General features: G+C 40.6%; 2 protein-coding genes across 5 annotated transcripts; one reads left to right on the top strand and one right to left on the bottom strand.

Moving 5' to 3' along the window:
* Positions 1-17315: 17315 nt before the first annotated feature.
* ddx4 (DEAD-box helicase 4) lies at positions 17316-62233 on the top strand. 3 transcript variants are annotated; one of them, XM_012962855.3, is made up of 24 exons: positions 17317-17485; positions 22318-22389; positions 23817-23850; positions 25987-26046; positions 35766-35807; positions 37100-37123; positions 39891-39941; positions 43337-43384; positions 43809-43856; positions 45367-45411; positions 45722-45775; positions 46664-46726; positions 47426-47473; positions 47550-47576; positions 47669-47811; positions 48299-48451; positions 52770-52924; positions 53697-53826; positions 54707-54873; positions 56426-56571; positions 57539-57638; positions 58132-58402; positions 60314-60400; positions 61855-62233. In XM_012962855.3, exons 2-24 carry the CDS (start codon positions 22321-22323, stop codon positions 61924-61926), a joined length of 2037 nt encoding a protein of 678 aa, XP_012818309.1. In that variant the 5' UTR covers positions 17317-17485; positions 22318-22320; the 3' UTR covers positions 61927-62233.
* A 6450-nt stretch (positions 62234-68683) lies between these two features.
* On the bottom strand, positions 68684-107274 carry il6st (interleukin 6 signal transducer). 2 transcript variants are annotated; one of them, XM_012966898.3, is made up of 17 exons: positions 106296-107274; positions 90470-90553; positions 86632-86928; positions 85825-85945; positions 80843-80986; positions 79217-79383; positions 78458-78606; positions 77797-77956; positions 77275-77357; positions 76438-76648; positions 75763-75945; positions 75120-75221; positions 74634-74780; positions 73784-73924; positions 73142-73238; positions 71748-71829; positions 68684-70786 (listed from the first exon to the last, which is right to left on the bottom strand). In XM_012966898.3, exons 2-17 carry the CDS (start codon positions 90531-90533, stop codon positions 70115-70117), a joined length of 2820 nt encoding a protein of 939 aa, XP_012822352.2. In that variant the 5' UTR covers positions 90534-90553; positions 106296-107274; the 3' UTR covers positions 68684-70114. The 2 variants fall into 2 exon arrangements, with proteins under 2 accessions (XP_012822352.2, XP_012822358.2); XM_012966904.3 differs by lacking the exon at positions 80843-80986.
* Positions 107275-128773: the final 21499 nt, after the last annotated feature.

The following is a 128773-nucleotide window of genomic DNA, read 5'->3' as shown; positions in this document are numbered from 1 at the left end:
GAGAGCATTACAGCTTCATTGTAATCAGCTTGAAAATGTTCTGAAAGCTTGCTATGGTTATCTTAGTTAGCCAATAAAGGTATCACCTTTATACCGCTTTTGTTATTTTTTATTTCAAAAGGGTTACCCTGTAAACAGGCAGTCTCTAATGTGTGAGAGAGCGTGCCTGTCTCTGGAGTCTATGTATCTAGACATCACAGGTCATGTTCTTTCACTCTAAGTTATGCTGGGGTGGGAGAGCTCCTAACATTAAAACTGTAACATCCAGGTAAACCTAAAGGGTGTTACAAAGTTTGTGAGGGAACACCAGCTGGAGGGGTGGGGGTCAAGCCCAACAAATTGATCAGAGCCAATTTTTTATTTAATCTGTCCCAAGGCTCCCATTTGTCTGGGCAAACATTTCTTTAGACAGGCTTACCAAAAGAACAAGGACATTACATGGCTATCCAAGGTAGACTCCCCCATAAAACCTTCACGTGTGTCCATAACCAGTGCAGATACAGTGATTGCCCACAGTGCATCATTCATGAATAAACGGCTTTGCACACTTTTGGGGACTGCCCATTCGCACAGGCCCTGCTTGATGCACCATGTGGTGCTTTATGGACTGTTTCAGGCACCCATACAGAAATGGCAGTACTAGAAGCCTGGTGCCTTATGAACTGATTTAAGGGCATGTTGTGGTTTTACAGGAAAAGATGGAAAGGAGGTCCAGGCAAAACTGTCACAGGCTTATTCACAGACAGCAGTACACCAAAAATAGACACCACCCCCAAATTACTTTCTACATTTATTTGAGGGGGAAACCACATTTCTAAGTCTAGACTAGTTTAGCATTTTAAAGTTTAGACTTTCATATTAATATGTTTCTCCGCAGCATATGCCCAGTGTCCAGTAATGTATGCCTAGTGCCCAGTAATATATCAATGATAAAAGCTGACTTTAATTAACCTCAGAGAAGTCAGTGACCCCATCTCATCAAAGCTGCTCTAGGGAAACATGATAAAGTGAAATATGAAATTTTCAATATCGATATTAGAAAAATGGTCAAGAGAATGCAACTGAGAAAAGTCACCGAATCAGGACCCTAATTTGCATATGCAAACTAGGCCACAGAAGGATCACAGAGAGCCATGTGTGCAGTTGGATTTGGACGAATCCTGCTGAAAAAGGCTGAATCCTGGCCAAATCCCCAACTGGATTCGGTGTAGCCCTAGCTTGAAGACATAAAATGAAATATTTTGTATCTAAAAAATGGCAAAGAAGTGCCTCACATAAATCTCTTAAATTTATAGATTCTTTTAAACGGTTTCATCTTTGACCCCCAGATATAGACAAAACACGCCCTGATAACACCTTTTAAAAACAATAATGATGGATGGAAAGCAATAAAGTCTTTCCCTTGATTGACAACTTATACAGTAATTGCTTTCTTATTCTTTCAGTTAAAATATTCTATTATTTACTGGCTTCATTTTTAGCATTAAAAACAATACATAGAATTTTTACAGACTCTTTCCTCTCTACTGGACAATGTGTAAAGGATGCCCAATCCCCAATTTCTAACATTCTGCTCTTGTTTAAATTTAAATCTGTCTGTAAATGACACCCAATCAACTAGTGATGAGTAAGTTTTTTTGCCAAGAATGGATTTGCTACAAAATTCCACATTTTGCCATTGGCGTTTTTTTCCACAAAACTGACCAAAAATTTGCTCAGGATCAGGGGGTTGATGAGCACCAATTAGCGCCTGAAGTGCTTGATCTGGGCAATGATGGCCGATCTAGTGCCCTATTTGATTTCCAGGACGAGCGTTGTTTACAGGTCTTGCATTCATTACAGAAACATTCTGAATTCTGAATCAGGTTGAGAGAGTTGGGGTGGAAATTAGGGACATCACGAATAAGTTGAGGTTTGACTCCAATTTTTATCCTATTCATTCTAGGAGTAATACTCTGGATGTTTTTCAGGACTTAGTTGAGAAACAATTGTTGGCTTTAAAAAGGGAAACAGATGATCAATATGTGTCCTCCAACCTTAGTAAAGGTGAACGTGCGGCACTTAAACAGTTAAGGGAAGAAAAGTCCCTGGTAATAAAAAGTGCGGATAAAGGGGGGATGGTGGTAGTTTTGGATGCAGCCGCTTATAAAGCTGAGGCAATGCGGCAATTGGGTGATGTTTCCACTTATAAGATCCTGAAATTCAACCCCACAGATGATTTCACACAGATTCTTAGTGGTTTGATTTTTAAGGCCTATACTAATGGGCTCATCAATACAAAAATTAGGGACTATCTGATCCCCACTAATGTTAAGATTCCTGTGTTTCATCACCTTCCGAAAGTACACAAGGCAGAGCGGCCACCTATTGGTAGGCCTATGGTTTCGGGGATTATGTCCCTAAATGAAAGACTATCTGAATTTATAGACATTTTGTTGCAGCCTTTAGTGTTACGTTTGACTTCATATGTTCGTGACACAAAACATATTTTGCAGATTTTAGGCAATTTTGAGTGGCAGAATGGTTTTTCTTGGGGCACGATAGATGTCACTTCTCTTTACTCCTGCATCCCCCATGACAAAGGTTTGCAGACTATCTCTTACCACTTGGATAATTATAGTTCATATGATAGCGTTCTTAAGGATTTCATTTTGGATGCTATTTTATATTTATTGACGCACAATTTTTTTAAATTTGAGGGTGTCTTTTACCTCCAGAGATGCGGGACCTTAATGGGTGCTAAATTTGCGCCCACCTATGCCAACCTGTACATGGGTTGGTGGGAGGAATCCCGCATCTTTGGTGGTGAGGCACCTTTATTACAGCACGTGGTGTTATATAGGAGGTTTGTGGATGACCTCCTTTTTGTATGGAGGGGTACTGACTTTGCTTTTTCACAATTTGTGGAATTTTTGAATATGAATGATTTAAATTTAAAATTCACAAGCGAGTATGGTAAAACTTGGATCACTTTTTTGGACCTTGAATTAAGGTGTCACGGCGGGTTTATTGAAACTGATGTCTATAGGAAGCCTTGTGCGGGGAATTCCCTTTTGAGGGCTGACTCTTGTCATCCAGGACATTTGTTCAAAGGGATTCCCTTAGGACAGTTTTGTCGATTAAGGAGGAATTGCAGTACTGAGGCCAGTTTTGTTAAGCAATCCTGTCAGTTAAGGGATTGTTTTCTTAGTCGGGGTTACACTATGAAACACCTTTCACCAGCCTTTGAGGGAGCGCTTAATATGGACAGGCAGCTTCTGTTGCATAAAAGCTCCGGGGAGATGGCCGGTGGAGTTCGGGGGGGACCCTTTATAATGGAGGGCAAAAAAGATGTTCCCATCTTTGTGACTATATATAGTAGACAATTTTATAAAATCAAAAAGATTATTCAAAATTTGTTACCAGTTCTCCTCAATGACCCCCAGTTAGCCCCTGTGGTAGTGGATGGTTGTAAATTTGTTTCACGTAGAGCCCCCACTTTGGGCAATTATTTATCTCCAACAGTTCTGAAATCAGCGAAAGCTAAAGCCACATGGCTTAATATTAAGGGGACATATCCCTGTGGTGCGCGGAGATGCATTACGTGCGCATATGTCAAGTGTTCCACTACTTTTGTAAGCACTGTGACCAAGTGTTCTTTTGATATGCGCCTTTATGCTAACTGCAACACACACCCTGTGGTTTATTTGTTGACTTGTATGAATTGTTCCCTTCAGTATGTGGGCTGTACTATTCGTCCACTTAAACATAGGATGCGGGAGCATATTGCACATATCGTTGCAAAAAAAAGCAATAGTCCAGTTTCTAGGCACTTTATCGACTGTTGCAATAGTAATGTTGCTTTGCTGCAGATTCAGGTTATTGACAGGGTGTTTCCAGATGAACGAGGTGGGAATCTGTGGACGAAATTTTGCAGAGGGAAGTAAAATGGATATTTACATTGGGCACGCGCCAACCACATGGTTTAAATTCTATATTTGATATTAATTGTTATGTTCCCTCAAAGTGATGTTGCCAGAGAATTGTATATGTTATGTTAGTCTATCTTTCTTTATTTCGTTCTGTTTCATTTTTATACACATAAAGTTAAGAGGAGAAAAAAAAATAAAAAATTTGTGATGTCATTAATTGATAGGCTTTATATACCATGTTACTGTCTCAGAATGTATGCCTATGATTAAGTGCGGGCACGCACGAAACGCGTCAGGCGTTCTGGGTTTTTAAGAATGTAAATAAAGTTCGAGTTTTATCCATTCTCTGGCTGACCATGGTGCTTTGCGAGCCGCTTTCTTCAGAGATTTGAGTTTGCTCCCTTGGGCTACGGGTTCGGGGCTCCAAGCACCCGAACCAAATTTCGGCATCGGTGAGTGTGTGTATATTTATGTGATCTTCACTGCTTGTGTACTAACATTTGAAATATTTGGCGAGTTACCTGGGGTATTTACACCCAGGTCAATACCTATTTTAGGTAAAGATTTTTGTCTTTAACTCTGATCTCTTTTATAAATTGTCTAATTAAACTGTGTTAGCACACTATATATATATATATATCAATTTTACTGAATTGGGTGTATTCTTTGAGGATATACAAAAATTTGCTGTGACAAAAATTCGCACAGTAAAGAAAAAGTTGGGATTGAGTCAAAAAAAGTTGTGGTTGCATAAAAAAAAAAAAGTTGTGGTCCTGTCAAATAATTTGCAGTTTAGCAAATTTTTCAGAAAAGCGAAACAGGACAGATTCGCTCATCACTACCAATCACCAATTTCTAAGATTCTGCTCTTATTTAGATTTAGTTTAACCAAAGGCAGAGCAGAAAAACTGTCCTTTGAACCACCCTTTTGATTGAATTCACGTCAGTGCATAATATCATCCATGTAAGCAGATATTGTTTACTTGCAGCCTGCCAGAAAAAAAAGCAGTGGAGATAAGAAACATCCTTGTTTAATGCCACAATTTAAATTACAACCATCTAGCATAAAACCATTGAATTAAAGCCTTTTGTGGGGTTTTAGAGACCAATGCCCCAAGGCCAAGGGTTAGCACTCCAGAAAAAGACACAGCTAGCGAAACTACAGGTTTCAAAGAGCTTTATTGAAACCAAATTTATTACATAAAATTATGGAATACAGTTTCTTTAAAAAGATATAGATTAAAATGTTAAAGCAGTTTACATAAAAGCATAAAATAATTTAAATAAATTGATGACCATTTATTTTAGTATCATAAATGTTTGTTGGTTTTGTTTCTTTCTTTTTATCAATTAAAAAATATAAATGCATTATGCTAAAAGCCAGGGCTATGCACTCATGTAAAATCAGTGCTTTGGAGAGATTAATTTTAAGTAAGTTGGTGGGCTACCTGGATATTGTGAATTAACTTTGGAGGTTATCATCAGTGGTCAAGGTTACGGTATGCAACAGAGACCTAAATAACCCATTTGTTATCTTAAAGTGGGTGAGCCTGCATCGCCTTATTGGGTGATTCTGTAGTGTGAACAAGGCAGGTGGGAGGCAATCAAACCATGTACTATTTGTTGTAGCAACAAGTTTGCAAAAGACCATTGGTTCTTTCCACAATACTATTAGATGTGGGATGGTACATGGAGACATTTGGGCATTGTATTTTAATGCTTTTAACAAAAGATTCACATAACTGGTTCTTAAAACAGTTGCCATTGTCTGAAATGATTGTGTGTGGAATGCCATGTCCAGGGAAAATGTCAGAATGTAAATGATCAATTACTACCTGGGCAACCCACTGGAAGTATGGATAAACCATCACAAGAAAATATCTGTATACTTTGCATGGAGTGATCACATCAGTAAAATCAATGTGCCATTTCCTAAACAGACTAGGTCTTGGGATTGCACCAGGAGTTATTTTGGGTGTTTGATGGCTGTAACATCTAGGCACCAAGAAACACTAAGAACTACTTATAGTGGCAATCTTTACTATGTATTTCCTGTAAAATTTCCATCACTGCCTGGATAGTATTGTGATGTTGTAGGGCAGTGCTGTCCAACTTCTGTTGTACCGAGGGGCGGAATTTTTCTGACCTACGTGGTGGAGGGCCGATAATGGAAGCCAGTTTTGACCACTCCCCTTTTTGAAACCGCACCCACTTGAAACCACACCCATGTTATCACATGACCATACCCATATTAATGGTTGTAGTACAGCAAAAACCTGCCATACTCTGCCTGCCCTACCCTGCCTGTGTGCCATACTCTGCCTGCCCTACCCTGCCTTTGTGTGTGCCATACTCTGCCTTCCCTACCCTGCCTGTGTGTGCCATACTCTGCTTTCCCTATGCTGCCTGTGTGTATGGCACACAGAGGCAGCCTACAGTGACACAATGCTGGCACTGCTCCTACAGTCTGCACAATAACTATATATTAAAAAACTTTTTAATTCCAGTACCACCTCAGTATATGTTCTTTTTGTAGTATGCAGGGATTATTTGCGTGTTTCTACTGCTCCTGAGGTGTGAACAGGGGAACAATGGGGGGTGATTACAGCCTGAGCCTGAGGTGTGAACACTGCAGGCGGTGAACAATGCAGAGATTAAAAGGTGTGAACAGTACAGGGGATTACATATTTAAACAATACAGCCTGATTACAGCCTGAATCTGAGGTTAGAACCATGCAGGGGGGGGCAGTTAATCACAGTAACATAGTAAGTTGGGTTGAAAAAAAGACGTACGTCCATCACGTTCAACCATAATGCCTATATATAACCTGCCTAACTACAAGTACTGATACAATTTAAAGCTTACACAAGAGTAAGCAGTCAAAGCAGCCAGACAGGTGGGGGGCCACACAGAGGGGGGTCGCGGGCCGCCAGTTGGACAGCACTGTTGTAGGGGAACACCTCTGCAGGTGACAAAACCCCTCTTGTGCCACTTGGTGTACAATTGGTAGAAGTGACACGAGCAGAGTCTGTATATAATGTATATATGGTCATCCATGAGTCTAAAACCTTCAGCCATTTATGCTAATAGTGCAGTGGAGTTTGCAGGTAATACTGCACATCCTGGCATTTCTGAAAAATTTAACCATTACTTAAGTCTCATTGGCAAATGGCAAACCCAGAATGCAGCAGCGCTATTCTGCTTGTTTAGGTCAGCTTAACCATCAGAGTCACTGTTCACTGAAATAGACTCTGAAATAGAATGGAAGAAAGCGGTGGGGGGGGGGGGGGTGCTCAGTGAAGGACAGTGGATGGTGCATTTTTTCTGGGGGGGTTCAGTTCTCCTTTAAACTGATTTATTTTATGGCAACTTCATTTATTGCTTTTTCATATTCTGCAAAACATGAAACACTTTGTTTCAAACCGTCTTTAGCAGTACTGAATTCTTATGTTTACTGGCATTAAATATTCAGTGATTAATACTGTAGCATTATGAATGCATACCAGAGGTTACAATTCTATTATGGAGTCTGTACTGATTCCTCACAGCAACTGGCAGGTCTCAATAAGTATGTTTTTTCTCTGGAGATCAATCATTTTCTTTGTTTGTTCTGGCATTGAGAGCTCCATAAATTATCACTTGGGTCAGGAACTGGAAGTGATCAACCCTCTCCTCCTTGTAACTATCTGGACTAAAGTAAGGGGACTCTGGTGGGGGCTGTTTGTTGCATGCATGCTTGTATATGTATGACTGAGATGTTAGTAATGAGCTGCTTATTTTTTATTATTAGGATATTATGTTGCTATTGTAATGGATGCTGGTTGTGTGGTTCTCTGTTTAAGTGGGGGTAGCTTAGCTTAGCTGGATTAAATGTTGGCTGGCCACTGGGTACCTTGGCTTTAAGCTTCTTTTGTGATGCTGTATGCTGGTTTTGAGACTCTTATTAGTTTAGATTTTTTTTATCTCTTCCCTGAGATGGGCATTTTCCTGCTGTAGCTGTTGTACAAAGGATTGGATTTCCCAAAAGTGCTGTCCTGTGTTCAGATCTCAACTTTGATCATCTCTTCCCTTATTCCCTCATTTTACATGCCACACACATGCCACACACCTTGATTAATTTGACATTCCTTAAACTGAGTGAAGGTTTTTTAATTGTGCCAGGTAGTCTCTGACGTGTTAAAAAGACTGTGATGTACAGCTGCTCTTTGTCTCTCTAGTGTTCTGTAAATCACAGGGCATGTTCTCCCATTCTGGAGAGGGTTTGTAACTGTTAATTTGAACATCAAATTCTCTTAAGCTTTTTGTACCCAACATTTTATATTATAGAATTCTTTATTTCCTAATATCCCACAATATTAATGTCACTTTGCCATTATTTTAAAACACTGAAAACATTTTCCTACACTTTATCATCTTCTAGTTGAGAAGTACACAAAGTCCTGCCTACTTTCTGTTTGCCTAAACTTAAAACATTAAATGCCTGATACTTGGCATCCCCAGTGATTTTAACATTCTCCTTTAAAGGTGCACTTATTCAATGCCATAAAAAAAATGTTGACACCTAAACCATATTTATCTGTACCATTTAGAACATTGCTAATAGAGTTTCTCTTAAAAGTTGTCCCAATTCTCATAAAACATTTAGCACAGACATTAAAAAGATTACCATCAATAAAAGCAGAAATAACAATGCCCTTCCTGGTTGGTCCTCCTTGAAGGTTCCTGTAATGAAGAGGCACTTACCAGCGCGGCGGGGACGCCCGCCGCGCTGCCATCGGCGGGGACGCCCGCCGCGCCGTTCTGCCTCTGTGCCTGCTCCTCCATAGTGTGCGCGCGCGCGCACTTCCGCATGTTTAAAGGCGCAGGCGCGCTGACGAATGACGTCATGACGCACGGCGCATGACGTCAGCGCGCAATGGCGCCAAATTTGAAATATTTAAAGGGCCTTTCTTTGGTTACTGATTGCCCGTGATAGGATTTGATTCCTGGTGCCTTTTTGAGCCTTGTGTATTTTGTTCCTGTATCCTGCTTGTTGCCTTCCTGTGTTTTTGACCCGGCTTGCTCCTGACTATCCTGATTTTCCATATCTGACCTCGGCTTGTACTTCGACTACGTTTTCGTCTCATCCTGCTGTATCGATTATTCCGGTTTGACCCTTGCCTGTCTGACTATCCTTGATTGCTGCCCGCCCCGACCTAGCCTGCCTGACGACGACCTTGTTTAACCCTATTTGTACCGTGATCTTCGGCCTAACTGACTTTATCTACAGTCGTGCCCCTTTGCTTGCCAGAACTCCTGCCTCGTTCCCCTCGTTAAGTCCAGGTGGCATCTGAGTAGCTGAGGGCTCCTCCCGAAGCCAAAGGCGGTCACAACACTGGTGAAGCCGAGCCGAGACAAGGGAACTTGGCATCTGTTCTGGTTTAGGGTGCCGACCGTGACAGTTCCATTCCCATCAGACGTTAAAAACTCTTGACTAGGAGATTTTCTTCTCCACAAGATTAGTCACTGGAAATATCCTCCATGAGCAGGGGGTTGATCATTGCTTCTTCCATCAACCTTCTAGCAAAATAGCTAGTGAGCTATCTCTATTGTCTATGATTTGCTTACTAGCTCCTGTTTTTACTTTTTTTTTCAATAGATTGCATAATTTTTTCTGGCAGTGTTATAACAGGCAACATTTGAAGGTTATTTTCCTTTACAACAGCATTGATAATTACCTACCAATTGTTTTGATCTTCCTTATGTTTCATATATATCCTAATACTTAAGATTTGTAAGCTTGAAACTCTTGAAACTAGGACATTCTGATCCTATTTTCTACTCCCTAACCCTTGTTTGTTAAATTATTGTAAGGCCTCTGTTCATTATGCTGCATACCTTGCTGGCATTATGTAAATTATGATGATGATGATAGTAATTTTTCTACATGAAAAAGGTCTTCTCTACTGCTCCAGGCACTATTCCTCATATGTAACAAAACACAGTTTTCCTAGGCGCATTAACCCAAAGCAATCAATAAGATGTTTGCTTTTAACAGGTGACTTGTAAACGCTTCTTGCTGATTGGTAACTATAGGTGACGAGACCTGTAGCGTTCTTTGCACCTTTTATGTAATGCCAGGGTCTTATAGGTACTATACTGTATAAAATTGAAATTGTTGTTTGCCTCGGCACATTTTTAGAGGATATTAGGTGCACGGCTTAACTCAATTAGGAGAAAGAGGAAACGTCTAATAAGAGACTAACAGGTCTATTACATCATACGGATGCACCTGAATATATTTTTAAACACAGTCTCTTACTGCAAATGCTTCTTGCAGCTAAGGTTCTTATCCCCAGACATTGGAGAGACGAAAACCCTCCTACTGTAGAGGAATGGTTTGTAGCCATGAATGAAATATACACAATGGAAGAAATCACATCCTCCATCCATGAGAAACAACAGGAGTTTGTGTTGTGTTGGCAGCCCTGGCTCTCCTACCTAAACTCTCACAATAGCCTATGATCATTAATGTACTTATCGCCATGCCATACCGAACTAATGCAAGGTTCTGGTTCTCTTCTCTTTCCTCTCCCCCCCACTCTCTTCTCTCCCCGAATCCTCCTGAACATGGCCCTCTGACGGTCTCTGGTCCTTTTTTCTCCCCTTCTTCTCCAGTTTACCCTTCTCCTTTTTTCTCCTTTTTTTTTTTTTTTCTCTATTTCACTCATAGTTTATAATTAAAGATATCTGACTGTAAGTAACTGCTCTACTTTTACGAGACAAAAATGTTGTAACTATATTGTGAGAAATCCAATAAAGATTTGTTGAAATACAAAAAAATAAAGAGACTAACAGGTGTGTTTACTAAGATGAGAGATAAATTTCACCAGTGATGTTGCCTGTAGCAATCAATCAGATCATTGCTTTCTAAGGGCAGTGACACACGGGGAGATTAGTCGTTGCGCGGCACATCTTTGTTGACGCGGGGCGACTAATCTCCCTGCAATACTATGCCACCGCCTAGAATGTAAACCGCCGGTGAGATGGCATACTCGGCACAGCGATTTCCCCAAGTCTCCGAAGTTGCCTTGAGAGGAAACTTCAGGCGACTTCGCAAATCGCGGCATCACTTATACCATCCCACCGGCGATTTTACATTCTAGCTGGTGGAATGGCTTTGCAGGGAGATTAGTCACTGCGACAACAAAGATTTGGCGCGCAGCGACTAACCTCCTCGTGTGTCACTGCCCTAATGTGTTAAAATCTTATTGCTGATATCACAGGTAATATGTCTTATCTATGTTAGTAAACATGCCTCATTGGTTAATCATACCAGCATCAAATAGAAAAAAAAAAAACTTTGTTAACGCTATTATCAGCCTTTTTTTGTTTGGGACCTGTATTTTTCTGGATAAGGGATCTTTCTGCAATTTGTATCACAATACCTTAAGTCTGTTAAAAAACATTTAAATAAACCCAATAGGATTGTTTTGCTATCAATATGGATTCATGCAGCTTAGTTACCATCAAGTTCAACTACAGTTTTATTATTGCAGAATAAAAGAAACCATTTTTTAAAATTAAAAGAATTATTTGATTAAAATATAATCTAGTAGAAATGGTCTTTCTGTAATTTGGAGCTTTCTAGATAATGGGTTTTCGGATAAGGATCCTGTAATTGTACATGAGCCAGATCTCAAGGTAAAAAGCAGTGGTTCTTAACTTTTTTTTTTTTTTAAAGATAGGAAGTTTACAACCAAATTCATCTGTGAATTGCTATTCTCTAGGGCAGGAAGAAATGTCACTGTGGTGTCTGTGAATCATGGTGACCCACCCAGAACAGTGATGGACAATTTTTTTTCTCAGACCCTTCCCTAAAGGTACAGAGTTGGTTCAATGGAATTATAATCCAAATTGATTGGTGTAAATGGTTCCTGATGGATTCCCAGACATTTGATATTGCCAGGAACTGTAAATAATTGATCCATCCGGGCAATCCATTAGATAGCCAGTTCAAAGAATTTGATAAACACTAATATTTATTATTATCCAAGCATTTAGTATTTATTATCCCCAAACAAGCAAAAAAGAACTACTGATTTGGGGTGTTGAATCCCATAGAAGGCTATAGAAAATTTTTGATACACATAGTTGGTATTTGCCACCAGGTTTTTCCAGTTTGATTTGTTGGACCATTTTCACATTTTCTGCCTCTGTTTTTACCAGACATGTTAAGCTAAGAGAAGGCTTCCTGCTATAACCCATAAGTGCTAACAGACCAATATCCTGGCAGGCTTGATTCTGCTTCTGCTATAAGCATCAAAAAGGGAACTTGATGTACTATCGTTTTGCTGATGATAAAACATAATCATATGTGGTTTGCTACTGGTAAAATGATATGTTGGTTTTTAACTTACGGTACAGTCCAACCTCTTACCCTCTAATACAAATAGAAGGGCAACATCACCCACCAGCTAGTGGCCTCTCCATTTCTGATTTCACGGCTATGGGGGTGAGTGTACTCCTAACTGGTGACCTATAGGATATAATATGTTATTGGATTGGTTTGCTCTTGGGACTTTTTATAATATTATTCACTTATTGCTTATGTTTATGTATATATGTATTATTTGTAATCATGAGAATATATCATATTTAAAATGCCTCTCTTTGAACCTCATTTCTCTTAAATAATAAATTGTCAGAGAACCGAGCTAACACGCTAGAACTCCCTCATTTCTAAACTCTGGGCAAAATGTTTCCATGGTCAGTAACCCATAGCAACCAATCAGTAATTGACTTCTTCAGCCAGCTGCAGGTTAAACAATAACAGCAAGCATTTGATTGCCATGAGTTACAGCCCAGGTGCAAATTTGTCTAGTGTTTATAAATGAGCCCTCCTGAGTATTGTAGTGCAGTGCTGTCCAACTGGTGGCCTGCAGCCCCCCTCTGCGTGGCACCCCCATCTGTCTGGCTGCTTTCCTTACCTTTGTGTAAGATTCAAATAGCATCAGTACTGAGATTAACTGGCCCCCAGCATTATTCACACCTCCGATGTAAACTGTAAACCCCTGCATTGTTTAAACATGTAATCCCCTGTACTGTTCACATGCTTTAATCCCTATTTACAGTCTGAGTCTGAGGTGTGAACATTGCAGGAGGCTCACAAATTATCTGAACAGTTATGTCTCATGTGCCCCCCCCCCTAAAGTCACTGACTAACTAAGAGGTTAGAGAGCTGAAAGTAGTGTTTTGACTATAATGTTAGACATCTGCCCACTCCAGCCTTTAGGGCTCTGGCACACGAGGGAGTTTAGGCAAAAATGTAAATCGCTGGTGAGATGGCATCCGCGGCGGCGCGATTTGCAGAAATTGCGAAGTTGTATCAAGAGACAACTTCGGCGATCGCACTGCCTCGTATGCCATGCCACCGGAAAGATTTGCACATTTTTCGGCGAAGTGAAGACTTATTGCGGCTGACTAATCTTCCCATCTGTCCATGCATTATTTACTTGTGGTGAAGTCATTTTTGAATGAATTTACCATTGTATCTCTTTTCCACTGTCACTGACATTTTATATTATGTCTTGTGAAAATGATGTCATCAGAATAAAGTTTTTATTGAAAATTAGGTGTTTTACTTTGCTTCTGAAAAAATTCTACATGCGTTTTTGTGCTTGCTTGCTATATTATATATTTCCAGATCCACTTCTCCTGGCATTTAGACAACCTCCAAACCTGAAAATATTTATTATAAAAAGTTTACAACCCAGCATTAATGGAACCCACCCATGTGGAGGTAGAAATATAAAATGTGCCCACACATCCTCCCATCAAATAAAATGCCAATTCTTGTCACATTTGGAAAATATATTATGGCCACTACACCTCATCCACTCATGTGGTCTATTCAATAAGATGCGTGAAGAGTACAAACTAAAACCGTAAGTCTGGAGACAACTACATATAGGCCATGGATTTATGGCTGATTACTTGCAATAAGGGAAATGTAAAGTCTATTTCTCTGGGGTGCCATCCCAAACGAGTGCTTCTGTTAGGAGAGAACCACACCAGCCTGAAAAAAATGTCTGAGCACTGCACCCGGGATTGCCTTACCTTGCTTGGCATTCTGTGCATGTGCAGTAGAATAAATCTCAACATGTATACTCTACTGCACATGCGTGAACTGGAATTTGTACGGAGGATGCCTGGGACACCATTAAAAAGGTAAGTAAAACAGTGGCGCAGACTTGTTTTTTTTCCACAGGCTGGTGTAGTTCTCTCCTAACAGGAGCGCCGGCCTGGGGAAATAACTTAAAGATCTATTTCACTGGGGGGTGCCTAACATTTTAGCACCTCAAGTGAAATAGACTTAACATGTCCTTTAAAAACTGTCTGTGCAACTTAAAAAAGCAAACATCTGTGGAGACAAAAATGACCACAGTAGATTTAACCTGCCCATTCCACACCTTTGGTCTAATTCTTGCCAGGTCACTTTGATCCTGATTAAGTCACACCATGTCTTAATCTGCATCTGCATAACCTACCTCCCTATATGTCTGTCTCTGCTTGCATTTCAAATAATGCTTATGTGTTTTTTCTTTTGTTTGTCACTTGATTTGTTTACACAGTTTATAATATATATTCCCAGGATGTAAAGACATCCACACCCACAAGTGTGCTTCACATAATAATAAAAAAATGTTTTTGCTGAAATATAAGTCCTGTGAGTGCCGATTCCTTTAGGCTAATGCTAGATGAAGCATAGGGTGGATATTTTCCAAGCGCTTTTCCGCTTGCCGAAAATTCCACCCTACGCCTCCTACTTGTGCCTGCACCTGAATGAATAGAATACGCTCGGGTGCAGGCACATGTAGCGGAAATACGCATAAAAACGCAAGAGTTTAAAAGTCTCGTGTTCCATTCATTCAGGTGCAGGCACATGTAGGAGGCGTAGGGTGGTATTTTCGGCAAGTGCTTTTCCGCTTGCCAAAAATATCCGCCCTACACCTCGTCTGGCATTAGCCTAACATCCTGGGAACTATCTTCATTATTTGGACTGCACCCAGGTGTTTGTGTTTGAGCTGTAATATAGATTTGATAAACAGAAGATAAGAGCCAACCTAGCTTCTTGGTAATCATCTTTGAAAAGGAAATTAAACCTTGCTGTGCTTATCATCTTAGTTGGTTAAAAGGTTAAGATATTACCTTTACACAACTTATGTTTCATAACATAAAAAAATTTACACTACAATACAATGGTTCAATTTATCAAAAATCCTGTCCAATTTTGGGGTGAAGACACATGGAGCTACAAGTAGCAGCTACTTGTCATGGCTACAAATATAGACAATGGTGATCATTTACTAATAATTGTCTCTACGTGTGTTTTAGCAGAGGCAATTCTCCGTATTCTCTATGGCAGGGTATTTTCTGGCATTTTGTAGCCATGACAAGTAGCTGCTACTAAGTAGCTCCATGTGTCTTCTCCCTTGGAGTGTGGGAGAACACCTATGCAAGCACTGGGAGATCTTTATAGTGCTTTGGATAGAACTGAACAGCACAAAACTATTTGTGTAATACATTCCGCAAAATGCAAACAGTCTGGAGTCATGGATAATGGGACAAAAATACAGTATCAAAGCACCAAAACTACCTCTACAGACTTGCTTTGAAATCCACTGCAAATGATTGTGCAAGCATCTTTTTGGTGATAGTTGCATCCATGTTTATTCCACCTCCCAATTTATGCAGATCTCAACCCAGCCCCTTGTCTTTTCCTACTTACACTTTCTAAAAAGTTCACACAAACAACAACCTTGTCTACCAGTGTATGGCCAGTTCTATAGTAGAACCTATCTCCACTTTAAAGTGGTCACATATTGGTGCACCCTAGGGTGACTGAAGTTGGTGGCTCACGCTGCATTAGTAAGGCAATTTGAACAAGGCACCTGGTTTACTATGTTTTTATGCTGCACTCGTTTCTTTTGCCCTGGCCTTTTGGCTGATGCAAAGAAAATTTATTTATTTATATTTATAATTCCAGCTGTTGGTCAGAGTTGTATATACCCCACATAATATTATTTTACTATTTATTTATTACACACTTTTGTATGTTACTGCACTTTTTTATATGTGACTTTTCCCACTAGGGTTTGAGGGTGCAGTGGTCCCATTAGGGTGTGCCCCACAGACCTAGGGGATGACTTGTGGCCATTAAGGTTCTGGTCATCCCTCAACAAGACTTCGGCCTTGGAAGAAACCCTGGGTGAAGCTTCTGCTGAACCCAGGGGAAAGGGACTATTGCTAACCATGAGGAGAGTCTGAAGACGAAGGAGGGCTTAAAGACTTTTTTTTTTTTTTTTGCAAGTGCCTTTTGGCCTGTACTGGCATCAGCATTTCCCTGTGCCTACACCCAGGGCTATAACATTGGCGTGGATGCAGACACACACAGCGGATTTTAGCTTAGAAATGCACACTTGCATAGCTTAGATCAACATTTAGGACAATCAGACGCTTCTGGCACAAGACGTTAACCCAGTGGATGTGCAAATGGTCAATCTACAAGGACACCTAAATTGTGATAACAAATAGTGCCCAATATAAGACAATAGGAAACACCACAGCCGATCCCATGGTAAGTCAACTTACACACCAGACCTGGAGTGGGTTAGGGCTCTGGCACACGGGGAGATTAGTCGCCCGCGGCAAAACTCCCTGTTCGCGGGCGACTAATCTCCCCGAGTTGCCTTCCCCTGCCATCCCACCGGCGAACATGTAAGTCGCCGGCGGGACAGCACTTGTGGCGGCGCGATTTAGTGCAAATCGCCGAAAAAGACTCGCGAGTCTTTTTCGGCGATTTCCCGAAATAGCCCCGCCGCGTCTGGCGACTAATCTCCCCGTGTGCCAGAGCCCTTACAGCTCATAAATGTGGTGTTACCACTGGCTATATTTTGTTTTATAGATATACTACTCTACATATTTTATAGATTTTGCACAATTTTTAGAAACCTGTTAACAAGCTGCAAGTAATTTCTACAAAAAAAAAAACTTTTACAGGCACTTTCACTTTTTTTTCAGTCCATGTTTATTAGATCATCTCATTTTTAAAGTTTATGGTGCCCTAAAATGACCTTTTCTGTGAGTTATAGTTTCTTTTGGTTTGGCCACACTACTCCTACCTCACCACTTTAGTATTTAATGTAGCCTCTCAGCAACTTTGTAATTACCATTCTCGAGAGTCCTAAAGTACAACAAAATACCACTTTTTTTTATATTGTCATTTTCATTAAAAAGTTCTAGGTATATACAAAATCACTCAATGGATTCTTCTAGAACCTGACAAACTAAGTCACCAACGAAGATGAGTGAAAAGATCGTGAGGGCAGAGGTCGTCTTGTGAGGCGGCGGGAAACCGTTTCTTCGCTGCTGATTGGCTGACAGACGGTGACGCAACTATCCATCGAAGTCTACTTGAAGGTGTGAGGCAGTCCAGTCCGCGCCCTAGAAGTGTAGGTGAAGCTGCGTTGAGGATTCAGGCATTCTGAGTTCTGGCGTGACCGTTATCTGCAAGTGGGGAAGTTTAAAACAGGTAAGAGTGTGTTGTGTGCCACTAAAAAGTGAATGTCTGTGCGTAGTTAGAGCCAGGCCGGCCTGAGGGCCATATAACGCGTATGCCTCGTTGTACCTTTGCGCTTGTGCGCAGTTTGCAGCCTCGTCTTGATGTTGAGTAGGTGCTTATAGTATTTTATTTCAGCTTCCCGCAGTTTTCAAACTACTGTCAATAATTTAATGGTCGAATACATTTTTTTCTTTCAAACGTCATTTAAAAAAAAAAGTGACTTATTTGCAGTCGTCCCGAATATCTAGCGCAGCGTCGAGCAGCCACCGTTTCGACAAACTTGTATTGAAACGTTGTGTAGGAATGGTGATTGTCTATAGATGTGGGCCCAGTGCTTACCGCTCTGCAGTGGAAATAGGCCTTTAGGTCGCTTTACGGTGTGTCGTGATTCGGGCTTGACCGGCAATTGAAAGGCCCCAGCCTAGATTATGGGGAAACTGACATCCCAGACAGAGTTTGGCTTCATCTACGGTAAATAGCGCTACGCACCTTGGCCAAAAGGGGACTACACCTTTCCTGAAGCTTTCCTTTGCAAGTCTAATCCCCTAAAATAGGTATTATTTAAAAAAAAAAAAAAAAAAAAAAGCCAAATTCTTTGTGAAATGTAAGGGCTTACTTTGGCCCAGGACTGGCCTACCTCTTGTAAGAAGAACCCCCCCCCCTGTCGCTCTGCCATTTTACCTCAATCTCCCAGATTGTGATGCTCCCAATATAGTAAACCTAAAAATCTTTCTGTGCTGGCATCCTTGCAAGAAGGAGCTAAACTGGTGTAATGGTGTTATTAGGGTTACTGTCTTACCCTTTTAAAAGAGAATTTATGAAAGGAATACGGTCATAGATTTTTTTTTTCAAATGCATAAAGCTGCTCCAGCAGAAACCTGTTTTGAAATATGTTTTTCAGAAGCGCAAATGGATTTTTTTATATTTAATTTTGAAATTTCACATGGGGCTAGCCTTATTCTTCATTTCTCAAAGTGCCACAGCCATGTGACCTGTGCCCTGATAAACTTCAATCACACTTTACTGCTGCGCTGCAACTTGGAGTGATATCACCCCCCTCCCAGCAGCCGATCAGCAGAACAATGGGAAGGGAGCAAGATAGCAGCTCCCAGTAGATATCAGAATAGCACTCAATAGTAAAAAGTTTTAAGTTTGGCTTAGGACTCCTTCAGTTAAGGTCCCCATACACTATAAGATCCGCTCGCTTGGCAATGTCACCAAGTTAGCGGATCTTCACCCGATATCCCCACCAACGGGTGGGCGATATCGGGTAGCAAGGTACTTAAAAAAAAAAAAATAATCCGATCGTTAGGCCCTTGAGGTTATGGGGCAGTCGGTTCGGGGACCGCATCAACGAGCCGATGTGGTCCCCGATCAGACTGGACTTTCTAACCTGGCCAATCGATATCTGGCCAATTTCAGGCCAGATATCGGTCGGCCAGGCCGCTCGTTTCTGCCCATACACGGGCCAATTAGCTGCCGAATCGGTCCAAGGGGCCGATATCGGCAGCTTCTATCGGGCCATGTATGGGGACCTTTACACTTTACTGCTGAGCTGCAACTTGGAGTGATATCACCCCCCTCCCAGCAGCCGATCAGCAGAACAATGGGAAGCTAGCAAGATAGCAGCTCCCAGTAGATATCAGAATAGCACTCAATAGTAAAAAGTTTTAAGTCTGGCTTAGGACTCCTCCAGTTAGGAATACACCATAAAAATCAAGACACATTTAATGCACATGCTCAAAGTTGGATGCACGATTGCACAAAAATCCTTGATCCATGCATCATCCAACTTTTGCTGCCTTTTTAAGAGTTGAAATGGGTGGGCATTTACTAAACCTCTATTTTTTACTTTGATTTGTAATTTTATTTGGCAAAATACAGTTTTGACATGTAAAAAAAACTCAATTTTAATGCGACAAAACTGTGACAATTCTGAAAACAAAACTATGCATACAGGAGTATGTACTATTGGGTAATCCTAAATAGAAAATTGCCATTTTAAGAATTAAAAAAAAAAAAGTATTTTATGAAAATGGTTTATTTAGATGAAACATATGAACTGGTTTATGCAATGATTTCTCCTTTAATGGTTAGTCATTAGGGGGTACCTAACATTTCAGTGTCTTTAAAGAAGGAAAGGCTAAGTCACTTGGGGGTGCCAAAATGTTAGGCACCCCCAAGTGACTTAGATCGCTTACCTTCTACCCCGGGCTGGTGCCCCTGTATGGAGAAAACAGCACCAGCCCGGGGTACCTGCCTACGCTTCCTCCTTCCTCTCTCGCTGCGCGCGCATGCGCAGTAGAGTTAAAAGCCGAACTTTAACAGAAAAGTCGGCTTTTTCACTCTATATCTAGTATAAATAAATTTGAAGCAACTTGACTTGTTTAGTAATCATTGAAGACGTTTCACTACTCATCCGAGTAGCTTCTTCAGTTCAACTGACTGGTATGGGAAGTCCTCAGCATATATACTCTTCCACTAATCCAATCACAATGGCACTATGTAACTCTTCAGAAAGGTGACATCGGAAACTCACAGAGGTGTGAATGCTGTGGAGTTACTTTGAAAGTAGTAGGGCGAACACTACAGGCCAGGACGCTGCTGTCTTTCTACACCTAAAAGACAAGGGACACTCCTTTGAAAATAGCAATGTCCAAATTTTGGACAAAGAAGACTGCTGGTTTGAAAGAGGCCATTCATGTCAAAGTGGAGAAACCATCCCTTAACAGAGGCGGGGGACTTCGACACCATCTGTCTGCTACATACAATGCTGTTCTAACATCTGTACCCCGGCAGTTTCAGAACTCTTCACACATCCATTCATGCAACTCTAACAAGTAACACCTGTTTGAAGGGTTGCATGATACTTTGGTAATCCTTTCAAAGTAACTCCACAGCATTCACACCTCTGTGAGTTTCAGATGTCACCTTTCTGAAGAGTTACATAGTGCCATTGTGATTGGATTAGTGGAAGAGTATATATGCTGAGGACTTCCCATACCAGTCAGTTGAACTGAAGAAGCTGCTCGGATGAGTAGTGAAACGTCTTCAATGATTACTAAACAAGTCCAGTTGCTTCAAATTTATTTATACTAGATATACCATGACCTGGATGAATGAAAATCTTCATAGACTTTTTCACTCTACTGCGCATGCGCCGGACTCGGAGTCTAGGGGAAAGGAAGGAGGAAGCGAATCGCCCCAGGTGCCCCGGGCTGGTACGGTTTTCTCCTAACAGGGGCACCAGCCCGGGGTACGAGGTAAGCGATTCAAGTCACTTGGGGGTGCTTAACATTTTAGCACCCCCAAGTGACTTAGCCTTTCCTTCCCCTTTAAATCTGTTTTAGTAGGTCTGGTATGTATAGAAAAATTATTGCATGCCCCTCCCTGTTCTATGCGCTTTTGTAAATAAAATTGTCCTACCGGCTTCTGATTCTAATATGGTGTGCAAGGCGGGGGCTGAATGTGCCTGTCAAAAAGGGCCTGTTGAAAACACAGAAACAACCTGAAATTGCTGCATGTACCATTATTCTTAGGAACATGTTCCTAAGAACATAGGTCAAAGCACTGCAGGTGTCAATTTGTTAGGCACCCCTGGTGACTATAATTAACCATCCTACCCATACCTTTTGTGTAAAGTGCACTACCATCATCTTTAAAGGGGTTGTTCACCTTTGAGTTAACTTGTAGTACGATGTGTAGAGAGTAATATTCTACAACAATTTGCAGTTCAGCAGTTCTACATTTGTATTTTTGGCTTTCTGGTTGCTAGGGTTCAAATTACCTTAGCAACCAGGGAATGGTTTGAATGATAGGCTGGTATATGAATAGGAGAGAACCTGAATAGAATAATAAGTAATAAAAAGTAACAATAACAACAAAACTGTAGCCTCGCAGAGCAGCTGCTGTAGTCGGTGACCCCATTTGAAAGTTGGGAAGAGTCAGAAGAAAACGACAAATAACTGAAAAACTATAGCAACGAAATAATAAAGAACAATAAAAATGTTGCTTAGAATTGGTCATTCTAAAACATACACAGGGTTAACTTAAAGGTGAACCAAACCTTTAATGCTCCCTGGTATTTAAATTGACAGGTAAAAGTTAATTTAAGTATGTCCTTTTCCCTTCAAATTCTTTAATTTGTGCAAAATTTTAAGGGATACTTAAACCATTTCACAATTTTTTTTGTCATATTTCCATGATTTTCTTTGACTTGTGGTTGATTTCTTTCTAAAATATTACCTAGTGACTTAGGATTTAAAGTTTGGGCTTCTGTACAGTTGAAAGTCTTCCATTATAGCACAATTAAACCCACCAGGTCCTGGGGTGACAATCTTTTTGTGTGTATCCTGTTAACTATGACTTCACAATTTTGCCTAGAGGGATATGTTGTAATGAAATATGCAGAAAGCGCATGAGTACCATAGCAATTTAGTTTCTAAAATTAACTGAACTGAAAATCAGTGCTAATTGTTTATTATCCACAGTCCGAGAATCATGGCCTTGTGGCATTAGCCTTAGGAGATGGCTGTTTTAATAAAAACAGGTTGTACTGCCCTTTAAATATGCTCAAATATAGTCAAAATTTTACACGTAAAGCCAGCCATACATGATTAAGATGTAAACATTTTTTAAAGGGATCATAACCCAAAAGTCAATCAATGTAAACTTTGTGTACACGGAAATGCGTAGTGTCAGAATTCAAGAAGCCCCACACAACTCTGTCAAGTCTGGCTGTAGAATAAAACATTTAAAAAATGATACCTTGAACTAATCACATTTGGTTTTTTATTTTTTAGAAAATGGAGGAAAACTGGGATACAGAAATTTCAACTGAAAAACCAACTTACATCCCGAATTTCAGTTCCTTGGTAAGGTTAATTTATTTTTACAGATTGTGATTAAGATATTTTTAATTGCTACTTAGATCACTTCGTCCTGACTCCGTAAACCCACAAAGAAGATCTTAAGCATAGAAGTAGCAAGTCAATTCAGCAGCCACTTATGTCACACACAAAGTAAAAATGCAGAAGACTGATCTCCCGTATGCACAGTAACAGAAATTAATGAGATTTATTTTATTTTTATTATATATTTCCTGTATTTATAGATCTACCTGTCATTGTACAGTGGGTGGATTTTGAGTGTTTTCTGCTCCTATCCACCCTTTGTGCACAGTGTCAAGTGGATCTCATTCATTCTGGCAGCATCCTGAATGGAACTTAAGTATCGTCAGCAAATATAGAAACAGTACTTTCTATGCCCACCCCCAGGTCATTAATAAACAAGTTAAAAAGCAAAGGACCAAGGACTGACCCCTGCGGTACTCGACAAACACTTGCTCAAGTAGAAAATGTTTCATTTACCCCACCACTCTTTGTAATCTATCATTCAGCCAGTTCTCTATCCCATTACAAATATGTTCTAGGCCAATATTCCTCAATTTTATCATTAACTTTCTGTGAGGTACTGTATCAAATGCTTTTGCAAAGGTTCCTGCTCACCTCCTCATAAAAGGCAACTAAATTAGTCTGGCAAGATCAGTTTTGCATAAAATGTATAGTATTGTGACTCTGGTACTTCATTATACATTTTCCACAGGAAAAGCTTGCCTGCTTTAAAGGTTAAAACTTCCAAATTGTTTACTTGCCCCCACCAGGATCACCTTACTGTATCTGGGAAAGATGGGAGCTACAACATGAAACTGGATCCTTTTCCTGTATAAACTGCAACAAAAAGGGAAAGTTGCGCTCACCACTAAATTTTAAACCATCTCTATGAATTTTTTTTTTTTGTTTGTTCGTAACCTTATTGTAGCCCCGTTTATGGTTAAAAATTCTGTAATAAACGCAGTAAATGTGATATCGTCTGTCACATCCTTAAAGTGATACTGACACGAAAAAATTACTCTAAAATATGAATGTACATTAAAAGTTCCTATAGGTCATGTGGATCATTTTTCGCTGATAGGGCTGCTTTTGTACATAATTGTTATTTGAAGTCCCTAAACCTGACCTGTTTTCCCGACCTGACTGTCCCTTCTCACCCTGTCCGTTTTACCTTCTAATGCCAACGGACTACTGATGCACAAATATGGCAGCCCCCTCATTAAGGGAACATCAGTGATCAGAAGAGAAATGTAAAAGAATCGGGCAAATACTTTTAAGGCAAAATTATAAATAGCATGCAAAGACAGTGTTATCATTATATATTTAAAACAGTTTAATTTCTGGTGTCAGTATCTCTTTGAATAGTTTTTTTTACCTAACGCCTAATGAGTAAAATTGTTTTCTTTCAGGAGACAGACAATACAGACAATTACACTGCCTACTGTAAGTATATTTGTTCAACTGAGCATTTTAATTTTATATAGCTAAATGTTACAGATCATTTTATATTATTAGTAAGATGACTTTTCATGCCCATTATAGCTAACGTATAACGTATAGCTTACATCATGGGGGACTGGGGAATATCCCTTTGTGTAGAAGGTGTATCAAGCTTGCTGGGCTATAAAATAAACCAAATCTAACTCAAATTTGCTTTCTAAACGACAGAGACACTTAGCTCTTTAAAGGACAGTGAAAGGTTATTATAAATTAAAAGTAAGTCTAAAGGCATTATTTTTAAGTACTTAGTGCATATCTAAATTCCCAGATCCCTGCTTGCTTCTCTGAGATATGGTGCTGGCAGCCTACAGCAGTGTGAAGACTACAGTGACATCACTGAAATCTCTTTTCCCTTCCTGCAGCGGCAGCCTTCCTGTTCTCTGAGCATGTGTGTAACTTGATCCTGTCTGCTGTTCTGTGCTACACATGCCCACCAGCCAATCAGAAGCGGATCTGCCTGAGGGGAGGGGGGGGGGGGAGGGAATGAAACACATGTGCAGTATGAAGCAAGGAGGGAAAGGAAGGGAGAATACCTTTTTAGAGATGGCTGCCTGTTCTAGAAAATGTGAAGTAAGTGTGACTGAGTAAATATTTATTAGGTGAGCCAAAATTGTGGCGTTTTTACTAAGCAATAGGAGGACTGTTTGGCAGTATGCTTTTTACATTTTGACTTGCATTCTCCTTTAACTTTATTTGTATTGTGTTGACCCCTGTTTGTTCTGCTGTAAAGCATGGTGTACATAAGTAGTGCAAAATAAATAAAATACACATTTTGAAGATTTTAGCTATAAACACTGGGGTGGAGGGATAATGAATGGAACAATTTTTAATTGTGTATTTATAAAGTTACTTATTTTCAAATAAAAGCTTTAATTTTTTTTTGAGTTCCCCTTTAAAGGAAAACTATACCCCCCAACTATGTAGGCATATATAAAATATATTGCATAAAAAAAGCTCATATGTAAAACCCAGCTTCATCTAAATAAACTGTTTTGACATATTTTTTTAGTACTATGTGCCATTGGGTAATCCTATATAGAATATTGCCATTTTAAGTGCTAAGGGCCGCCCCCTGGGATCATACAGTTCATGGTGCACATAAACCCTGCATTTGTCCATCAGGCTGAGAGAAGCGAATCCACTTTCCTACGCTGCCCATGTGACAGCACAGAAAGCTACAGAATCCGCTTCAGTGCAGGGCTGAGAGAAGTAGATCTACGCTTTGTGTGACCTTACCCTAAATGTTAGATCACATCTGCCAATTAATAGACAAAGTCCTGTCTTTTACTTCCGCACTTCTTTCTATTACAGTTAGAGCTGCATTAAATCCTGTCAGGTGTGATCTATGAGGGAGCACACAGCTCATCACAAAATGGTGGCTCTCAGGAAAGATGTAAATAGGGTGGATAATTAAATAACTCATCCACAATGCTTTCTCATGCTCCCCCCCCCCCCCCCCTGTTCTCTCTAAATGTTGTTGCAAAACTTTATTGCACATAGAAAATAATTCACCAATGAGTGTTCGACTAACCAAAAACTTATTTATAGATTTGAGAAAATTGGCCAATGATAATGCTGATTTCCATCACTGTCAGGCATATTGTTATTATGTTACATATAGAGTTTTCCATTTTGGATTCATTATTTTACATTGAAATTAAACATAGGGTTAAAGGAGAAACATGATCAGTGGTTATAAAACTGTAATGTAATGCTTCCAACTCCAAATGCAGGAGCAAAAAACATGAAGCTAGATTTATACAAAGTGGGATTCGCAGTGATGGATTCTTTTGCAGTCATGGCCCCTGTAAAGCTGGGGTAAACTTTGAGCCATATTGCTTTAAAAATAAAACCCTAATGTAGTAGTCCAAAAACTAAGTTGGAGTATGCAGAAACACTAATCAGCAAAGTACCGTACTTATGTTGATGATAATTTTGCAATTTCAATATATTATTCAAAGAAAAGTTGCCCTGTCTAAATTCTTAAGTTCTGTAAATCATGTATTTTTTTGTAAAGTGGATTTGATCTAATTTGATGTCTTAGATTACAAATGTTTAAATAAAGATTTTTTTTTAAAGCCAACAATGATATCACCAATCAAAATTATCAATCTGAAAGAAGTTTTGGAAATCGAGGAGGTGAGAACACTTATTTGTTATTTAGAAAATCTTTTGCAATTTTCATTAAAGGGCATAGTTATTGATCAAGTGATAATTATGCACAAAGAATAAAACTTGCTAAATTATGTTAAAATGTTTATTTTGGTTTGTGTGCAGTCAGTTAACGTATTCAGGCAAAGCAATGCAAACACAGATAAAGTTCTGTGACATAAATACCATATTCTACAGTGAAATTTAGTTGAATGTGAATGTTTTATTTTAAAGTAAACATTCTGTAAAAACAGGAATGTGCCATTGCCTTATACTTTTTAAATAAGGAAAATGTGCTTAAAAAAAGATGTTTCTGGCTAACTTATTAAAAGTATTTCTATAAATCTCTTTAAATGGGCTATTTTTAAAGATAATGATATTTAGCCCAGAGTGAAACCATGTATTTTTGCTTACAAGATTACGGGGGATTCCCTTATTCTATGTCTATGCAATGACTGCAAAACGCTAGAAAATACCCTGCCATAGACAGTACTGGGAATTATCTCTGCTAAAACACACTCAGATTGCCTAATCGCTCAAAAATGCATACAGAGGCTTTTTAAAAACAATTTTGCAATTAAGCATTAGTTTGCGATTTTAGCAGAGAGAATACCCAGTATTGTCTATGGCAGGGTATTTATTATAGTTTTATATTGGCGGCAAAACACATGCTACAAATACCACTAGGTGCCATTGCCCTTAATATATAAGGTATGCATCAGCACCGCCAGGATTTGTCATCTTTTTCTTAGACAGTCTCTCTGTAGCTCTCCATGGGGTCCATTGCACTTCTCTGGCTCCTGAATTCCCTCCCCACTGATGTAGCGTGCAGTTTTTTCATGGTTACTTGGATGCATGCTTGAGCACAGTGATCCTCAACCAGTGGCTCCTGAACAACATGTTACTCACCAGCCTCATAGATGTTGCTCCCAATGGCCTCTAAGGTGCTGATTTTTAAATTTCTGGCTTGGAGGCAAGTTTTTGTTACATACAAACACAGTATAATGCCAAACAGAACCTTCTGTAGGCTGCCAGTGTACATATGGGCTACTAAATGGCCATTCACAGCTTTTATTTGGCACCCACTGAACTTGTTTCACTGCACTCTGTTGCTCCCCAACACTTTTTCGTTTGAATGTAGCTCATGTGTAAAAGGTTGGGGAATCCTGGTTAAGCTATACCTATTATACTCCCAGGGGCATATATATTAAAGTGTGCAAGCCAGCATCACAGGTGATGTTGCCATTAGCAACCATTCAGAGCTTTACTTTTGTTTAACTGTTGTGACTGTTAAAATCGAATTGCTTATTGGTTGTTGTGGAAGGTCAAGGATTCCAACTAACAGCAGTGAGGGTAAATAATTCTGTCTGCTGTTCAGAGTTGTATAGCAATATCATGAAACCAGACCCCTCTCCTAATGAAACGGCAATCTACTCCAACCTGTTCCTTGTTTCTGAGACCTTACGAGAGATAGTGACACACAAAATGAGACGGTTTTTAATGTAGAAGGAAAGGTTAAAAAAAGCTTTATCAGAAAGGTCTATGCCAATAAAACCACTTAAAGTATTGCTGCTCCTCTGTGTCCCTCTGTGAAATGAAACAGTGCATTCCCTTTCTTTATTTACCTTTCTGCATTCTACAGAATAAATATATTGTTCTAGCTTGCACTATTGTGATTATTTATTGTCAATAAAAACTGCCTTAGTAGCTTTCCTTTGCAAGAGCTTTATAATTTTGCCATAAAATTACTTCCTGATGCTCTTACATTACGTATCAGATTTGCAGATTGTGTTGCAGTAGTTCGTTCGTGTTAGAAATTCTGACAGGTTCAAAAGGGGACAGTTAGGTTCCAAAAAAGGTTAGGTTTTGGAACTTCATGTAAAAATTACTTTAAAAAAGGAAACCTATCTGTGAAAAATGATCAACATGGCCTTTAGGTGACTTTTTATCTACATTAAAGTGGACCTGTCACCCAGACATGAAAATCTGTATAATAAAAGTCCTGTTCAAATTAAACGTGAAACCCAAATTCATTTTTAGATTAACACATTCAAACCCATTATAAAGGCATTTAAAAATCACAGCTGTCAATCATATATTGCTTGCCCCGCCTCTATGCCTTAGGCATAGAGGCGGGGCAGACAATAACTTTAGCTTTCCATTCAGCACTTCCTAGATGTGACTGCACATCTCACTTTTCCCCTCCCTCCTCCTCATCTAATTGTGTAGCCAATGCATGGGCCTGGGCATCACGTCCCCCATTCTGGCACAAAGCTTGCCTTAATAATAACAGTGTCCACAAAATGGTGCCTGCCTGCTTGCTTTGACTGAGTAATTCCAAGACGGAAGGAAACAAGATTTATATTATTTATATAGAGTAAGCAAAGTTTATTTTGCTCAACTAACAATATAGAAAATAATTTGGACTTATTTCTTAGGGTGACAGGTCCGCTTTAATGTTTTGAATTGAGAAGTATTTTTTGTGCCAGTATTTCTTTAAGAAGCCCACAGAATACCTTGGATGATCAGTTAGTCTGAGGTATCTTTTTACAGGATGCCTACTTTCATATCCCCATCATGTGTCCCCCGTTATCAGATATTCCTTTGGTATCAAACGCCGCCTCCTGTGCTATGTTGTCTGTGGCCTTGCCTGGGAAACTAAGCCTGCCTGATTTACCTTACGACTTTCTGTTGCCGATCCTTCGCTTGCCTGACTCTGATTTTCAATACTGCAGTAATTATTCTCTAATTTATTAGGAAATGGGGTTTACACCTAATCATGCATGGAAAAAAAAAATACCGTCAAATACCGTGACACCTATATAATTTTGAAAAATGCCGTGATATAAATTTTTGCTCATACCGCCCAGCTCTATGTAATATAGGCAAAAATTTAATTTCTAAAGGCTGGAGTGACCAGATGTCTAACATAATAGCCAGACCTCTACTTCCTGCTTTCAGGTCTCTAACCACTTAGGTAGTTAGTGTCTTGGAAGAGGGACTCAAGGAACATTACTGTTTAGTTAATGTGTGAGCACACAGGTCAGATACAAATGCAAACTAACTGAACAGTTATGTGCGGTATGGCCTCCCTCAAGTTACTGACTGTAGTAGAAGTAGTGTTATGGCCATTATGTTAGACATCTGCTTACTGCAGCCTTTATAGATTAAATTTTTGCATAACTAACTATATTGAAAACACTTTTGCCCATTTTCATTTTTACACTGAACTGCTCCTTTAAGTTGAACGATACAATCACAAAGCTCACGGTAGTAGCAACTCAAAATATTTTTCTGCTGAAACATGCTTTATGCACCATGTCATCCTCCATAGACATAATTCTTTTTGTGCAGGTTTATGAGACAACTCCAGCTAAAGTGTTTTAGGATGTGGAGCAAAACCAGATTACTTGAACTTTAAATTTAGCTCTCTTCTCTGTCAAGACTATCCTAAAGTAGTGGCCAGCAGAGAAAAACTTGACTGCAGGATGAAAACCTTGTTCAACCACTTTTTGATGGTCACTGCCAGCACCAGTCTTTCCAGCTGTGTAGGCATCTTCAAAAACAACATATAGTGCTGGTGGTCTGACACAGAGACCAGACTTCAAACTGTTGAAATACTGGACAGATTATCTTTCTGTGGTAATCTTGAGTACGGGACTGTATTTGCATAAAAGGGTGGGCAGATACTGATGAGTGGAACTAAATACAATTTCTCGGTCGTCCCTAGGCAGCACAGGTACTTGTGGGTTAATGCAGTCTTCCCTTTAGGAGGCAGGATAGCAAAGAAAAAAAAAGACCAGGGGCTGACCCCTGACTCCCCTCCCTCCTCCCTGCATTAGCCCCACCTCTGGCAGTTTTTTGCTATCCTGCTTCCTGGAGGCAGGAGTTTTGGGAGCTCTGCACCCTCCATTTCCTTTTTTCTTTAAATATAATTATTTTATTTTTATTTTTTACATTTTAGTTTATTTAGGTTGTTGTCCTGGATCATCCTTCAGGACACTAAGGGTGTAACTGCACACCTACTTCCCACCAAGGCATGCGGCTGCGCTGCCAGGGACTTTCATGCTCTCCCCCCTTCACAAGCACACTCTCTGGGGCACATACGGCATGCTTCTGCGCTGCCAGCACGAAGGGGAAGAGTAATACAGGCATGCTGCAGCGCTGCCTTCTTACTCACACAGCAGGGGACATGGTTCACGCGGTATGCTGCAGCGCTACCGGAACCAACCCCACGGCTACAGACAAGCCATAGCGCTGTCATAGGACCCGCCGACGCTCTCCCACTGTCTCCCGCCCGCACAACGCTGTCGCCTTCCCATGGTCTGGCGCCACCATTCAAACTTGGCGCCAATTCCCCTCTGCGTTTCGCGCCAACCGGAAGTTCCGGTTTAAGGACGCCGCACTTCCTGTACAGCGCTGGGCAGAGCGCAGCATAAGCGGGGAAGCTCCGGGAAGGCTACTCTTCAGAACAGGAGAAGTGTTAAGGGCGCTTTCAGCCCCTAGTATCAGCAGGTACTGTTAGCACAGCTAACTCCTCTTTTCTTTATTTCTCTCCTGTATTGGCTAAACTCTTAGCAGCCTAACATGGCATCTGAGTTGTCTAACTCACCCAGACCAGACACAGGGGACACACTAAGACCCACAGACCCAGTTCAGGGTACTAGAAAAAGACAAAATAAACGGGCTAAGCCCAAGGATAATACACATGATACTAAACGAAGCAAACTCTCTCCACCACCTACTGAGAGCTCAACAGATATCCCTGACTGGTTTAAACCTTTTCAATCCACACTGTTAGGAATCTCTTCTTCACTGGAAAAATTATCCACTGTACAACTCAGCAGGGGGCTTCATCAGACAAAACCATGATAGCCGGTCCAATAACCAGTGCCCCAGACCCCCGTACAGCCACATACAGAGGGCTATACTTCTGATGAAGAGAACCCAGATTTCAGCGATGCTGAAAGCACAGACCCTATTACCCTCACAACTGGTCCATCCCATAGGTCACAGTCAGAGCCAGTCAACGTCTTACTCACGGACATGTTCCAAACCCTGGGCATCCAGGAGGAGGTGAAAGAGCAAAAGACACTAGATAAACTGTTTGGCTCATCTCACCGTCACCAAAAATATTTCCCAGTACATGAGACCGTAGAGGAGCTCATTAAGAAAGAGTGGAAAACCCCAGACCGCAGATTAGCTAAAGACAAACGGGTTGATACTCTGTACCCATTTAACCAAACACATAAAGACATGTGGGATAATATCCCCAAGGTGGACGCACCTGTAGCCAGACTGGCCAAACTCACTACCATCCCATTAGAGGATGGAATGTCCTTCCGGGATCCCATGGACAGGAAGGCTGAAAGCTTACTTAAAAACATTTTTCATCCACTAACTCTGCCTTTAAGCCCACAGTCGCTTCAGCATGCGTGTCGCGCACGGCAGTCTTATGGCTTGAGGAAGCCCTTGCGGGGGTCACAGAGGAATCATTCGACATGCACGGCCAGTTATCCAAGATCCTCAACGCGATCCACTTCCTGTGCGACTCCTCCATGGACACTCTACAGCTGCTAGCCAAGACGGCTGCCATGTCTATCGGAGCCAGACGGGCGCTCTGGATGAAGACCTGGAGTGCCGACCCGGCCTCAAAGAAAAATCTCGTAGCTCTCCCCTTCACAGGAGCTACACTATTCGGACCCGAATTAGACTCAATAATCAGTAAGATCACAGGCGGGAAGAGCAATTTCCTCCCTCAAGATAAGAAGACGCGCCCAGGGGGCACTCAGACCAAGCGGCCCTTTCGTTCCTCTTCCTATACCGGTCGTTCCTCCCAAAGCTCTAGGCCACAAAACACATACTCAGGCCCCACAAAGAGCTACCGTCCTAACAAGAAACCAACCTGGAACACACAGAGACGCCCCTTTAAAGGAGCATCAGACAAACCTCAAGAGGCATGAAGGTCAACTCCTCCCCGGGGCGCAGGAGGCAGTCGGGGGGCCGCCTCCTACTCTTCAGGGAAGCATGGCTTTCCACAACTACAGACAAATGGGTCCACCAACTCGTTTCTTCGGGCTACAAGATCCAATTCCATCACTATCCCCCCCGGCAAATTTCTAGAGTCAAATACGCCTCCGACAGCGCAAAAGAGACTTGCGTTCAAGCAGGCCATAAACACCATGCTTCTCTCCAAAGCAATTATACCAGTCCCGACGCCAGAAAGGAAAACAGGTTTCTACTCGAACCTTTTTCTGGTTCCAAAAAAGGATGGCTCGTTCAGACCAGTTCTCGACCTGAAGGCCTTAAACAAATTCCTGCTGGTACCATCATTCAAGATGGAGTCCCTTCAATCCGTCATTGCCAACGTCCAGCAGGGAGATTTTTTTCTACATCCATCGACCTCCGGGACGCTTATCTGCACGTCCCTATCCATCGAGATCATCAAAAATATCTGCGGTTCGCATTCCGGGGAAAACATTTCCAGTTTCAGGCCCTTCCCTTCGGCTTGGCCACGGCTCCACGGGTTTTCACGAAGGTGATGGCATCTCTAGTGGCCTACATGCGACAACAAGGACTACACATCCTCCCTTATCTGGACGACCTCCTCCTAAGAGCCCCGTCCCACACTCGAGCACTCGCCGGAACCAACCTGTGCATAAACATCCTGAAAGCACACGGGTGGCAAATACACCCCAGGAAAAGTACCTTGAACCCCACGCAGTCCATCGTTTTCTTAGGCGTCCGGTTCAATTCCATACAACACAAGGTGTTTCTCACAGAAGAAAAACAGCTATGCCTCACGGCGGCGGCACAACAAGCCATCACCTCAAAGTCAATCACAGCAAGAACTTGCATGCGGCTCCTCGGTCTAATGACCTCGACCATAGAAGTAGTCCCATTTGCCCAGTTCCACATGCGCCCACTACAACTCCGCTTTCTCAGACAATGGACAAGACTTCATCACGACCTCAGAGGTCCAATATTCTTATCGCGTCCCACGAAGGACTCTCTGCAATGGTGGCTTCAACCCAACAAGCTTCTAGCAGGCAGAACCTGCTCATATACCAATTGGGCTGTCATCACAACAGACGCCAGCTTACTCGGTTGGGGCGGAGTCTACGACCACAGAACAGCACAAGGACAATGGTCTCTAGCGGAGACAAAGCTTCACATCAATTTGCTAGAAATCAGGGCAGTATACCTCTCTATCACCCACTGGGCACACCTGCTACACGGACGCCCAGTCAAGATCCAATCAGACAACGCCACGACCGTGGCGTATATAAACCACCAGGGAGGCACAAAAAGCCACGCCTCGTGGAAGGAAGTATCCAGACTACTTCAGTGGGCAGAAGACAATCACTCTCATCTGACAGCGGTGTACATCCCAGGTCATCTCAATTGGGAAGCAGACTTCCTCAGCCGGAACTTTGTAGACCCAGGGGAGTGGTCCCTCCACACAGCTGTGTTCCGACAACTTACACACCGCTGGGGAATGCCACAGATAGACCTTATGGCCTCCCGATTCAACCATCCGGTTCCCCAGTATTGCGCCAGATACCGAGACCCACAGGCATGCGCAGTCGATGCAATGACTACACCTTGGGACTTCACCCTAATATACATCTTTCCGCCCATCCCCATGATTCATCCAATCCTCCGCAGACTGCTCCAATTCAGAACAACAGCCATAGTCATCGCTCCATTTTGGCCACGAAGAGCGTGGTTCTCCGACCTCCAAGCACTAGCAATAGCACCTCCTTGGAGGCTCCCCCTACGACCAGACCTCCTAAACCAGGGCGACTTCCACCACCCTCGGCTGGAAAATCTGGCTCTCGCGGTATGGCTATTGAGACCGCCATATGGTCAAGGAAGGGCTTCTCCGATAAGGTAACATCGACACTTATGAAGGCCCGAAAACCAGTCACCATCGCATCCTACCACCGGATCTGGGATATTTTTCTTACACGGTGCACAGAGGCACAACGTAATACTGCCAAATGCCATATCCCCACGCTTCTGGACTTTCTCCAGGAAGGACTGGATAAGGGATTGGGAGTTAGTTCCCTCAAGGTGCAAGTGTCTGCCCTTTCATTGCTCTTCCAAGACCAACTCGCTCTACACCCAGATGTTAGAACATTCCTTCAGGCGGCAACACACATCAAGCCCCCATACAAGAACCCAATCCCCCCATGGGATTTAACCTTCGTTCTCCACGCCCTCCAGAGCACACCCTTTGAACCATTGGCTACAATCGATCTGAAGCTCCTAACCTGGAAAGTAGTCTTCCTGGTAGCAATCTCTTCAGCCAGACGACCTCGGAGTTTGGGAGCCTTATCTCATAAAGCCCCGTACTGTATTTTCCATGAGGACAAAGTGGTACTCCGGACACTCCCCACGTTCCTGCCTAAAGTCACCTCAACCTTTCACCTTAATCAGGAGATCGTTCTCCCCTCTCTCTGTCCTAAGCCATCTTCACCGCAAGAACGGCTTCTCCACAACCTGGATGTTGTGAGAGCTCTAAAGTTCTATATCCATAGGACAAAAGACTTCCGAAAATCAGACTCATTATTCGTCCTATACGGTCCACTACGCAAGGGCGATAAGGCCTCCAAAGCATCCATCGCCCGCTGGATCAAGAGCTTGATCATTGCAGCTTACTGAGCCAAGAGTCTACCGATCCCATTCAAAACTTCAGCTCACACTACCAGAGCCCTCGGCACTTCATGGGCGATGGCCAACGCAGCATCGGCTGAACAACTGTGTAAAGCTGCTACATGGTCCTCTATACATACTTTTACAAAGTTCTACAAGTTCAATGTGTTCTCTTCCGCCGAGGCAACCTTCGGACGCAATGTTCTTCAGTCCGCAGTGAGATCATAGCGCTCACCCTCAGTTGCCGTGTTAGAGCACCTATAACCTTTCGTTATTCCGTTATACTAGGTTTGACCTGTTTCTACTCCCGTTCTCTATCTATCCCACCCTCTCTAACTGCTTTGGGACGAACCCACAAGTACCTGTGCTGCCTAGGGACGACCGAGAAAAGAGTATTTCTTTACTTACCGATAAAGCCTTTTCTCGGAGTCCCGTCACGGCAGCACAGGGAGTCCCACCCTATCTATCTCTAGTTTTAGCTGTGCTAGCCGTAACTGCCAGAGGTGGTGCTAATGCAGGGAGGAGGGAGGGGAGTCAGGGGTCAGTCCCTGGTCTTTTTTTTTCTTTGCTATCCTGCCTCCTAAAGGGAAGACTGCATTAACCCACAAGTACCCACAAGTACCTGTGCTGCCGTGACGGGACTCCGAGAAAAGGCTTTATCGGTGAGTAAACAAATCCTCTTTTCTCACAGAAGTCTTTACCCTGGGCCCAGCATAGCTGGTAGCGGGATGTCCCAATTTGCACTGAACACAGGAGTAGAGAAATAGAATTTAAATTGATTTTTTTTTTTTTAAATAGCAAAGAAGTAATGGAGAAACACTTTGTTTTCAGCCAAAAAAAGCTTTACCTATATACGGTTACCCTTTGGGACATGCCTGTAGTGCGCACAGTCCTGGGGAGCATGGCTTTACTATAGTATTACCTGTCACTGGGTCATGAAATGGTATATACCTGATGTCAATATGTCTTTTTCAGATAAGGAGTAAATTAACTGTGTGTCTAAAACAGAACAATGTAATTTGGAAATAACGTTACATTTTTTTACTTAGGTTATCGATCTGAAAGGGGTGGGCCTACTAATTTTAACCGAGGTAAGTTGCCAATACCAATTACCAAGTTACATATATAAAGGCAGAGGTCCCTGCAGTAGCCAAGATTAATAGTGGGCGACTAATTTCCCTTTGGGCTATTGCCCTGATGGTTGTCTGGCTGCTTTGTGTAGGATTTAAATGGTATCAATACTGAGATTACCTGTTCACATTCCAGATTCAGGCTGTAAACCCCTGTAGTCTTTACACCTATAATCCACCTATAATCCCCTGTATTGTTCACACCTTTTAGTCCCTGTATTGTTCACAACTCAGACACAGAGACTGTAAGCGCCCACATTGTTCACCTGTTCACACTTCATACAGATTGCAGTGCCAGTATTGTCACTGTATGTACTGCCTGTCCTATGCTGCCTGTGTGTGCCATACTCTGCCTGCCCTATGCTGCCTGTGTGTGCTATACTCTGCCTGCCCTATGCTGCCTGTGGGAGGTGCTTTGGGGCTTTGTTCTGGGAGTTTGTTAACATTTTAAAATAGTCAATATATGGTCCCTAAGGTTTGTAATTATGTGCTTGGGGTTGCTGTGCTATCCACAGGGGAGGCATATCGATCTAAGGGTATGTCTTAAAATAACATCATAAACTTCTTTCACATTTAAATACGGGTGATATCCCTTCAGTGAGCACCAGCTATTTGAGTTTTTGCTGCGCTACCATTAATGTGTGCCTTGTGATAATGTGTGTGCAGTTTAAAAAGGGGGAGTGGTCAAAACTGGCTTCCATTATTGGCCCTCCACCATGTAGGCCAGAATCTTTTAATTTTAAATAGTTTTAATATATAAATGTCCCATACAAATTCCTTAATTGCCCAACGGCCACTACCTTTGTTAGTTAGATTTAATATTATGCTCAAAAATGATTTGCTCAGCTCCTGATTTTATTATGGAATGCAGAGACTCGAGGCGCCAAGTTCCAGGCAATGAAACAACCCCCAAACCTTCATGTTTGAGGGATGGTGGTCTCTTCTCTAAAGGTTTTTTTATTCCTTTAAACGCACACCTATGTGTTCACCCATGTGCATAATTAGTAAGTGCCCCAGCTCAGTCATGCATATGCTGCAACATGGCCCGATGCAGTGCTGGGGCGTCTAGACTTAGTCTTTAAAGAAGGGACATAATAGCAGGGCCTTTTCTGCTGTGGAAAGAATACATAGATTGTATGACACAAACAAAAATCTTATTTTCCATTTGCTTACTATTGATTTGATGAACTGAAATACCACACTGCCGATTGCAATTTATGACTTGAGTTTTTGATTGTTTTTTTCCCCCACAGGAAGTCGAATAGGAAGGGGAAGAGGTAATTTAATTTTGTACTACTTAAACCAAGTTTAAATTTGTCTGTTTTGCCAGTAGTTTATAACTGCTTAACGTAATGCATGGACTTCCAAATATTTATTGTAGATGTCATATGCTTGCAAAGAAAACACCAATCGCCACCTTTACAACTTTGTAATGGCTGACTAACCAGTTCATGATCTTTTTGTGATCATTTGTTGCTAATCATGCATTTTATGGGTCATAACTGTACAGTTAGTTTGCTTTTAAATCTGACCTGTGTCCTAAGGATCAAAAGCAAACTAACTAGACAGTTATGTCCCACGTGGCCCCACTAAGGTCGCCGACTGACTAAGAGGTTAGAGAGATGCACAGGCGGTAAGTAGTGTTCTGGCTATTATGTTAGACTTCCGCTCAATCCAACCTTTATAGATTACATTTTCGGCTAACTAATAAAAAAACATTTTTTATTTTGCAGCTTATCTATTTACTGAGTTTTATTTTTACACTGAACTGTTCCTTTAATTAGGTGTGCATGTGGCTTCTTGTGGATTTGTGCCCCTTACAGTATCTGGTACTGTATGAGGGGCTATAAATGATATTGCTTTCTTTCTGTTCTGTTTCTTTATTCTCTTTGTTTAGGCTGACAGGCCAAACTGCAGCTACTCTTCACTTGCCCATTTGTAAATGTACCATACACTGGCAGCTACAGTCTGTTGGTAGAATACATTTTCAAACCTTCCTAATTAACCGATATACATGGTAAATAGAGTAAAGGTGGCCATACACGTGGCGATCCGACGATGTTTCGTACGACCATCGGTCGCACGAAACATCGTAAGATCCGCCACACACCATTCAGGGCTGAATCGGCAGGTAAGGAGGTAGAAACAATAGGATTTCTACCTCCTTCTGCCGATTCAGCTCTGAAGGGAGAATTTTGGTCAGGCGCCTTCTATGGCGCCCGATCAAAATTTTCAAACTTGTCCGATCGGCGAGTCGTCCAATATCGGCAGCTTCCTGCGATATCGGTCGACTCGCCGACATGCCATACACGCACCGATTATCGTACGAAACGAGGTTTCGTACGATAATATCGGTGCGTGTATGGCCACCTTAATGCTCGTATCGTCAGACCACCATACAACTTCTGAAAATGCCATCAGTACATTTATGGCTACCTTTACTAGTACAGGCATAGGAGCAGTTATCCGGGAAGGCCATCTTCCATAGACTCCATTTTAAACAAATAATTTTTTAAATGATTCCCTTTTCTCTGTAATAATAAAACAGTACCTGTACTTGATCCCAACTAAGATATAATTACCCCTTATTGGGAGGGGGGGGCAGAACAGCCCTATTGGGTTTATTTAATGGTTAAATGATTCATTTTTCGCTGTAATAATAAAACAGTACCTGTACTTGATCCCAACTAAGATATAATTAATCCTTATTGGATACAAAGGCTGTATTAGACAAAACTGTCACCTGACTCCACCTACTGCATGAAGAGAGAAAGATACTTAGAGGGGGAGAGTGAAGAGTAAAGGTGGCCATACACAGGATATTCTACTGATATGCCCACCCAAGATGGCTCTAGGGCCAAACAAACAAATTTAAACCTGCCCAATTGACACTTGGCCGATTTTGAGCCAGCTACTGAACGGGGGTGCCCCATACACAGGCAGATAAGATGCTTCATTGGTCTAAAGGACTTGAATCGGCAAACTAAATCTGCCCCTGTATGGCCACCATAACTTGGTTATTTCACAAACCATACAGAATTAATTGATTATATATAGAAAGTTACTTTTAGTCCAGTGGAACATAAATTCATTTTTATGTTCGCGTTGCATCCCTTTTAAAGGAACAGTAACACCAAAAAATGAAAGTGCTTTAAAGTAATAAAAATATAATGCACTATTGCCCTGCACTGGTAAAACTGGTGTGTTTGCTACAGTAACACTACTATAATTGATATAATAAGCTGCTGTGTAGCCTGGGGGCAGCCATTCAAGCTGGAAAAAAGGAGAAAAGGCACAGGTTACATAGCAGATAACAGATAAGTTCTGTAGAATACAATAGTGTTTTATCTGTTATCTGCTATGTGCCTGTGCCTTTTCTCCTTTGAATGGCTGCCCCCGTGGCTACATAGCAGCTTATTTATATAAATTATAGTAGTCTTTCTGAAGTAAACACACAACTTTTACCAGTGCAGGGCAGCAGCACATTATATTTTAGTTACTTTTATACACTTTCATTTTTTGGTGTTACTGTTCCTTTAAGGAGACAGACACACAATATTGCTTAGTATTGCAAAGGATTTTGAAAATAGGGTTTTTTTTTTCAATTGAATTAATAGACAAAATAAATTTTCATGATAATTCCTATTTATAGTTCTTGCATTAAACAGATGTGTATGTATATAGGTGTTCCTCTTTGAGAAACAGGTCTAAAGTAACTGAACCCACCAAGTTATTTTGAAAATGTTTTGCTTATCTGAGCGTCATTTTTTAGTTAAATTTTTTTTTTCATTGATTTGGTATAAAAAAACTCAAACATTTCAGTGCAGCATTAGTATTTCAGAAAAATGAGAACTTGGTGAAAGGCAGGAATGTTTTTGCCATAAGCCGCAGGTTTGCTATTTTGATAGTGTGTTAGCACATTGACTTTTGTTACAGAACAGGCTTTTTGCATCACAGCAGTGGTAAAGACAGACATTTACTATAATTTTTATATAGGTATTTAGTGCTGAATTAATAAATGTTTATTCCCTTATTGTTTTCTAGGGTTTGATAGTAATCGAAATGACCAATATTCAGATTCTTCTGAGAGAGATGGTAAGTGTAGATATGGGAAATATATGATATGGGAAGTATGTAAGTGATGAGAGTTGAGAAAGCTACCAAACATTGCCTGTCAAAGTAACTGCAAGAGAAGCAAAAAAAAAATTAGTAGCCAGAAGGTAATTTTTGATTTATGGCTAATTGAGTTGGAGTACTGTATATAGCAGAGAAAATATCACCCAATGTGTTATTTTTATGGAAATTCCTAGCTGTTATAGATCGACATTATAAAAACAGGAACCAGACAAAAATCATACATCACAATACCAAAACAAACGGTAAATTACAAAAAATGCCACACAACATATATTAACTAAAGGGGCAGTGTCTTCCCCCCCCCCTGTCCCTGTCAGCAGGAGTTTGTGGCTTGTGCTGGGCATACTTTCTGGCTATTAGTCACAGTTTTATTAGCATTTGCTAATAACAGATTGATTAGCTCCATGACTTTTGTTTGCTTTAAGGGAAAAATAATTCTTACTATTAACCAAAAATGAATAAATTGATAAATTAAAAAAATTACAAATTGAAAAGTTGCTAAGAATAGGATATTTTATAATATATTTACAGTGAAATAAAGATGCATAACACCTTTTTAGCAGGATATTGGTTATTCTTACCCTTCCCTTGATTTTCATGTGCATTTACAGATAAGACTTAATAGTATAATTGATAGTGTAGGGGTTACATCAGAAGTCTTTTAAAAGAAAGTACAAGAATAAAATGTAACAGCAAACATGGAAACAAAAAAATCTGCAAACTCTTAATAAAACAATGTTTCTTTAATTTGGTTGTGTATAAGCCACAGCCACTAAATATTGTACATTATGTTTTGGCTTCTGTACCAGCCCAATGCAACCATAGCCACTTAACTGTGAAGATCTGTACCCCCAAAGATTCCCCCAGTAGCCCCCCTTCTTCTGCTGATTCCCTGCTCACACATACTGTGTTGCTGTCACTTACCTGAGCTATGGTACTGAAATATACTGTATATATTGAATATAAATGTGTCGGTACAAGGCTGAGTAAATCAGAGTCGCATTACATGGCAACTCAGGAACCAGTATGTATATACAAGCAAATTTTGAGCAAATTAGAAAAACACTTTTGGGTTCGTTGCTGTTAGTAGAAAAAAATGGTCTACCATAAAAAACGGAAGCATGCAAAGACCACTTGCAAAGGGGAATTGTTGCTAAAAGGGATATTTAATATAAACTTTATCTTATGGAAATATGAAACTTTTAAAAATGTTTGGAATCGTTAAAGTTACTAAGGGGATCCAGGTTTCGCTACTTCTTTTAAGCCACACCTACTTTAGACCATATCCACATTAATGGTGGTGGTACACCAAAAAAGATAAATATTAGTTGCTCACTGCAGGGATCATCACTCGTGAAAAAAGTTCATGAAGTCACATTACAACACCCTTAAATCCATATACCGCCTCTACCTCTGTGGATAGCGCAGCAACCCTCAGCACATAAACACCTCAAGGGACCATATAATAAGTAGTAGTAATAAATTATGACAAACCTGCACCATACTCCCCTCCCACAGGTAGGGGCTTAAGGGTGTGAACAAGGCAGGGAATTGCAGATGTGAACAATGCATGGGGCTTGCGGGTGTGACCCAGGGGCTGGTAATCTCAGTACTGATACCCTATGTAAAGGGTAAGCAGTCACTGCAGTCAGACAGGTGGGGGCCACCATTTGAACAGCACCGTTCTAGGCAAAGTGTGTAACCCCTCCCCCCCAACTAACCCACCCACCATCAAAATGACTGTGACTCATGCATGAAGAGAGGCACAGATGCTGAGAGGGGGATAGTGAATGGTAACTTGATTATTTTAGAAAAAGTACAGAATTTGTAATTCATATTTGGAAAGTTTTATTTTAGTAAGAGGAAACTTGAATATTAAATGTTCATTTACAGGATAGTTTCCCTTTAACAAAAGGCTGCTTGCCTTCATTAACTACAAAAAGATAGCCTTGGCTCATTTTAAATAAAAAATAGTTGCCATAGATTCCAAGATACATATGCAGAGAATTAGTTCTTTTAGGAAGACAAAATCCTTAGTCATTCTTTTTGGCTGGCATAGTCTCTAAAAATTATCCTTTGCTGAGTGAACTGTAATATTAGTAGATGCATGCCACAGCCTGGTGATATAGCCCACCATGGCTTTGAATCATGATGCTTCTCCAACAATGTTTTAATTTGAGGCCGCATTTAGCAGAAAACAACCAGCAGCAGTTTTTTTTAATTAGATAAGTTTGGTTAGGAAACTTTTTAGGTTATTGTCTACCTTGTATTAGGACATTCCACCCATATGGCATCATTTGTACAACAGTGTATCCCCTTCATTCGCCAGCACCATCACATTTTCTTAAAACAAATTGTAGCTTTCACCCATTGGCCATTTTCCCTCTGACACATTAATGGCTTATGTGAGACCCTAATTCAGTTCATGCAGTCAAGAATGCAGGCTTACACAGGCAGAACTTAGGTTGGTCCTGCTTGCATTGAGTAATGTAATGGTTAAACTGAACTCAGGAGAGGAGGTTAGGAAAAGAAATAGGAGCGGACAGCTGGAGTGAAGTTTCTGTTGGGAACCAACAATGCCACCTCTTCATTGGTGGCTAGACTAGAGGGGGGGTGTTTAGTTGAAAAGTGTGCATGCCCAGTAGCCAACAATAATATAGATCAATGAAGGGCACACTAGCAAGTAACAATAGAAAATATAGTAAGGTGCAGTGAAGTAGCCAACAGCCAATTCCCAAGGTTTGGGACCGAGTGGGTTAGAGTAGGAGAAGGAATCCTAAGTGCCAGGTGTTTAAATTTCAAACAGACTGTTCACTGATTACATTTTTATTGTGGGGAGTTTACATGTCCTTTAACTGTTTCAAAAGCAAGTTGTCCATCACCTAATCCCTGTTGCATTTTAGCCAGCTATATTGTTTCCTGACTTGGGCAATCTAAGTTTCTACTTGCTTCACTGCATTATGCATCTTTTATTGATAATAGCATTTTATGTATATGATACGTTTCCCACCATCATAAATTCATTGCATGTCCACTTTGATTTGCCTCTTTTTTTGCCTTATTGGCTTTTCCACAAACTTACAGTTGGTTACTCCTGATTGTAGACACAAGTCTCTTCCTCAATGGCCCAAACTGATTCTAATAATCAGATATGAAACATGGTTACACTTAAAGCTAAAAGTTGGGGAAAGGCTTGTAGATATTCTCTAAAAGCTGATCAGTTGCCAAAGAAAAAGTTTATTTTGAGATAATATAAGATAAGATTTATAAGATAATATAATGTGCACTCAATAAATATAACTATTGTTTACTCATTTAAATGTTTACCTGTTTGATTTTTAATTTCTGTTTAGGATATAATGCTAACGAGGATACACAGAAACCTTTTCGAGGAAGAGGTGGTAAGCAATTGTTCTTAGCTGTTAGTTGACTGTATGAACAGATTAAAAATGCTGAACACCTGGGTAGTATTACATTGTATTTTTTGCAGTTTACTGGGGCTCATTTGCCTCTCAAGGGGACCAAGAGAATACTACTAGCTTGCCTTTCAGTTGCTTGGTCTCCCTATCTCTCATAAGAAATACATAAGGTATGATAACATCTGGGCCACTGTTATAGAAGACAAGTGTATCTGTGTTCCATATTGGTTTAATATTGATAAGGTATCGGGTATATTTTGGCCGTGTGCCTCTTTTGCCTACCTAGTGCTTTTGCTGGAGCCCAGGTGTGCAGAGTTGCTCAGAAGTGAGAAGTTTTGCGTGAAATATTTAACGTAAATTTCCTTTCATACCCCCTCTTTTTAAAAAAAAATTAAAAAAAAAATAGGGTTCAGAAATGAGAATGGACAGCGGCGAGGTTTTGGAGACAGAGGAGGTATGGCCTTATTATGTTCCATATGGCCCATGCTATTCTACGACTGCTGTTCTTCAGCTTATTCTTCCGCTTCTTAATCATCTTATTCTTAGCGCCCCCATTTTCTAAACGCTACTCCTCCTACAGTTTAAGGATACAACACCCAGACTCTCCACACTTTTGTCCTATAGCGGAGCAGGTTGCTTGTGCTTTTCTAAGCGATCCCGATCCCAGTCTTTTTGTGGCACCGCTCCGAACACCCCAATTTTTCAATTGCCTTTGACAGGGAAGATTTTCAAACTGCTACCACTCTTATAGCATTGAAGCTACACTCCCCAAACTTGAAAAACATAATCATGGGGTTACCCAGAATGAAACAGTAACATTTGTTGGATAACCCAAAGTTGGGAGGAGCCAACAACAGCCAATCATATTTCACCAGTTGACCCTAATGGGGAAATTGAAACTGCTGCCACACTTAAAGCTTTGAGGCTACACTCGCCAAACTTGAATCACATAGTCATGCCATGAGCAGACTGAGGACAACATCCGGGCCACGGGCCCCCAGTTTTGACAGTTCTGCCATAGAACAATAGGTGCAAAAGCATCATTTACATTTTATAAACAAGTAAAAAAAAAAAAAAAATATTAAACAATTTTATATCTAAAAAGTTTTACCTCACATTTGCATTATTTTGCTAGTTTTAGCTTAATGAATGAGGCAATAATAGTGTTTTGAGTAAATATATAGAAATCCTTATTTAAAGGAGTAGTTAAGCCCCTCCTGGCAAATTTTTAGTTTTATTACCAGTACACAGCCACCACCCCTGCATGTTACGGACACTTGTCCCAACTTATTTGTGCCCCCATAACATGTCCAGGAGTACAAAGCTACTCAGTGGTTTTGGCCACTACCTAGCAGTGTCACTTCTGTTTCCAACATCTGTCTTGCTGATCATCAAGTGACACATGCACAATAGAGGCCAAACATCAAAATCGGCTATTGCATATGTTACTAGTTGAAATCCATGATGGTAATGAAAGTCACATGGCCAAAGATAGTACTGTAACTCTACAGTTCTGGATGTACAATGGGCCACAGTTCACTTAGTGCAACACAGCAAATACTTCACACTTGTTTCAGTTTTAGGTGCAAGCTGAAATCCCACTGCCAGAGAACACATTCAGTGTAGTAAATCCAACCCAGCAGCACACTAAAGTAGTGAAAAGTATTGTTCTTATAGTGCCAAAAACTTACAACATTTTGGGCTTGCCACCAGACCTTTATCAGGTCTCTCAGCATTTTTGGGCTATTTATAAAATACTAAACTGTATTGCTTAAAGTGCCCAAAACAACAACCCTGTGTCACTTAAATGGGCATTAGAATGTGACAAATCAACAATACATACCTATCATGGGACTTAGTGGTCATTAGTATTACAAGGGATGATATTTATTTTTTCACTTACTAACCTCTTGCCCAGCTCCTGTTTCAAAACCTTGACATTTAAAATTGGTTTACTTTGTTAGGATTTAGAAATGAAAATGGACAGCAAAGAAACTTCGATAGAGGAGGTATGAAAATGACATTTATGACATTTCTTTGCAACTTAATTCTATTGGTTAGCCATAAAAAAAATTGCTCTGGGGCCTTTCTATTGCATTAGACTCTTATGCTACCAGCCCTGCAGTGTTGTGTGGCCTGCTGAGATTCATTGTATTTGAGCTCCATCACTCCATGTCTCCTGACAGGCCCCATTGCAGTTGCACTCCGTGCTCCCTTTTTCACTTAATTTATATCTAGAAAAGTAAGAATTTGTTAAAGTTGTACATTTTCATCTTAATATACAACTTATTTGTGTCTGGTTTTTAATTTTCTTTTTAGATTGGAATAATTCTGGTGAAGGAGAGGAGCGTCCTCGTGGTTTTGGGAGAGGTGGTAAGTGCTGCAATGCAAAACACCGCATTAGGGGTTTTATACAACTGTTAGTCTCGATACACTGCTTCACAAAAGTCCATCATAGTGTTTTGCATTGAGATGAATTCTGTTACAATGTAGGGCATGGCCCCAAAAGCCAGAGCATTCATTTGTTTTGGGAATCTGCCTATATAGCACAACAGGCAGTGGTGTAACAAGTAGGTAAAAGTAGCCACCCCCCACCAAGAAAAAACTTTTGCGAAGGGCTCAGTGTGCACAGCAGTTCTCGTGTGACTATTTGAAGGAGAGCAGCTGTGGGGAATTCTATGCTAGAGGAAGCTGACCCTGCACACCCTCCTGCAACTGAAAGGGCCTGCTTTCTATCTCTGGCTTGGAAGCAAGTTTTGGAAGCAGAAACACAGGTTTACTCCAAGCAGGGCCTCCTGCAGGCCAGCAATTCACATGTGGCTACTAAATAGTAAATCATAGTCCTTATTTGGCACCCTCAATTTTTTTATGCTTGTGTTGAAGTTAAAGCTTTTCATACTGAAAAATGTTTAATGGAGTGTTTTCACAGTGAAGCATGAGTGCACCTAAGATGGCTTAATTTGAGATATGCACATTGTGTGCCATGGTTCTGAAAGCTGAACATAGATCCTTATACAGTTGTAGATCCTTATTTCTTAACCAACCCTGCAGTACAAAATATATTTGGAAACCACAAAAACAGAAATGAAGACCAGTTGCAAAACTTAGTAAAAGTTATGTTTAATATGAACAATTAGCAGTTTTTTTTGTATATGCTATTTTTGCAAAATCAGACTTTTGATTTTGTAAAATATTGAAGCAGACAGTGTCAGTTATAAAATAACTGTATTTTCAGAAGTGCGTGTATTTGTTTTCCTGCAGGTTTTAACAACTTTGACTCTGATACTGGTGGAAGAGGACATAGAGGCGGCCGTGGTGGCAGGGGTCAGTATGGTGAAGGTGTATTTTATTGTTGTAAAGTTAAAGTGGCTGTGTATACACGTGTATAGAACACAATCCAGTCTCTTGTTTTGCCTGGGGCTCACTTTAAAATAACTGGGTTAATTATCTTAATTTTTATTAAAGAATTTTTTTTATGCAGACACAGCTGATTCTACATATTGAAAGAAATGAAATCATGATACCATGATGATTGTATGACCCATTTCCCATTCCCCCCTTAGATTTGCTGTTGGTTTGTTTTTTTTCTTTTACCCCAAATACTTATACAGGTCAGTTGGTTCTAGATAAAACTGACTCTAATATGTAAATGTAATAGAAACATAAGCTTCACTTAAACCAGTATGAAAAATGGTCACCTGAATGCTTGGTAAATGTCTGCATACTCATTTTTTAAGCATTACTTTATTGTATAAAATTGGACCTACCTACCAAACAGTTATCTATTTAGATCACTATAGGTGCATATATATGTGTGTGTATATATATTAAGCACGTGTTGCTAAAAATGTAGACGTTTTCTATTTATAAAAATAAACATTTTTTGCAAACCAGCTGTTATACATTAAATATCACAGTGGTTATGACTTTTGCCCATTTTATATTTTTTAAGGATTAATATTTGTGTTTCCTGCATAAAGTGTGCTGTTTATTGACTTTTACATGAGTAATTTAAATTTATAGGTGGATACAAAGGAAGAAATGAAGAAGTTGGTGTTGAATCTGGAAAAAGTAAGTGTTATCACTTTACCAGAAAGTGCTTCATATTGGTCTCAGTAGATTTATGTGGTGTTTTTCTGTGTTCTAGATCAAGAAGAGGGAACAGAAAAAGAAGGTATATAGGAAATTCATAACACAGATCTTTCTTGTAATGTAGCTGAAAAATGTATGGTTCTTAACTTTCCTTATTTACTTTGTTTTCTTAAGTAAAAAAGGTGATCTATGTTCCCCTACCGCCATCTGATAGTGAAGATGATATATTCCGGCACTACCAGTCTGGAATCAATTTTGATAAATATGATGAGATTCTTGTTGATGTGACAGGAAAGGATGTTCCTCCAGCCATATTGGTAAGTAGAAATAATTTACTGAAATTATAGAATAATGCATGTACAATTTAAGTCAGTGTCTCTATAGGCAAGCTATATCATGCCAGTAGTGTGCTAGACGTACGTAGATAGGGGTAAGTAATTAAGGTGCGCCAACCCACAAGCTCCTTGAATAGGGAAGGTAGAATATTAGATATTGGTGGATTGCTTTGGCAAGAGTGTTATGTCGCACCAAGGATCACACTTTAAAATTTGTTGGTTGAGCCTCTATTCTCATATGTAAGCTTCTGCAGTAGGATCACAGTTGCAGGTTAGCTGCATCAGGGGCAGAGGTCATCTGTGATTTGTCCTAGTTGCTTCAGCCTGATGGGAGTTATTTAGATGTTTGGTTTGCAGTGTAGGCATGTATATAACTAGCAAGTTACAATATTTAAAGCCATGTTTTTTCAGTTTTCAAAGTTTTAGTGATGTGCCTTAAAAACTGACATTTTTTTCCTGACTTATATAGACTTTTGAAGAAGCTAACTTTTGTGAGACACTAAGCAGGAATGTCACTAAAGCTGGATATGTAAAACTAACACCAGTGCAGAAACACAGTATACCTATTATATTGGCTGGTCGTGATTTAATGGCTTGTGCCCAGACCGGTTCTGGTAAAACTGTAAGTATGTATTTGTTGTGATTGAGTACACAAGCAGGGGGTAGCCTTTCAAAGGCAAAACAGGATGTGGTAATAGTGGATTCATTTATTAGAAAATTGATAGTCTTTGAATTTAACCCTACATCCAACATTGCAATGCTTGCCTTCTGCTAGGATTTGGCATTTTTTGGCGAGTGTTGACATTATTACTTGACTGCTAGGTCTTCCCCAGCCTGTTAATAGTGTTGTAATTTAAAGGAGAAGGAAAATTAAAATCACTGGGGGTGTGCCAAAGTTCATTTAAGCTAATGCACCTAATAGCATCAGCCCAGGGTAAATGCAGGTGATTAATTCTTTCTTCCTTCTCCTTTCGCTGCAATCCCAGGGCCCACATGCGCAGTAGTGTCAAAAAGCTGACTTTTTTTGTCACAGTTTGGATTTCCATTCAACTGTGCATGCGCAGATGACGCAACAGTTGATTCCCATTATGCAGGCTACCAGCGACATATGGTGGACGAGACCAGAGACCTTTGTCATGGGTGATGTTGGGCACACACCACCTGGGAGGTAGTGACCACAGATGCCAGCCTCAGCTGCTGTGGGGGGCAGTATATCAGACATGTACACTCCAGGGGACCTGGCCACGAGAGTAGAATTCACTAACCATCAATGTCCTGGAACTTCGCAGGAAGGCTGATCGATGCTGTTTCAGCCCTGCCCTGTCAGAAGTGCTATCTGACAGTGCCACAACAGTGGTGTATGTCAACAAGCAGGGTGGCATGCGTAGCACACTAGCCATGCAAAAGGTGTCAGACCCTGACCTGGGCAGAACACACAATCCCCAGCATCTTAGCAGTCTTCATTCTGGGGGCAAGTTGTTGATTTCCTCCCTATACCACCAGGGGGCTCTGAAACTTTCCAAGCCACCCCACTTATATATAAAACAAGACTTCATCACTTTTTAGAGCATTGATAAAGCAGACTCCATTAAGAGAGAGACCACTCTTTTTTTTCTAATCAATATTTTTATATGCCAGCATAAAGTAGAGTATAGTTAATGGATTATAAGGACAATTAATGTTTACACATCAAGCACAGTTGGTCAGCACCAAACAAGGCACAAATGGTAAACCCCAATAGACCAAAAGGAACACAAGAGGCTTTAGCCAGATACTATTACCAATTCCCAATAGATAACTGTATATCATCAACCTTCAAATACTGTACGACCTAACATAACTTACACAGGGGACATATGCAATCAGAGCTTAAAATCAACTATCCTGAATAAAACCTACAGAAACAAATTACATTTCTTTTTCATGTTTAATATCAAATCCAGCACAATTCATTAGCAGTCTGACGCAGTTCATTAAGAAATATCCATCAAACATACAGTAAATTAATTGTTAATTCAGTCTAATCCATAAGAATCCATTGCTATTTCAACAGAATTCATTAATATATCATAAACAGATCAAAGTTTAAAGTCTATTTCAGCATGATCAGTCTGTCAAAACCATTCCAGTTCCTTAATTTAAAAAAATGTATCTATCAAAATTCAAATGAATGGAGAGCCAATATACTCAACTATAGCTCCATATTTAGACTAGGTGAAATATTAACCCTGTAATCAAGAGCCCAGGAGCACTTAACCCCAGGTGTAAAGCTAAAGGTGCTGTACAATCAGCACAGATGGCTTCAGTAAGTACAATTTCTCCCAGGCCACAGAGCTTACCGTGACTAGCGTTGCGTTGCGTTGCCTGGGTGTCAGCACACTCCAAGTGGACGCTGCGCCTGGGTGCCGCTTGCTTCAGGCGTGTTGCTTTGAGAGCCAGAGGACATATTTACATGGTTACATTGGGTTGAAATAAAGACTAGAGTCCATCAAGTTCAACCCTTCCAAGTTAACCCAACAGACGCAATCCTATACTAACTTATGTATACGGACCCACACTGACCTATCTATCCACTCACATACAGACCCATACTGACCTATCTATCCACTCACATACAGACCCATACTGACCTATCTATCCACTCACATACAGACCCACACTGACCTATCTATCCACTCACATACAGACCCACACTGACCTATCTATCCACTCACATACAGACCCATACTGACCTATCTATCCACTCACATACAGACCCATACTGACCTATTTATCCCCTCACATACAGACCCACACTGACCTATCTATCCCCTCACATACAGACCCACACTGACCTATCTATTCACTCACATACAGACCCACACTGACCTATCTATACACTCACATACAGACCCATACTGACCTATCTATACACTCACATACAGACCCATACTGACTTATCTATCCACTCACATACAGACCCATACTGACCTATCTATCCACTCACATACAGACCCACACTGACCTATCTATACACTCACATACAGACCCATACTGACCTATCTATACACTCACATACAGACCCATACTGACTTATCTATCCACTCACATACAGACCCATACTGACCTATCTATACACTCACATACAGACCCACCAGTGCTTCCAAGTGCAGGCACAACTTAAAGGAACAGTAACATCAAAAAATGAGTGTATAAAAGTAATTACAATATAATGTACAACTGGTGTGTTTGCCAGTTTATATAAGTAAGCTGCTGTGTAGCCATAGGGGCAGCCATTCAAAGGAGAAAAGGCACAGGTTACTTAGCAGATAACAGATAAACCCCCATTATATGGGGCTTATCTACTAGTTATCTGCTATATAACCTGTGCCTTTTTTCCAGCTTGAATGGCTGCCCCCATGGCTACACAGCAGCTTATTTATATAGTAGCTTTTCTGTAGCAAAAACAGCAGAGCAACAGCACATTATATTTTAATTACTTTAAAACACTTTAATTTTGTGATGTTACTGTTCCTTTAAGATTTTTAATGCAGAGGGGCTGATTCTCTGCAAGCTTTTTTCCACTTGCCATTAAACAGCCCCGTGTGGCATAGCCCTAACAAATGGGAAATGCTCTGGTTTCCATGATGCTATATTTTTTAAAAGTGAGTTACTAATCTGACTTTTAATTGTATTGATTATTGAATCTTAAATTATACTTTATATTAGTAGTTGCACCCTTATCTACAGCATGTGCTGTAATGCAGCTGTTATATCTTGCTGCTTTGCAGTGTATAACCGTCTCCCGGAAGTTAAGGCTTACGCTTAAAACTACCATTAAAGTACCCATAGATGCCATACAACGTATGCCTTTGCTACAAATGAAAAGTTAGCTGGTATGCAGTTATGCGAATTCTGTTTTAAGTTGATGTAAAACCAAAAATGTAATTTTGCCCCATTGAAAGAAATTTTAATTCTAAGCAACTTTATCCCTTATCCGGAAATCCGTTATCCAGAAAGCTCCGAATTACGGAAAGCCTGTCTCCCATAGACTCCATTTTAATCAAATAATCCAGAATTTTAAAACTGATTTCCTTTTTCTCTGTAATAATAAAACAGTACCTTGTAATTGATCCCAACTAAGATATAATTACCCCTTATTGGGGGCAGAACAGCCCTATTGGGTTTATTTAATGGTTAAATGATTCCCTTTTCTCTGTAATAATAAAACAGTACCTGTACTTGATCCCAACTAAGATATAATTACCCCTTATTGGGGGCAGAACAGCCCTATTGGGTTTATTTCATGGTTAAATGATTCCCTTTTCTCTGTAATAATAAAACAGTACCTGTACTTGATCCCAACTAAGATATAATTACCCCTTATTGGGGGCAGAACAGTCCTATTGGGTTTATTTAATGGTTAAATGATTCCCTTTTCTCTGTAATAATAAAACAGTACCTGTACTTGATCCCAACTAAGATATAATTACCCCTTATTGGGGGCAGAACAGTCCTATTGGGTTTATTTCATGGTTAAATTATTCCCTTTTCTCTGTAATAATAAAATAGTACCTTGTAATTGATCCCAACTAAAATATAAATAATCCTTATTGGGTGCAAAACAATCCTATTGGGTTTAATTAATGTTTTATTGATTTGTTTTTAGACTTAAGGTGTGGAGATCCAAATTACGGAAAGACCCCTTATCCGGAATACACTTGGTTCTGAGCATTCTGTATAATGGGTCCTGTACCTGTATATGTTTTTACTTTAATTTATAATTGTTTGATATAACTCCCTTCTTATTTCCTGCCCTGGCGCAGAGTGCTGTTGTGATTTTTCAGCCTGCAGGACAATTGTCCACTATTTCACAAGCTTGGGAGCCAAAGATGACTTTGGAGGTCGTGGGTATTCAGGGGGTCTAGCTTTTTTGTAATGCATTTTTACATTTTCTGTAGGCTGCTTTTCTGTTGCCAATCCTAAGTCATATGATGAATGAAGGCATTACAGCTAGCCAGTTTTTACCACTTCAGGAGCCGCAAGCCATAATTATTGCCCCTACCAGAGAACTTATTAACCAGATATATCTCGATGCCCGAAAATTTTCATATGGGTAAGTTTTTTTTCATTTAATTTTGTTAAATAGAAAACTCTGATCAGTTAATTGCTGAGACACTAAGGGGCTGATTTACTAACCCACGAATCCGACCCGAATTGGAAAAGTTCCGACTTGAAAACGAACATTTTGCGACTTTTTCGTATGTTTTGCGACTTTTTCGTATGTTTTGCGATTTTTTCGGATTCTTTACGAATTTTTCGTTACCAATACGATTTTTGCGTAAAAACGCGAGTTTTTCGTATCCATTACGAAAGTTGCGTAAAAAATTGCGCATTTTTCGTAGCGTTAAAACTTACGCGAAAAGTTGCGCATTTTTCGTAGCGTTAAAACTTAATGCTACGAAAAATGCGCAACTTTTCGCGTAAGTTTTAACGCTACGAAAAATGCGCAACTTTTCGCGTAAGTTTTAACGCTACGAAAAATGCGCAACTTTTTACGCAACTTTCGTAATGGATACGAAAAACTCGCGTTTTTACGCAAAAATCGTATTGGTAACGAAAAATTTGTAAAGAATCCGAAAAAATCGCAAAACATACGAAAAAATCGCAAAATACCGATCATTACGAAAAAAACGCAATCGGACTCATTTCGACCCGTTCGTGGGTAAGTAAATCAGCCCCTTAATGTTGTACACGTGTAACTGGATTTAACACTATCTTATCTGAGCAGGTCTGCACAATCTAAAATGGCACAGTCATGGAGCACCTGGGGAGAACAGTCCATGAGAGTTTTATGCAAAAGCTATTGATTTTTTTTGTTTTTGTAGAACATGTGTTCGTCCAGTAGTTGTATATGGAGGTATACATCCTGTGCATGCAATGAGGGATGTTGAAAGAGGGTGCAATATACTTTGTGCAACCCCTGGAAGATTGATGGACATAATAGGTAGAGAAAAGGCAAGTATATTTATTTACATGGCAATATATATTGCTTTTATATATTTTAGCCATAGATATATTCAGTTTTATAATGGCAGTTTTTTTTTTTTTTAAATAATTTTTCATCTCTACATTAGTATCTATAATTTTGCACAGTTGACCTGTAAGTGTTAATATCTATTGTACACTACCATTATGTTTTGTATGCGGTGTCCTTTCTCTAGGATTCAGCTAATAGCTCAGCAAATACAGTATAGGTGAGACATAGTTCCCTCATAAATTATCCACTTTGTATCTTGAAGACTTTCAATAATACCTCTACCCATCGCCCAGAAAAAAAATGTAGTTAAGGCAAGTCATGTGATCAGGATGCATAAGAGCCTGTCGTGAACAAAATCATGTAGCAACACTTTAGTATGTATCCTGTACAGAGCCTGATGGTTAACAGCTTGTGGTGTACTAAGTTGTGATATAGCACCCGATTGTTCCTTTTGACACCAAAACACATGCAACCTCCCCAAAACAAGCAGGTCTTTCCATGAATGACCAGCATTTAGACTTGTGATCTTGAGGAGTGGTAACACTTTGTGTGACACCTACTTTTGTCTTGCAACATCTTTTACTGTTTTTTTTAACTCATGGTGCCCTTGACCGGCACCCTACATTGTTTATCCAACTTGTAACCACCCCCACTGTTGACATACAATTCCAAGCCTTTAAAATAAAACCATTACCATATAGGAAGTATAAACCATGAGAGGGTAACCAGCCACCATATTTTAATTTAATAGTGAAATATCTATTAAATTTGCTTTTTATAGGCAGTGTTATGTATGAAAGACTAAACTGATTTCCTAACCACACAGATATATCTCTTAATATTTCATACTTTTTTAAGATTGGCTTAAGTAAGCTAAAATATCTAGTTCTGGATGAAGCGGATCGCATGTTGGATATGGGGTTTGCCCCAGTAATGGAGAACTTAATAGGAAGTCCAGGAATGCCAGCAAAAGAGGAGCGACAAACACTGATGTTCAGTGCTACCTATCCTGCTGAAATCCAGAGGTAATGTTTATAAAAACAAAAGTTATAAAATTATTGTCATTCTGATAAGAAGATATGTCATTCTCTGTGACTTGTAGAATCTCATCTGAAGTTCTTATACTGAAGTTTCTGACTATTTGTTTCATAAGTAAAGCAATAGTTACTGTGAGAACTTTGTCTCAGTCTAGTTCTGTAATAAGATTCTGGTCAGTAAAAATTACAAACGGGGTACACGGCTGCTGCTTTACTGCACTGTAGGTTCAAGGACCTGCCCAGCATTAACAGAGTACTTTGAGTACTTATTTATTACTTTCACTTATTTCCTCATCCTAATGGGGTTTTCTGTCTGCCTCTAGTGCCCTTGCAGCACCATGCCAAATAGGACTATTGGTGAGTGCAAATGCCTACTTCGGTCTGCCTGCATTTTTCTCCTCATGGGTGATCACAGGAAGTCCCACACACCCCCCAGTCCGGCGTTTTAAAATTGTATGCACAAATGGAACTTTGGGTTGCATCCCTCCATCCTGAATTTTCATGCATTTTGGGAGCTACAGACCATAACATCTTGACTGTACCAGCACTGGAGACATTTTCCACATGAGGCCATCTATTCCAGTATAGCTCACATTAACACAGTCTCCTGGCCATGGCTCGGGGGTTATTTTATCATGTCTGGCGCTATTTAAGCCAAAATCATGCTCCAAATACTGCAAACACCTTTCCACTGCCTCTGGTCTTTCATGTGTTGCCTCAAAAGGGCCCTTTCCCAGGTCCTATTGGAGAGCTTTCTCTCTGAGTCCAGGGCACATCTGACGCCCCTGTATATCCTTCTATCTCCTCTCAGCAGGTTCCTTGCCGTACTCAGGCATAACCAAACTTGCAGGATTTCCAATTAACTGGGCAAATGTGATGACCCAAGACCCACACTCTTGAAATGCCTTGCTCAATTCTCATTGGGGAATCCTGTGACTATGATTTACTTTGTTGCTTCCCCCTTCAGATCCTCCTGTATAAATGCCAAATCCTGGATGGATTTAATTGGCCTGCATGGTTTTATCATCTCTAATCACAGATATATTGCTTAAAAAGGCCAACCCAAGTAATTATAGGGTTACAAAAATGAATATTTTATGAGCTTCACCTCATGGATATTAGAAATTTTTCTAAATATAAAATTACTAGAAATTATTAGAATTAAGCTGGCCTTACACGCACTGATATTATCATACTAAACAATTTTGGTTTGTACGATATTGGGTGCGTGTATGGTGGATTGTCAAGGCAACCAATATTGCAAAAGCCTTGGATATTGGTTCTCATCAATCAGGCAGGACAGAAAATTTTGATCTGGCACCATTGAATGCACCTGAGCAAAGGCAAGCGTTCATGGCTGAATTGTCGGGTAAAATCTACCTCCATATCAGACAATTCAGCCCTGAATGCCAGTGAAGGGTACGAAGATCTTTAATTGTAATGTGTATGCCACCTTTATAACACATGAACCATATTTCCTAATAAGTTGTGCTTATTAATGTTACATAATGCTTTTGGTTGGTGTCTGTCCTGTATATAGGCTGGCTTCGAAGTTTCTGAAATCTGATCATTTGTTTGTCGTGGTCGGATTAGTTGGAGGAGCTTGTAGTGATGTGGAACAAACAATCCTTGAAATACAAGAATATCGAAAAAGGGACAAGCTGGTTGAAATTCTGCAAAGCTCAGGTAACAGTATTTTAAACACAAGAAAGAGCTAGTTCTCCTTATTTTCTGTTTGGCACTATCACGTGCTGCAGATATTTACAGAGATCATACATCATTATCATCATTTCCTACCCCAGTGGGACTAGAAATCTACAGTTTTTACTTATAGAAACAAGCAAAATGTTTTGCTGCGAAATAAAATCCCATAAACTCCAATGGGCAAAAAAAAAAAAAAAAAAAAAAAGTTGTGCTGTGATCACTGCAATACACACAGGAGATTATCAGAAGCCAGTTCACATTCCTCTATGGAGTGTCAGAGGAAAGTTTTCAAATGGGACGCCATAAATGTTTTCAGCTTGTTATTTTAATTTATTAGCCAGTTTTCAATAATTCACGTTATAAAAAATTATTTGGTTTGTTTTTCCCCCCTCTCGTGTTTCACGGTCTCAGCTCAGTAAGCTGTGTTGCTGGTTTAGTACTGTTATCATATGGATATTGTAAAATGGTAGTTCACCTGTATTATGATATATATATATATATATATAGCACTATTGTAAGTGTCGGCTGCATAAATGTAGAACCTAAGTTGTTGGTAAAGTCTTTCTGGCAACACAGGGTTTAATTAGAACTTCCATAAGAAATGTAAAACTGCAAAAAAAAAAAACTATCCTCTGCGGCCAAGATTTTCTCAGCAGAAAATCCCATCAGCAAAGACTGCAATCAGGCTGTCGATGTGGTTTTGTCTTTGCAGGTTTGCTTTGAGTTGGCCTGGGAGCTAAATTATCAGTTGGGTGCAAGGCCAGATCCAGGAAAGGATCAGTTTTGACAGCCTTGAGAGAGTAGTAGGCCTTTCCTGGTAGATATTGGATATTTTTTTTGTTGACCTTGAACCTTATGAATGTGAAACCACATGCTCTCGGTAACACTTCGCATATGTGCATATTGCTCATGCTAAATATTGTAACTATGCATTAAATCTACCTTGCAGGTAATGAGCGCACAATGATTTTTGTAAATACAAAAAAGAAAGCAGATGTCATTGCTGGTTACCTTTGTCAAGAACATTTTCCGACAACAAGCATTCACGGGTAAGATCATTTGAAAATAATAATAAAGGGCTATGGCATTCAGCAAGTATTAAAGCACGTCTCCAAACTGTAATTCTTTGTAAAGTATATGAATTTGAATTTTCTTAAAAAGCTTACAGAATCCCTTTCTTTTCTCTAGTTCAAGCACTAAGTAATATACCAGAAAACATATCTCCTCTGTCTGTCTATTTATATAGTTATAGTTTATACTGCTATATTGAGGCAGAACAAGTAGTGCAGAGAATATAAACAGCTGCCATAAGGATTTTCAATTCTAATCTGGAGCCCAAAAATGCATATTTCTCTTTGCTAATAGCAGTTCATCTGATGATGCTGTAGTTTTTTCATTAGGGGTTACTGACATATCCTCTTATTATTGTGTTGACATTTGATTTTAGCCTGGAGGCAAGATTTACGACAAATCTGTAATCAAACTATGCAGCACAATCCACAGGGTTCTGACCTAATGCTAAGTTTACCTTTTTCTTTATAGTGATAGAGAACAATGTCAAAGAGAGGAAGCTATCCGGGATTTCAGAAGTGGGAAGTGTCCTGTTATTGTCTGTACAGCAGTTGCTGCGAGAGGCTTAGATATTGAAAATGTTCAACATGTGATAAATTATGACGTTCCTAAGGAAATCGACGAGTATGTCCATAGAATTGGTCGCACTGGTCGCTGTGGTAACGTTGGAAAGGCAACTTCATTTTTTAATGTTAATGAAGACCATGTTGTTGCTCGTCCCCTTGTGAAAATCCTTACTGATGTGAGTTACAAACATTGGGTCAGGTTATGTAAATGTTCTGTTTATTGTCCTGCAGTAAATGTTAATACTGTTCTCCCTATATATAGTCATATAGCTTTTCTAAAACTTTTCTAAGACAGCGGAAAAGCTTATAAGTTATTAGGTAATCAAGTGATATGTTTTACACTCAAGTTACAGCAATGTTTTGGATGTTTACTGACTGTTAATGTTACCATAGACATCAGTGGCTGCTTTAAGGGGCGTGACAGACGGGGGAGATCAGTCGCCGCCCGACAACTCTCCCTTGTCGAGGGCGACTAATCTCCCTAAATAACAAAAATGGATATGGTAGGATGGAGCACGCCAGGACTACTGTGATTGTAAAAATAAAATTATCCTTTATTTAACGCTTCCATTAAAAACTTCATCAGATGATGAAGTGGCTTTGGGCCACGAAACGCGTCAAGCTGGGGAGTTTCAGTTCTGCAATTTTGTAATATGTTTTTAATGGAAGCGTTAAATAAAGGATAATTTTATTTTTACAATCACAGTAGTCCTGGTGTGCTCCATCCTACCATATCCATTTTTGTTGTTTCGTATCACGCCTGGATCGGGGGCGCTTTTTCGGATGTGTCAGCACGGGACACTGTATGTGCGGGACCTATCCTGGTGAGTGCTCTCCCTGTCTTTTGTACTTAGTAATCTCCCTAAATGCCATCCCACGGGATAGAATGTAAATCGCCGGTGGGATGGCATATGCGGCGCTGCGATTTGCCAAAATCTCTGAAGTTGCCTTGAGAGGAAACGTCGGTGATTTCGGCGCCGCATATGCCATCCCACCGGCAATTTACATTCTACCCCGTGGGATGGCATTTCGGGGAGAATAGTCGCCTGCGACAAGGGCACTCGTCTACACACACAGTTTTAAATCTTTTTAACCATTTGATCTTTAGGTCGTAGATGCAGTTTTGTCTTTCCTTGACCTTTTTTATTCTGAAGTGGAGAGATCCACACAACAGGGCACTGGATACTAATCACAAAAAGTTATTTGTTTAATATGTAACAATGACAGGTGTACGTTTTCTGCCAGCAGAGAATGCCCTCTGTGTTTCTATTTCTTGATACAGTAGAACCCCCATTTTACGTTTTTCAGGGGACCATGGAAAAAAAATGTAAAATCAGGGAAATGTGTTAAAGACACAAATGTAAGCTATTTAAAGGAAATAACTACTGGAACCATTTTTTATTTGCAACTGACACCCCATTGCTACATGACACTGACAGAGGCACCCCTTCCCCCCTTTGACCCAAAGAGCATTCAGCACTGACACCCCATTGCTACATACAGTAACACTGACACAGAAACACCACATAACATTGACTTCAAAATGTACATCCATAACTCAGCACTGTATTGTTCCTAAAACAAAAATCTGTACCATTTTAAAGAAAATCCGCACCTTGTAACTTGTACCTTTAATGAAGGACTGGTGTTTCTGTTGCTCAGTCACAAATTCCCCCATGCTTGTACAAATCTCGCAATATTTTGTAAGCTCCCGGATAGGTGCACATGCGCGGTGTGTATAATGAGGCGATAGTGGTGACGCTGACCTTCCCAAGATGGCGCCTGCGATCGCAAGACATGGGTAAACTTTGCTTCCTAAAGTAAGCACCTTTTTCAGATTAAAATGAAGTGATTTGCTAGGGCGAGGCATGTTAAAAACAGTGTAAAATGCGGGAAATGTAAAATCCGTGAAGAGAGCCCATAGGAATGCATACAAATTGGTGGGACCACAACAAAATGGTGTAAATGGCGGGAAAACGTTAAATCCGGGGATGTAAATTCGGGGTTCTACTGTACTTTCATCTGTTTCTTTAAAATTTGCAAAGCCTTGTCTTCTTGCAAGTACCTCATGTTAATATTTTTTTCAGGCTCATCAAGAAGTCCCTGCTTGGTTAGAAGAAATTGCCTTTGGTGGCCATGGAGCTTTGAACAGCTTATATGCAGCAGACTCTATGGTAAGATTAGTTCTTCGTGCACCAATTCCACTGTTTTCTGTTCCCACATACATTAAATGATCCGAGGCTTACAAGAAATTCTGTAGAAGTTCATAGTTATTGTGTCAAGGTAGTGATATGGGGGTATATAGGTATGGGATCCATTATCTGCAAACCCATTATCCAGAAAGCTAATTTTTTATGAGTAGAGTTAGGCAGAGAGTGTATTTTAAGCAAATAATTCAAATTTAAACCTGATTGCCTTTTTCTCTGTATTAATAAAATAGTACCTTGTAACCCCTTATTGGGGGCAGAACAGCCCTATTGGGTTTATTTAATGGTTAAATTATTCCCTTTTCTCTGTAATAATAAAACAGTACCTGTACTTGATCCCAACTAAGATATAATTACCCCTTATTGGGGGCAGAACAGCCCTATTGGGTTTATTTAATGGTTAAATGATTCCCTTTTCTCTGTAATAATAAAACAGTACCTGTACTTGATCCCAACTAAGATATAATTACCCCTTATTGGGGGCAGAACAATCCTATTGGGTTTATTTAATGGTTAAATGATTCCCTTTTCTCTGTAATAATAAAACAGTACCTGTACTTGATCCCAACTAAGATATAATTACCCCTTATTGGGGGCAGAACAGCCCTATTGGGTTTATTTAATGGTTAAATGATTCCCTTTTCTCTGTAATAATAAAACAGTACCTGTACTTGATCCCAACTAAGATATAATTAATCCTTACTGCAGGCGCAAAACAATCCTATTGGGTTTATTTCATGTTTACATGATTTGGTTTAAAGTATGGTGATCCAGGTACCAAGCATTCTGGATAAAAGATCCCATAACCTGTGCTAGGCTCACTGTTATAAAGATTAATACGTGAGAAGTGGTTGAGTAACTAGAGCCCCTAAGTGGGGTTATGAGCTACTAAAAAAAAGCACAGCAATTAGTGTTGCCAAAGTACTCATCTATTTCATTGCCCTAAAGTCTGGCTTCTCTGGTCAGTTTATATTGCTTCTCTCTGGATGGAGTCTCTAATGGCCCTGCTGCATGAAAGTAACCTGAAAGCACTTCCCTCATTTGCCAGTCTTCTTGGAACACCCCTTCCCCTTGCAGTTGTTAATTCGGCTCCTGCTCTGTTAATAAAATATTGCAGATGGTACTAGTCACTGTATACAGGCCAGTCACATAATGGGAAAGTGCCCCCTCCTGCATTTTAGCACAGTTATTGCATGTAGCCATTCATATTGTCTGCAATACAGAAGTATGTTTTTTCGCCCAAACATGAAGCAGTTTCCCAGCTGGCTTCTGGATTCAGAGCTGACGTGCCACCTCATTCTTGGTTGTGCCCTTACCATGTATAATGATGGCTTTCAGTAGTCACATGGAGAGCCAGGGCAGTGCTGTAGGATTGTGTCCCTGCTAACTGATAAATGAATGATTTTGTTCTTTCGCTGTAGGGTGGAGAGGCTGGAGAAAAGTACGTCAGTGCTCCTTCATCTGCACAAGAGGAGGAGGCCAGCTGGGATTAAATAGTATAAGCAGAATTCAAATATTGTTAAAATATCTTGTTTGAAAGCATCTTTTCCAAGAGCCAAAAAGGCCAAAGTTGCACTACGTAAGAATTCCTACTTTAATAGCAAACAGCGCAGGTTATTTTATTTCATTTACATTGTTTCAATATTGAGTCTGTATGAGAATTTGTTTGCTTTCCAACATAGTTTATTTCATTGAAATATATATTGTTTAACTGGAAATGAAAAGTTTTACTTCTGCCTATTAAACCAAGTTGTGTTTTTCTTCCAAACAAGCATCAATAAACTTGCGTAAATATGGGAACATTGTTTTTTAAGTTAATGCAACACAATACACCCTCAGAATGTAGATAACATATAGAGGCTGATTCATCAAAGTACGAGTTCGAATCCTGAAATGGGTAAAATTTGGATTAGATACGATAATTTCTGATGATCGCAAATGTCACGAAAATGCTTACGAAAAAATCGTATTAGTCACGATAATATCGTATTGGCAATCGGAAAGTAACAGAATTTTCGTATCGAACGATCGTAGATGGTGGGAAAACCTTTCTGACTTTGATCCTTCTGTGCATGATTTTGGAAGCCTCCCATAGGGCTCAATGGCACTCTGCAGCTCCAACCTGGCCCAAGGAAAGTCTCCCATAGGGCTCAATGGCACTCTGCAGCTCCAACCTGGCCCAAGGAAAGTCTCCCATAGGGCTCAATGGCACTCTGCAGCTCCAACCTGGCCCAAGGAAAGTCTCCCATAGGGCTCAAAGGCACTCTGCAGCTCCAACCTGGCCCAAGGAAAGTCTCCCATAGGGCTCAATGGCACTCTGCAGCTCCAACCTGGCCCAAGGAAAGTCTCCCATAGGGCTCAATGGCACTCTGCAGCTCCAACCTGGCCCAAGGAAAGTCACGATACCGAAGCTTGAATGAATCCGAAACTTTCATACTCCTTTCAACAATATGATTTTGTTGCGTAATTTTTGCCACACAGTATGAAAAGTTTGCGCAAATTAGCGAAAAAATTGGCAAAAATACGCAAGGTACGCAAACTTAGAAAAAAGTAAAACATTTTTGCATTTGGAGGCGATTGTACTTTGATAAATGGGCCCCACAGTGTTTGAAACAGTCACGGTCAGTGCTGAGTATGTAAGCACGCACTGCTGGACTTCTTCAATGCAATTCCTTCAGCATTTTAAAAGTGACAGGATACACGAAAATATTTTAATTTGATAAATATTATTACAAGATCAAGCACAAAGGGTATTTTTTGCCACATTCTTCTAGGAAAAAGGGTCTCAATCAAAATACACTGTGCTACATACATTTCATCTGATTTACTGACCTGGGAAGCACATTTTACATCAGAGACTTGTCCTAGATTAGCGCCTGAATCCTTGAGGTCCACAATACCCACCTACCCACATACGTGAATGGGGATGGGAAGTGGCTGCTGGGCGGGGCCGTTTTTTCTTAGTCTGAAAGTTCTTAATTGTAGATTTATACACCATGTGTGACTAATGTTTGGGCCAGAGTTTTTGTCCAGGTATCAACATTCCAAGTCTGTCAGACAAAGGTGAGCAGATGTGTGTGAAATGTTCTACTGCCCTTGGATTAGGAGAAGCTTTATGGTGATGGGGCAGTTTGTTGGCTGCGAGAAATCTGCGCTGCATACAGGCGGAATCACCTGAAAGTGGATCAATGAAATACACGTAGAACACATTCATTCTGTAATAGCAGAGATTACTTTCTTCCAAGACCAATTCATGTTACCCCCTTATGTGTTCCACTGGCAACGATATTCATTGTTCCTCGTGCAAAGAGTTTCAGGTGATTAGTTGCCGGCAAAATACCAAGTGCTCTTAGAAGTTACACGTTTTTGTCATTCAGTCTCCTTTTTAATTATGTAAGTTATTTATACATTTTCCTGAATCGGAAGTCTGTTATAATCACAAGAATACTAAAGCAGCTGATGTCTTCGTTGATGCACTTTAGAAACACTTCTTTAGTAAAACCCAAATAGTAACTGTGGGGTGTCTAGAGTTAGTTGTGAGCCCACGCTGTCAAATATATGGGACACATTAACTTCTTTTGGGAGTACTTATTCCCACAGAGGCAGTTTGGGGTGAGTCAATTTTAACAAGTTACTGTTGCTAGGAATTCAGAAGTATAATATATGACTGGCAGTCGGGAGTGCTGGGGTAATCTGGTCACTAGTGAAAGGGCTTCTCTCTTTCTACATAACTAATTTCAAATTCACAAATTGCCAACCATACATAAATATCTATACCTGTTCCTATCTATTCACCTCTTCCTCCTTTTTGAGTGTGAAACAGCGGAAATGCTTCTGATCTCACCAATTGCTGATTTGGTTGTGTTGTTCTCTATTACTTATTTTTGCCTAGGAAAATCCTGTGCAATATTTTGGTGCCTCAACATATAAAATCTTTGCATGAAACTGTTGAGTAGCCCTGTGGCATTCATATTTAGGGTATTCAGTTTTGGCACAAAAGGATGTGTGGGGCATTCTATGCTGCTCCATGCAAGCTATGAGTTTTGGGTAGCTTTACAGTTTGGGGTAGAAAGACATTTCCCCCAGATCAGCAAAATCAGTAAATTTGTCTTTCTTGGCTCCATTTAGATTTTTACAGCTTTTATTAAACAAGCTTGTTTTTTTATTTTGTGTAGATATGTAAGTCATGAATAGAATATGACTTCACCCTACATAAAATGCACCAAGGGTCAAAACACATCTTATATGTGTTGGTCTTGCAGCAGCTGCAGTGACCGCTGTGACAATACACATGCAGGATTCACATCCTAGGGGTCGGTGCAAACCTATGCATGTCGGGTGTCAAACTGTTAAGACTGCTGGCATTCATACTTTGTTTGTACCTAATGACACGTGGGACATAATATCGGGTAATTCTGAGTCCTAGGCCACCTCCTCCCAGCACTGGATAAAGCCACAAACAAAGCTTTATAGGAATTTTTCAGAATTCTCATAACCAGATACCTTTAGCACAAAGCAATGGAGTTTGGAGCAGAAATACATTTGCCCATTTTGGATTCATCAGAATGTGCACTTTCTATCAATGATTATCTGGGGTTAACCTACTGTTAGGGGATATTTTGGCCTTGCAATATGTATCTGGTACTGGCACCTTTGGCATTCATGGGATGCTCCAGATCAAGTTTCATAAATAAATAAAAAGGGTTGTAAGGGTTAAAGCTAACATTTATTTGAGTTTAAGGTGCTACTCAACCAATAATGTGTTAGTAAATGTATTTTCATCAAATAAAAGACATTTCTTTCATCCAATAACTGTTATGCCATGTACAAACATAACTAAACACTGATACAATTCTATCCATAAATAATGTTCATGGTAATACTATGCAAATAAAGTGCAAAAGTAGTAATGATGATGATTGGATTTTGCATTGATCATTCTCTATTCCAGGTACAAAGGATTCTTGCGGAAAGGTGTCGAATGAAAGTATTTCCTGCACCAATTCAGCCATAACCCCCCCCAATCTCCTCCCCTGCAAGTCATTTAGGAAATGTTCACCACATAAAAATGTTAAAATGCTGCAGACGCCAATATTTGAAACAGTGGCCTGAATGGCAGCTGAACAGAAAGAAATGGAATCTGGGGCAGCGCCAATCTGCTCCTCTGTTCATTTCACATTAGCAGAAAGTGGCAGAACAGAAAAAGTGAAATAAAACCCAGACAACAGCTAAATACTGACACTTCAATTGTCATTTACCACAAGAAGGAAATGCAAAGATTCTCCCGTTTGGCAAAAGCTTTGCCCAAACTTTACAAGTTTCCAGGGATAATCACTTCCCTTCTGTGTTTAGTGACCAGCAGCTTTTAGCTGGGGATCAGATCACATGGGCAGTCGGCCAATGGGCACATTTGGGGTTTGAAAGCATGCAGTTCTAATCAACGACAAATATACAAGAAAGGCCTATTATTTCTCATGTTCAATATTTGTAGTTTCCTTCCTAAATCCAACCCCACTGGAATCTATGGCGTAACAACAAAAAGCCATGATTCAAGCTAGTGCATGTATAGTAAATACAATATTTCTATTTATTGGGCAATGGCGGATCTAAAGCTGGCCACACACCGGCGGATAAAGTTGCTGACTGTGTCCCTCCAGCCTGAGTAAGCAGCTTACTGGTCTGTGTATGAGGGCCTGCACGGGCAAAATCTGACTAGGTATTTACCTCATCCAACAGCTCCTGTAGGGGCACAGATTTATTTCATCATTGGCATAAGTCAAAATCTGGATCCAACTGAGTTGGGCCCCCACAAAAGCTGCTTGTTTGGCAACCTCATCACTGACATTTATATGTACAGACAGCTTTAGGCCATTCATCAGTAGATTTACTAACAGTTCCTTCTGGGGGTCACACTGGGTTAAAAGTCGCCAAATGCAAAGATGCCGTATTGTGAAACATAGTCACAAGCTCACGGGAGCCCCAATAGGTAAACGTTGACATTCCCGTAAGTGCCAAACACACCCAAGGCAGTGGCCAAGTTACACAGAGCTAACAGAACTGTACCAAGGTGGGCTAATAGTCTCACTTATCAGGCAAAGCTGCAGATTTCCAAATGAATGTAAATGTGAATACAAGTTACTGCTCCCTTATTGGAAAGGTTTAGCTTGGAAGGATGGGCACCTAGCACCCCACCCATACTGCACCTTGATCAGCTTATAGGCCTCTGCTTTATACAGGAGAATCATTCTCTCGCACACCCCTATGGGCTCTCCTATCTATGTAAGGAATAAGTGTTTATTTCAATGCAGATACTATAGATTTTATTGAATGTACCACTGATGGAAGTGACACAGGCACTGTAAGGGAAACGGGGACCTGGGAACTAGGATTTTGGGTTAAACCTTTGAAACAAAATTCACATAAGGCTGATTTGGGTGCTATTCTAAGCACTTTTACCAATTACATAATATTGTGGAATCTTCAAAAAAAGTAAGAAAAATATATACTGTTAATATGAATTATTGTACCAACAGTGCCACCTGCTGGTCAGTTTTCTGACTGTGTCGGAAAAGAGAAAGAGGTCCAGTTCTGATGTTGTTCTCTTTAAGAAAGACGAAAAACCTCAGCTAACGTTTCTCATGTGGTGCCTGAGCAAAGCAACATCAGAACACTTTTCTTTTTTTCTTCTGGCAGATTAAGTTGGGAAACTGGCCAGCAGGTGGCACTGTTGGTATTGAATCCTTTATATTAGTAGTACATATTTATCTTGATATCTTGGAATTTAAAAGTAAACTTACAAAGTGCCTAGAATAACATTCTGATGGATTTTACATTGATTTATTTGGGAGGTTTAAGCAGCCTCTGTTACACACAGAAAAGCACAAGACCTAATAATTCACATTGCAAATACAGAATATCTATAGCTGCCCTGTGAGAAACAATATAAAAGATAAAAAAATATAGTTAATGCACAACTCCTTGCCAGAGACAGCAGTTTGCCTACAAAATATATATATAATATTCAGCTGAAGTGACCACATTACTAATAAGTGTATATATCAGTACGACTTATACAGAATACATCATTAAAGACAATTAACAGTATTATAGGGCTGTGCATTTTGCTTTCTTGGAACCAGTGAAACCCTATATATTGGCTGAAGGATGCGCCTTCCTGCAGGGGACATGGACAAGTTATTTTGGGGTGTGGATGTGGCAGTTTGTTGGCACCTGTGCCAGGGTATCAACCCCAAAACCCAATTCCATTTTTTTAAAAAACCAAGAAGAGCCTCACTGTGCAACGTTACAGGTACTGTGTGGGTCAGACTTACTAAATGGTTTATATAATTCCTCTTCTGAGGGCCCCATTACTATGTTGTGCAGCACCATGATCTGCAGCCATTGCCCCCTGGGATTTGCACGTGCAACCTATAAATGTAACTGTGTGCACACGGATTGGCATGGCATTCACTGCACATTCTATATGGGTGGCAATCATAGCCCTTGCTGTTTGCCAAAGGCAGCGGTTATGTACAGGGTTCCCTTGCGCCTGTTTGAGCTGTGCATACACTAAACATATGGGCCTAAACCCATGGCAGGAGAGACTTGTTCAGTGATAGGAAACTGTGCTTAATGCTCCCAACTCCAATTGCAGGAACAGAGAACAGGGAGCCAGATTTACACAGACCAGCTGGGATTCTTATTGGAGGATTTCTTGCATTTTAATGCAGTCGCTGGCCCTGGAGATTTGGGGGAAAGTTTTATTGTGCAATATTGCTTTAAGAATACAACCCTGATGTTGCTGAACTCCAGCTCCCAGCATGCCTCACCCTTCGTTATATGTTACATTATTCTGGGATTTGTAGTCCAGCAACAGCTGAGTAAAGTTTGGTTGAGCAGTGCAGTGCAGCAGGGTTTAGTGTCCCTTTAAATATTGCATGTTCTCACTTGTGACACTTCATGTAATTGTTTTCCCTTTTAATAATTGGTTTAGAAGGTTCAGCTAATGGCACGGCCCTGGTCCTGTACAAACCGTTCCTAAAATCCTGCACACAGAAAGCATATATATATATATATATATATATATATATATATATATATATATATATATATATCATGGGAGTTGCTCCACTGTCTGTAATGTAGAACTGGAACTGTTATATATATATATATAAACAGTTCCAGTTCTACATTACAGACACTGGAGCAACTCCCATGAGATTCTATCTAATAGGAAAAGGCATGTATGGGATTCAGCCACAGAAACTCATTTCTAAGTTTCTGGGTGTCAGTTTTCCAAAAATGTTAATGCTGACTGTTCAGTGGCCATTTTATTTACCATGCCAAAAGGTAATGCTGTGTTTTTGCATTAGGCACGTTTGGGTTCTTACCTGCCCCCACGGGTATTCTCTGCCCATGCATTTCAGCCAGTGGAGACAGCTGTCAGTATTTGGGGTTCAAGTGCCAGAGCCCAGTATTTGTCATTTCTCTGCCACTTGGGAATACACCCCCCGTGCTGCCTGACAGTACTGCGGGCACCAGCTGCTGCCATATCCCATCCACAGAGATATCGTCTCATACCGGCACCATTTACTGCTACAGGGAAAGTATTAAAAGTGAAAGGGCAACTAAACATTGAGAATAATGTTTTAAAGGCCAAGTAACATAAAAAATAAAATGCTTTGCAAACCTGCAGAGATAAGAAACCTAAAGCCCAATCCAACATATCTATCAATGCCATGTTTTCTAAGCTTTAGAGCGTTTAAGGCCTATGGTCAAAATGCACAAGGGTAATATATATATTTATCACATAGTGGGCCCAACAGCACAACTAGGCTGCTAATCTGCATGATAATGTGAAATGTATAATATAATATCAGTTATTATTTAGTTCTGATGGGTTACACAGTGATTGTGTATCATTCACATCAGTCCCTGCCGCAGTGGAGCTTACAATCTAATATCGCAATCACATTCACACCCCCTAGGGCATGTTTATTAGGAGCCAATTACCCTGCCTGTATGATTTTGGAGTGTGGGAAAAAAATCCACACCAACGTGAGGGCAACACACAAACTGCTTGCAGGTAGCGCCCAGGCTGGAACTGGACGTGGGCCCCCTGTGCTAACCACTGAGCCCCCATGTTGCCCCCTCTGCTTCTCCTGGTTCTTGGACACCTGTGTGATACCTTGTTTTTCCGTATCCTGCATAATCCTTGCCTTTGATTATTGTCTAATAATGATATATAGTACATGGAGATACAGCTCCAGTTTGCTGCTGTCATTGCATTCCTAAATAACCAGTTCTTTGAGCCATTTAGATACAGGCCATGCTGCATAGAGCACATACATTTTTACAAGAGAAGACCTGGTGCCAAGCCCGGTACAGCCAGGTAATTCACAGTTCGGATAAGAAGATACAGATGGCTCTCTGGCTGCACATTATACACTATTAGGACTCGAGGTGCATCCACGTAGAACCTTGACGGTTGTGGCATGTTGATGTATGGTTCCTGCTAGCATTCCATTGTAGGTGCTTTGGTAACACTGCTAAATACATGTGCCTGTTGCCTGTACAGTATACAAGTCCATACATTCCCTCTGTATTAGGGCACTGGGCAGGTCTCTCCCAGAGCATTTCTATAATAAGATGAAATACAGGTGAAGTTATCATTCTCTTGCTCTACTGTGGCATGTAACCTCCACTCCTTACTGTTTGTGGTAAATAACTCTTACATTCTCCACTGTTTGTGTCTAACTGAGAATCAGCCAACTGGCCATTTTGTCCTAAAGGAAACTCGGAGAGATCCCTTTCTCGTTCCCCAAAATGTTGGCCGGAGGCTGATAGCTGCTCCTGTAAATGGCTGGGAAGCTCTTCCTGATGCAAGTCCTGCAATTTGTTAGTAAAATCCTCCAGACCACAAGTCTGTTTAAAATACTGATTGGCCCCTTCTGGGCTCCCTTCTTTATCTACGGCATTTGGCTCTTCAGGCCTTTCCTCACAATCCAGCAGTGGCTGCGTTGACTCAGATCTTGAAAATATATGTGGGCTGACTGCTGTGGGCTGCTGGTCTCTGTATCCGCTGATTATAACGGTGGAATACTGCACGGTGCTGGATGTGGTTTGGGCTGATTCCACCTCATCACAGTCGGAGACGCTGAGCCGTGGGGATGACATACATGAGGAGCCACCGATCCCACTGCTCAGTCCCTCAGACGTGTTCTTTTTCATTGGATCCATGGACTTAATATCCTGCTCAGAGAAAGACTTCGGGTTTTCCGCCGTTATCTCAACCACACTCACATCTGTAAAACTTCCATCTTGAAATGGGTGGGCTTTTGCATTAAAGTCGTGCTGTCAGAATGGGAGAGAAAAGAACATTTACATTACTTGTTTCCTTCGTTTATCTGATATTCTCATTATTCTCATAGTTAACCAGTCCCCATATTCAGGGCCGGAACTAGGCAGAAGAGGTACGTGTCTAGGGTGCAACAGGGGGGTGGGGGTGTGTGTGGGAGCTGTTCACATATTTCTTCTGCCTTGCCCACCCCTAGTCTGGCCCTGGGTGAGAGGCAAGGAGTGTCCAGTCCCTGTTCCTGCAGCACACTATAGCGGGGAAAGGGACCCTGTCACTCCTGCTCGTCATGGAGCAAGCACCTTAGATGCCACATCCAGAACAGCTCTGCCTAGGGAGCCACCCTTTCTAAGGGTGAAGACACATAAAGCTATAGTAGCAGCTACATGTCGTGACTACTAAAATAGACAATGCTGATAATTTACTTATAATTGTCTGTGTTTTAGCAGAGACAATCCTCAGTATTGTCTATGGCACAGTATTTTCTGGCTGTGACAAGTAGCTGCTACTAGTAGCTCTGTGTGTCTTCACCCCTATACTTCCTGTTGTGTAAGGGTCCATAGTCAGCTAATGAGAGACAGAAAGGCCTATGTGATTGGCACACATGTCAGACAGGTTCTAGAAAGATAAATGATTCCATTTTATTCTGCTTGCTTCTACCCATGAGAATTCAGGTTTGCGTTTTTAACATTTCATGCCTTTTTGCAGGCATGTAATTCCATTGTAAATTGGACATTTTAAGTCAACATATTTGTAAAAACAGCTATAATCCATTCATGCCCCTTAAAAAGTGAAGCATAAGTTTATTGGGAGCACAAAGCATTCCTTGTTATTTGTGGGCACAGCAGTAGAGCTGCCGCACTGCAGAGAGAGAGCGCTGTTACTGCCCGTTATGAATTCTATAATTTCTCTCCACTGTTTCTGCTTCTTTTCAATCAACATCTTGGAAAGGTTCCTTACCCTGCTTGGTGTCTGAGGGGACCACTGAGCAATGTTGCTCTTCGAAGGATCTGGAACATTCGGCCAAATGTGCTTTTTAATCCTAAAACACAAATATGCTTTTTAAACTATTACTTCAAAAAAAGCATATAACGTTTATACATACTAAAATTAACTTAAATCACTTAATTGTAACAACCAATTGATTTATTATTCAATATATACATTTTATGTACACTTGGTGTGGACTATTTGTCTGCTTCTCAAAAGAACCGTGAATAATAATACATATATTAAATCTTACAACAGTAATGATCTGGAAAATTCTGTCCAGAGCAGCTGCCTGGTTTTGAATTTTGTGGGCCATTTTATGAGTGTCAGTGGCACTGCACATGCTCAGTAGACTCTGGGCAGCTGCTGAGAAGATAATCTTAAGGTTTGTTGAAAATCATTATAAAAAAGTGAAGTTAATTTGCCATTAAAGCTGGTTCTACAGGTCTGGGTGCACTGGTTCCTACATTAGCCTTGTACAGAGAATTTTATATTCTACATATACAGTATAATGTGCCATTTATATTCTATATATACACAGTATACTGTGCCATTTATATTCTATATATACAGTATAATGTGCCATTTATATTCTATATATACAGTATAATGTGCCATTTATATTCTATATATACAGTATATTGTGCCATTTATATTCTATATATACAGTATAATGTGCCATTTATATTCTATATATACAGTATAATGTGCCATTTATATTCTATATATACAGTATAGTGTGCCATTTATATTCTATATATACAGTATAATGTGCCATTTATATTCTATATATACAGTATATAGTGAGTGGGCCCCTAAGCTCAGGTTATACTGTGACATTTATATTATATATATATATAGTATATAGTAAGTGGGCCCCTAAGCCCAGGTAAGTGACAGCAGCACAGAGTATGGGCAGGGAATCAGCAGAAAAGAAGATGGGGGGCTACTGGGACAAGTTTGGGGGCACAGATCTTCCCTGCTAAAAAAAAAAAAATTGCCTAGTGTCTGAAAAAGTGTTTTAATCCCAAGCAACTTTTCCATGTTCATTTTTTAAATGAGTTTAAAGTTATGTGTAAATGTAATTGCTACTGAAAGCAGCGTCTGTCTGCCCCGATTTTCTGCCCTGCTGGTTCTGGCTGTTTATACAATGTAGCATATGCCAGCTGACTAACAGACCTGTGCATACAAGGGGGACATCTGCTACACTGGGTCAGGGCCAGGAAGCATCATTAGGAGAGAAGGACAGAGAAATAATTTATCTTGCCCAACAGGTTTATCCAACATCCTGGATGCATTTCTAATGGAGCAAAATGATGGCTGGCGTGTATAAAGGTAACATGGCAGATACAGTGGGTACTTACAGATCTCTGTGGTTGAAACACAACATGACGCCAATAAGCACAAGTATGAGGAAAGCTACACAGGATGATACGACAATAGCTTCAACTTCTCCATTAGCTATGAACAACAAAAACAAAAGCGATACCAATTAGCTTCTTACATGTGTTTCATTTACATTTCTTGTATTTGGGGCCCCCCACCCTCAGTGGGCACAGCATATGCACTGGAGACTGCATAGATCATCAAGCCTCAACCTTTACAAGTTTCAGTAGTTGTTTAGACCCACATTGAGGTCCATGCTATGTTCAAAGCACCGCGAGACAGGCAAAAGGCTTATCTGCCAATGCCCGTTTATATTCTTCAGCGAATAATTCTGCAGCCAGAGTGGTAACAGGCCCTTTGGTTGGTCTAGGGCTGTTTGGTCCGGAGACTTCATTATTGATTCAATGCTTCTACCTTACCATCTACAAAAACACATACCTTCTGTGCCAGATACAATATAAAGGAGGGATGGTTTCAGTCTCTGTCTCTATGTGCTTACCCCATAATGATATGACAAGGGAACCAAAGAAACACACAACCCTATCACAGGCAACTATAAGTTTACTACTGAGAGCCATTAAATATTATATATATTATATATCGTATAGGAAACATCATACCAAATTTTAGAGTTGTGAATGTGAAAACGGGCCCATCCTTTCCTCCTTTTTCTGTGTATGCCACCATATGTACAGAGTAGAGCGTGTTTCCATCTAGGCCCGACAGTGTATATTCAGTGTCTAAAGGATCTATTACCAGCGCTGTGGAAGAGAAATGAATAAGTAAATCTTACACAAATCTTTGGTGTTGGCAGCACGGTACTACATTAGTACTGCTATCTTGCAGCTCTGGGGTACTACAGTCAATTTCAGGCACGACCTGCAAGAAGTTTGTATGTTCATCCCATGCTTGCATGCACACAGGTTTCCCCCCACCCACCAAATACATACAGGCAGCTTAATTGGCTCCTAATGATATTGCCCATACTGTGTGTGAATGGGACAGGGACTTTAGATTGTAAGCTGCACTGGGGCAGGGACTGATGGGAATGTTATGTAATGTCTGTAAAGCACCATGGAATATGTCAGTGCTATATAATTAAAGACTAACAATAATAATAGCTGTACATAGTGTTTAATTTAGTATACATTGTTACATAGGGTTGAAAACAGACCAGAGTTCAAGTTTAACCCTTCCTAGTGAACCCAGCACACACACAATATGGGCAATAGCCTTGGATACTATGCTTGTTCAAGAACTCATCCAGGCCCCACTTATAGGCATTAACAGAATCTGCCATCACAACATCACTAGGAAGGGCATTCCCCAACCTCACTGCCCTCACTATAGCTACAGCTGCTCATCACAAAGCTAAAATCACAGTATAAAAGCAATACTAAAGAACAGAATAATAGAAAAATCCATGTTGCTTAGAAGTATCTGAATGAAACACAGAAGTACCACACTCACTAGTCTCATTCCCGTGGCTTGCTTTGTATGTCAGGGTGTAATTCTTGATGAACCCATTCTGTTTATCAAACGGAACAGGAGTCCACTGCAAGATGGCCTTATATTTCTCCACTTGTTTAGTATGCACACTTGGACCTACAGAAGGAGCTTTTAAAAAGAAAAAAAAGGATGACTGGTATGAAAATGGTATTGCAGAATTTTTTTAACATAATAGTTACATGCTCCAGATTATAAGAGGAACACTCACAGAATGGGTTACTCATGGAGTTATACTGAAATAATGGGCAAACGCATGTCCCAGAGACTGTAAAGCAACAGCAGCCTGGGTATGTGTGTGTGTTTATAGGTCAATGCAAAACATTTCTAGATTAATTTATTATTATTATTTATTAAAGGAAAAATACAAAGATAGGGAAATATAGGACTAGTGTCCCTTTAACAACAAAGCCTTTAGCAATGCTGATTTCACAGAGATTCCTTACTTACTTCCTTGCTGAAGATAGGCCTCCACTGCGGCTACACTTTCACACCCATCCTTAAACAGTTGGTAAACTTTGATCAAATAGCATTTAAGGGGCTCCAATTCTCCTAAAACAGAAGCAGAAAGTTTCACTGGGAGAGCCAGTGGCACAGGGATAGAGAGCAATATAATACACATGTGCAGCAGTGGAGCAAAGGAGATGCTGTTTGTTGCCAAAGACATGAAGTTGTTATGGCTACAGAGCCTAAAGTTGGCCATCTTTGCCATGGCTGCCAAAGAAGCAGACCTATAATGCCAATAATTGGCCCAGGCCCCGACGACTGGATCACACTTCAGGCCTACGGAGACCCATCGAATGAGGACTGTATTAACGCAGCAATGCACTCATTTCCTGACAAGATTTCCAAACCTGCCCAATAGATACCTGTCCAATTTTAAGCTAGATATTGATCAGGCAGGTGACTGGGAGGCCGACATACACAGGCCAATAAGTGGTCTACTTGGCCAGCAGCTTATATCTGCTTATGCATGGTCATCTTAAATACATTTAAATTGGACGATGATCAAACTTATTAGCTCAAAGAGAGGTAATCCGAGCATATTGCATTTCACAGGTAAGTACTAGCTTGGTACTGTCCTTATTCTTACCTCTCAAAAATGTACTCTGTGCACTGCGCGGCTCACGCTGCCAATCACTGTCACAGCCTTCTTTGGCATACTTATTACACCACTCTATGATATAGCCGTCCAAATTTTTATTCTGGGGGTTCCACTCAACCCATAGCTGCTCCTCCTTGGGATAGGCTTTAACACTGAGCTCTGGAGCAAGTACTGTAATGCAAACATAAGACTTAAGTTCAAGTGAACTGTCACTCATTCAACCCCTCCCTCACGTTGTCCCATGGTTCAGACAAAGCAGCACGTGCCCTAAAAAGTCAACTAGAGCAAGATGTTCCACGGTATCGTAGTCTATCTAAAGGGAAGTGATAAGGATGATGGGTGGGCTGGTATCCATGTTACGAGGAGCCCTGCAACAATTGCTTATGCAAAGGATTTCACCATAAAGATTTGACTGCTCTTCCCTTTCACTGCATACTCCATCTAGTGGCAGGATGCAGAAACTTGATAAATATTATTTTATTTTTTGTTTACAAAAAAACAAACAAAAGTATATTTCCCATACTAATGAATTTAGACTTGTGAAATTCCCTCTGGCAAACAGTGGTGAGCTCCATTTAATCACCCTGTTTATACATATGCCCCTATGAATCCACATGGGGGGGGGGGGGGGGGAACATCACTACTATAACGTACAATACACACCTTGGCAGCTGCCAGAACGGGGGATATTTAGTTTTGCTGGAGGAGAAGCAAATCTGCTGTTGTAAGCCGTAACACTGACGTAATTGATTTCCTTTGATAAGGATATCTTGTAGCTTGTTTCGGTCACATTGAAAGTCTTAGATTGCGACCTACTCTGAAAGGTTACACCGTACAGCAAAATTTTGCCATTGGCTACAGAGTCACCCAAAGCCTGAAGAGAAAAGAAAAACCCAAAAATTACAAGTTTAAATCTGTAAATCATGGAACTTCTATGACACAAATAAATATTTATACTCTGATACAGGCACATCACTAATTAATTGTGTTATGTGTATATATGGTTTATGTATGCAAGTGGATAGATAGGTCAGTGTGGGTCTGTATGTGAGTGTATAGATAGGTCAGTATGGGTCTGTATGTGAGTGGATAGATAGGTCGGTATGGGTCTGTATGTGAGTGGATAGATAGGTCAGTATGGGTCTGTATGTAAGTGTATAGATAGGTCAGTGTGGGTCTGTATGTGAGTGTATAGATAGGTCAGTGTGGGTCTGTATGTGAGTGTATAGATAGGTCAGTATGGGTCTGTATGTGAGTGGATAGATAGGTCAGTGTGGGTCTGTATGTGAGTGGATAGGTCAGTATGGGTCTGTATGTGAGTGGATAGATAGGTCAGTGTGGGTCTGTATGTGAGTGGATAGATAGGTCAGTATGGGTCTGTATGTGAGTGTATAGATACGTCAGTATAGGTTAGTGTGTGTTAAGTGACAAATACATATTGCTTGAAAACCCAAACCATGGTGGGTGCTGTTTGGGTGTCATAGAAAAAGATAGCTTTACCTTCCACATTATCGTAACGTCTCTATTTCCATCTGCATCAGGACTGTCGACATTCTTCCATACATCTGGACCTCTGGAGGGTTCTATTTATTGGAACATAAAAAGAAAATCCAATTAATAATAGCCCCACATGTACATAATGGTTACTTTGTTGTAGTTATCGACATATGCAGATAAATGATACAGTCACCAAAACATCAACTTGTCCATGCCACACTGTGGCTATTCATAATCTTTGTAACAGTACAGTTAGCCTTATTATCTGTTTCACCTGGATTAACTCCTATTATGCTTCTTTAATTCACACATCCCTCTTATCTGGCAATAAAACATCTCTCACTGTAGCAACCATATACTTGTTTCACTGCTTTCAGAGAGAGCTAACAAGAGACTGATCATCTTATTGAGACCCTGGAAAAATCATCATCTCAGAAAATCAACAAGTGTAACTTTTTTTAGGGGGGCGGGGTTGAGTATGAGCCAACATATTAGGGCTACTTATTACAATGATACTTCACTTACGAGCTTCTGGTGTCACTTGCTTCTTTACTTCACTCCAGTCACTCCAAAACCCTCGTCCATCTTCCTTGATGCAGCGTATTGAAACCTCATACTCTGTATATGGCAGCAAGTCTTGCAAAGTGAAGGAATCTCTGTGGGATGCAGTGTCTTCCTCTGGTACCTAATAGGTTAAAAGCATGAAGGTTAAAGCATATTCCTTAACATAACATAACAGGACACAAGGCATCAAGGCTTTTGTGTTTTATCATCTGTTTTATGCTATTTTCAAAAGGCACCTCAAGAGTCTCCATTACTACTGGGCACTTTTACACTAAGGAAGCCAAGTTGCAGCCGTACATTTTGACAAATCTATAAGGAGGGTGAGGGTCAGGAGAGGGCTAAGAAGTTTCTTGCTGCGTGCCCACCTGCCTTGTATAACAAAGTCTAACCCATAATGTAGCCCACTTGCTGTCCAGACCTCCCCCACAGGCTATATTATATTGCAGCTGACTAATATTTTCAGAGTGGGCATTGCTAGGATTATTGGTGCCAGCCCTGGTACAGAAAACACCTAGCATGTAAAACACACTACAGTCAAATTCATTACATAAGGGCACAGGGAACAGAAAGGTGCCACTGTCGCTCAGGTAAGAATCAATTGGGACATAAAAGGAACAGTTACCATCTCCCAATCCTGGTTTTTAATGGGCCGATATCTGATGTTGTATTTTAGTTTAAAAGCATTTATTGGATTCTTCCATTTGATTTTCAACGCATTTGGCAACTCCACGGCAGAGATCAGATCACTAAGTTGAGGTGGATTAGGTTTGACTAGGAAAAAAACAAACAAGATTTTGATGTTATTATGCTCAGTGCAATATATAGAGTACTAGATTAAATTACCTGCAGAAACTGAAATACAATATATACATATATACAGGCAATTGTGATACAATTCTTGCCTAAAAAAAAAAAAAACACGCTACTGTGAATGGATCCTGCTAAAATTGCCTGTGTGATACAAATCCCTTAGCTAGCAATGGAAAACAGCACGTGGCAATTTCATGTCTCTCAAAGTCATGTTTTCAGTAAGGGGGGTAATAAGTGGCAGAAAATCACTCACTGTCCTACTGTGATTGTGTCGAGACTTGGAACATTGTGCCCTAAGGGGCAAGTGAGCAGTCACTGGGGCTTATTTACCAACACTAGGCAACTGTGTTTTGTGCTGTAACCCATAGCAACTAATCCAAAATTACCTTTGATCCGTCTACTGCAGGCAGAATGAAGAAAGCAAATTAGTGACTGGTTGCTATGGGTTGACAATCTGTTAGTAAATGAGCCCTACTACATCCACGGTTCTTTGTGTACATGTACTGTTCATTTTATATCTTCAGACTTCACATATTTGTGGCTCAGTACTGCACACATGTAGAACATTTACCTATATTGACAGGATCCACCGTAAGCACCTCCGATTCTTGACTTCCAAGCTCATTTTTGGCTTCCACTTGGAATGTAGTGTCGACAAAGAACTGGAAGTCTGGATAACGGACTGTACAGGAATTATTGCTTTCTTTGGGTATGCAGTAATTTTTCTGGATGTTTGCCCTTTAAATACATTTAAAAAAAAACAAAGTTAGTATCATCGTATCTTTGACGTGTATGAGATATTACAGAATTCTGAGTGGGATGGATCTGTGCAACTGTTTGTAAAACACAACACAATAAAGATAGAGATTTTTATAGCAAAGTTTTGGCTATGATGCATATTATTGGTACAGGTATATAGTGGTATGTTGCCCAGTATAAGCTACACGTGTGAATAAATGATGCCCATGCAGAATTCTAGCTTAATACTGCAACCAAAAGGATGATATGAATTGAAACGGTATAATGTACCCAATACTATGGGCATGGCACCCAAGCAGGAGTCTGTATGCACTACAGCAATTGCCCTGCCCCTGCACAGGAGGTGAGTAACAGGAAAGTTGTGATTTTATAATGTTGCTATGCATTGGTAAAAGTTGTGTGTTTGCTTCAGAAACACTAATATAATTTGTATAAACTACTGTATAGCTAAGAGGACAGCTATTCAAATTGAAACAGGGCTAAATGGCACAGGTTACATAGCAGACAACAGAAAAGCTCTGTAAAACACCATAGTATTATACAGAGCTGCTTTGTTATCAACTTTGAAAGGGCTGGAGTAAGCCCGAAACGTTGCCTGTTTTTCTGACATGAAAATAAAATCACCTTTTCACTTATGCAACAAGGATGTGCTGCAGTTTGATTTCTCTGTGATTGTCTAAAACCCTTGGCAAGGGGTTATTTGACTGCTTAGCACCTGACTGAAAAAGTTTATTGCAAGGTGGTAGAAGCACTCACCAATCGAGTGAGTATTGTTATCAACTTTGTAACCTGTGCCATTTGGGCTTATTTCAGGTTGAGCGGCTGCCCCCATGGCTACACAGCAGCTTGTTTACAAAAACTATAGTAGTGTTTCCGAATCAAACACAGCAGGTGTATCAATGCAGGGCAACAGTACATTATATTCAAGTTACTTGAAACGCTTTCATGTTTTGGTGTTGCTGCTTTTACCTTAAATGTCAGAAACGAACAACAACAAAAGAGCTTCAGTTGATAGCACATGTTCTATGACAATTACAGGCAGTGAATATAATTTCAGTCATTGGGGAGGCAGGGTGTATTACAAGATCCTTTGATATACTGCTACACAGCAATATTTAGCTTTGTACTGATCCCAATTACTGCATCACTTTTAGGGTATGCGGTTTCCCCATTCCTATAACATACGATTATTTCAAGGGAAGTTTGAATTAGGAATTCTGGTCAAAGAATATGCTCCTCCACCTATTAGTACAAGATTCCTCAAAAACATCAGTATCACTTTAAGACCTTCCCCGATTTATTACTATCATGAAGCTTATGTAGTGTACGCTCAAGGCTTTTCCTTTTTGTCCTGAAACGAGTATTCAAGTCAAAGCAGCGCTCCCTGGAAATACAACAATTTCCCTGCTTTTCACTAGGCTTTTGGAGACCACCTTACCTGAACATCTGGTCTCCTTCAGAATTTGTATACCCATGTTTGGGAAGAGTCCACTTCCTCCCTCTGGCCCTAGCAGAAGGCAAGCTCTTAACCTTGTTTTGCACCAATTCAGAGCCCCTCTCCGCAGTCAGTGCCAAAGGATTCCTACAGGAGCAGCAGATAAGACAAGCACTCACAGGAAAGGGAAAGGACAGATTATAGTGTTACACAGTATCATCTATGCAAAGCTTAGATCTGTTAAAGAGTTGCAGAAAGCAGGGAGAATGGAATCACCTTAAGAGGAAAACAGAGCGTTAGTAAACAGAGAAAACACTGAAGCTGAAGAGAGAGACAGCTATGCAAGATATTAGCAGGTCTAGTTAGCAGTGAATAGGCATGGGTTAGCAATATCACCCAATTCTGAGTGCAGTAAAATACATGCTGCCCTCTATATACAAGCTAAGAGAATCCATGTTTGGGGATTTTTTCCATCTTTAAAGATCAGCAACAGTGGGGCCCAGTAGATCTTAAAACCCCCACTTAAGGGGAATAATTTTTTTTTAGGAAAGCCCAATGTGCAAAACCTTTTTGTTTTTGATTTTTGTTGCACTTGCAGCAAATACCCCTAAATAATTACGCATGAAATACACAGAAGATTTATTACTTTCTAGCCCTAGCAGTTGTGGAAATCTGATTCCTTATCAAAAGGACCTCATCCATATGGCCTGCATTCACATCATGTGATCCGATCATTTGGCCCCAGCCGCCATATTGGTGAGTTTGCCAAACAAGCTTACAAAGCATTACCAGTGTTAGATGCATCTGATTTGTTAAGAGGTGAAATCTCATTGTAATGAATGAAATAACTGCAGTTGTGAGCAGATAAGGCACCCACAAGATAGCTCTATTTTTACTTATTGGCAATTTATACAATATATGTATATACATACATACATACATACATACACATGTGGGGGCAATTTTATACACATGTATGCTGTTTAATATCATTGCAGTTTTAACTAGATTGGGGTATTGAATATGTGCAACAGATTTATTATGAAGTATGAATGCACTTTTATAAAATATATAATTGGTATATGGTATTAATGGTCACTTTGGGGTTAATGTGCATATGATGTCACTGGCCCTCCCTGGATTCATGGGAGGAGGCTATTTAAACTGAGTTGTTGTATGTATTTGCACCTTGAAAAAGGTCCCAAAAGGGACCGAAACGTCGGTTGTACATGCAATTATAATACACAAGAGATTTTTTGAAACACAAAGACCCTTGGTGCTGGCTGTTTTATTTTGATATATATATATATATATATATATATATATAATCGTACAAACTGGAGTGGAGCACAGTACTAGTCTGAAGACCTAGTCCGAAATCAAGGCCAATGTATATAGAAAAAACAAAAAGGTCCTCTTTATCAAGTAACAAGATAATGAACATAAAGCACACAAGGTATAAATAGGGGCAAGCCCATAAGCCACTCCCCCAACAAGGTACCGGATGCAAAAAGCAACATTGCACAATTCACCTTATAGAATCCCCATGAACAAGGGTTCCCCATTTAGTTATCAGTCAAAAAAGAAACATTATACCATTCACATTATAAATTCATTAAACCTGAGCCAAAAAGAAACATTACACAGTTCACATTATAAAGTATTCATGTTCACTGGTGTACAACATCATGTACATTTAAGGCAATATCTGAAGTAACATGTGTGCTTATCTCTGTGTCACCAAAGCCATCACTTCTGGGAAATAAACATTTTTTTTTTATTTCCTCAAAATTGTTTTTTTTGTTGTTACTTGATAAAGAGTCGGGAGCCTTAAAATGTTGTAATTGATCTATATATGTATATACATACATACATACATACACACACACACACACACACACACTATACAAAACTGTCCATGGGCATACTGAACAGGTGCAGGCAAAGCAAAATGTTTTAAAAACATGGAAAGAAAGCTGTGTTATAGCGATAGGCACACGTAGCATCCACTTGGCCATGTCCCAAGCATGGCAGAGCCTTTTGTCATTTGCAATCAGATGACTGATGAAATTTTTGCTTGTGGAGGTATCTTCAGGTATTTATATGGATAGGCTTCTATTCCACATATAGTGGCGGCACATACATGCTGTTGGCAGGAAGCTTGTGAATTTGATGCAGTATTGCAGCTTTATATATAATAGTAGGTCATTATGAACTACACACAAATAAAAGAGAGTGAGATATGCTTATTTATACAGAAGGTGATGTCCCATTTACTGCTATATAGAAAGCCATAAGAAGTCACCATGGAGTTCTGTGACCATGTATGTCTTACACAATTCTCTGAATGAGTCTCTCCTATGATGAAGCATGCGGTGTGATGGCAGAAATCCTACACTCTGTCATGTACAACTTCCCAGTACTTTTAATATTATATTCAAATCTCAGCACTGACCATCCCTTCCCCTGGTTGCCTCCTGTAACATTCTCCTCTGCCTACACATTCAACCAACCTTTCTTCCAGTTCCTTTACGATTATGCACAACTCCCTGCATCTAAACCCCATCCAGTCTTCCTCACAAGCTTCATAGCCCATTGTGTTGCCTCAAAATATGCTACTGCCATCACCTTTACAGTCATGCACAAATCTCAGTACAAGCCACAAATTTCATTATGATATCTTGGGACACATGGGAACATTGAGCAATTCTCATTAACTGCAGAGTTTACAAAAGCATAAAAGAGGGATTTTTGTATTACCTGTAAAATCCTTCACTCTCTTCCTTACAAGGGGGACACAGGCACTGGCGAGTTAACACTACCTTCCAGGAGGAAAGGACACTAAAAGAACAAGGTTTCAACAGTCCTTCCAGGGGGCTGGCCCGGCTGTCCACTGGCTCAGGATGGCCTGTTGAAGAGGCTGGGTGTGAAACTGACCTCATGGGACAGAGGCCAAGGTCCGGATACTGCCCTGTGCCATGTCTGAAGAAAGGAGAGACGGGTGTTGAATACCTTCACTTAAAAAAGCCATTCTTTCATAGGGGAAGGGGGCAGGAAGGACTTTTTGAAGTTAATAGTCCAACCATGTTGTTGCTGGATCACCCTGGAGAGATCGGAAAGGTTCCGTTGAGGGGAGGGTGCCTTGATGAGCAAATCATCCAGGTAGGGGGTGACAAACCCCCTGGGAGTTTAGGAGATCCATGACTGGAGACAGGACCTTGGTGAAAACACGCAGAACCATTGCGAAGCCAAAGAGGAGGGCGACAAATTGAAAATGTCTAACCAGAGTAGCGGAGGGAAGATACCGATGATGAGCCCTGTGTATGGGGATATCAAATGAGGAAAAAAAACTTCCATTGCTGCAATGAGTGGATGAATTCCATCTGAAAAGTGAAGTGTTTGCAACAGTTGAGCCCTCCATCCTTCTTAGGGACACAAAAGAGTACGGAGTAAAAACCCTGTTTTTGTTGGTCCTTAGGAACAGGAAGAATGACCCCAGCATGCAGAAGAGGCAAAATCACTTTCCAAAAGGAAGCTCTGCGAGTGGGGTCAACAGGAGGTTGGAACTTGATGGAATAACCAAGGTGGAGAATTTCCTGAGCCCATGCTTCTGAAAAGGGATGAGCCCACACCACCCGAAAAGAAAGAAGGCGCACGCCCACCTTTTCGAGTTTGAGGATGTAGAGGATTTGTCCATGGAGGTCTTCTGAACCTGCCTGCCAGAGGACCAGGTGGGTCTTTTCCCTTTTCCTCTGGAGGAAGGGGCCTTGTCCATGGGCTATTGTTTGTTTTGTCTAGGCTGAAAGGAAAGAATCTGAGACAAGCGGTGATTTGAGGGCTGGTTTGTCCTGGAGAAGAAGGGTGCTCTTTACTCCGGTAGCTTGGCTGATGCTCTTGTCAAGTTCAGTACCAAAGAGAACCTTCCCGGAGAAGGGGATGAAGACTAGTGATTTTTTGGATGTTAAGTGTGCAGACCAATGCTTGAGCCAAAGGGTCCACAGCTGCTGTTCTGGGAGCCTGTCTGTGCCTCTGCATTAGGGTGTACTGAGCCAAGGCTCCTGTCCCCTGCGTAGTGCCAGGGCCCATCTAATCTTGCCTCCCCCCCCTCCACAAATGACATGTACAGGAACTGAGTGGACTGAGCCGAAGCTCCTGCCTGAGACAATGTTTTCAAGCAGAATAAAAATTAAATAAAAAGGAGATAAAAAATTAAGACTCCCAGGAGGGAGATATGTCCCATAAAGACTCCCATAAAGACACTAAAGGAGAACTGGGTTGGGACAGCCTCCTGAAGGGGGTGTAGCCTGTAATGGACTGCCAGACAGCCCCCTGGGAGGACTGTTGAAACCTTGTTCTTTTAGTGTCCTTTCCTCCCAAAAGGCAGTGTTAACCTGCCAGTGCCTGTGTTCCCCTGAAATGAATAAGAAATCATATTTTCAAGCTGCTGTGCAATAGAGGAACAAGAGGCCCACAGGAAGTTCCATAATTTCACCCACATCCCTCAACCTCATGACTATGTGTTACACTAAAAAAATCAAGTTCAAGAGGACATTTACATCTGCCCCATATTTATCCCCAAATCAGCAGAGAGCATAGAACTGCACCCAGCCCTTCTGCAGCCTTTCAGAAATGATGTACCAGCACAACAATAACATTGTTTGTAAGATTTCTACTTACTGTACAATACTGACTAGACTGCAAAAATATACAGTGCTGCGTATTTGTCTGCACAGACCTGCCATATCTCGGCATCAAGGTCTTTACCCCTTATCAATGAATGATGAGACCAAATTAAAAGTAGGAGTTCGCAAGTCACAGTATGAAAACTAGAACATGCTGCACCCCCTACTAAAAACTACAAAGGGACATGAGAAGTTGTTTTTAACATGGAACTCCTTGGCAACTTCAAACAGCTTAACCGACATTAGGGTATACAGGATCCCATATTATTTACGGTATTTTTCTGCCAGTAAAAATTAATTTACCATCTGTGCATTAGAGTGTAGTTTGTGTTCAGATTGGTAGGCCTTCCAGGGTCCCAAGTACAGGTCAGGTTATCTTGGTTGTACGCGACACATGTCAGGTTTTTAGGCTGATCGGGAGGCACTGGAAAAACATGCAACAGTGTCAGCACTAGAATTATAATACATTTACAGAACTTAAATAAGGGTAAAACTCATTTGCCTCCTCTAGGTGGTGTTTTTATTGGACTATGGTAGTTCAGCTTGCAAAGTAGGAACCGCACAAACAAAGGACATTTTAACAACCTGCCTGAAAAGTTGTCTCACTTGCACTCTCTGTGGGGCATTGTGCGAACAGCCGCAGGCCTCTGAGCTCCATTCCAAAGTGGAAGGACATGCAGACTGGTTTAAGCCACACTAGTTTAAAAAAAATGGCTGGGCAGGGGGTGGGACATAGACATCTCCCTTACATCTCCCACCTGATCCTTATTTGCGCACCATCTGGCACTCTAGCAGAGCGCAACAGGCCAAGCACAGGGATGCAATACCCTTCAACCCCCTGCTCAGGTAACAATGCACTTTTTTGCAATGTTAGATCTCTAGAGTGCTGTGAGGTGGCATGCAGGAAACCAGCTCATATGTGGGACTGGCACAGGGTCACTGTATCTAAACAGGCATAACACTGATGGCTGTGAGAAGCAATATGGCAACCCAGTGTCATAAGACACTGCTAATACAGCTAATATTTTTATATTTTTATTTAACTTGGCTTCACTTGCTTTATACATGTAGAATTGATGGAAACAGATAAAACAAATATAACATACTTACAAGCCACTGTGAAGAAAATTCCATACAGTGTTTGTTCTACTTGTCCAGATACCAAGACACTGCATGTCAGAGGACTGACCAACGTGGCGGGGTTCTCAAAGGTCACACTTGAAACGGTGTGGTTTACGACCTTGTATTGGGTTTCTGGTACCTTAATACCTTTGACGCGCCAGATTATTCTACTGGCATCTTCTTTAAGACACGTCTCATTTATTATACATTGCGCTGTGAATGGCTTTTCAAGATGCACAAAATTGGGGTCCGGAACTATGTCGCCACAGAACTTTACCAGTTCAGCTACAAAAAAAAGAAATTAACAATGTTAAAGGGATAGTATACACCCATTTTCACTTTTGCTGGAAATACTTCATAACTACTCTTTAAATAAAGAAATACATTCTTTTTTTGTAATTTACTAAAGAATAAAATTGAACCAGTTTCACTTTCTAACTTCCCGTTAGACTAAATCATTTCCTGGTTCTGCCAAGTAGAGGAGAAGCTGATAAAACATAATGCCAGTCTACAGATAAGCCCCTATATAGAAAGGCTGCAACTGCATGCACAATAGAGTGACATTTTTGGATTTTCTTGTTCTTCTCTTTTTTGCCTTGATTATAAGCCACCATATCAGTATGCATTTCTGGCTGGTAAGCAATGCAGATGGAGATATTCTGCCCTATGATGGTATACCTGTTGTGCACAACCTTTTGGCTCTTAGGCTAGTGCCACATGGCATATGCAGTATTGTGCCAAATTCTGTTAACCCGGGTGTAACCGCATTTGACTCAATGACTCTGGGTTCAGCCACAACTATCAGGGGCGGATTCCCCCACTGTGGCATTAGCCTTAAGCTGAAAAAGCATCCATTTTCTCTCTCGAAGTAAGCAGGTAATTAGCCCACATAAATAATCTTACCAATTAAATAGTATCTATTCAGATTATCTTTACATTTTTATTCTGCCAATCCAGATGGCCCAGTACAAATACCAAGTGGTGTGGACTGACCGTAGGAATGCTTTCCTTCTGCTAGCCATACACACAACAAAGTTGTAGTATGGATATGTCAGTTTGGGGGATCGGGCAGCTTTGAAAATTTCTTCTGCCACTTCTTTATATTTGTCAGTGCACAGTGAATTAGCAGATGAGAAAGTGAAGGTGATAAATGGCCAAAGTGATTTGCCTGACTTAGAAGTGCTTCAAAGAACAGAACTCCAGTAAGAAGCCCCATTAAGTCTCCTTGGATCAATGGAGTGCTTGAGAAAAAGAATAACCTTAAAACAATGTTCCACCAAAAGAATAGTTATACTGACAAATAAAGTAAGAAAAAAAACAATAATTAAAGGAGTGATCTACTGATGAACTATTGAAAATGCTCTAGCATGGACTGTGCGCTTCCAGCAAGCCCTGCAGTTCACTAGAATCCAATATCCTTAAATAAAATAATTTATAAATCAGCTATGAGAAGAGAACTGAGAGCGCACATATTCATGACAGGAAACAAACCATCTCCAGACAAACCAGCATTTCCTGGTTATTTCCAGGTATTCAAGCAGCCAGCAGCACAAGTAATAACATGAAAGTGATGGGAAATCCTGCCCCCGCACACAAGATAACCCAGGAATTGCTGGGAGCACTCTCCTTGAGGAGAAACTCGTCTTGACAATTTAAAATTCAATCAAAGGAACAATATCACCAAAAAATAAGAGAGTATCAAAGTAATTTGATACTGTGTAGCCATGTGGGGCAGTGATTCAAGTTGAAATAGGCTAAATGGCAAAGATGATAACAGATAAGCACTGTAGAACACCATTGCATTTTACACAGATTATTATGCTATGTAACCTGGGCCGTTTCTCCTTTTTCAACTTGAATAGTAACTTATATTTATTTATTAACTAAAGTAGAAGACTACTAAAACATACAACTTTTGCCAGTGTAGGACAGCATTATATCCCATTTTATTTACTTAAAACTCTTTAATATTTTGGTGTTACTGTTCCATTTAAAATAATCAGTCTGACAAAGAAACTGCAGATATCCGGTCACTATTTGAGCTGCAGCACACTAGCTTGTGCGATTGCCCCTAAAAGTAGTGTTGAAGGAGCATTTGTGAATACATCCTGAACGCATGAGCATTTTTTGTTGATAATATAAGTGTAGGGCTGCTGGCTGAAATGTATTCCCGCTGTGGCATAGCAGCAACTAAGGGCAATGTCACTGCACTTTTTTTGTTGCCTGTCTAAACACTGGAATATACCATATACCACTCCGTACACTTTTATAGTAATTATGGTGACCCTGCCGGTGCAATGTCATTAATGCTTGAAAATGGTCACTGCTGCATTTTAAGGTGATAATCGCCCAACTCCCAATTGCACCAGCATGGTCAATGAAATGAAATGCCTCTGCATTTCAGAGAATCTATACACCTACCCACAATGGAATGCAGAGGGACTTAATTTCTTCTAAATCCATCACTTCACAATGGAACAAAGGGGGGGGGGGTGCATTAAAGTGTGAGCCTAAGTAGGTTGGGGAACTGGTTCCAGCAAGCAGGGACAATGACTATTCCTTTTCCGTCCTGGAGAAAGTCCAGAGGGTTAGGCATGGAGAAGGTTTCAAAGTTTGCTTGGGAGCGAGCACAACATTTCTGGTAAGTAACCAGACCATATTGTAGGTTTGGCCAGTCAATGGCTTGCGGGCTGCCCACATAGTGTGCACAACTGCATCAGAAAAACCTTGTCACTTTCTCACAGATCCTGAGAGAGCAGATATGGAACCAGTAAGAGGAGATAAGCCTCTGCGACCAACAGGTTTAGAACGTCAGAGAAACAGGTGTGGCATGGCCATCTGGGAGCTATGAGAATGAATGTGTTCTGTTCTCGTCTGAACTTCTTGAGGGTTCTGGCGAGAAGTGGAAAAGGTGGGGGGGAAGGCGTAGGAGAGACTGAAGTTCCAGGTGGTTGTGAGAGCATCTGCTGTTAATGCCAGAGGTTCCCGGTAACGCGCAATGAACTGCTGGCCTCCTGATTTCGTCTCGTTGCCATGAGTTAAATCTCTGGCACTCCCCATTTAGCATCTCCTCCTTGAGAGACCTAGAGATTCACTGCTTAGGAAATCTGCTTCCTAATTTTGAAGGCCCAGTATGCAGATGGCCGACAGTTGTGTGCAATAGGCTTCTGCCCAGTGCAAAATGAGGTGCATTCTACTTAGTGTAGGTGTCCTGAACAGCCCCTGTAGTCAGTAGTGAACTAAGTAGAGATAAAAAACAAACCTGTAGCAAGAGGAGAAAATACTCCTAACCTCCTGAGGACAGAACAAAAAAGCTGGCAGACGAAAGGTTAGTTTTTTTTCTTTCTTTGTTGTGTCCTGTTTCCTAGTAGTACCAGCTATACTCCACTGTTCCGGTGTCCCCCCAAGCTTATGATGGAGAGAAACACATTTACATATATTTATGAAAGTTTAAGTAGTATTTAAGCAAAATGTTTTACATAACTGTATGATCTCATGTCAAAAAGGGGTGAACATTTTACCTATATATATATATATATATATATATATATATATATATATATATATATATATATATATATATATATATATATATATATATATATATATATATATATATATATATAACCTTGTTAGGAGCTAAGAGCAAATATTGAAACCCAAAGGGAAGCTTCAGCTGGAAAACCACTGCAGGCCAACTTTAGCAAGGTCCTGCTAATCAAAGAGCACTTATTTGTCAAATAAAATATATCTCGAAATGTAACAAATTTTAAAACAAATGTATTATGCATAGTTGTGGGGTATGAAAATTAAATATCTGAATTACCTTTATGAACAATAAAGACAACAGGAAAAAACAAACAGAAAAAACGAATCTTCATTCCCATCATTATCACTCGCAGTCCAGGTCCTAAAAAAAAACACCAAGAAAACACATTAAGGTACATTCAAGTGATCAGTAAGGTTCAAAAACTAGAATATAAAGGGACAAAAATGTAACAGTACATATCATTTCAGCATTAGAAAAAGAAATTATCAGTTGACTGCAGCTCTATTCACTTTTATAGGTTTAATCTCCCCAGCACACTGTCTGCTCCGCATTAGGTTCATATGCCTCAAAAAGAGATGTATGACAGGGAATACAGTTTTTTTTTTTTTTTTATATAAATCAGCTTTACAAATGGGAAAAACTGTATAAGTTATGTACCTCAACTTCTATAAGCCATTGGAATATTATCCCCAGGACCCGATTCTGACAGTTTTGCTCTCCCTAAAACTCCTGGACCATTTCACACATAAGGGGTAAGAATGCCTGGGGTTCTTTAGTGAGTTAGGCCTAGACCTAGAAGCAGAACTGTCAACATTTGGAAAAGGGCATGAGGCAGATTTTTACGACCACTAAAAATTTTCCTGATACCCAGAAGTGCCATTAACGTATGCACATATGCTTCTGGAAGTGATGTCAGGTGCAAATGCCCCGGATGAAGCCGAATATTGTTTCCCGCGCATGCGCAAGCGCTTCTGATGATGTCACCAAATGTTTACTGCGCACCTGGAATTTAATGAGGAATAAGGGATAATTGCATCTGGTGACGAGAGACAAGCTAAAATTGAGTAACTTTGAGGTTGATAACTCTGTAGAATATATATAGTACAGGTAAGGGATCCCTTTTCCGGAAACCCGTTATCCAGAAAGCTCCAAATTACAGAAAGCCCGCCTCTCATCTATTTTAATCAAAGAATTTTAAAACTGATTTCCTTTTTCTCTGTAGTAATAAAACCATGCCTTGTAATTGATCCCAACTAAGATATAAATAATCCTTATTGGATGCACAACAATTCTTTTGGGTTTGATTAATGTTTTATTGATTTTTAGTAGACTTAAGGTATGGAGATCCAAATTACGGAAAGACCCCTTAGCCGAAATACCCTTGGTCCCGAGCATTCTGGATAACAGGTCCTATATCTGTACTAGAAAAGTGAAAAGCAAAGGCAGAGCTTTGCATTAATATTGCAAGCAGTTTCCCAGAAGAGGGCGGGCGGTGGAACCAAACGGATTTCAGGAAGCAGAGATCATTAGAAATGAGGCATGGCTCAAACAAATGTGTTGAAACAGTGAATTCCCCAGAAGCGTGTTTCAGCATGGGAACCGGGGGTGCACTGGACTGTACCAACAGCATTTCTAAGACCTCATTTATGTGCAAAGCACAGTGGGAATGAAAATCAGTTTTACAATATTAATGTATTCATCTGTAACTGCAGTAACAGGAATAATTCAGCAGGACAATACATACAAATGTGTATATACATATATACATATATATATATATATATATATATATATATATATATATATATATATATACATATATATACATATATATATATATATATATATATATATTCTCGATGCCAGGTATCGGCCACTGGCAGAGCAACAGCTAGTAAACTAGCTCAGGCTAGATTTCCTTGGACATGGGCACTAGCGATGTGTGGGTCGGCCCGATACCCACGGGCCGGGCGGGTTTGGGCCGACCTCACCACATCAACTGAAGGTTGCGGGCGGGATTGGGTTGAGTGCTTCTCCTCACCCTCTCCGTCCGCAACCTTACACTGCCGGCTGCACTGAAAAACTTGGAACGCCTGCATTAACATAAAGACATCTTTTATCCTTTAACGTGATACTAACAAGTTCCTATAATTGGACATAAAAATACAAAAGCAGCCGTTTCCATAATCACTGGCTGAGATTTGGAAGGGATAGATACCACTGGGCATGGGTGGCTAAGGGCCCGTCTTTTAAAAAAAGATTGTGCTGCTTCATTACTAGCAATACTAATATGTCTGTACCAATTACAGGAACATGTCAGTATAGATTTAAATATAGTGGTTTTCAAAATAAACTTGCATTAACAGAACAGTATTCATGAATTTCACAAGTCAAGAATTTTCACAAGTCAAACCACAACAAAGACATTGGTAAGTGTTTCTTTACAATCTCTACACTTAGGGGAAAACTGCCAAAAGACACTTGCAGGGGAGTTTCAGGACACCACAATCCTACCACGAAATGTCTGATAATTCTGCAAAGCACAACCTATTTATTCCTCAGTCTGACACCACAAGAACAACTGTGAGAACAAAACTAGCCACTGACTCCTGGGGTGTTTGACCTGTGTGGCCACTCCTGATCCAATCTGCAGATGTATCTACACTTAGGAGGAGAAGAAAAGTAGCACTGTGTACATATAAAAATGAAGAAAACAGCAGCACTCCGGTTGTTTTGAAAAATAACCGGTGAATCTTTACTCAAGTGCCAAAGGCAACGTTTCGGGCTTCACTCCAGGCCTTTATCAAGCCTATTAGTACAATTACAAACAAGTGTTTAAATACCCACATGAAGAGGAGGATCAGTCCATATTCACCTCCATTTAACCCATAATATTCTGTGAATATATTTAGTGCACACAATGAAATGCAAACTAAGTGCCTATGTATACCATATAACAAGTGCCCTCTGGCATGTATCACATATAACATATATAACAAATTAAACAGATCTTGAAATGGACAGCATCCCACTGCAGTGTATTTCATCCCTCAGAAGGGAGCACTGTGTACATATAAAAGCACAAATGTGCAATATAAATTGTGGTGGATGCTCCAAAAAGATTGTGAAAGTTTCAAATTCAGGTTCCTTGGGTGAAACAGGCAAAAAAGACCTTTCAATATGGCAGCTGGTAACTATTTAACCTTTTTATAAATAGCTGCCTATGCACTTGGCAAATGAGATACTAAGTGGGAGATTTATCAACTTTTTTTGCAAGCTCCTATAGAAGTCAATGGCAGTTATCCTAGGCAAAGTCAAACCATATTTTCAATTCGAGATATTGGAGTAATAATCTCACAAGTTTACCACATTAATAAATAAGCGATTATTTGATACGAGAGTTTATTCAATTTAGAAAAACAAACTCAAATTCACAAACTCAAAACGGCAGAACTTGTGGTGATGATAGAAACAGAAGTCGGCACTCAGTAACTATTTAAACCCACTGAAGTAAATAAAATATTAGTAACAGAAATTACATAAGCATAATATTCTTCTGATTCTGGCAAAACGGCTAGCCCCAAATCCATCCCACTCACACACATATACTAGGGGGCTGATTTACTAATCCACGAATCCGAATCCCGAATGGGAAAAAATCGGATTGTAAACGAACATTTTGCGACTTTTTCGTATTTTTTGCGATTTTTTCGTCACCGTAGCGACTTTTTCGTAGCCATTATGACTTGCGCGAATTGTCGCGACTTTTTCGTAGCCATTATGACTTTCGTGAATTGTTGCGACTTTTGCATAGCCATTATGACTTTCGCGAATAGTCGCAACTTTTTCGTATTGAGCGCTCGAAAAATTTGCAACAATTCGCGAAAAAGTAACAAAATACCGATCATTAAGAAAAAACGCATTCGGATGCTTTTCGGATGTTCGTGGATTAGTAAATGTGCCCCTAGGGCTTGCTTTCTCAAAATTATCAATAACATCTGCACATTTTGCCCCTGATACAATGGTCAGATCATAATCAGGGTCCATGCAGACCAATCAGATCAATGGCACAATGTGGTCCTTGCCCAATAGATACTGGTCTGGCAGGCCTTAACTTTGGCCCCATACAAAGATCTACTGTATAAGCTAACACTCATATCACACAGCTGGCACCAAATGCATTGGAGCAAAGTGAATGTAGGAACACATTTCCAGCTAAGAAGAAACGTAGTCACATGAATGCTCTGTTACCCACCAGACAAGAATTGCACCCAAAACAAAGGTGTACACTATAGGGTTCATTTACTAAAATAAGGTGTAAAGTTGAAAGATAAAAGAAAGATTGAGTTGCCTGCAGGTACAATGCATGTACTCAGTTGTACATGACTCTTTTGCACTCCTGAGTGACAATAATGAAGGCAGAAGTGGATAATCAGTCATTTTTTAATAACACTGCTGTAAGTGACACAATGTGGTTTTCAGACATAACAGAAGCAAACTCTTTCCCCCATACAAAAATCAGCAAAAGAGCCAACCCCCAAAAAATCCCATAGCAGCATAATAAATTACTCCAGTGCATACATACCAGCTGATTCAAATTTAATTTGGCAGGGCATTTTTCTTTTTCTTTCCTATATTCCATTACGATTATCATTAATTTCTTGTTGGTCATTATACATCTCATCATTGTGTTTGTGTAACTGGGGCACCACTGATGACAAGGTACTATGCACAGTGACAATCTCATGAGAATTACTGGTGCCTTACCATAATACAGGAGTCCTCAAATTTTTTAAACAGGGGGCCAGTTTATAGTCCCTCAGGACTGTTGGGGGGAAGGACTATAGTCCTCAAACTACGCCCCACTCTCAGTGCCTGCTCCCTGCTGTGGCGTCAAACTACGGCCCGCCCCTGCGTCCTCTCTCTCTCCCAGCTCCCCGCTGCATCCCCCACTTCGTCCCCCCTCTACCAGTTCCTTGCTGCCAGGGGTGAGGACGCAGCAGGGGCCAGGTGAATTACCTTGGGGGCCGGATCCGGCCCGTGGGCCGTAGTTTGAGGATGCCTGCCATACATTAATACTTGTGGAAAGTTTGGCTTTTTTATGCCCATTGGAATTGCGTGTATTTGGCAATTCATAGTAATAATTTACTTTACTGAGCATGCGGATTTGAGTCCTTTAGACCAATTTGGCAGCTTCGGCTCCTTGATGCAGTCCTCAGTCCGACAGTCCCTATACCCGCCTTTTTAATTCAAATCAATCGGCCCTAGGGCCAAACGATGAAATTAATGTCCATAATAAGTCAACTGATTCACAGCACTAAATTCAGGGATTAATATACAATATACTACAGGCTTCTATTCAGTATCAGCAATTTAGGATCCACCTCAACTGCTCACCAGTCTTATAGTTCCTGTCTGTAAACATGTTCTTCAGTATCAGACTTCCTCTCAGAAAAATCCTTCATTCCCAGGGCCAGAGTCTGTGCAGTTCTCTCCTGCTCCCCCCTCCCATAACAATTCAGAAGAATTCACTCCCCCTCCCATCAGAATGTGCGATCTCTGCTACCATCCTCTAGCGCTGCAGCAGGAAGCTACGGAGACCAAACTAAAATGGCAGCTGCAATCTTAAACAAATGGAGGGAGCTTCTTGGGCTCTTTACTCAGGTATGATAAATCTTTCAGCAGAATAAATATAGTGTTCTAGGTGGCACTAATGTGGCTAATCTATTGGCAGTAAAATGGCAAAATGACTTTCCTTCTCTTTTAAATCCCTCGATAGTTAGGATCCCCTGCTCTCACACAGAAAAAAATTTCTTGCATATCATTGTTCTTGCAAACGTTCCTGCTGACCTGGGTGCTCCTGCCCAGAGTCCGCAGCCAAAGGGGGGCACAATTGTCAAAGATCCACACACCATCAATGCACTCCAGGTAGTATAAAGCCCACAACCGTTAAAGTTTAAAAACGTTCAATCTTTATTGACACATCTATACAGCACAGCTCGAGGTCTACCACAACCTCAACAAACAAGTGGACTTTAATGTTTATGGCCACCATAAGAACTACAACTATTGTATTCTACAAACCTTATCTGTTGCCTTTTTGTAGTATTCAACTGCCCTGCGGCTATACAGCAGATTACTTAAACAAACCATAATAGTAGTGATTCCATAGCAAACTTACAACTTTTACTAGCGCAGTTTAACAGTGCATTATATTTAAAGGGAAAGCATACCCCCTTATTCAACACAAGCGCAATCATTAGGGCTTGTGCTGAACATATATTTTTTATTACTAAAGAAACAGGCAAAAAGTTTTACTTCTTGAGATATATTGAAAAATTTAAGTGCACAAACCCTCTACATAACATACTTCTGTTTGTCTGTAAGATAAAATAATTAATACATACAACAGCTCTGTACACCAGTTAAGCTAACTTAATTTATGGTAAAACAGCAAGTGTGAAACCAAAATAATGCTTAGAATTAAAAAAAAAAAAAAATGAATAAGTAAAATACATTTTCAATGTTCTATTTATTTTGCTTATTTTGAAGAAGAAGAAAAAAATGTGTATGCAAGTATATGCTTGCATATAAACACAATTGTGTTGGTGCTGGTCGTTTAAGGAAACACGCATATCCATTGCATAGGATTAAAGTGCATATGGAGCCCGAACACAACATACATTTGGGTTAGTGCTGCCATGCCACTCCCCACAATAACTGTCTATATTATATACATATATTTTATTTATTTTTTTTTAATCACTGTTGCTTTAGATATGCAGCTAAAATGCATTTAGCACATGATATTCTTAGTTTAATGGCAAATTACCAAAACCATGGACTGAATTCAATGGAAGCCATCTGAAGTTGCAAGTACAGGTGCTTCTTGGCCAGAAAATGTACTAGTTTTTGAGAGTAAGAATTGCCTCTACTGTTTATAGCAGAAAGTATTGATTATGGTCAATGGAAGGACACCCAGCAGTTTTGGCGCTATTCTTTGCAGTCTGAAATATGTCGTGGGAGAGTTTTAGGTTACCTACATTAGCATAGCTGTAGGCCGAGTGTGTTTAGTCTGCGGGCTGCCTGCTGTGCTAAACAACAACTAGAAACCCTAATTGTTCCTCTTTCATAGGGAACAACTTTTTATATGTAAACTTTTTTTTTTTCTTGAATAGCTCCTTTTAAGGGCCCAGCTTTTTAAATGCGCAATTACTCCTTTATATGCTTGCAAATGCAAGGGCGGGGACGGCAAAAATGCTTTTCCCCCCGCTGAAGCATTTTCTTTATATTTCAAAAGTATAATAATAAGTACAGCAATGTAAGTATTCTTTAGGTTATAGTTCACAAACAGCTTAATGGCCACATTCAGACAGCCAGGAGCAGGAGAAAGAGGTACCAAATTAAACCTTTAACGGAAATATTAGTCACCAGCTAAAGAGAACACACTGAACAAGCAGTCAATGCAAACAATTCCACTCCTAAAATGTGGATAAATCACATAACACACTGTATATTTTCAGATTTATGGATTACCTTTGGGTTAATTAATTTACACTTACCTACAGATGTTATATATTCAGAATTTAAGCAATTGCTCTTTCATTTACCTTACATTTCTCTGCACAAAGTACCTAGCTAAATCAGCATTCTGGACTTGTACTTCCAAAACCTGTTATTACCCTAATTTGCAGATTCAAATTTTAGGTAAATCAAAAAATTGCATCAACTGTGAACTAGTGATGTGTGGGTCAGTCCAAAAGCCACAGGTCCAGGCTGGCAAATGCACAGCCACATCTCTGGCAGGTCGCAGGTGGGCCAAACTCTGCTCTTGGCTTGCCCCACACGTGAAGTCATTATGCCCCATTTCCTACTCAGGCCGTCGTTATTTATACACTCGCCCCCTCCACTGGCATCACAGATGGGCGGGTCGGGAGCAGATTGACTTTTTGTTGAACTGCACATCAATACTGTTAACTGAAGATTGTGTTGCACAGAGCTTTGCAGTGACATGACAGTGGCAAAAAGCACTAGTATTCAGCCAAATTCCAAACCAAATCCTGGATTTGGTGAATCCTTAATTTTATGTTCTGTTGTAATTGTTCACAAACCTTACTAATGTGACTTAATTTATAGTTAGGAGCACGAGCCATGCATTCCTGCTGATGCATAAAGCACTCATGGAGCAGACGTTGACGTCCGAAATGATAGGACTCACTGGGTTGTAGGAAACTGTTATTTGAGACAAACCATAGTGATGGAGAAATGTGAATTAAAAAAATCCAACTGGAAGTATGAAAGATTCAGAATGATCATCGGCACTAAGGGATGTGGAAACATAATTAATCTAGCTTTAATTCATAAAATGATTACATACTATATATATGTAATCACTACTCTATCAACAATTTAGCCGTAGCTTCAAGGATGTTAAAAAGGGTCCACCCCAAAACCTATTGTTTAAACTGTGATTTCAGGTGTACCTAACAGGGCAAATTGGTACTCCTTCCAAACCTTGCTATAAATGAACTGTTCTTCCCCAGCCCCCAAGGTTTGAGAACTACTGATCTAAAGGTGACCTTACATGGTAAGATCTGCTTGTTTGGCGAGGTTACCAAACAAGAGGATCTTCTCCCGATATGCCCAGCTAGGCTGCATCAATGAGCTGATGCGATCTCTGATCAGACAGGAAAAACAAACCTGCACGATCGAGATCTAGCCAGTTTTAGGCCAGTATCGGTTAGCTAGGCCTGTTGGGGGTGCCCATACACAGAAAAGCTGACAAATTGGTCTGAAGGACCCAAATCGCAGCTGAAATCTTCCTGCATATGGCCACCTTAACTCATGAATTTGAGAGGAGGGTTTGCTCTATATAGGTAGGCCTTGAGTATATGATGGGCATGGTTCACAGAAATATATGACCAAGTATGCCCAGATTTTCCATTTAGGAAAGTTGGGAGGTACAGTTGCATGGCTGAGTTGTATATATTTTTTTTTAATCTTTTCCCAAAATATAAATGCACAGAGGAAAGCAACCTCTACTTCTCTTTATTGTCAGACACTTTCTTTGGGTTCCACCACCACACAGTTGCCAGTACCATACTGATGACACTTCCTGGACTAACCACTAACTTAAGCAGCTATATTTGCCCCATCTAAAAATTACTACTAATGATGTTTAAACCTTTTGAGTAGGTGACAAAACACTCTGTGTGATTAACAGTACAGCTATGGAATCCCTTATTGGGGAAACTTGTTAGCCTGAAAGCTGTGACTTACAAAAAGCCCATCTCCCATAGAATTCATTTTTAGCAAATAATTCAAAATTGTACAATTTTCTCCGGAATGCAACAAATCATCTATTTTTGGATTTGTTCAATTCCCGGATCTTTCATTAACGATTCATCCGAATCCCAAAACGAATCTGAATCCCAATTTACATTTGCAAATTTGGGTAAGGAATGGCTAAAAAGAACCACACACATAGCGAGAAGGAACAAAATTATCCTTTTCATCTGAACAAATTCAGATGATTTGGAAGATCTGGATTTGGCACTTAGATTTGGCCAAACCCTGCTGAAAAAGGCTTGGATTCAGCTGAATCCCAAACCAAATCTAGAATTCAGTGCATCCCAAGTAATAACAAAACATGAATCTATATTGGTGGCTAAACAATCGTACTGGGTTTATTTCATGTTTAAATAATTTTAAGAAGACTTATGGTATGGAGATCAAAATTATAGAAAGATCCCTTATCAAGAAAACTCCAGGTCCCAAGCATTCTGGATAATATATAAAAACACTTATTTTGGTGTTATGTCCCTTTTTAATAATTAACTTAAAAATAGGTCTTATTTTTCTGTAGCTCATTAAATCGTTTGCCTAATAAAAGAAAACATAATTCTAAACAACTTTCCAATATCGATTTTTTAAAAATTATTAGTGCTTTAAAAGTTATTTGTAAATGTAATTGCTATAGAAAGCAATATTTGCTGAACTCCTGGTTGTTACTTTTTTAACAATGTTGCAAGTGCCAGACTCCTCCAGCAAGTCAGGTCTGTCAGTCTGAAGCAGCTGTTACATTGTTTCAAACGCCAGAGCCCCCAGGGCAGAAAATAGAAAAGGACAGACAAACACTGCTTTTAATTACAGTTACATATACAAATAACTCAAACCCCATTGCAAATATGTAATTAGTGTATATTGCAAAGTTGCTTAGCTGCTTATGTTTTCTTTTATTAGGCAAAAACTTTTTTAGGGTTGACATGTCCTTTATAATGTTCTATATTTTTATATAAATGTGACTTAAAACATCATCTGATTTTAAAACAAGTCCTAAAAGTAGATGAAGAAAACCTAGTGAAAAAATTATTTTTGGTCATGTATTTATTGAAAAAAAATAAAAATCCAATAACATATCTGTGTGACAGATGTCTTGTCATTTTCCTTTAGAATTCTCTGGTATAGTTTAGAATTCATTGTTCCATCAATGATGGCAAGCTGTCCAAGCCCAGATGCAGCAAAACAGGCCCAAACAAAACAACTTTACCACCAAGTTTCATAGATGGGTTTTTTTATGCTGGAATGCAGCGTTTTTCTTTCTCCAAATTTAACAATCCTCATTTAAACCAAAAACTTCTCTTTTGGCTTCATCGTCTACAAAACATTCTTCCAGTATCCATCTGGTTTATCGACATGATCTTTAGCAAACTGTTGACAGTCAGCAACATTTTTAGGGCAGAGTAGTGGCCTTCTTCTGCCTACCCTGCCACACAAACCATTGCTTTTCAGTGTTCTCCAGATGGTGGACGCCTTTGTAACCACTCGGACTATTAGACCCCTTGCAGTTGGAGTTATCTTTGATGGTCGACCGCTTCGGATTGCACCTTCAAATTATATGATAATCCTAAGGCTGATGTCAGACGAGGCATAGGGCCAAAAATTCCGACCTACGCCTCCTACTTGTGCCTGCACCTGAATGAATGGAATACGCTCAGGAGCAGGCACATGTAGCCAAAATACGCATAAAAACGAGAGACTTTAAAACAGGCACATGTAGGAGGCGTAGGGCGTTTTTACGCTTGCCGAAAATATCCGCCCTACGCCTCGTCTGACATCAGCCTAAGGATTCATTTACTTTTGCCACATGCAGATTTGTAATTAGATCTTTTTTTCCCCCAGTTTATAATAATTTTTGTTTTATTTGTTTAACTAGGTATTCTTCATCTACTTTTAAGACTTGTTTGAAAACCAGATGATGCTTTAGGTCACATCCATATAAAAATATAGAAAATGTTAAAGGGTTCACAAACTTTCAAGAACCACTGTAAGTGCTATGCTAAAGAAGACATAAGTCATCCAAAACGGATATTAGATATAGCTGACCATAGGCCAATAAAAGCTGCCCACTCAATCTGGAGGGAACTTACCGACCCACCAACAGATCTTTCTGGCCCATATCTGACTAAAATACGCCCAGATTTCAGGTGCTCCTCTTTTTCAGTATAAGCTTGCATGGCGTTTGAGGTTGCTGCGGTAGGAGTCGAGCACCATTATTGCTTGTGCAGCTGCAAATACATGCAGTCACAGCGTTTGCTTTTTAAATGTACAAACCACACTCAATTGCTGCTCAGGGTAACCAATGGTAAACCAAGGTAACCTCGAAAGAACAGTGGGGTAAAACTACTCCACAAGTGCACGTTCACTTTCCAATCGGACTGGAACATTTCCAAACATACTTTTTCCCAAATAAGACATCACCCATCAGGGTAGTGCTGTGTATGATAACTATGCAATGATTCCAGGATTTGGAAAAATGCTCATTCTTCTGCTGAGCAAAAGTCGAGATCGTAGGCTGGTGCCACACGGGGCAGATTCTCAGGCTGCACCCGGAGCCATTGCGTAATTCTGGGTGCAGGCACACGCGGTGGATATCGACTCTGAAATGCAAACTCTTGGGTTTCTTTGCCGATATTCAAGCCTGCATTCATGTGCCTGCACCCCGGCCGACACAATGGTTCCAGGTGCAGACAATGGTAAATCATAAAAATGCAGGCTGGGAATCACAGCCCCGTTTGGCATCGCCTTAAAATCAGATGACTTTAAAGCTGTGGACAACTTAATGTGGCACATTAAGTTATGTTTGGATGAGCAATTAGGCAGAGCATGATTAAAGCTGCAGGCAGATATTTAACATCTCATTGCAATGTCTTTTCACTGACAGTGTGCTTCATCTGCAAGCCAGACTGCAAGCAATGCAAACAGAAATACGACACCTACTACTAGTTTCTATTTACTTATCCAGGGGGACTCGTGTTCTTGTCCAGATGTTGGTAAATTACTACTTTTATCCACCAAGGCTCTCGGGGCCTGCAGTGAGTTATTGTTTCGACAGGTCTAAGTAGTCAAGGGCACAATACCCTGTGTGAGGCCCCACTATTTAAAATGCAGCCAGCTGCAATTTATGGGAAAAGAGCATGAGTAATGTGTATTACTGGCATCCTGATAACACTCTCTACTGGAGAACAATAATAATGTGGGGAGTTACCAACGACTTGCTGGAAATAGCTCATTCAGGAGAGAAACATGAATGAACAAGGATCCTACAATGAGAGAGACCCGGACCAGACCAAGGGACTCACAAAGGGCAGAACACACATGGGCTCATTTACAGTCGCAGCTGTAGTCACACTTAAATTCACACAGTTGTTGCTGTAAAGGAACAGTAATGCCAAAAATGGAAAATGTATCAAAGTAATTAAAATACAATGCACTGCTGCCCTGGTAAAAGTTGTGTGTTTGCTTTTAAAACACTGGTTAACTATGGTTTATATAAATAAGCTGCTGTGAAGCCATGAGGGTACCTATTCAAACTGTAATGGGGCTAAATGGAACAGGTTACATAGTAAATAACAGGTAAGCTCTGTAAACACCTTTGTATTCTACAGAGCTAATCTGTTATGTAACTTGTGCCTTTTCTCCTTTTTTCCAACCTTAAAGGTGGCCATACACAGGCAGATTTCAGCTGACGATATCGGTCCTTTAGACCGAGTGGGCAACTTATATGGCCTTTTATGGGCACCACCGGCAGGCCTCCCTGACCAACTTTTGGCAGGAAACTGTTCAGATCCCAATCGGCCCAATTTCATGCCCACCGCTTTAATTAAATTTTAACAGCTGACTCCTTGGACAAGGGCATGGTCACATAGGATGGTTTGTCAGCCTGTGGATAAGCGGCAATCCGCCCAAGCACTTAAAATTCTTCTTTTTGTGTGTTTGTTGGCGGATATTGGCTGCATGCAGTTGCAGGCACAACTAAAAGAATTTTTAAGTGTATGGGCAGATTGTCAGTGTAACCTTGCTCTAAACAGCAGTTTATTTATATAATTAAAAGGTGGGCAAACAGTATAAAATCCACTTGTTTACCATGTTTAACAAACGAGCAGATCTTTTCCCCAATATTCCCACTTATTATTGAACTGCATCAATGATCCAATGCATTCCTTGATCCAATGGAAAATCAAGCCTGCCCAATCAACATCTAACTAATTTTCGGTCACATATCGGTCACGGAGGCCCAAATCAGCAGCTTAAATCTGTGTATGGCCACCTTTCGGGAAGTGGAAGACAGGGATATTAGACGCCCTGCCACAAATCTTCGTTGCCGCGGGCTCTCCAAGAATGTAAATCGTCGGTGGGATGGCATACGCGCCACTACGATTTCCTAAAGTCACCAGAAGTTGCCTTGAGAGGAAACTTCGGGCGACTTCAGAAAATCTTAGTGATGCGTATGCCATCCCACTGGCGATTTATATTCTTGCCGGTGGGATGGCATTGCGGGCAGATTAGTCTCCCGAGGCAACAAAGATTTGTCGCGGGGCGACTAATCTCTCCGTCTACCACTGCCCTTATAGGAGTCTTTCTGAAGCAAACACAGAACATTAGTAGTGTAGGGCAGAAGTACATTATATTTTAATTACATTAAAACACAATTTTTTGTCAAAACACATAGGAGAATTGTTCCTACAGAATAACGAGCAGATGTAATTTTTATACCAAGCTCCATAAATGACCAATTCTGGGCGTGAAGTTTTTTTTCAGTACAACTTCAGATATGTCAAAATGTGCATTTTGATGCAATGGATACAACTGCGAATTGAAACTCCCTCTTATGGTCACAATTAGGCCGGTGTTAAGGGGGAGAAGCTGCATTCTGGGCAACAAAAAAAATCATGGCTAATTGCATCTGGTATTGCACTTTGTGCACTGCATTTGCTAATGTACAGCTGCCGCCATGTCCCACTAAAGAAATCTGAGTGGGTGCAAATTAATATTTTTATTCCCCCACTGCATGCAACTGCTGTTCTGTGAGGCCTTGGATAGTTTCCCTTGCTTGCGCCCACTACAGGCAAGTGAAAGCATATGCAGCAATGGGCAGCAGTGCTAAATAGGTGCAGTGCAAAAGGAATAAGCAGGTACCACATGAAAGCAAAGCACAGAATTTCAAAATTTAAGAGACTAGGAGCAGCAGGTAGCACGTGAGTGCTAGGCATGAAGTAATATAGTCATAGAGAGAAGTGGTGGGCACCAGTTTTAGAGCAAGTAAAAGAAGTTGGCAGACACAGACCCAACAAGCAAAAGATAAAGGGGCAAGAAGTGGCAGAAGCAGTGAGAGGGAAGGGGCAAGAAGTGGCAGAAGCAGTGAGAGGGAAGGGGCAAGAAGTGGCAGAAGCAGTGAGAGGGAAGGGGCAAGAAGTGGCAGAAGCAGTGAGAGGGAAGGGGCAAGAAGTGGCAGAAGCAGTGAGAGGGAAGGGGCAAGAAGTGGCAGAAGCAGTGAGAGGGAAGGGGCAAGAAGTGGCAGAAGCAGTGAGAGGGAAGGGGCAAGAAGTGGCAGAAGCAGTGAGAGGGAAGGGGCAAGAAGTGGCAGAAGAACTGAGAGGGAAGGGGCAAGAAGTGGCAGAAGAACTGAGAGGGAAGGGGCAAGAATTGGCAGAAGAACCGAGAGGGAAGGGGCAAGAAGCAGTGGACACAGCGAGAGGGAAGGGGCAAGAAGTGGCGGAAGGACCGAGAGGGAAGGGGCAAGAAGCAGTGGACACAATGAGAGGGAAGGGGCAAGAAGTGGCGGAAGGACCAAGAGGGAAGGGGCAAGAGGCGGTGGAAGGACCGAGAGGGAAGGGGCAAGAGGCGGTGGAAGGACCGAGAGGGAAGGGGCAAGAGGCGGTGGAAGGACCGAGAGGGAAGGGGCAAGAGGCGGTGGACACAGTGAGAGGGAAGGGGCAAGAGGCGGTGGACACAGTGAGAGGGAAGGGGCAAGAGGCGGTGGACACAGTGAGAGGGAAGGGGCAAGAGGCGGTGGACACAGTGAGAGGGAAGGGGCAAGAGGCGGTGGACACAGTGAGAGGGAAGGGGCAAGAGGCGGTGGACACAGTGAGAGGGAAGGGGCAAGAGGCGGTGGACACAGTGAGAGGGAAGGGGCAAGAGGCGGTGGACACAGTGAGAGGGAAGGGGCAAGAGGCGGTGGACACAGTGAGAGGGAAGGGGCAAGAGGCGGTGGACACAGTGAGAGGGAAGGGGCAAGAGGCGGTGGACACAGTGAGAGGGAAGGGGCAAGAGGCGGTGGACACAGTGAGAGGGAAGGGGCAAGAGGCGGTGGATGCAGCCAGAAGACAGGGAAGTGAGAGGGGAGAGGAAAGAAGTGATGAACACGGGGGGGGCAATGCAGTGTGATGGAAGGGGCAAGATATGGTGGGACACAGTGAGAGGCTAAGAAGATGGAAGGGGCAAGAAATGGAGGCAGTGTGAGGGGGAGAAGAGTACAATGTAACAGCCAGAGGCAGAAGCAGTGCAGTGAGAGGAAAGTTATGAAGCTGTGGGGCTGCCGGGCTGGTAGTACAGACGAAAAGGCTCCTTCAAACAAACAAAAAATTATAATTGAAAACAAGTCTCCTCGCTGTTCGTTACGGAGAGCCCTAGCTGGGCAGCGGGTCCCAGCAGCGTCACTGATAGGAAGAGGTACATAGCCAAGTTGGGCAACAATCAGCGGGTACGAACCGAGAGTAAAGTTCCCACAACCTACACACAAGTAACAATACGGAATTCTTACCTTTCGTGGCGTCACACTGTTCCTTTCTCCCTCTATAGAACAACGTTATCCCACCGGCCCCTCTGCTAATTCACGGCCCCGGCCATCACTTACAGCTTCGCGATGTGTTTAGTCTGAGATGCCAATGGCTTCGCTCCCATTGGAGAATGCGGACACGTGACTTCCCAAACTCCTGCTCACTTCCCCCCTCTGCTTGTCACAAGCGGCAAGGGGACGGCGAGAGGAGGAGATGAAAGCGCAGAACTACCAGGCAGGCGGAGTATGAGGAGGAGCAAGGGAAGAGAATGCGCTATGAGGAAGACGCCCCTATGAAAGATATACTATGTGGCCGTAACGGAGTCTGACACGGGGGTGGGGTGGGCGCAAGTGGTACAATGGGAATATTGGGAAGGATGTCCTAAAATGTACATCGTATCTGGTTATCCCATTGGTTGGCAAAGTCCCGTGATGCTGTGGGAGAGGGGTCCTATTGGCTGCCTGTGTCCCGTTCCCAGACTTAGCGAGGCGCTTACAGTAAACACCGCTCCCCTTGCAGCGCAGGCGGCTGTCTGTGCCAAATTACACACAGTGCTGGCGGAAATGTGCATTCAATTAACTGGAATTGATTTAACAGTAAAATCCATGTTCATGTTGTATATTTTAAGAACAAAGAAATGTGAAAATACATAATGGTCTGCTTGTAGATAACAATGTACATCGCCGGGAAGACTATAAAAACCCACTGGGTTTTATAAAGTAACGAATAGTGGCTACAGAATATTCCTATGTCTGTGTTACATACAGAATAAGCTTAGAAAGGGTTGGCAATAGCAGAGGGGCCTAAGGAGGAAGGAAGGACAGATACCCACTGCCATTAGAAGTAAAAGGGTGGGTGTAGAATGTTGTGAGTCAGGTGGGTTAGGACCCACATAGGGTTGCAACCTGGCTGGTATTTTGTTAGCCCAACAAGTAAAAATGTTACTTCATACCAATGTTATTAACATGGAAATAAAAAAGATAACGTAAAGGTGGCAACCCTAACCTCACAGCACATTTAATTTAGGGCCCCAAAACATTGGTAACTTGACCCATTCTACTAAGACAGGGGTGGCCAATACGTCAATTGCGGTCCACCAGTCGATCCCCCGTGGATTTCTGGTGGACTGCGATGAAGCCGGGGATGCGAAAGTGCTGCGTGAATGCGTACATACAGTGCATGGCGTACGTACGCATCCCTGCCTTCATCGGTCGATCGCGGACGAAAAAAATCTGCCCACCCCTGTAAGATATATTAAAAGTGCTCATTAATTAGGGCCTTACTGGGCTTACTTCTGCCTGCCTCCTCTGTAGTAATCCCCCTGTCCCAGACCCTCCCCTACTCAGCCCATTCAACACCCACTTTCCTCCCAAGTGATGTTGTCTACTGTGGAATAAACAGACATCTTGGTTTTTTTTTCCAGGAGGCAGGGAGACAAGCTGCATGGGAGCAGCAGGAAAATAGAACTTTGGTGTTGGTATTGTGCCTGTGCAAGTGTAGGTGAGGGAATGCTTTTCATCATTTAATGAAGTGCTCGTTGGACATTTTTCAGTGATCTTAATGGCTTGTCTGGAGTTAAAGGAGTGCTCTTTGACCATATTCAGTGATGGCTAGTCTGGGGTTAAAGGCGTGCTCATTGGCTATTTCTACAGTGATTATACTGATTCGTCTGTAGTTAATTTGCTAATTATCCATTTCCTGTAGTAATTATACTGGCCTGTCTGGGGTTAAAATGTTAATTATCTATTTTATTTAGTGATTTATACTGGCTCGTCTGTAGTTAATATGCTGATTATACATTTACTGTAGTAATTCTATTGGCTCGTTGGGATGAATATACAGATTATCCATTATCTGTAGTAATTATACTGGCACATCCCAGGTTAATATGCTGATGGTCTTGCAAGTGTTTTGGGCTTTTTTCATTCTCATCATAAAATTATAATCTATTAAAAATTCTCAACTCATTTAATGCTTTTAAGAGTTATGTCCTTACCCTCCCCTACAGCAGCTGAACTGACCTTCTCTCTTGACCTGAACTGAAGTTGGAGTTTAGCCAGACTGGTACAGTAAACAGGATTATTATATCCCAAAGCTAGTGCATGGGAAATAGTACTCTCTGCTTATCAAGGAATCCGAGGCAGTCCCAGCAGTAGTGGCTAGAGGAGGTCAATGCAGCTTTTGGCCTTCAGGGGAGGGAAGATATTACACATTTTCAATGGATTGTAATTAGAAAAGTCTTAATAATTATAGTTAAAACATATTGTGTTATAATTGCCAATCTTTGTGTTTTTTAAACAATACTATTTTCCTAAGTAAGCCAGGCCCAATCCTCTCTGAAGTGGTAAACCAGCAGACAGGGATAGATTGGATATTAGAAGATGGCTGCCAGATTGGAGGGCAGCTGGACTTTTCTGCTAAAGAACTGATATAACTGCTCTTTTGGACATTGTATGGAATTCATGTCCCCCCTCTGAGACTTCTCTAGATCAGCTAGAAGTTAGGCAGTGTTCACTTGGACAAAAAGTCTATCATGATGTACATGTATCTTTTTTGAACTTTCACTGCTAGCAACTTTAAGATAATGTATATTTAAGAAAAAAATCAACATAATCCCAATATTACAACATCACCATTATATTATGAGCAGATGAAGTCATTTTTACACTTTTTTTTACACAACAGTGGTTTCCGGCTTACACTTAGGGGTTAGACTTTGAAGACGTTTATAATTTTTAAAAAAATTATCACACCTATTAGAGGCGATACACAGGAAAAGAAGCATGCACCTAAAATTTGCTAAAACAGTGGTATATATATGCAGAAATAACAACAGAAATATTCTAGTATTTTCAAGTGAATATGAAGAGCAGAAAATTGCTTTCTATAAATGCTAGCTATAACAATGTACCATCTCAGGTTGAAATCAGAGGGCATCTATAAAGGCTAATGGCACACAAGTGGTTGGCTGATCTGCTGCCTTCTGACCCTTGTATGTGTGTACATTGGCAGGCATGGGGTCAGCATGTCAGCACACACATAATGCAAAAGAAAAACTGTTGTATTGTGGAAGCCAGTGGCAAAAATAATAAACAAGAAACAACCAAATACAAGTACTGTAGAAGTGATGCCTATATTGGCTAACAACAAAACTACATTGCAAGCTTTCGGAGCTCCAAGACCCCTTTTTCAGGCAAAATACAAATGAAAGTTGAAAGGCACAGCATATATACTGCTAGATCAGAAAACAGTGTTCATTTGAATTCACAGACCTCTTTCTCATTCAGTTTTAAAGAAAGAAAGATCTATCATAATAAGCACTCACTCATCACAACGTGTCACAGAATAATAGGCCCAACGCGTTTTGTCCCAGTTTGGACTTCCTCAGGGGCATAGAGAGTGTAAAGCCTTTGACACAATTTTATTCTTTTAATAAATTAATTTTGACCTACACTTGAGAGTGCACCTCTCTTTACTTTTACCTTCTATTTGTGTTTGCTCCTGGGTTATGGATTGTATAGGTCTAGACCACTGCTCCCCAATCATTGACTCATGAACAACATGTTGTCTACCACCCCCTTTGATGTTGCTCCCTGTGGCTCCCAAGCAGATGCTCAGTTTCTGGTTTGGTGGCAAATTGTGGAGCAGTAAAAAAAAAAAAGTTTACTGCCAAACAGTGCCATGATTTGGCAACTCCCTACCATTTTTTTCATGTTTGTGTGACATCCCAATACTTTTTACTTTTGAATCTTGCTCACGGGTTAAAAAGGTTGAGAACCCCTGGTCTAAATGTTAGGACTGGGCAGTATTGCTTTAGGTGATTTTCTTCCCTGTGTAGCTTACAGTCGTATAGTCCTATAGTGTTTGCTGTGACTTGTGTTATTAAATCATTCTGTAGTGTAATGTCATGAATAATTTGTTTTCAGGTCACGGGGGTAGGCTTTCTTGCCAGTAATGTGTACAGTCTTTTTACATTCACATTGTAGGTGAGATGTATGTTAATGCACACAGAATAAAGCTTTTACTGACAGTAATTGATTCTGAAGGGTGGCAAGATCTTACTACAGGCTTGAGTAGATGTGTATACAGTACTCCAGTCTGTAGAAGGATCCTGCTGACCCCAGTCCAGCATGACTGGTATAATTGGCTCACAAATTGTAAGGGAGCCACACACACTTGATGAAACATTGATCTAAGGTGGTCTAAATAAATGGGGTAAGCTCCCTAACTGCACATATCTAGTGTGTGCGGCTCCGTTACAGTTCGTCTGCAGTTGAAAGGACCTTGTCGTTCTTACAGAAGACTTTCACTACCAGTGCAGTGATAGAATCAAACATTTGAGTGTGCAGTTAAGGTAATTTTGTTTGGTATAACTGGCTTTCCATGCTCTGCTATGCTAAGTCATGTCAGAAATACGACCATAGAGTGTATTGGGGGAAAATCTTTAAAATAATAGAGTAGTCATCCTTTACTAGAAATACTGTCATAATTCTACTAGATATATCAACATTCCATTATAACATGTTTTTGCATGCCAGTAGGTGCTGGCATGTTGTTCATGTGATATAAATGGGCACAGATCTAAGTCTCCATAATGACAATATTATAACAAATCGTATTTCATACACAGTTATTTTTCACACTCTGAACAGTGGTTTCCTGCTACACAGAATTTACTCCAAGGGCTAGATTTGCTGCTATTTTTTTAATGTTCACACCTATTCGAGGTAATACACAGGAAAAGGAGTGTACACTGTCTGCTAAAGTTAAAATAACTGTGGTATTATATAAGTAACAACAGTAACATTGCAGTTTGTGTATGTTTTTGCTCTTTGCATATTGTTGACTTGTCAATCACAAGAATAGCTACTGGAAGTCAGAGCCAATCTAAAGGGCGCTAGCCCCTAACTTTTTATTATGCCAAAACCACACACCACCCCTTTGGAAAGGCTTTGTTTGCCATTAGCCTTTTTCTTATTGAGAGGGAGTGCTGTCTTCTGTAATACTAAGCAGCAAGCATATGGTATATAGGCCTGGGTGTGCATGTGCTATTCCCCCTTATCTGGGGACTATAGCTGACTTTTCAAAACAGCAGCAAAACTGAAAAGAGGGAATCTTTCTGGCAGGAAATCAGTGGAATTCCTAGGAAGGGAAAGAAAATATTTATTTCCTCTGTATGCTGCTTTGTAAAGTGTTGAGTAGAATGCATTCTCTATTTATTAAGATTCCCTATTTATTCTGTATATATATATACTCTAGTATATATATAATTGCACAAACTGAAGTGGAGCTAACGTACCAGTCTGAAGACCTAGTCCGACCTCACGGACAATACATATAGAAAGAAACAAAAAGGTCCAGACTCATTTAAATGAAAAAAGAAAAAATCTTTACTGCACTATGCAGAACAATTGCATTACTTACTTATATATATACATACCTGCTACCAGAGGTCCCTAAATATCACATGGGCCCCCGGGGTATTTTAATTTGACAAAGGATGTATTAGGGCTTTTTTATGATTGCTTGGTCCAGCTCAGCAGAACTGTACCCATTTTAAATGCCTTATACATAGCACTTATGGCACTGCACATGCTCATTGTGGTCTAGGCAGCTGTTGAAATGCTAAACTTAGGGGTCGTTGCAAACTATCAAGCAAAATATTAGGCTGGCCTGTCTAGTATCTAGTATCTAGTTATATACAGTGGCTTGCAAAAGTATTCGGCCCCCTTGAACTTTTCCACATTTTGTCACATTACAGCCACAAACATGAATCAATTTTATTGGAATTCCACGTGAAAGACCAATACAAAGTGGTGTACACGTGAGAAGTGGAACGAAAATCATACATGATTCCAAACATTTTTTACAAATAAATAACTGCAAAGTGGGGTGTGCGTAATTATTCAGCCCCCTGAGTCAATACTTTGTAGAACCACCTTTTGCTGCAATTACAGCTGCCAGGCTTTTAGGCTATGTCTCTACCAGCTTTGCACATCTAGAGACTGAAATCCTTGCCCATTCTTCTTTGCAAAACAGCTCCAGCTCAGTCAGATTAGATGGACAGCGTTTGTGAACAGCAGTTTTCAGATCTTGCCACAGATTCTCGATTGGATTTAGATCTGGACTGTGACTGGGCCATTCTAACACATGGATATGTTTTGTTTTAAACCATTCCATTGTTGCCCTGGCTTTATGTTTAGGGTCGTTGTCCTGCTGGAAGGTGAACCTCCGCCCCAGTCTCAAGTCTTTTGCAGACTCCAAGAGGTTTTCTTCCAAGATTGCCCTGTATTTGGCTCCATCCATCTTCCCATCAACTCTGACCAGCTTCCCTGTCCCTGCTGAAGAGAAGCACCCCCAGAGCATGATGCTGCCACCACCATATGTGACAGTGGGGATGGTGTGTTCAGAGTGATGTGCAGTGTTAGTTTTCCGCCACACATAGCGTTTTGCATTTTGGCCAAAAAGTTCCATTTTGGTCTCATCTGACCAGAGCACCTTCTTCCACATGTTTGCTGTGTCCCCCACATGGCTTGTGGCAAACTGCAAATTGGACTTATTATGGTTTTCTGTTAACAATGGCTTTCTTCTTGCCACTCTTCCATAAAGGCCAACTTTGTGCAGTGCACGACTAATAGTTGTCCTATGGACAGATTCCCCCACCTGAGCTGTAGATCTCTGCAACTCCCCCAGAGTCACCATGGGCCTCTTGGCTGCATTTCTGATCAGCGCTCTCCTTGTTCGGCCTGTGAGTTTAGGTGGACGGCCTTGTCTTGGTAGGGTTACAGTTGTGCCATACTCCTTCCATTGCTGAATGATCGGTGGAACACTGCTCCGTGGGATGTTCAAGGCTTTGGAAATCTTTTTGTAGCCTAAGCCTGCTTTAAATTTCTCAATAACTTTATCCCTGACCTGTCTGGTATGTTCTTTGGACTTCATGGTGTTGTTGCTCCCAATATTCTCTTAGACAACCTCTGAGGCCGTCACAGAGCAGCTGTATTTGTACTGACATTAGATTACACACAGGTGCACTCTATTTAGTCATTAGCACTTATCAGGCTGACTGCACTCAGACCAAAGGGGGCTGAATAATTACGCACACCCCACTTTGCAGTTATTTATTTGTAAAAAATGTTTGGAATCATGTATGATTTTCCTTTCACTTCTCACATGTACACCACTTTGTACTGGTCTTTCACGAGGAATTCCATTAAAATTGATTCATGTTTGTGGCTGTAATGTGACAAAATGTGGAAAAGTTCAAGGGGGCCGAATACTTTTGCAAGCCACTGTAATTTCCATATCTCTATCATTGGCCATTAGGCTTAATGGAAAAAGAAAGTCAAAGTCACTTGGGGGTGCCAAAATGTTAGGCACCCCCAAGTGACTTTGACCACCTACCTTTTACCCCGGGCTGGTGCCCCTGTGAGTAGGGAACAGCACCAGCCCGGGGTAGCTGCCGGCGCTTCCTTCTTCCTGATTCGCTGCGTGCGCATGCGCAGTAGAGTGAAAAGCCGAACTTAAACATTAAAGTTGGCTTTTCACTCTACTGCGCATGTGCCCACCGCTGGCATTCCAGCAACGGAAGCCGGAAGAAGGAAGCGATCCGCTCCAGGTGCCCTGGGCTGCTGTTGTCTTCTCCTAACAGGGGCACCAGCCCAGGGTACGAGGTAAGCGGTTAAAGTCACTTGGGGGTGCCTAACATTTTGGCACCCCCAAGTAATTTTGCCTTTCGTTTCCCTTTAAGACCATTTCCTGTCACACTTTAATATAGTGGTAAGGGGTGAATATTCCTCTTTTCCCAGCATCTGCTGAGCCAGGTGAATGTTCCACTAAGTCTGGAATCAACAAAGTAAAGTGTGCTGCCCTAGAGGGATATAATTTCTAGTGAAGTCGGGCAACAGGGACCCTGTGAATGAAGCTATAGTAAGATACAGGTTACTTTATGTTATAACAGTTTCTAGAAAAGACAGATAAGGGGCAAGAGCAGACAGTGCTCCAACTAGGAGGGATAGAAGGGAGTAGTTCTCCCCTAGTCTCTGCTTGCCTAAGTGAAGGAAATGCAGTACTCAAGAGGGAATGATGCTATATTAAATACCTGATCCATTTCTGCTTTATGGGATCTGGACTACAGAAGGCATTGAAATTCTAAAAGGTAAACTTTAAACTTACCCAAGCTATCTCTATATGGTTTTACATTGTGCTCTCCCCTCGTTTACTGTAGTGACATTTATCATCTTTACTGCCGCATTGCCTCATCTGTCCGTGAGTATATCTAACCCTGTGGATTTGTCTTGGACAATAAATGCTATTCTCTTGCTGCACAACAACCTCTGGCATCCTTTATTTTACTTTTGTTACTTTGGCAGTCACAAGGTATAGTTTCCACCCTCACTTGACCCTTCCACTTAGAGAAGACCCAATCCGTGTTTTATCTTACCTAGACAGACAAGGCCTTTTCTAGCCAAGATAGGGTTACACAAACATACAGAAATGTAAATGTATCTGTTGTTTCAATCTTGTTGCTCAGAGGAATTATCAGTGTTTTTCTGTGTTTGGATATGGTGATGTGCTGGGTTTATCAGTGTCTGCATTGGAAAATATTAACGGGAAAGAGGCTTAGCATATACACTGTGTTACAATGCTTTTTGTATAAGCAAACACTCTGGGCCAAATGAATCTCATGAAGTGGAAAGAGGCGATTTCTTGTTAAAGGGGAACTCCAGGTTTCAAACGAAAATTTGTTAAAGAGCCCCACACAACACAGAAACCCCTAATATACCTATCACTGTAATCTCTTCCTTCAAAAAGTATAAATAAATGTCATTTTATATGCTAAAATCTGGCTGCAAAACCGTTTTTCTCTTTTTGCATCATTTGAAATCCTGGCAAGGGAGGAGGGACTAAAAGATTGATGTTACAAATTGTAACAACTTCTCCACAGCTTACAAACAGCATACAGGAACTATGTAACCCACAATGCATTGCACGGTGATGTCCCTTTCCTTATTGACATCATGTGTACAGGGAATTGTGGGATTGGGAGGATGCAGGCTGAAGGCAGACTGAGGACAAGCGACTATTGTTACAATTTTTTTGAGTCTCAAAGCAGTCAGCCAGATAAGCAGGAGACCAGGGGGCCAGGCTTAGTTAACTGTTCCAAACCATATTATTACATTAAAAATCTTGAAAAGGCTGCGTATTTTCTAACTGCTATGTATTGCAACTGATAAGTTGCTTGAAATTATGTTTATTTTTCAAAAAGCTTAAGTTGCATTTGGGTGGAGTGGAGTTCCCCTTTAAAGTGGAAATACAATATTTGTGCCTGAAAACAAAAGGTAGTGTTTAGTATTAAAGAGAAACCCCGCATACAATAACTTTTGTGTATTCCTGTTAAATGTGTAACTGAGCCTCCTTTCTTTCTCTGCTTACCAGGGTTGTAACAAGAACAGCAGGACTAATGGCTCCTGAGGCCCTGACTCAAAATTTGACAGCCAAAATTTGGTTTCATAGGGGGTAATAAAATGATTTTGCTATGAAGCCCAGTGACTTCTTACTATGCCATTATTTGTATTTCCTCTGTATATAGCAGTTACAGTACTGGCACATAGAACTGCTTTGGGTGCTACAGGTTGCCTTAGACTTACACTGTACTTGAGATTGTTACAGCTCTTGTTAAAAAAAGCAATTATACCCTGACAAGTGCAAAGGGGGCTGTTTTGGGTGCTTTAAGGCAACATTATTAGGCTACTTAAAAGGCATTTATCACAACAGTCTTTTTAAAAAAAAAACAAAAAAAACAGCCCCCAACAGTGCAAGACTGCCCACACTGGTACAGGCGGCCTAGCACCGACACAGACTTTAAAAAAAAAAACAAAAAAAAAAACCCCAACCGGAGTGCGGAGCTCTGTTAGCTCAAACCTCTGGTGGGGGAAGCAATTTTAACGTTTTCAGTTTACATTAATATTTAGTATTCTGTAGAAAGTACTATCCAAGCAACTTTGCAATTGGTCTTCATTTTTTATCTTTTGAGTCTTTAATAGAGGGGTCACTAATCCCGACAGCCAAAAACTATTGCTCTGTGATCTTACAATTTTATTATTATTGTTACTTTTACTTATCTTTTACTCTTACTTTACTTATCTTTCTGTTCAGTCCCTTTTAATATTTCAGTCTCTCATTTAAATCACTGCCTGGTTTGCTAAGGTAAACAATTCCCCAGCAACCAGACTGCTGCAGAAATTAAAGAGCTGATGAACAAAAAGCTTAATAACGGTAAAACCACAAAAAAAAATTAAAACCAATTGCAAATTTTTTTCTATATATCATGATTTGTCATTTGAAAAAAATCTAAAATATTTTCATGAAAGAATTCAACAGTTAAAACATGGCAAACTTCTCTAAGAGTCAACTACAGTAGAATTTGTGAGAATGATTGGTACAATCTGATTGCCTGTGAGATTTAACAGCACAGCGCAGTTTGTAAAGTTCAATGTTAGGACGCAAATCGCCATAGAATAACTTGCATTGAACCCTGGAAACTCTTCCATGTTCAGGTCGGTGCCAGTGCATTCAAAAGTGGCCCTGGTATTAGTAGACTGAGTTGCTGTCTATGGCATCTTACTGCAAACCCCCTGGCATTTGCCAGAATCTATAGATTGCCAGTCCAGCCCTGGCTCCAGGGGCCGCCTGGCTTTAATATGTGCTTTTATGCACGATTCAGCAGAAGAGGCAGGACAGGTGCAATCGTGCGTTCCATTTACTGGAAATGGGAAACAGTTTCCTGGAAGTCATACCCATAAACTAAAGACACTCAGCACAGTGCACTTATTGTTCTTTATGATGGCAGATCATATTTAATGAGGGGGAATTTCAATGTTTGTGAAACTCTAGGCAAAGCACTATTTATATAAAGCTGGTAGAGGATGAAATATTTTAAACTAGGCATTTGTTGTTTATTCTCTTTAATATTATATATACTGTGCTTATTCTGATTTGTCCATGACATTTCATCTTATTTGGAGTGATTCATAAAAAGAAACTTTAACTTTGCAATATGTTTTCAGTTTTTTTTCCTTACCAAAATAAATATTTTGTTTTGTAGCTTTCCAGGCTGACACGATTGACTGAAAAATGAACAGGAGCAGATCTGAAAAGAAAGATAATGTAATAAAAAATAGTAACAGGAATTATAGTAACAGGAATTAAAGACAACAACAAATAGTAAAACTCTACACAGTTTTATAAATAGGCTACATTGGCTCACAGTAATTCAGCAAGTCTTGTGTTACTGAAATAATGATGTAGTCTTATTTAGCAAAAACCTAAATTAGTTTGTGCATAATTGGTTCTTGGTGATGGGCTCAGACTTTTGGACCCCAGTGTAGGAGGTAATGAGAGATTCATAAATGAACTATTAAGTTGTTTTTAATAAAAAGGCATATTCCATTAAAATAGTGATTGATCTGGGTATCTATATTACTAATATTTTGGCAATATTGATGTTCCCCTGGATCAACATTTATATGGTTTTGGAAAGCTTGAGAATACAAATGTAATTTTCCAAAGCATTTTTAAGGTTGTTTATGCCTATATTAACTGCCTGCTCAATTGTGGTTGTTAGGGGGACGTCATAGCTGTAAGGAGATAGGGATGGTAGGGGGCCTTTATGTACCTCCCCCCTCTTCCTCCTCATAAAAATAGCACTGATGAGCGTGCTTAGCACTATAGTCTTCAGAGCACTGCAGGAAATCTAAAACACAGGAAGGCCTGTTTTTTGCACTTTGCACACTGCCTAAGAGGTTATCAATGACCTCAAAATAAAAACTTAAAAACAAAAATTGGTGTTTTGCAAATGTTTGTGAAATTTAGGTTTTAATTATTTTTTTCTGTTGTAAAGCTTGAGTAAGCTAATATGATGCACTGGTTACTGCCATTTCTCATTTGATGCATACATTGCCAGTATTAAACATGAAATGTCCCTTGCAATAGCCACCCTTCTGAGGGTGCTAGTGAATAGATCAGCACTGTTCATTCTTTCCATTAAAATGCCTTAATTTTATTTCAAGGCAGTACAGACTACCAATAAATTGAGTGGGCAACCCGTTGATAAAACGTGGCCATACACCATAAGATTCGCTTATTTGGCGAGGCCACCAAACGAGTGAATCTTTATCCCGATATGCCCATCTAAGGTGGGAAATATTAGGCTAATTTGATCGTTTGGCCCTAATGTTGCAGCATGGACAGCATCAATGAGCCAATGTGGTCCTTGATCCAACTGGAAAATAAAGTCTGCCTGATCTACTGATTTTCACCTAGATATTGGTCAGGGAGGCCTGTTGGAGGACCCCATACACGGGCAAATAAGCTGCTTAATTAGTTTGAAGGACCTGAATTGGCAGCTTAATTTGCCCGTGTTTGGCCACCTAAAGACTTGTTGACCATTCAAAAAGATGCTGGTGTGTATTGCCATGAATTCCAAACTGTAACAATTTAGAGCTGTAAAACTAATTGTACAAATGAGAAGGTGCTTTATGGTATTACCTAAAAAACTGTATTTACATCTGAGCTGAGCCACATATGGTGGCCCCTAATTCTTCTCTCAACATTTAGTCCACTAAGCCAGTGCTGTCCAACTTCTGTTGGTGGAGGGCCGATAATCGAAGCCAGTTTTTACCACTCCCCTTTTTGAAACCGCACCCACTTGAAACCACACCCATGTTATCACATGACCATACCCATATTAATGGTTGTAGTACAGCAAAAACCTGCCATACTCTGCCTGCCTGTGTGCCATACTTGGCTGGTTTGTGCCATACTTGGCCTGTGTGTGCCATACTCTGCCTGCCCTACCCTGCCTGTGTGTTCCATACTCTGCCTTCCCTACCCTGCCTGCGTGTGCCATACTTTCACTGTGTTTGCCATTCGGCTGGTTTGTGCCATACTTGGCCTGTGTGTGCCATACTCTGCTTGCCCTGGCACACACAGGCAGCCTACAGTGACACAATGCTGGCACTGCTCCTACAGTCTGCACAATAACTATATATTAAAAAACTTTATAATTGCAGTACCACCTCAGTATATGTTCTTTTTGTAGTGTGCAGGGATTATTTGTGGGTTTCTACTGCTCCTGAGGTGTGAACAGGGGAACAATGGGGTGATTACAGCCTGAGCCTGAGGTGTGAACACTGCAGGGGGTGAACAATGCAGAAACTAAAAGGTGTGAACAACACAGGGGATTACATGTTTAAACAATACAGCCTGATTACAGCCTGAATCTGAGGTGAGAACCATGCAGGGGGGCAGTTAATCTCAGTACTGATACCATTTAAAGCTTACACAAGAGTAAGCCATCAAAGCAGCCAGACAGGTGGGGGGCCACACAGCGGGCCGCATGCTGGAGCACCAAGGGACATCAAATCATGCAACTGTGCTCTAAACCTTCCACTGGATTAAACTATAGAGCTCACACAGAGCAAGAAAATACTGTATGGCTGCCCTGGTGACTCCCCTGACACTCCCCAGCTTGTGCTTTCTGAATTATAATCCAACTAGCTATGTTCCATGGACCACCCACTGGCTGTGCCTACACTACAATTTTGCCATTAAACATTATGATATTTTTACACCATGCCCCATTTTTTGTAAATGAGCCATTTTATGTGCAGTTTTAAACCAATTAAAAGAAAATAGAGGAATTATTGAAATAAAACTAATTACATGGGAAAGCTACTAGAGTGCTTTAATTAGCACACAATATAATAAGGCAAGCTTAATCTCCCCTTTACATAAACCCCAGTATTTCCCAGGAAATCTAATTTCCTGCTTACATGCTGCAAACAAAGTACATGTGACATTTTGACATTGCTACTTCCTAGCATTTATATGGACACGCACTAGTTCTTAAGATAAATTATTCCACCGGGAAATGTATAATAACAATCTTGCATTCCTATAAGACATGTGAGCACAGTATTATTAAAAAAAAAAACCCAGAGTCTAACCCCAATATAGAAGGCTCAGTCTGTAAACTATTTATGGCCATACAGACCTGGATATTGGTGCCTGCATTATTTACAGGTTTTGACTTCCCAAGTAACACTCTGGTAACCTGTCAACAGGGCTGCCATCAGAAACTTTGGGGCCCTGCACAAGTTATTTATATGGGGCCCCCCCATGAACACAAGCATGCAGTACCAAAACTTTAGCCACACCCCTTGTGTGTGTAATATAAACAGCTGATGTTACTCTATAATAAGCTTTATTTAAATAGTTATAGTTTATAGGGAGTCAGTAGAGTTTGTCCTAGGAAAATAAGGATAATAAGCAATTTCAGATTTTATTTATTGTAAATGAATGATAGTTTGATAAAACTCATTATTACATCATAAAGCCCATTATATTGACACTCACAATTGAGATACAGCTATCACTGGTTTCTATCAAAGGCTTAACCAAATAGTTTCTTTCATAATCAATTGGTTCCTAGTAAATAAATAAAATATCCCTGCTGTCATGTACTTCCGTTCGGCCTCCAGTAAACATAAGGCATGGAATTCCCTATTTCCCAGCAAGTGACTATCTATGCCGTATCTCATCTGTCATAAATGTATTCAATTTATTTACAATCTACTTTATTAACTACATATGATAACGTTGAAAAACAAATTAGTGCTGAACCATTCTTACTGGTAATTTCAGGCAAGTGGTATCAATCATTTTATAGTGCTCCATCAGTTCCCAGATTCTATACAGATACTGTATCTTTGAGGTTCCCAAGCTTAATATGACTTTAAAGAGCAAGGAAAGGCTTCTACTATTCTACCTAATATGTTGTAGAGCCCCCTTTCCTGTAGCAAATCGCCAACTTAATTTTTTAAAATAATACTAACTTCTCCCCAAAATTGTCTTTTAACTTCACAGTTAGGGGCTGATTTACTAATCCACGAATCCGAATGAGAAAAATTCAGATTGGAAAACGAACATTTTGCGACTTTTTCGTATTTTTTTGCGATTTTTTCGTCGCCGTTACGACTTTCCCGTAAATTGTCGCGACTTTTTCGTAACCGGTACGACTTGCACGAATTGTCGTGACTTTTTCATAGCCATAACAAATTTCGTGAATTGTCGCAACTTTTTCATTGCCATTATGCCTTTGGAGAATTGTCGCAACTTTTTCATTGCCATTATAACTTTCGCGAATTATCGCAACTTTCGTATTAAGAGCTTGAAAAATTCGCGACAATTTGCGAAAAAGTCGCAAAGTACCGATCATTACGAAAAAAACACATTCGGACGCTTTTCGGACCTTCGTGGATTAGTAAATGTGCCCCTAAGTGTAGTCTATCACAGCCGCCATCTTGGATTCTCAAACACCTGCGCTTGCACCCCCCCCGTGCACCAAACACCCGCGCACCCCCCCCAGGTCGCCACACACCTGTGCTCACAGCAGACACCAGCGCACCCCCCCAGCTGCCGCTGCCAGTGAGACACAAGCGATGCTGACGAGTACAACAGAGCGCAGCCCCTGCCACCAGTGCCCCCCCCATACCGAGTGCTGTAGCCCAGATGTGCGCAGGGATAGCTTAGGCGCCTCACTCACAGCTACTTCTCTCGGCTGTTCTTGTCCCTCGGCTGTTCCTGTGTCTCAGTGAAGGGGAGCGCGCCTGCTTCTGTGTCAGCAAAGTGCATGCGCCGCCTGCAGTCCCAAGTCGCTGAGTCTGGGGAGGAGCGAGGCATTATGGGAATCTTCTCTACCCTGCTCAGCGTTTTTTCTGCCTGTTTGGCTTCAGATCTTCTGAACAGGTGAAATATGGGGAGACTTAAGGGCACTATTGAGACAACTGAAGGTATGCCTGCAGCTTGAGATTAACTCTTTACTAGCCTTTCCTTCTCCTTTAAGTCACTGCTGGTGGGCCCCAAAGCCCGAGCCCCAACAAATTTGTGGCAGTACTACCCTCACCCTAATTAAAAGGTCACTATACACTTTAATTATTATTATTACGCATCTTCAGTATGAATGATTTAAATAGGGCTTGCACTGACAATATGTTCTGCCTCACTTTTCTGCTGGATCGCTGATGTTTTTACCTTTACTCATTAAAGAACTCTGTATAATGAGCCAGTGTTGTATGTATGGATTGTACCATCTAGGTCCCCACTGTGAGCCCCCACCACTAACACCCATAGGCTATACCCCTGGACACAACAAAAGCCCTCTCTTTGTGGGCCTTTCTGTAGCCATAGGGGTCTGCTCTCCCCTAGTGAAATCCATATACAGAAGCTGATGAAAAGGGTTGTTCACCTTAAACTTAATTTTCAGTATGGTGTAGACCAGGGGTCCCCATACTTTCTTACCTGTGAGCCACAGTGAAATGTACAAAGACTTGGAGAGCAACACAAGCACCATAAAAGTTCATGGAGGAGCCAAATAAGGGCTGTGATTGGCTATTAGGGGCCTCTATGCACCCTATCAGTTTACAGGGAGCTTTATTTGGTAGGAAATCTTGTTTTTATTCAACCTAAACTTGCCCCCAAGTCAGGAATTCAAAAATACTGTAACTACCTGGTTTGGGGGCACTGAGAGCAACATCCAAGGGGTTGGGGAGCAACATGTTGCCCCAGAGCCACTGGTTGGGGATCACTGGTGTAGACAGAAGACTGGGCTTGTTTTTTTTTTCTTCTTTTTTTCCAATTATTTACATTTTAGGTTCTGCCTTTCTCAAGCTTGGATTTTAATGGGCAGATTTATCAAAATGTAAGTTTAGAGTTTATTACATAAAAAGATACATAACCCACTTACTACTCATTCCTATTTTATTTTTAGAAGCATATATATTTATCAGTGGGTGAAAGTAAGAGTTCACCAATTGATAGATATGCCTCCTAAAATCCCATAGGAATGAATAAAACATGGGTGAGTTTTAAAAACATTTTGATAAATCTGCCCCTAAATCTGGTTGATTTTATGGGATCTTCCACCTAAAAATGGTGTGTTGTACAGCAAAAGTAATTGTCGTTCTAAGTAACTTTAAATATAAGGGAATTAAAAACTTTCCATGGTTTTAGAGTTTTTGAAAATGTCATTGCTATTAAAAGCAATATATGCATTATACATATATTTACATTGTCTGCACCCTTAAAAAGGGGGTCTGCAGCAATGGCGTGATGTGTAAAAATGGACATGAATGCGCGTGCACATTTTTGTAAAGTTGCAGCTTTTAGTGTGGAGATTGCATCACTCATGTACTGGCATTAAATGGCATTAAAATGTGATTCTTTTGGCACCTTCCCCTGCTGTAGGAGCTCTGATATTACCTCCACCCTCAGGGCAAAACCTAAATAAATCTAATGCAATACTTCTGTCCCAATTTTTACTTCATTATAGAAAGCAGTTGAATCTGTTTGGCATGATCAGTCCTTCATAAATCCATGCTGATTGCTACCATTCTCCAGAACATCCCTTAACAAATTCTCAAATACCTTCACCACCACAGATGCCAAACTTATGAGCCTAAAATTGCCAGGTTGTGATTAGAGTGCCTTTTTAAATATGGAACTTTGCAACTTTCCTCCAATCCATAGATTTTAAGGATTTACACACATCCTGGCTTGTGGCTCAGTCTTTCACACTTTCAAGTACAATGTAGCAGATAAATGACCTGCACAACAAGGCAATAGAATGCCTTACTATAGCTATGGATCTATATCTTCAGCTGCTGTAAATTGTTTTGTCATTATTTGATAAAAATACAAAACAGAGAATGGAGAAGAAGTAACAGAAGGGTGGGTTCACCCAATAGCAGATCAATGACAAAACGAACCCTTTCAACATGTTATTTCAGAAAATGAGTACCCCAAAAATGCAGTGAGCAAAGTGCAATATGCAGTGTATTTGCCATGTTTTTTCCCCATAATGTAGCAGTTTTCTCCCAAGCGGCATTGTGTCTGTGACCAGTGTCGGACTGAGATGGCAGGGGGCCCACCAGAAAAACCTGGACCATGGGCCCACTCTCAAAACTTTAATTCTTCCTCCCTCAAACTCTTTATTTTCCTAGTCTCTTTTCTCTGCATACTATACTCTATTCTTCCACCTATCAAGCTTCCATGTTCCCATACGGAAAAAGGGAATGACTATGAAATAGGCTAAATAGATAGAAGTAAGAGGGCCCACTGACACCTCGGGAGTTTTCTTGGTATCCTGGTGGGGCAGTCCGACACTGTCTGTGACAAACAATTCTGGTTCATGTAAAAAGGCTTTAATTTACAGAGTGACTTTTAATTTTTTTATCATAGGAATGTGCATCTAAATTACTTATTTAGAATTGGTATTATAAAATGGAAGTAAGATGGTTAAAGCAAAAAGTATGTTCCTTATACCATTTTTTTGGTCCTTATGTTACAATTCTCTGTCCACTCAGTGGGCTTTGTTCATTGTTTTAGATCTCCCTCTTTATATCCTCTTTCTCTTAACCACTTCATTCTGGTTCTACAAAGGCCTCATTTATTAACTGCTGTTAAAGAACAATACACCGTGTTTTTTTACCCACATTTTAGTGTTATTCCCCCACCCACAAAAAGTCCAGTGTCATTGTACCTACTGCTGTAAAGATTTGATTCCAATTGCAGCTGCAAACTTTTGCTCCAATGTAATCCTGCAATACATTTACAGCACCATGGATGGGTGAGTTGTGGGTATTTCCTTACATGGCCTCTATTTTCTCATTTTCCAATGAACCCTGTATTTGAAAACTACACTTTACACAGTGTAATACATCCAGGTTTTTACAGAAACATGACATAACGTTAAAAAAGTTTCCTGGTAATTTTGAAATAAAATAAGGGGCATAAATCTGCGGAAGTCAATATGTAGTGGCAAGATGGCACATAGCATCAGAAACACAATTTGGTTGGTGTAGTTATTTCCCTTTCTGTAGTCTTTTTGAGAGAACCTACCAACTCCTTTCGTTGTGAGTTTCTTACTTTAGAAATAACCAAGCTGAACCCAGGGACGTTTCTAAGAACCCAAGAGGCCCAAAAAGATGTGCAGCATGCTACTAAGAGAGAAATAAAATTCTGTGTATGCAGATTCCCCCATAGAGCCCTTCTGACTTGGACTGATTCTGTTCTCAACCTAGGCTGGGACACTACTACCCTGTCCTTGAAGGCAGAGCCACCTGGTTTGTTGTAAGAGCAGTTTTGTTTTTCTGTGCTGTGAAGAGATATACTGTATCTCTAGGCTCTCCCATCTTTAACTGCTGCAACGTTCCCATGTAAAAAGTCTCTAAAATGCCCATGAACTTTGTTCTGAATTTTGCCTCTGGGTGAGCTCAGAATCCACAGAGCCCATATCAAATAAACTTTGATTTTCACCTCAAGTGGTCTCTGGTTACTGAATTTCCCTGACACTGTACATGTGTGAATGGAGCACACCTTGACACTTACCCTTATCCTACAGAACTATCTTCTCTGCAACCTTGTGTTCTTCCACAATTGATTTAAGTTTATTCCCCCTTTCCTCTCCTTACGTAATTTTTTTCTTTCATCGACTTTTTTCTTCTCTTATCGGCTTTCCTTTTCCTGTTCTGTGTTTTCCAATTAGTTCATACTTTCAAATTATATCTATCCATTTTCCCCTACTTTACATGCTCATCCCTTCACTCCCATCTGCAGCTCTCTCCCATCCTATTTCTATACAGGTATGGGATCCATTATCCTAAAACGCACCAAATTACGGGAAGGCCGTCTCCCATAGACTCCATTTTAATCAAATAATTCAGGTTTTTAAAAATGATTTCCTTTTTCTCTGTAATAATAAAACAGTACCTTGTACGTGATCCTAACTAAGATATAATTACCGTATATACTCGAGTATGAGCCGATCCGAATATAAGTCGAGGTACCTAATTTTACCTAAGAAAACTGGAAAAACCTATTGACTTGAGTATAAGCCTAGGGTGTCACCAGTAGGGCTGGTGCGAGCGAGACAGCAAACGAAGAACAAGAAGTACAGCAGGATAATCTTGTTACACGATATTGCTCGAGAACTGATAATAGAACTGACATAGATCCCCCCATTCTCAGCAGAAAGCATATTGACATTAACCTATTGCTGCTGCCTATATACCCGAGTTTTCACGAGAGACAAATGCCGGATGCACGCGTGTACTTGCACATGCAGGGGGGGGGATTGGGGGGGTGAGAGCGAATGCCAGATGCGCGCGCATACGTGCACATGCACGGGGGGGTTGGGGTGTGAGAATCGAATGCCAGATGCACGTGTGTACGTGCACATGCAGGGGGGTTGGGGGGGGTGAGAGCGAATGCCGGATGTGCGCGCGTACGTGCACATGCACAGGGGAGGTTGGGGTGTGAGAGACGAATGCTGGATGCACGCGTGTACGTGCACATGCAGGGGGGGGTGAGAGCGAATGCCGGATGCGCGCGCGTACGTGCATATGCAGGGAGGGGGGGTTGGGGTGTGAGAGCAAATGCCAGATGCGCGCGCGTATGTGCACATGCACGGGGGTGGTTGGGGGATGAGAGACGAATGCCAGATGCGCTGCTGATATTACCTGACTCGAGTATAAGTCGAGGGTTCCTTTTTCAGCACGTTTTTGGTGCTGAAAAACTCGGCTTATACTTGAGTATATATGGTAATCCTTATTGGAGGCAAAACCATCCTATTGGGTTTATTCAATATTTAAATGATTTTTAGCAGACTTAAGTTATGGAGATCCAAATAACAGAAAGACCCCTTATCCGGAAAAGCCCAGGTTCTAAGCATTCTAGATAAGAAGTCCCATACCTGTAATAATAAAACAGTACCTGTACTTCATCCCAACTAAGATATAATTACCCCTTATTGGGGGCAGAACAGTCCCTATTGGGGTTATTTCATGGTTAAATGATTCCCTTTTCTCTGTAATAATAAAACAGTACCTGTACTTGATCCCAACTAAGATATAATTACCCCTTATTGGGGGCAGAACAGCCCTATTGGGTTTATTTAATGGTTAAATGATTCCCTTTTCTCTGTAATAATAAAGCAGTACCTGTACTTGATCCCAACTAAGATATAATTACCCCTTATTGGGGGCAGAACAGCCCTATTGGGTTTATTTCATGGTTAAATGATTCCCTTTTCTCTGTAATAATAAAACAGTACCTGTACTTGATCCCAACTAAGATATAATTACCCCTTATTGGGGGCAGAACAGCCCTATTGGGTTTATTTCATTTTTAAATGATTCCCTTTTCTCTGTAATAATAAAACAGTACATGTACTTGATCCCAACTAAGACATAATTACCCCTTATTGGGGGCAGAACAGCCCTATTGGGTTTATTTCATGGTTAAATGATTCCCTTTTCTCTGTAATAATAAAACAGGACCTTGTACTTGATCCCAACTAAGACATAATTACCCCTTATTGGGGGCAGAACAGCCCTATTGGGTTTATTTCATGGTTAAATGATTCCCTTTTCTCTGTAATAATAAAACAGTACATGTACTTGATCCCAACTAAGATATAATTACCCCTTATTGGGGGCAGAACAGCCCTATTGGGTTTATTTCATGGTTAAATGATTCCCTTTTCTCTGTAATAATAAAACAGTACCTGTACTTGATCCCAACTAAGACATAATTACCCCTTATTGGGGGCAGAACAGCCCTATTGGGTTTATTTCATGGTTAAATGATTCCCTTTTCTCTGTAATAATAAAACAGTACATGTACTTGATCCCAACTAAGATATAATTACCCCTTATTGGGGGCAGAACAGCCCTATTGGGTTTATTTCATGGTTAAATGATTCCCTTTTCTCTGTAATAATAAAACAGTACCTGTACTTGATCCCAACTAAGATATAATTACCCCTTATTGGGGGCAGAACAGCCCTATTGGGTTTATTTCATTTTTAAATGATTCCCTTTTCTCTGTAATAATAAAACAGTACCTGTACTTGATCCCAACTAAGACATAATTACCCCTTATTGGGGGCAGAACAGCCCTATTGGGTTTATTTCATGGTTAAATGATTCCCTTTTCTCTGTAATAATAAAACAGTACCTGTACTTGATCCCAACTAAAATATGATTAATCCTTATTGGAGGCAAAACAATCCTATTGGGTTTATTTAACACTTAAATTATATTTTAGTAGACTTAAGGTATACAGTTAAAATTATTCAACCCCCACTGAAATTGAGTGTTTTGGCCAGTTTGACATTGATTTTGATCATTTCAGTCATCTTGTTTACAATTAAATCAAAGAGGCACTTGTAAGTCAGACAAATATAACATAACATTTATAATGAAATAACCACAAGTGTCTTTTCTGTGCTCACATCATTATCAGTTTTATTCAACCCCCAAGTGACAATCATTCTTAGTACTTAGTACAACATTCTTTTCCAGTTATAACAGCTTTTAAATGTGAAGCATAGCTTGACACAAGT

Source organism: Xenopus tropicalis, chromosome 1 (genome assembly GCF_000004195.4).
Source record: "Xenopus tropicalis strain Nigerian chromosome 1, UCB_Xtro_10.0, whole genome shotgun sequence".
In the NCBI taxonomy this organism is placed as follows: domain Eukaryota; kingdom Metazoa; phylum Chordata; class Amphibia; order Anura; family Pipidae; genus Xenopus; species Xenopus tropicalis.
The sequence above is the reverse complement of the archived record's forward strand: the minus strand, read 5'-3'. Positions and strand labels throughout refer to the sequence as shown.

Excerpts from the sequence above, each read along its gene's own strand:
- il6st (XM_012966898.3), bottom strand. The coding sequence starts at position 90,533 with ATGATGGGAATGAAGATTCGTTTTTTCTGTTTGTTTTTTCCTGTTGTC. Across the intron at positions 73,925-74,633 it reads AAGCCACGGGAATGAGACTA|CGCTGGTAATAGATCCTTTA; the intron begins GTGAGTGTGGTA and ends TCTCTTCCACAG. Across the intron at positions 73,239-73,783 it reads ATTCACAACTCTAAAATTTG|CTAATGGAGAAGTTGAAGCT; the intron begins GTATGATGTTTC and ends TGTTGTTCATAG.
- ddx4 (XM_012962855.3), top strand. The coding sequence starts at position 22,321 with ATGGAGGAAAACTGGGATACAGAAATTTCAACTGAAAAACCAACTTAC. Across the intron at positions 35,808-37,099 it reads GCCTACTAATTTTAACCGAG|GAAGTCGAATAGGAAGGGGA; the intron begins GTAAGTTGCCAA and ends TTTCCCCCACAG. Across the intron at positions 46,727-47,425 it reads AGGCGGCCGTGGTGGCAGGG|GTGGATACAAAGGAAGAAAT; the intron begins GTCAGTATGGTG and ends TTAAATTTATAG.